Below are 130,026 nucleotides of genomic sequence, written 5' to 3'. Positions count from 1 at the left end.
AGAAAAGAAACGTGAAACCAGAAGGTTTTCTGAGTGTCCTCTGAAAATTTCCAGTTGACACAGCTGGCAGTTGGCCCTGTGAGATTCTGAGATGATTCGGACAGTTGACATGGTTGCCCATAAAGGTCTTCTCCTGCAATGAAGAGCCAATTTGGTACCATGAGTTCCCAGGGAGCTATGATCTGCTTTTTAATTATATATTGTTTTAACTTGGATCATGGTTTAATTTGGCTTTAACTGTACATATTTATTGTTTTATACTGTATGTTTTTATCTGTACGCCGCTCTGAGATCGTAATGATATAGAGCGGGATATAAATGTTTTAAATAAATAAATAAGCCTGGCATACAGTTAGGGACAGTTGTGTTTATTGATATATATTTTTTGGTAAGCTGTTCTAGTAGCCTTTTTGGCTGGATAGTGGGATAAAAATGATAAATAATAATGGATTAATTACTTTGTGGTGTCATGCACAGACTTTTTTTTTCTTTAAAAACACACACACACAACAACTATCTAAATGGCTTTTTTACGATTCAAATGCTTTTATCTTTTGCTCTTTATTGCTATTTTTACTCTATTTGGCATTGTAGAACTTTGAGGCATCCTGTGTTTCCTGGGAGGGTATCCCAGGGACCATAGGATTTTTCAGGTCTTTTCCTCTCGGGTTGGAGAGAGAGCTCTGCCCTTGGAGAAGGAGACCTGGCTTTGCAAGCTTCCTCCATGAGGCGAAAAGGTCTGCAGCCAGTGCTTCTCCGATGTCAGAACTCTGACATTGGAGAGCAAAAACTGGAGACATTCCCTGGGCATGCTAGGGGGACAGGCTGGTGTTTTTATTGTGCTTTATGTAAAAAATAAATAAAAATCACCACTGGAAATCCCAACTTAGTACACCGTTCTGTTCACACAGTGGCTGACCAGCTGCCTGTGGGAAACCCTCATGCGGGACATGAGTGCAATAGCATCCTCCCACCCATGTTCCCCAGCAACTGGTGTACATAGGCATAGTGCCTCTGATACTAGAGGTAGCATAGAGCCATCATGGACTAGTAGCCATTCACAGATAACAAAATGTTATGGGTTGCTTCATGCAGAGCGTTTTATATGTCTATCTAAGATGCTTTAAACGCATAGGTAGAATGTAAAGTAAATGTAAATGTAAAAAGTCTGAATGCAATAAACACATATTTTCAAGCACATGCATTGTGCAGATACATCCATGAAGGAGGCATGATTATCTACAGCTCCCTTCTGAGCGTAGTTCTGGGGATAAACCTAGGTGTGCCTCCACATAATGTGTGCAGTAGCTCCAAGTGAGGTGTGCTTGTGTGGACAGAGACTGGTCACAGCTAGACCTAAGGTTTATCCTGGGATCATCCAGGGTTCGCCCCTGCCTGAGCACTGGATCCCCTGTGTGTCACCTAGATGAACAGGGCCAGATCTACACGTCGTTGCGAAGGCGCTTCCGTGCGCCGTTTTTAAATACGTACCTAAATGAAGCGCCTCTTCCTTTACTGCCTCATGCGCCTTTTCTTTCGTTTCGTTTCGTTGGAGCGGTTCACACTCTCTGTCTCTTCCGTCCCTTCTGTCTCAAGTGGGCGTTTCTTAGAGGCTGGCTTTGGTGGATGCTTGTCACGTTCTCCCTTGCTCCCCCCTTTTTAAAAAAATTCCTCAAATCCCAAATTTCCCTGTTTGGGTCGTTGTGGAGAAGATGGAGTCCATGGATAGTGCTAGGTTATGGACTTTTTTTCTCCCTTTGTCCCGAAGTTGCTGGTACACGTGCGTATGTGAGACGAATGAACGGGGGTTTTGTATAGCAAGGTTTTTTCTCCCTTTGGCCCAAAGTTGCCGGTATACGTGTGCATGTGAGACAATTGAACGCCTGTTATGAATATAAGAAGTCCCCCCCCCCTTTTGCCTGTAGTTGGATGCGCATGTGAGCATGTGTGAAGAACGAACTAGTGCTACGTATAGGAAGGTTTTTTCTCCCCTTTGGCTCCAAGTTGCCGGTACACGTGCGCATGTGAGACGAACTGCTATGTGTTTCAATGTAAACATTCCTGTTGGTTTAAACATTGTCTTTCAGTTGCGGAAATGGCTTATGATGCCCTATGGGGGTAACCTTGCGACCCTAGGACAACCATATGTTAATAATGAAAACGAGCATGTAGCTGAGGGAACCGAAGTTAGGGATGCTATTTGCACATACTTGTGGCGCAATAGAGAGTTGCGTCAGTAAAATTAAAGAGTACTATAATTGCAATGTTGTTGCTGTATATTCCTTCACTCTCTTCGCGACATTATGTTTTGTGTTACGTTGTTTCATATTGAATAAAAACCTTTTGTATTGGTATCTGTACTTCTCTTTTCAACCAGTAGCCTCCAAAAAATGAAGTTTTTTTTTAAAAAAATAACTTTATTTAAATTAATAATGTACATAAATAAAAAATAGCACTTCATTAGAAAGAGAACATGCATTCATCAGCAGACAGAAAAACATCGGCATTTTCTTCTAAAGAAAAAAGTGAATGAGAACACAGCGCCCCTCTCCTCGAGCGCGGGAAAGGTGAAGAGTAAACTGATCATGCACATATGCGCATCCCTATTAACTACTAAAAAAAAAAAAAAAAAATGGGAACGGCAACAGAGGAAAGGACTGAGGAAAATGGAACCCACCCCCCTCCCACCTCCCCTCTCCTCGCTCGCGGGAAAGGTGGCGAGTAAAGATGGAGGCTGCTTTTCGCGCCGGATTGGTGGGTTGGCTATAGGCTTTAAAGCACAATAGCCGCCGCTCTGTAAACAGCAGATTAACCCTAACCGAATAAGCACATATGCGCATCCCTATTAAGAGCAAAAAAAAAAATTAAAAATGGGAAAGGCAACAGAGGAAAGTACTGAGGAAAATGGAACCGACCTCACCTGTCCTCGCACGCGGGAAAGGTTATGATTAAAGATGGATGCTGCTGTTCGCACCGGAAATGGTATCGGAAGTCGAAAGGCAACAAAATAAGTCTGGTCGGAGTGGGGCGGGGAGGAAAGAGCGAATAATTGTTACACACGTTGGAAGAAGGAACGCCTTAAATTGACTTAAGACGGACTAAATAACAGCGCTCAAAAGCCGGGAAAGTGCGATTTTAAAGTACGCCTGTGTGTCTCGATGAGCTTCGGGGCTCACTCCAGACGCACGCAAGCGCCTTCGCAACGACGTGTAGATCTGGCCCAGGTTTGACCTCTGGACGATGCAGGGATAAACCTTAGGTCTAGCTATGGCCCGAGTTTCAGATACAGCAATCATTTATTCCTCTGTTGATGGGTTTGACTACTATAATGTACTGTACATGGGGCTGATCTTGAAGGTGCTCCCTAATTGTAGAACTTCCATCCCAAGAAGGTTCACCAATGTGTATCAGTTTTGCAAAAACATAACCAAAACTTTATTATGTCTATCTTTTGGTGCAGGAGATGGAAGAGTTAGCATGGCATATGGCATTTTTATATGATTGTACCTTATTACCTGGCCTCAGTTCTTGGAACAGTGTCAATTAAAAAAATTAAATATCCTCCATCCTTTAGCCCAGGGATGGATAACATGTGGGTCACATCTGCTGCCCTGACTTTTAAGGCGACCCCTGCTGCTGCTGCTGTGCTGCCGAAATTCAACTGTGCCAGCAAATACATTGGTGGGTTGCTACCAAATTTCAGCAGCAAAATGTGACATAGGCTGAAAAGGGACAATTTTAGCCTGAATTTTTTTTTTTAGCCTCTGTCGTGGTTTGTCACTGACATTCGGCAGTGAGCCACCAGTTGTTTTTCTGGTGGAGTGACAACAGCAGGAGTGTGATCAGGGTGGGGTGGGGGCTTCAGGGGATGGGAAATGGCCCCCGAAGCTCACTTGCGTTGCCCACTCTGCTTTAGTCATCCAAACTAGCAATACTTTAAGTCCTAGGGAGTATTAAGTTTTGATAGAGGAGCATCTGACTCAAGGATATCTGATTCTCTCCATGCCATGACAGCAGCCCTTCCACATACCATTGGTGAATATCTTCCATTCATTTCCGTTGATCAAGGGCCCTTGCCTGACTGTCGAGATGAATGGAGGTTGCACAGCTGCTGTGGTCAGCAAATTTTGCCCCTTGCTGCCCCCTCCTCCCACAACAGTTGTAAAATTGAATTTCCCCCCCCCCCACACACACACCAATAGTTCTTTAAACTAGAATGCTGGTGTTCCACAACAATGAAAATGTATCGCTTTATGATGACGCGAGTAGACAGCCCTCTTATTGAAAGCACTGGGATCATACGAACAGGACAGCTTTTTGAGCAATAAAGAAGTTTGAAAGAATGCTCGATGGCTCCTTACGGAGCAAATAGCATCTTAATGAAATCGTTAATGGGAAATATTTCTACCAGCTTCACTTTGGTTTGGCTGTCATCCCTTAAGGCCTGCCTGAGATTTGCTGGGCCAGCAACATGTGCACAAGAAGGAGGTGTAACACACTAAATTACGCACTGCTGCAATATTTCAACCAACAAAATGTTTTGTGAGTGGTGCAAAAAAGAAGAAGTTTACTATGAATTTTAATTTTAAAAATTAAAAATTAAATTACTAATACTTCATACTGCATATTAATTTATTTATTTTATTACGTTTATATACTGCCCCACAGCCAAAGCTCTCCAGGCAGTTAGATTAAAAACATTGGATTAAAAAGACTGAACATTAAAAATCAATACACAAAACTTAAAAACATAAAAGCATGAAAAACTTAACATTTAAAACATATGCAGTATCATATCAATTAATGTATGTGTATATGTATGTATTTATATACTGCTCTTCCAGGCAGAAAGCCCTCCTAGGCTGGCTTACAAAATTATAAACATAAACATTTACAAAGATAACATACCATATGTATGTATGTGTGTATGTATATAAAATTACCATTCAGTACCAGCAATAAAAAAGCAGCAACAATTGAACTGGCATCAGTCAGTTAATTAAACCAATAAACCAGCATCATTTAAAAGCAAATTCAATTATCCAAATCTTAGGGCCTCATGGAAGGGCATTTAATGAAGGAGCCAGTTCTACAAGGATAGGACCACCATCAATAAAGTAATGTCTCTCATGGGTGCTAAGTTGATGGAACTTACCAATGGGCACATGAACAGCACCCCATGGCTGATTGTAAGGCCCTTCAGGTTCAGGTAGGTGTGGATGGTCCATCCAATTATTTTAGATGTAACAAACAGCACTTCGAATTGCGCTGAGAAATGCACTGGCAATAGGTGTAGCCGATACAGAATATTTATTTATTTATTTATTACATTTCTATACCGCCCAATAGCCGGAGTTCTCTGGGCGGTTCACAAAAATTAAAAACATTCAAAGTATAAAACAACAGTATAAAACCATAATATGAAATACAATATAAAAGCTCAACCAGATATCTGCCAATTGCCTGCCCAAGCAATCAACCAACCAACGGGCATTCTAAATGCATTCTGCCCCAGCAATCTAAATGTAACCAGGACATGAATAACTGTAACCTGGGCATGGATAACTGTGACCCTCTCTAGATAGAGTCACAGCTGGTGAATCAGCCAAAGCTAATAACAGGCTCCCTTGGCCCCTGATGCCACCTGTACCCCCATAGAGAACACTGAGCCAAGGAGAACCCCCAAGCCGTACCTACTCCTTCAGGGTGTGTGCAACCACATCCAGTTGCACTTCTCCATCCAGATCAGGGTTTTTCCCCATCCACAGCATCTCCATCTAACCTGGTGTCTTCTACAGATTTGAACAGCCTCCCTAGAATTTGAAGGTGGAGATGAGAGCTAACGTTACATGTCACACATGCATTGATGATGCTTTAGCCCAATCCACCAGGTGACCTCTCCCAGTGGGCTTCACATAGATCAGGAGGTGAAGAACGTCAGGCCCGAGGTCCAAATCTTAGCCTTCTAGGGTCCCAATCCAGCCCTTGCGGTTCCCCAGAGGACCACACCACCTTTCCCCAGCCACTGATCATTCAGTGGTTTCCCAGCTTTTGTGCAGTTTTTCCCCCATTCTAAAAGGTTGAAATGCCTCTCCTAAGACTGAGGGCATAACTAGACAGGGCGATATCCCAGGGATCACCCCAGGATTGTCCCTGTGCGTTCACATGTTGTTGTTTTTTTAAAAAAACATGGTTTGCGCACGAGCACTTGTGCGCTCCTTCTCCTTTAAAAAAGCAAAACAAAATGGCGGGTGCGACATCCTCTTCCTCCTGGGACGTCGCGTGCCATGTGTAGACTGGGGTGGGGGGATCTCGCGATCATAAAATTGTGAGATCATACCCCTCCACCTCCCTCATCTAGCCATGGCCTCAGTTACTGGCAGAAAGAGCTTTGAGCTGAATTGTGCTGGTATTGTTGGCTCTTCCCCTTTGCCCTGTTCCTTTTGCTTTTGGCCCTGCGCACTACTGGACTTAAATGCCCAGACAGCTTCACTGAAATGGAATTCGGGCTGAAAAAGGTTCAATACCCCTGTTAGAGATGTTAAACACCATGTGAGACCAAATGGAACCCTGAGGCATCCAAAACCCAATGGTTATGGGATGGCATAGGTATCCCTTGGAACCACCTTCTTGTTTTATTCTCTAAAGGGGACTGGTACTGCTGTATCACTATGCCATCCAGTTCTTCCTTAGCTACGTGATCCATAAGGATACTATGGTTGTTAGTATATAGAAGGCTCCTGAAAGGTTTAGGAGAATTTACAGGGTTGCACTCCACACTATCTATTCCTTGGTGTATATCAACAACCAGTGTGACTAAAGCTGTTACTGTCCCAAAACCAGGCCAGAAATCAGATTGGAATGGCTCCAAATAATCAGTATCATAAGAACATAAGAGCCATGCTGGATAAGACCAAGGATTCATTTAGTCCAGCATTCCGTTCACACAGTGGCCAACCAGCTGTTGACCAGGGACCCACAAGCAGGACATGGTGCAATTGCACGCAACCACCCATGTTCCCCAGCAATGTGTGTATACAGGCTTACTGCCTCTGATACTGGAGGTAGCAAATAGCCATCAGGACTAGTAGCCATTGATAACCTTATCTACCAAGAATTTGTCCATTTCATGTGTGGTGGCCATCACTACATCTTGTGAAAGTGAATTCCATAGTTTAACTATGTGCTGTTTGAAGAAGTACTTCCTTTTATTTGTCTTGAATCTCCTTCCAATCCACTTCATGGGCTGACACTTTTTCTAGTTTTATGGGAGAGGCAGAAAAATGTCTCCCTATCCACATTTTCCACCACAGCATGCATAATTTTATATATGTCTATCATTACTTGCCATTTCTCTAAGCTAACAATCCCACATGTAACCTTTCCTCATAGGGGAGTCACTTCAGCCCCTTGATCTTCCATGACTACGTGGCATTGAGAAACCATCACCTTTCCCAGTATGTTACTCAAGAAGAGAACATGAGTTTCTTTATCAGATGATTTAAATATAATTTCTTTAATAAACACTGTGTCTTTATAAGGGCATCTGGAACTACATCTGGTTCCTGGTTCCTCTCTATTTGGCCCTGGTTAGGCCTCATCTAGAGTATTGTGTCCAGTTCTGGGCTTCACAATTCAAGAAGGATGCAGACAAGCTGGAGCGTGTTCAGAAGAGGGCAACCAGGATGATCAGAGGTCTAGAAACAAAGCCCTATGAAGAGAGACTGAAAGAACTGGGCGTGTTTAGCCTGGAGAAGAGAAGATTGAGGGGAGACATGATAGCACTCTTCAAATACTTAAAAGGTTGTCACACAGAGGAGGGCCAGGATCTCTTCTAGATCCTCCCAGAGTGCAGGACACGGAATAATGGGCTCAAGTTAAAGGAAGCCAGATTCCAGCTGGACATCAGGAAAAACTTCCTGACTGTTAGAGCAGTGCGACGGTGGAATCAGTTACCTAGGGAGGTTGTGGGCTCTCCCACACTAGAGGCATTCAAGAGGCAGCTGGACAGCCATCTGTCAGGGATGCTTTAGGGTGGATTCCTGCATTGAGCAGGGGGTTGGACTCGATGGCCTTGTAGGCCCCTTCCAACTCTGCTATTCTATGGTTCTATGATTCTTTGATCTTCCCTAAGGGAAACATCAATTAACTCTGAGGTCCAGATACTGGCAGTCAACCACCACTAAACACATTGTGTTAATGCAGGGTCAGGCAACCCGAATTGGGGGCAGTGTGGCTCAGGTGACCTCCCACCCAGTCCTCCATGGGCCGAATTACAACAGGGGGCATAGCTACACCACAGCCCTTCCCTAAGCCATCTGAGACAGTTACAGTGCTCAGCATTGTAAGTATGCCCGTTATTTTACCAGTCATTCTCTCTCCCCAAGGAACTTTGGGAATTGTAGTTCTTTGAGGTGGGCTAAGAAACCCTTAACCAGTGGAGGCTGGTGGCTCCGATGTCAACGGCACAGAGAATCCACTCTGGGTTTCAGTTAGAACCAATCAGAAGCACCTTGGAGAGCTCCTTTAGAGTTCTGACTGAAACCCAGAGCAGATTCTCTGCGCCATTGACATTGGAGGTGCCAGCCTCCATTGCCCTTAAACGAATCAGTATTCTCCCCGATCTACAGTTCCCATGATTATTTGAGGAAAGCGAACCCTGTTAAATAGGTATATGTTTGTAGTGTAGAAGATATGACCAAAGAAGACTGTATAAGTCTGTAGACCTAACCAGTGTTGAATATATTCTCTCTACTTCACTGCTGTTGGCCACTTTTACCTTTGTTTTTACACTCAGCTTTCCCCTTTACTGTGCTTAGTTGCACAGATATCGTTGCTGATTTGGCCTTTGCAGCCTCCACTCAAATTCCAGAAGAGTAGCTACGTTAGTGTGTGGCGGCAAATTAATGCTTCTGTGACAAGACAAATATTGTTATTGGTTGTTCCAATCTCCACCAGCCTCAATTTCATCATTGATTCTAGCAGGAAGTCATACTGCATCTAAATGGTTGTGGTACCACAAATCCACTCTCCTTGAAGAAAGGTGGTCGATTAATGCCTTGAGGTCACTTCTATTGATATTCTTGTCCATATTGTATCACTCTATTACTAATCCTTATCAATGACTGCCTGTGGTGGCAAAGCTTACAGTCTTAGGTCTTCCTATCTATCTATCTATCTATCTATCTATCTATCTAGATATAGATATATATAGTGAAAGGCTTATACACATTTCTCTACTGCAACCTGGAGATGGTGTCTAAATCAAATATGATTTTGCTTCTTATGTCTATATAACAACAACAACAATAATAATTTATACTGCTTTTATGCCAGAGCCACCAAAGTGCTATACAATGATAGAAAACCATAAAAACAACATCATAAAAATTAAAACCAGTAAGCTACATACTGAGATTTTTTTTAAAAAATCCCTCTTCTGCCAAATCTCAGTTAGGTGCATTTATAAGTTGGTCAAGAAAAAACACTGTCTTGAGAGGCCTAGTAAGGGATGGGCTGAGGAGGTATCCTAGGTCACATATAGTATCCCATATGTTAGTCATATATACCATGGTGGCTCAAATAGAACTTCTAATCTCTTTGCTACTGACTGTAAACTGGGATTAGTCCAAAAATAGCATTCTGTATCACAGGAGTATTGAACCTCAGATCTGTGGCCAAATTAGGGCCTCTAGGGTTCCCTTAACTGCTCTTAAAGGTTGAAATAGGGAGGTTGTGGGCTCTCCCACACTAGAGGCATTCAAGAGGCAGCTGGACAACCCTCTGTCAGGGATGCTTTAGGGTGGATTCCTGCATTGAGCAGGAGGTTGGACTCAATGGCCTTGTAGACCCCTTCCAACTCTGCTATTCTATGATTCTATGAAATGTCTCTCTGAAAGCTCAGTTTCTGGCAGTAAGACATTTATAATAAAATATGCCATTACTGGTATTTTGGGTCCTCCCACTTTGCCATTGGCCACACCTTTTGCCTGTGGCTCTACCCACCACAAGAGTTTCACCAAAAATGAATTTGGCTCTTGGGCTGAAAGAGGTCTGACATGCTTGCTATATATCAGAGTACCTCTGTGTCTGTCTGTGTCCTGTTTGGGCCCCAAGTGAGCAGGATGTGGGGTCTGAGGGGAGCCAGCTGGCGGGCAAATGGAACCAGAGATTAATAATATGGTTCACAGCAAGTTCAGCTTTAGTTCCACGAGTGGCAAGCAAAGGTCAGGGAATGCCATAGACTCCAGGCAATTTCCAAAATCAACTGAAGTTCAGAAAGGTCAGGCGATCATAATAATCTAGGAGGCAACCAGGAGGTCAAAATCAGGAGATTTGCCAGCCAGGTTGGGGCCTCTCTAGTGAAACAAGAAGATCACAGTGGCCTGGTTCAGACAACACGCTAAACCATGCTGCTTAACCACAAAATGGTTCAGGGACTGCATGCATTCCCTTAACCATTTTGTGGTTAAGCAGCATGGTTTAGCGTGTTGTCTGAACCAGGGCACTCTGAGGCTGGGATTTTATAAGGCTTAATGGAGTCAGATGGGTCTGGGTCTGGCTGCAAGGCCTGGGGCAGAAATGTGGTCCTGTTGGTTGCTGGAAATAAGTTACCAGACTCTGGTTGATGTGAGGCCCAGGGTGTGTGCATGTGTGTGTGTGTGTGTGTGTTTATATTTATATCTATATCTATCTAATCTTTTGTGTCTTTGTCTTCATCATCTCTAGGTTCAGAATTATGTGCTGTTAGGATAAAGCTAAAATTGCTTACTATGTACTTTCTGAAATGCCTCATATTGTTATATTTTCCTTAACAAGCATCTCCTTAAGATATGGAACTGTGTGTACTCAATATATCCTGCCTGATACTATATATGGTGCTATATCAAGTGTGAAGGCACCCAGAAGGAAATGGAGTAGGTTACAGGCCTTTAAAAGCAAGTAAATCACAGCGTGAATCCAGCATGCTGAAATGCTTGGCTGTAAAGAGTGCATCTGTTGTCACCAGCCATAAAGCATCATATTCTACACACTGACACCCAGTGTGAACCACAGACATCTTTATACTGGTTTGTCAAGACTTCTGACTGAAAGGGTAAAGCAATGCATACCTGTAAACAAAAATGTGTGGACATTGGGTGAAGGTTATGCTTCAAAATCCATTTTTCTTTAGAGAAAGCAATAACCTTAAATTACTGTGGAGATTTACTTCTACAAAGTTGTTTTTTAAAAAACTTTTGGGGGGCTATATTTATACAGCTGCCCCATAGCACATGTTTTCTGGGCGGCTTACAAAACATATATACCATTGAACTACAATATAAAGCATTAAAAACTATTAAAACTAAAGCACATTTAAAACATAGGTTTTAAGATGAGAAGTCCAGATTAAAAGATGTAGGCTATTTAAGAGTGCCAGGCAAACCTCTCTGGCAGGACAGAATTATCTATTAGGCACAGTGCCTAAGGCCTATGAAACTCACAAGAGCCTACGAAAAAGTTTTGGGCCAACAAAAAGATTCAATTCAATTAAAGCAAATTATTGCTTGATTTAGCGGTTTACTCATACAGATATAAAACATCTTAAGTAAGCATAAATTAAACATTAATTTTGCGACTCCTTTTGTTAGCAAAATCACAGACCACATATTCAGATTTCATTTTTTGCAAAAGTTCATTCTGAACTGCGTGCAGTGCAAGTGAAGATAGTCGTTTCTGTCCCAGAGTTAACCTAATAAAGTTCTTCATACTTTTCAAAGAGCACTCCCTTCACAACTTGTTCCAAAAACGGCAAAGCACCTTCTAAAAGCAATGCTGACATTTGGAAAACATAGAATCATAGAATAGTAGAGTTGGAAGGGGCCTTTAAGGCCGTTGAGTCCAACCCCCTGCTCAATGTAGGAATCCACCTTAAAGCATGCCTAACAGAGGGCTGTCCAGATGCACTTGAATGCCTCTAGCGTGGGAGAGCCCACGACCTTCCTAGGTCATTGGTTCCATTGTTGTCCTGCTCTAACAGTCAGGAAGTTTTCCTGATGTCCAGCTGGAATCTGGCTTCCTGTAACTTGAGCCCATTATTCCGTGTCCTGCACTCTGGGATGATCAAGAAGAGATCCTGGCCCTCCTCTGTGTGACAACCTTTTAAGTATTTGAAGAGTGCTATCATGTCTCCCCTCAATCTTCTCTTCTCCAGGCTAAACATGCCCAGTTCTTTCAGTCTCTCTTCATAGGGCTTTGATTCCAGACCCCTGATCATCCTGGTTGCCCTCCTCTGAACATGCTCCAGCTTGTCTGCATCCTTCTTGAAGTGTGGCACCCAGAACTGGATGCAGTGTTCTCAGCTTGGCTGTTATTTGTGCAATGATAATTTCTATCACAGATTTAATGTCTCCATACATGCGTGAGAACAACAGAAATTCATCTGTGAATGCATGTTAAGGGATAGGATGGGTAGGTGTCTATTTATGCCCTTGCTCTACAGACCATTTTATCACTGGACATAGACCTATAATCACAAGAAAACTAAAGCTTTCATTGAACGTGGTGTATGCTGCTTGCTTTCTGCCCTTCTCATTATAGCATAGAAGGACTGTGTGCAGAAATTGTCACTGGCACTCAAAGCTTGAATCAGTATTACCCATGGCAATATAATAAAATAATAATAATAATAATAATAATAATAATAATAATGGTTCTCATTTTGCATTGTCCAGTCCCCTTTAGTTGGATGGTATGAATTCTTTTGCAGCAGCATTCTCTTTGGTTTTCAGAGCTTAGCTGTGCCAATTTTTGTTAAGGGTGGGTATAGCTGTATGTTTTATCCTACTGACCTATTGGGTCAGTATTCCAAACATTTTGAAATTTTTTAGAGAAAGAAAAGGAAAACTACCTTGAATTCCCATTATGCTTCCTGTAGACAAGGGATATGCCCTCTCTGAGCCACCATAGCAACGTTTCTGACTAGCTCAGCTAGGCAAGAGCAATTTATTTTTATTTATTTTATTGCATTGCATTTATATCCCACCTTTTTTCCTCCAAGGAACCCAAGGCAGCATACATAATCCTCCTCCTCCGCTTCATTTTATCCTCACAACAACCCTGTGAGGTAGGTTGGGCTGAGAGTCTGTGAATGGCCCAAAGTCACCTAGTGAGCTTCCATGGCTGAGTGGGGACTAGAACTCGGCTCTCCCAACTTCCAGTCTGACACTCAGAGGAGGACAGAAATATCCTGGTATGTTTAAATGAAAATATATGAATGTGGGGGAGTAGCTGTGGGCTCTGGACTATAGTTTTTGTTTTCCTGGTGGATATTTGGCAGACAAGAATCTAACCAGAGTTGTGCCTCACAAGTTCAAGGTAACACACACCACATCTGTACATCTATTTTGGGGGCCTATGATTATGAGAATGCCTAGGGCCTGTGTAGATTTTAATCCAGTCCCGCTTTCTGGGAAGGCTGTTCCAGTAAAAGGTTGCCTTCTCTAGCAAAAAGCTCTACGCCCTAGTGGCGGCCTTCAATGGGGAAGGTTTCTGACCAGAACTTAAGATTTGGGTAGGTACATATGGGAGAAAGTAGTCTTTCAGGTAACCAGGTCCCAAGCTTTTTAAGGACTTTAAATGGAGTCTAGAAACAGACTGGGAACCAGTGCAGGTGACAAATCACAAGCGGAAGTCCCAGTTAATAATAATGCGGCCCTATTCTGGAACAATAGGTTTCTGGAACAATGCAGTTTCCAAACTTGTGCAAGACAGTCCAGCATACAATGCATTGCAAAAGTCTAGATAGGAGGTTAGCAGAGCGAGGGTGATTGCAGCCAAGCTATCCCCATCCAGGCAAGGTCACAGCAGGCATTATTAGCTGAAGCTGATGAAAGATGGTTCGAGCCACAGAGGTCACTTGAGCTTCGATGACAATGCTGGATCAATATGCACCCATACTACGAACCTGATCCTGCAGGGGTGGGCAACTTTTCTTTCCTTATCCCCAGGGCCACATGCTGGTGGGCAGAGCCTGCAGCCTCCTTACACCTCTCACACTTACATACACCACCTCCATTATCTCTTGCACAATCGTATGGGATTGCCCCAGCACTTCTGATGCAGCCGAAGTAATAAAGCAAATATTTATTTTTACAAATATGTAGTCTTGTTTAACCCTACAGCCCAATATATCCTAAAGGGCTGGTAAAAAAGGGCCTAAACAGGCCTGGCGCAAGGTCTTTTGCAGCCTGAGATGAGAGAGAAGATGCACTGCCACATTGCGCTGCCACAACCCCCCCGCCTTTCTCTTTGCCACCTCTGCGTCAGTCATATGGAGAGCGACCTGGCTGAGGGGGATTTCTGGCCATGCACGGTGAAGGAAGGAGAGGGTGGGTGGCTTCTCTAGTGAGACTCACCGGCTGCTGTCTTGCAGTGGCAAATGCCATGGTGGTGGGGGCAGCTTGTGGAGCTCTCCAGAGCACCCGATGGAAGCAGTGGCAGTGGGCCCTCCAGGGATGGGGGAAAGGGGGAAGCATAGCTGTGTAGTTCACCACTCGGCTGCCTTATTCAAGCACCTCACCCTGCTTCATGGGTAGGCTGGCCCTGAGCATAATATTCATTCATACTCACATTTCATCAAATTACTCTCCATAATCGTAATCGTCAAAAGCCAGTCCAAACAGGTAGGTCTTACCAAGACTTGAATTTTCATACACATCCAGACTTAAAATTGTTGATTTCTAGTACTGGCAATTATAAATCGAGTTTTATTTTAGAGCAGCCTTCCCCAACCTGACACTTCTAGAAGTTTAGTCTATAACTCCCATCATCCCTACCCGTTGGCCATGCTGACTGCAGCTGATGGGAGTTGTAGTCCAAAACATCTGGAAGGCATCCAATAGGGGAAGGCTGGTATAGATTAACATGGAGCATAGTCCTGTGAATGGTATAATATGTGGTTTAATCATTGACATGATTTCTGAAAACAATGTTGCTAATGCAATACAGAAAGCAGAAGAATAATTTTTAATATGAAATGTAATACTAGCCCATGCCGCTTTTTAATTCAGTTTACATACAAAGGAAAGCATGAAAGCTTTCATGAAAGCATCCGTTGTAAAAATGGAAACTATTTCTGAATGCCTGAACTATGGAAAACAATAAAACCAAACTAGCATGCGTTACAAACAGAGCATTTTTATTAAATCATTTACACCTTTAGTTTGCACAATACATCCAGCTTGTGAGTTAGCATATTGTTATGCTGTAAGGGTACATTTGTTTAAGCTCACACAAGGCTGTATAATGTGTTAAAACAAAGAGTCTTTAACAAAATTATAAGTACAAAAAACGAATGACAAAATATCTTACAAATGTCATGAGATTAAGAGTTTAGGAATCCCCAACCCCACAACATCAACCTTTACAAACCAACAATACAGATACACTTCGCATCATCTTAGGACCAGCCCAAGAACGTTTTAAAAAATCAAGTCTTCGGACTTTCATACGCTTGGAAAATCATGGTTAATATTTTACCAGTTCTGTATCAGGCTACCTTTCATGCAAAGCAAGAATTGGTACAATCCTTTTCAACATTACCCATGCAAGCCTCACTGAAATGAAATCTGGAATTTAGCATACCAAGATTGTTTCAAACAGCCCCTATGTGGAGCTTTGTGTGTGTACAGCGCCCATCATTGTAGACACTTACTCCCTGGTGAGGATCTCTTCTTATATTTTAGCGGAGCTTGTAGGAGACAACCCCAATGACTCATGATTCAGGAGTGTTAGAAACATTCTCTGCAGAAATGACTTTTGCTTTTATTTTAATGGCAAAGGAAGACGACTACAATCAACTTAATTTCTGCAAGGCTGAAACAAAAATAGGAACTATGGGGGCTTGAGGAATAATCTGGCTCAAACCTATGCTACAACGGTGTACCTGAAGCATACCTGACAATGCAACCTTCTCAGGAACACATCCAAAGATTACATTTCTACACGCTCACCCTATAATCAGTTTTATTGCTGAACTAATCTTATAGTTAAGGATATCTTAAAACTATGGGCTTGCAACAGAAGATAAGGGCGGAAGGGTTGAAGGCCTCGCTATGGCATGTCAGACTTGTACTTCTGCCCGCTCTTCCTGCTTCGTGCTGCTGTCTGGTCTCCAGCTCAGGGAACTAGGCAAAAGTCCTCACAAGGCAGGGGGCTTATATACATGCTCTAGTGCGTATAAGAATGGCAGTGTCTATATTTTGCATTTCCAGAAAGTTGAAACACAATTACTCCTTGCCCTACTCTTCCACTGAAAGGATCAACAATTGTTTGTCTCCTTCCCACATCTTTTTTAAGTTTGAGGGTTGTCAACATACCCCTTTTCTTAGATATACCTGGTTCCCTCCATATGTTTTATCTTTTACTTTTATTACCTTTGTTGCTCTCTTCTAAATACCATTCCAACTTGTGAACTTACTTTATGAACTGCAGTTCCCCAAAACGACCATGGATAAGATCAGATCGAATGGTAAATAGATTGGATCAAGCACTTCCTGGTTTTCTGAAGAATTAATTAGTGTAGCCTAAAATGGCATTGTTCTTTCTTACTACAGCATCACATTAACAAGTGGTGTTTTCTTTGATGTTCACTACAAGCCTGAAATCTGTCTGAAGTGCTGTTGATTACATTCCCTAGCCCTCATTTTATACTTGGTTTTTCCGCACACTTATCTTTGTGGAACTTCATTTTGATACTGTCTACCCAAGTCTTCAGTAGGGAGATCTTATTGCAGTTTTGGTTTCAACCTATATGAAGTGGTCAATCCTTCCCCTTTTGGTATGACACGTTAATTTGACAAATAAACCATCTATCCCTTCACATTATTAGATTTTGAAAAGCATCAGATCCTTTGCTTCTGAATATCTCTTTCCAATCCAACGCTGATCGATTTGTTAGTTGGACTTCCCAACTGGATTCCAATCCAGTTTTCATCACCACACTTAGCAAGACTGCTTTGTGCACCTGGTTATAAGCTTATTATGAAGACAACACATTTCTCCAACTTGATGTGGGCAAAATGGGAACTATGAGGGTTTTTTGTTTTTGTTTTTTTGAGGGAAGAAGACATGTTTCTGAGCATTACATTTAAAGACCTGTTTTGGGGTGTATTTAAGATTAATTTGCAGAACAACAACAACAGTGTACTTTAACATGTGATTGCTTTTTATGCCTTACAACTATAGCAATGTTAGCAACACAGATGTTCTTGGCATGCCTATTTAGCACACAAAACCGCTTACAGCACAATCCTATACATGTCTGTTCAGAGGTAAGCCCCACTGAGTTCAATAAGGCTCACTCCCAGTAAAGGGGGAATTGGATGATAGCCTTAATCGTTTTTAATGTCACTCACTGTGTAGAGCAGACAATGGGAGTAGGGAAGAAACATGCAGTTAACCTCCTTGCTCTCCCAACAGAGCATCCGTGGAGTCAAGTTATTAAAAATAAAACAAGGTTCAGATCCATTATTGATCCCTTATACAGTATACCCACCAATATGGTATCCTAGTAAACCGCCTGCCCTAACAAACACAATGAACATTCTGAGGCTTAGTGATGTAATGGCCAAACTAGATGCTACACTTTATGTGCAATTGCATTTAACAGGTAAGTGTTTTTCTTTTCTTTTCTTTTTTTAAAAAAATGTAAATAGCATCAGCTGGGGGAAGGGGTAGTATTTGCTTTCGTGGGATTTCCACCCAAATCAAATGCTACCCTCAGAAGACGGGTTTTCTCTAGGATTGCCGCACAGGACAAACAGGTTAAGTTCTCTCTCCACACCTGTTGCAATCCTGATAATCAGCTCCCTGATGCAATTCGTATTTTTTTAAAAAAACAAAACAAAACCAACCTGCACATTAATTGCAAAGACTTACTTAACATCAAGTTTAGTTTTGCCCCAAGACTTGCAAGTTTGGATCTAGGAACTGAAATGCCCTTAATGCAACTTTGCATTTATTTTACTTGAAATATGCAATGTACAAAGGCGAGGTGTTGAGCTCAGCTGCTGCTACTATGATTAAACCATTACTATAATTATCTTATTTACAAATACATTTCTACCAGTTGAAGTACTTCTGGAGGTGAAAGAGAGGAAGCCTTGCCACTACTTCCATTAATTAAGTGGAAGATCAAATTTCTGAGGTTGCGCTCAGATAGCAGCTTCCCACATGGATGGTTGTGCAACCGGGTGCTAAACTGGAACTGCAAGAAGCAGTACCAGAAAAGTCATACACACAGTTGGACATTTTTTTCTCCTCCTCCCTGCAATCTTCCAGTTGTATGGTGCTAACCATATCAGTTCCCACAAATCCCTTGCATTCCCATTAGGACTAGTGATTCAGCATTCCTGACACTTGCAAACCCTTCCATTTGGAAGCGTCCTTACTTTGTTAATAAAGCTGCTGTCTGGGAGACAGAAAACTATACATTAAATTTTCATTTCTGTCTCCTGCTGCAAAGAAAAACAACTGAACACATTTAATCTATAGCAGTGGTCTTCTGCTCGTCCAGACCCGAGACCTACCTCATACTCCCAACCTGCAACATGGGATCCACTTTTACAATTTTCTCTATGTCCAGCATGGTGGCAACAGCTTTGCCACAACTCATCTGGACTGGTCTCGCAATCCACTTTTGGGGCGCGACCCACCAGTTGAAGACTGATCTACAGCTAGGGTGGGCTAGTTTCATGCAGCCCTCAGCCTAATTTCAAAAGCCCTCTGCAAGCAATCAGTACAGACCTCTGGCATGAGCAATCTGTCCCTCTCTAGGCAGCCTTTTGGCCACAGGGGGAAGAGACAGGGGATCACTTCACCCACTTTTGGCACCCACCCATAGCCAGCATGACCCCTCTGGGAGATTATCCTGAGGGAATGTGGCCCTCGGGGAGGGGGAGTTCTATAGTATCTTAAGGGGTTACAGCTGCTACAACTAGTTTTCAAGAATGAGCAGCAGAAATGTATCTGAAACTGGTCAAGAAACTGAAATGTGGCTATCTGAAACATCAGATGAACTAAAATATACAAACTTGGCACAGGAGTCCTCGTCTCTCCATCCCTTTGCCAAAAGACAGAAAACATGGTGGTGATAATCTTTCAGATCTGGGGGAAGCATCTGCTTCCTACTTTCCTCCACAGAAAATGAATAAAGTCAAGATTTCTTAAGCAGGGTCACTGTTTTGCATGTTAGGGCCAACATCGCTTCACCTCAGCACTTCCATGTAAGGAATTACGATGACATCGGCACACAAATAGCTGTGTCTTAACCTCACGTGTGGCTTTTTGCGGCCAGGTATACACATGCTGGGGAGCAGCATCCAATCATGGCTTCCTAACGTGTAGCCCCCACAGCTCAGGGGGAGAGCACATACTTCGCTTGTTCAGGTTCCCACATTGTGATCTTTGACAAAATCTCAGTAGGCAATGGGAGTCTAGAGTAGACCGAGTAATAGGCCTGACAAGTGTAATACGAACATAAGCACCTGCCTTATACCAGGACAGACTACATGTTCATCTAGCTCCATACTGTCTCCTGCGACCAGCAGCAGGTCTTCAGCAGAGGCCTTTCCCATCCTGTTACCTGTCCCCATTGTCAAGCAAAGCACAGCTTCCATCGCTGAGCTGTGCCCACTCCCTATATGTCTGCATACAAAACACAGACATTAGACTGTCGTTCCTGGCAGTCTCTGGTTGGGCTTCATGTCTTTTTATACATAGGTCTGTGTAGGAAGTTTGTAATTCGAGGAGTGGACCTTAACACAGATTTCACTTTCATCTCCCACCCAACCACATGCAACGGTGTTTTTGCTACATAGTCAGAAAACACATAGCTAGGAATGAGATGTGAATATCAATATTATGTTTTGTTCAGTGTTTTTTTTTTATGCTGAGCTATTAAGTAGCTTGGTTCCGGATGCATGGTTTTCTCATAGCATAAGAAATTGAATGTAGTTATATATGGATCCAGGAAGAGACCGAATGAGAATATCCTATAGGTGATTTCAAATGAGGAGAAAAAATCAATTGCAGGCATTTATTTAGTGCTGCACTCTGTGACTCCCAAGCAAGAAAATGAGTTACGATCAATTTTGGGAAGTTTCTAAGAACAAGCAAGGAGAGCTTGACATTACACAAGAGCGTTTGCTCAGGGACAATGCTGTTTTTAAAGTGACTGCACAAGATCTGGCTGCTTGAGATATTATTTGCAGGGATGTTTCCTAATTTTATTTAGCCGCATTTGCTGCTATTTATAAAGTGAAACTGCAGACAAGGAGTGGCAGGTTATGCAGTTCAAATGGCAGCATGCCGGCTGTAAATCAGTAATTCCCCAAGATCATCTCGAGGAAGACCTGCTGATCCAAGATGCTAAAAATAAGACCTCTCCTCCCCAATAAACACCGCTTAGGAGGGACACCATCCAAAAACCTATCCATTGAAAATGCCGGTTTTCACTGTTGTAAGGCACACTTTGCCCTGGCCCTAAGGGTCCAGATTGCTCACTCCTTGCAAGGGCTTCTTTCCCCTCTCACAGTCACTGCAGGATGCAGTTCCACTAGTAGGAAAGGGGATAGTAGGCCAGCTTCAACATGCTGCTTCCCAATTCCTTAAACAAGCAGGAATTGGTCCAACAACGGAGGCCCGTTGGGCAAGATCAGGAGGAATTCCCAAACAGGTTTCTACTCCCTTGGTGTGTGTGTGTGTGTGAGAGAGAGAGCTCCACTAGGATTGCTGATCCAAAAGTAACAAAAGGGCAGCCAGGTTAGGAAAAGAGTTCTGCCTGAGGCCTTGAGTACCTGCTACATGGAGTAGCTAGTACTGATAGACCAAAAGGTCTGGATCACCATAACACAACTTTTTATTTATTTGTATCAATGCAATAGGTTCAAGAGAAAATCGTATCCATGAGCCAGGACAAGTAAGTATATGCAGCAGTCTTTACCCGCAAAGAGAACTATTTGCCAAATAGCATGTAGCAGCCGTGCCCAAGATTAGATCAGCCTTGCAGGTAAGTACCAAACAAAAACAAAAAGAATCGATGTGGATGCAAAAAAAGAAAAGAAAAAAAGGTGCATCTCAGATTTTTATTCTCAGCTACTTCAAACAGAAAGAATGCAGCTACACCTTCAAGGCTGAGGGCTCATTTGAATTGCAAACAGGAAGATGACTCACACTTAGGATGCTACCTAATGGGAGTGATTGTGAGGTGATTACTGAATATGTATCCCAGCTTTCTCTAACCTGGTTCCAGATATTTTCAACTGTAACTCCCAGCATTCCTGACTATTGGCCATGTTAGCTCAGGCTTATTTATTTATTTACAATATTTATATACCGCTCCCCATTGAAATTTTGGAGCGTTGTACAAGATAAAATAAAAACAGAATAAAACACTTTAAAATAGATTTTAAAAGGGACTAGTGATCCAAAACACCTGGAGGGCACCAGGTTGGGGAAGGCTGGTATATCTGCTACTTTCAAGTCTCACGGGGGACTGTGCCAATTGCTGCTAACTCTAGCAGACTGGAATATGAGAACAAGCAATGTAGTAGAAGCTAACCAGGCCTCATTACACCAAACTCCTGCACCAAGAAATGCCTTGTTTCAAATACTTCTCAAATACTTCCTGTTTAGAACAATGATCAAATTTAAAGATCTGAAGTGGACAAAATGTTCAACATCTGGGGCCTTTCTCCAAGTGCCTCCTCCGAGGGAGGCTCAGAAGGTGGCAACAAGGCCTGTTTGGCACCAACACGGTCAGCTTTTCAGCCCAAAGTTAAGACTGCCCACTACTGCCAAGCATTTAATGGCTTATGACAGGGCACCTACATCAGCTATCTTGAACAGGTCTATTATTGAAATAGTTTACTGAAATTGTTCTAAGCTATTTTTATATTTTGTGTGTTCAACAATTTGTGTTATTATAATGCTGTATAATATTTTAATGTTGTAGTTTGCTTCTTTTTTTCTGTGGGTGAATTGTTGTGAACCTTCCACAGAGCTTCAGTTATTGGACAGTATAGAAATGAAATAAATAATAATTTAAAAACTCAAGGAACCCTTTACATGCAGGCCACACCTCAGTTGTCAAAGTAATTGACCAAAGAGACAATGGGTTGCATCCAATGTTAATCTTACTTAGATTAGACCCAGCACACAGTGTTTCAAATAGTTACTACATTTTTTAACATTAAAAGTAAATGCCCAAGTACTTTTCAGTCATCCCAGTTTTTGCACTCACTGGCCAGATAACTAGGAAGAAACCGAGCAACTGGGTAGAATTGGGTAGTGTCGAACACTGTTATGGCACCAGTGGAAACAAACTCTAATACAACGGGCAGTTGGACTTACTGCACAACCCTGGAAATGAGCCCAAATTAACGCTTCCGGAATGGGATAAGTTAGTGGCGCTCCCAGAAGGGAACTCCGCTGACTTGTCCCGTTCCAGAAGCACTAATTTGAGTTAGTTTCCAGGGCTGTGCTAGCAAGTACTAGCTCCTTGTTGTGCCAGTGTTCATTTCTGCTAGCACATCTTCAGCACAATCGTACCCATGATTGCTTACATGGCTTTCCATAATTAACAGTGCAATCCAGATAAATTAATATTGAATTACAGTCTAAAAGGCCTAGATGGTGTTGCTTTGCTTTTTAATTGAAAACTAAGTATTCAGGGAAAGAACCTGGAGGTCTTTGACAGTGCTCCCATAAGCAATCTAGTGACAATGATCCCAAGTCCCTTGGATTTATTTTTTTAAGTATTCTGCACTTGATTTCAATTACTATGTATCATTTTGTATCCAAGCTTAGAAGAACACTTAAAAGAGGTGCCTTTTCATAGGTCCCAAGGCTAGTCCTTCCAAGTCTCACCAATCATTTATTTCCAGCAAACAAATTGGCCTTAGCACTTGGACTATTATTTGCAGCAAGCTCTATATTTCCTTCTCCCCCCTTCTCCTGTCTTTTATTATGCAAGCCCCTATCAAGGAACTATAGTGTTTTTTAACAACAACAACTCATTTACAGTGGCTAAAATATCTTAGATGCTCTATTAAGTGATAAGTTTCCAAAATGAATTTGCAAGTCCCATTTTTTCTTCACCATCCAAAATGTAATTTTGCATAAAGATGGAACTACTCAGACTAATGCTAGGGGGCTATGTTTTGTTCATTCACAGAAAATCTAGAGTAGGGATGGGCAACTCTCCGCCTTGTGTGTCTTTTTTTTGCAGCCCCCCCACTGCCAAGTGTGCTGCAGAAATTTGGCAATGTGGCAGCCAAAAAGGGCTGGATTTTCTCTCTGTTAAGGGAGAACAATTTGTGATTTACCTTCAAGATTTAGTGGTGCACCACCAAAACGGGGGGAAAAACAGCCCTTTTTTGCTGCCATACCACCAAATTTTGGCAACAAATTGAGCAGTAGGGGCAGGAGGTGGCCCTTGGTGGGTTTGAGAGGAGGGCAAATTTCACCCTGTACCCTCAGAAGTTGCCCACTGGATAAAGAGGTTTGCTGTCTATGCGCATGTACACCAAGGTTACAGTCCTACACATCCTGATCTGGGAAGAAGTCCCATTGACTTCAGTGGGACCTATTTCCAAATAGACATACATAGGATTGCACTGTTAACGTGATCTACACACTGTACAGGTTGCTAGTTTTTTTAAAGGTCATGCCACCAGTCTTGGATGAAATTAAATTCCTGATATAAGGACCGTAAGAGTCATGCTGAATCAATCCAGCATTCTCTTCACACAGTGGATAACCAGCTAAGTGTGGGAAGCCCATTGGTGGAATGGCACCCTCCTGATCATGTTCCTCAGTAACTATTCTTTTCAAGAAGAATATGTATATTTACCGAGGGATATATTTACTGCAAGCTTGTGGCTTCACATTGATTTATATAACCTCATTCCCAGTCTTCCACTTCTAATTTACATCTTATTTTCCCCTTCAGCTGTGCGTATTAAGTTATGTTGGGGTAAGTGGGTTGTCCTACAATACACTGCAACATGCAATGAACAAGAGATCATAAACCACACAAGGAGGGCACAAGATAACTGACACTGCTCTCAAAGGACAGCCGCTATGGCACAGATACAGAACGGGTGAAACATATATATTTTTGGCACATGTTTTGCTCCAGAGCTAATTGGTGGTATAATCTGAACTACCTTCAATCTGATACAGTTTTAAACACAATAATTGGAAGGTTAAAAAGATTCCTAGATGTTTACAGAGCAGATGCTGAATCTCAAACGTCTATTAATTCATGCAATTTGAGATAAGCAGACAGCAGTGATGCATTGCAGACAAGTCCTCTTGTCCAGAAATTTTGCTAAGGTTTAAGATTGAAATAATCTTAATGCAAATATTTGATTAAATACATCCAATGAAGTCTAAGGCAGGTTAACACACTGGCAATGTACCTGGGAACTGGGATAGGGAGAGAAGCCTTTGAAATGCTGCCAAGACCAACAGCTTGTGGGTTGAAGTGTTACGTTGCATAAGCATGTGGCAAGAGAAGACAAGGATATAGTAACAGCTTACAAAGATGCTATTGGATGTATGTAAAGATATTCTCTTTACAGAGAAGGTGAAACAAACAAACAAAAAAACCGCTAATTATACATAATTTAAAGAAGGCAGCTAATTGGCATCACAGTGACACAAGTGAACTGTGAAAGCCATACTGCAGGATGGTGACAAGCTGCTGCTACTGTGTAAAGACAACAGGCTGTTATAAATGTGTAGTGTTCCCCAAAGCAGCTCACTGCTTGACTTCTTCTGTTTCTCTATGTGATCTCATATTGCTAAGACTACGCAATTACGCACAGGCAAGGAATCTTTTGTTTATTTGTTTGTCTATCAAATAGAGAATTGATTAGAAAAAGGCCATATGAACGAGATAAAGTTTTAACAAACCCCAGTTTGGAGATGCGCACACACATATGCATGCAACTAAGCACTGGCACTATAACCCTGTATTTATACAAAACTGCACCAGGATGGAAAGGTGTACCCAGGTGCAGGTACAACCTGTCAGTCAACTGCAATTCCGTTACAGAGGATTATCTAATATTAGTCACACTAACTGGGATCTAAAAAGTCTCTATAAGCACTCTCAAGGGTCTGCATGGGTACACCAAAGATTTTTGCTCTCCCTCCCCAACTGCAACTCCTTGAAGAGGGTCTCTGAAACAGCCCAGAGTTTCATGGATAGCTTGTCATGCAGTGCAGGATGCTGCCAGTAGGAAGAGCAGGCTCTGAAGACCTTTCTGGAGCATAAGGTTGTTCTGCCTTTGCTGGTAGTGTGCTAACTAAACTGCCTTGAAAATGCCCAGTAAGCATGTTTGTCACCACTACATCCTTGCCACACTTCCTTTCAGTCCAATTTCTACTACACAACATGTCTGCATAAGCAATGTTGTACAGGCAACAGAGTCTTTCCCAAAGCACTGATTAATTCAGGCTACTGTGTAAGAAATCCTGCATAAGCTTGTGATGGCAATGTGGCCCTGGTCACTACGTTGGCATTGTTGTTGTGCTCAATCCTACATCACTTTTTTTTTTTTTTTGGACTGGATTACAGGTATGCTCGGTCAATTCTTCAAATCAAAACTCAGAGCAGACTGATGTCACAAACCAAGAGAGGGATAGAATGTACCATAAAATTCATCATTAACACATATAGTTCATTCAGAGTGAATGCCATGCTCTACGATTTGCTGTAAACAAGACCCATGACATTACATGCAAATTAATATTTGCTAGGTCTGTACTTAGAGCTGTTTGCACATGGCAAGATAATGGCAGAACTTTGAACTCTTTAGAGAAGTTTCACCCACGCTTTTTTAAAAAAATTTTTTGAAGGAGAAGCCTACTTATTCTGCCAGAATAATTCCAATCACACCGGTTAGCTATAGAAGGTCAGTTGTGTTAAGAATTGCTCTGAATAATATAGACTAGTACTTAGAAGCACAAGCTGTTTCATTTCCTACATATCCTTTGAAATTTCCTTCTCAGCTGAAAACACTTACTTAAGAAGGTAAAATGCCAAGCGGCAGCTTGGGAACAAGCCATCGCAGACATGTCTCCGCGAACACGAAATATCCAAACCTTACAGCATATTTTACACAATGTGAGTTTATTAAGTGGTTATATTCTTAAAGGTGGGAACACACACACACCCTTTGGACTGGCAAGTTGCAATAAAAAATAAATAATGAGAAATAGTATAATAGGGCAAGATTAATTTATAGTTTAATATAAAATGAACACACAGTACAATGCTGAGAGCTAGTCTGCTTAAAAACAGGATTTTAAAAGAGTTATCATCAGGATAGGCCCCAAAGAAAGGAGGCAACGATCTACGCTGCTCCACAAAACCTGGCTTTGGATCCCCATTTTATCATGCAGAGGTGATTTATTCCACAAGCAAGCCTCAAACTACACTGGCAGCAACCTCTACTGGACAGAGAGGGGAGTGTCTTCCAGCACTATACAAGAGGGTGCCAGCCGATGCAAGGCCTCATGCTCACAGGCTGGGGTCCGCAGCAATTCTGACCATAGGACTCGCCTCCCCCAACCCCCGCCCACCAACGAGTGAGGGACAGAGAGATGAAAAGAAAGATTTTTTTTTTAATCTATGGCACTTACATAATTTATAATACTTTAGGCATTAGTCTCATAAATAAGAATATAAAAGATTGCTCATGCTAAGCAATTAGAACTGTTTCCCATCAAACATGCTTGTTCCAGAACTACTGACAGCAACTGATTCCTGCCAGTTGTGGTCAAGTTCATTTTGGTCGATTTCACCTAGGAGTTTCACTAACATGTTAATGAGAAGAACTACATCTATTTATCTCTAAAATGATGATGCATAAGAAGGTAAGATTGTCTAAGGCTAAGCTCCCTGCCCTGCGCCCCCCCCCCCATTTTAAAAATCTTGGGCAGTATGCTATACTGTTGCTGCGCTCCTGTTCATTCCACCGTGACAGTGGGACCCACTGCCAGCATAATGAAGTGGCACCATTTTGTAAAGGAACCCTGGAAGCGAGCGGAAATGCTCATTTCCGGATTGGGACAGGTCAGCGTGGCACTCTTCTGCAAGCTCCACTGACCTGTCCCATTTGGGAAATAATATTTATTATTATATTTATTTGCACCCTGCCTTTTGCCCAATACTGCATTTCTGCCCATTTCAGGGGTTCTTTATGAAGCACTGGCTCCTCATTGTGCTGGTGGTGGATCCTGCTGGTGCCCAGGCAGCATAGGATACTGCCCTTTGTTTGTATTTCTACAATACCATCAGTAAATCATGAAAGTGCAATTCAGGTTGGGGATTGGGTGGGTTGATTTGGTCATTTCGATCAGTTTCATTATTTTTGCAGGCATCTATTAATCAGCTGCTCATTTTGTACTTTGGAGAAGCAACAATGAAAACTGTAAGGCTTAGAGCAACAATGACGAGGAGGAGTGCAGGGCCATGTTAAGGTCAGAGATAACATTTATATCCGCTCCCACCAAAAACCACAAAAGTGCTACTTCCCTTTCCCCCCACCCTCCTTACAAAACATGGCAAAGTTTTGTTTTACAAAAATTATGAAATATCAACTCTTACAATTGGTATGTTGGGAGTCTTTTTCTCACAAGGCTAAAGCAGAAATTGAAGACGATTCCCTTTGAGTATGAGAGATAGTCCGTATGTTGTATGCAAAGAAACAGTCTGACAGCATAACCACTGCAGTCTCCTCAGCGTGTATGTAAGTGTGCCAGAGCTGGTCCACTTTTGGGTCTATGGACATCAGGCAGATAGGAATCCAGTACCAATAAGATATACTCAAAATAAACCCTTAACTTCCAAGGCCAAATACTTTATAAAAGCTAGTCTGATATACTATGGTATCAGTCAACAGCAGCTGCGTTTTGTCACTGAAGGCTGTCTTCTAAGTTTGAAGCCCTTACCGCTAGATGGGGGGTTGGTATCTGTTGATGGAATTCTACGACCTACAGAGAGAAAAAAAGCAGCTTAAATGTTAACAAAACAACTCAGAAACTCCATTCACTACAGTTTAGCCTTACGAGCATCTGCAGCTCATCATCATCTGAAGGACTATGGCAGGGTGTAACACCCCTGACAGAAATTAGGCACTTTCAGTAATAATGCTTAAAGACAACTGGCACAAAAACATTTGCAAGCCATTTTGAATTTCCCTATAAAAAATGTAGGTTATACTGTTGGAAAGTTTGAATGAAACAAAAAGGACAGTACATATGAATGAAGTAAATAGAAGTATGTAGCTATACTGTTGCACTATTCAACAGTGGTTAGAAGACAAAGACCAACAGTTATTCTCCTAAATATTACAGTTGCGTATCTTTAGTTAAGTATTAAGTAGCAGTGAAGCGATTATTTGAGCTCTTGAAATGCATCTACTACTACTGCTAATAATAATAATAATAATAATAATAATAATTTCTTACCCGCCTTTCCCTTTGGATCGAGGCGGGGAACAACATTAGTACAGAATCAATACATCTTATAAGCTGCACTATCATGTAATGGTCACCAAACATGGCTTTGCTCAGAAAACAATAATCTTCACATAAAGAGGATTTAACTGTGGCTTGGTTTATAGGTGTGCCATCACGAATTTCCAGAGCCTAATTCTGTAAAATTATGAATGGTATTGAGAGGAAACAGAATGTTTTACCTCATTTACATACCGGAACACTAGGTTATCCAATAAAACAATCTGGCAGTATGTTCAACACAAGAGGGTTCACTCTCGTCAGTGTAAAATTGACTTGTAAAAATTCAATACCACAATATGTGATGATGGATGGCACTGATGTTTTAAAAATGTTCAATCAAATTCATGGGTGATAGGACTACCTAAGGGTATTAAACATGATAATTTTCCATTTGCTACAGCCTCTGTTCATGACAAGTTGGAAATATTCTGGTATAGCCATTTCTGTATCTTGCAGGACTAAGAAAACATACTACGCTTAACAAATTGTTAACGAAGTATTTCTCACCTGACTTCCTTTAGTGATCTTTTTATTAAATGAACCTGTTATAACAAATTAATGAGTCTAAGACCATAAAGACTTCTGATATATGTGTACCCTTCTCTCTGTTTATACGGCAAGGACAATATAAAGGTCTAGAGGTTAAAACAAGAGAATGCAAAAGCCTTTACATGATCTGAAAGAAATCATGTTGCAGTTCTGTGTCCCTAACAAACAGTAACAAATATGAAGGCAACATACACCTGTTAGAAACAGAAGATCAAGCCAACATAATTGCCTGTGTTCTTTTTGCAGTCCTTAAATGGAGATGGGAGAAGAGAAATCCCACTGATTTATAAACACTTATTAAATACTTACTAATTTCTATAAAGAGTTCATTTATGTTTATTGCATTTTTTGCACTCGTCTCTACAAATATTGCGTGGATGGAATCTGCATAGTCTTTAGCATCTTTTTCCATGACTTCTCTATTGGGGGAGAGAGAGAGAGAGAGAGAGAGAGAGAGAATATAATATAAACAAACCATACCAATTTATTCTGATTTTAGAAAAGAATACTTACAATTCAATGCAACATTAAAAGCTGTTTCAACAACTAATCTAAATCCTGCTTAAGTCACTGTACCTGGGAAACCTGTAAATATAATCAAAGATTTTCTGACGAGGCCTGCCTTTAATGGTCTTCTATATTTGTGATGCACTGATGATTCACATGGAAAGGGTGGAGTCAATCAGCAAAGGGTATGTGCCTAATACTGGATTTGTCACATGCGATACCAAGTCCAAACCTTTAGGCTGCCTCTCCAGAGTTACATCTGGTCAAAAGACACACTTGCCCATGCACAGCATTTTCTGTATGGCAGGTTAAGGAAAGTTATTGATGGATGGCCAAATAGGGCCTACATCAAGCCAATAGAGCCTACATAATGGGATACTCCTCCATTAGCATACCAGATCAGGCACTTTAGAATCAGAATTCCCACCCACCCCGGGTAGTCTAACAACCCATATCAATTATGAACATTAAGCATTTTACATAATTTATTCTGCTTCTCCTAATCATTTAGAGGGGCAGAGAGGTAGGCAAGGCATTGAAAGGCCACCATGACCACTGGAAATCTTATCCGCACACATCTCTGGCTACTAAAATGTTGACACTTGAAAGTATGGGAAATGTCTATCACGGTAACCACAAGGGCTAGAAACATGTATTATGTATATATGAAAGCTGAGATTTTTCAGGTGGACGAATTCTATGTTGAACAACACATCCCATACCCTTTGGGTGCAATACATGTAGCCATGCTGTTCTTTTATGTGAAAAACTTCAACAGCTTTAATTTGGAGAATAATGCATTTCCAGTTAATTTCCAGACACCTTGAAAAGTATAGTCTTAAAAAGCTGTTTATAATGCCCCAGTGTAAAGCACAATATGCTGGGAAGCCCAACATAGTGTCCGTGGGCACCAATGTGCTCACAGACACCTCTCTTGGCACTGTCCAGATGTCCTGCTCCTCCTGTTACTTTATTTTTTAAACAAGGAGGAAGACATGCAAAGTGCCAAATCCAGGGCCATCTTTATTTCCAGGAATATCTCTGGTCTTCCACTCAATAACACACCGACCTAAAGCACAAAATCAGTTCCTAACATTACAGAATTGCTACATGACTTCATCCAGGGGCTGGACACATTAGTTAAAAGCACTATAACCATTCAGACTGCTTTGGGGCTTACAGCCAAGCCCTCGTATAAGTTTTTCATTGCTATAACAAACAGATATTCAAAGGCAGATCAATTCCATCAGTTCCTGTGTCTGCCTCCAGAAGTCTCTCCCCCGCTCAGCCATTACCTGAGGCAGACTTGCTCTGCAGCCTCCCTTTCTCAGTAGACCTTAATTTGATGAAGAACCTTGGCCACCTTTACTTGTTCATTCTAGATATAGCCCATACTACAACCTCCTCCAGTCTTTCACAGCATCCTAGCCACAGGCAACAATAGTAAAAGTCCTGTTGTCAGCCAGCCTCCATCCCTGCTGAGCCTTAAAATTCTCAAGAATGCACCTGGTTCAACATAGGAAGCTGACTTATACCAAGTAAGACCACTGCTCTATCTAACTTCAAGAAGGACGCAGACAAGCTGGAGTGTGTTCAGAGGAGGGCAACAAGGATGATCAGGGGTCTGGAAACAAAGCCCTATGAGGAGAGACTGAAAGAACTGAGCATGTTTAGCCTGGAGAAGAGAAGATTGAGGGGAGACATGACAGCACTCTTCAAATACTTAAAAGGTTGTCACACAGAGGAGGGCCAGGATCTCTTCTTGATCCTCCCAGAGTGCAGGACACGGAATAATGGGCTGAAGTTACAGGAAGCCAGATTCCAACTGGATATCAGGAAAAACTTCCTGGCTGTTAGAGCAGTACGACAATGGAGGTTGTGGGCTCTCCCACACTAGAGGCATTCAAGAGGCAGCTGGACAACCGTCTGTTAGGTATGCTTTAGGGTGGATTCCTGCATTGAGCAGGGGGTTGGAGTCGATGGCGTTATAGGCCCCTTCCAACTCTACTATTCTATGATTCTAACCCAGTAATGTCAACACAGACTAGCAGCGGCTCTCCAGAATTTTATGCAGGATCCCCTCTGATCCCTACCCGGAGGGGCCAGGGATTGAAGCTTGAACTCTGTATGGAAAGCATGTGCTCTGCCACGCCTCCCCCATAATTCTGCAACTGGTAAAAGCTGAGAGTCTCTAATTCTTTCTAGAAACTACAAAGAATGTGACTGTACTAGCAGATTGTTTTTCTGTTGCGGCACCTTGGTTGTAGAATGCCTTCCCCTTAGAGGCCTGACAGGTGCTGATCTTGGCCCCGCTTTGGCACAAAGTTAAAACATGGCTTTTTATCAAAGCCTTTGAGGGCTAAATTTGCCTAAAAGCTGCACATAGCTTTAATTGTTTTTAAATTTTCTACTGGTTTTAGCTTGTTAATAGTTTAATTTTTTTTAGCTGTGTACATTATTTATTGTTTTATACTGTTTGAATTGATTTTATCTGTACTCTGCTCTGAGATCCCAATGATACAGGAGGGGATACAAATGTTTTAAAAAATATAATTTAAAAAATTATCCAGATAAATAAGTTGTGGTTTAATTTACCTTACATCATTAAGATCACACTTATTTCCAGCAATAGCTACAACAATATTGGGAGGTCCATGTTGGCGAAGTTCTTTCACCCAGTTTTTTAATGTTGAAAATGTTTCCTAAAACAGAAGTGACATAATTAGTAAACACAAAAATATTGCCAATAAATACATTTTTGCAAATTCCATTTGCTTACCTCTTTTGTGATGTCATAAACTATAATAGCTGCTGCGGACCCTCGGTAGTACATTGGCGCCAGAGCACGAAACTGTAAAGAGAAGGACCATGTTAAAAAAAAAAAAGAGGCTAGGCTTATGTGCCATATTAAAGATCACATACAGGGGGAAAAGGGCATGGATGCCATATTATGAATCTTATTTACCTATCATCATATTTTTATCCTACCTTTCCTACAAGAAGCTGATGGTGGTGTATGTGGCTTCCCACTTCCACTGTATCCTCACAACAACCTTGTGAAATAGTTGACAGAGCGAACCCTGTTCGCACTATCACAGCAGCCCACTGAAGTAGGTTGTTCCACATGCAGGATGACTTTGGAATATTCAAGGTTCTGGATGGTTTGTTAACCATGCCAACAGCTCACCTTCGATGAGTTCGCATGACAAGCCACAGTCGCAGCTTGAGTAGTTAAAATAGCTCACGGTGGCTTAGCATGACATGTGAACCAACTCACGACTAGTCCAAGGAGTTTCAATGCTGAGGGGGTATTTGAACCAAGGTCTCCCTGGTCCTAGTCAACACTCAAAACACCACATAACTTTATAACAGACAGAGAGCAGTCATATATGAGAAAGATACATAGAGAGGCAGTGAAATTTAGATTCCTAACTCAAGTGCCATATTCAACTATGCCCCAGTACACAAAGCATGAGCACTTCAAGCTATCTTGTGTGGTTAAATTTCAGCTACATTTGTACACATGCAAGGATAGCAAGCACAGTCATTTACTTGCAGGTTAAATGCTCAGCATCGAAAGTGGGTGATCTGAGGTGCCTTTTAAGAAAGGAGTTCCCCCCTCCTCTGTTTCACATCACATGATGTCTTAAATTATTTTGTGGTATAAAAAGTTATCCCAACAAATGCTTTTCATACTGTTTTTTTGTAATTTGTGCACACCTTTGGACCTTCCTTGTATGACCCCTGAAATTTTGTGTACTCCGTTTTGTGTACTAAAATGGTATCTCAGCTGCAGGTTTTTTCTAGCACATGAAGTATGTAGTTGCTTTTTGTGGAAATCTGTGGGATTGCTTAGTTGAAGAAAAATGGTCATGAAGAAATTGATGCCTTCACTAGTGCTATATGAACAGCTGTTTTTTTCTTTCTTTCTTTCATTCCTTCCTCTTTCTTTCTTCCAGTCTTTTAACAGTATGTGTACGCACCAACATTCTGCATGCTACGTGTAAGTCTATTTTGGCACCTTAAAAATCAATTTATTACAGCATGAGCATTTGTAAGTGAGGCCATCCTGTACTGGACTTATAAAGAGTAGTGTATATATTCTTGATTATGAAAGCCCATACTGCAAGTGTTCATGTTATTGACTTCCTTCAGTTTGAGAATCAAGAAAAATGCAAAGCACATTTAGAGAGCATAAAATAGGAGTACAAGATAACCCAGAGGGGCTCAATGAGGTATCCTAATGAGACACAGGATAACACTCTAGCCAGGCCTAGGTCCCAAGGCCTGCCTCTGACACTCAGTTTAAATTCACAAGCTATCCAAGGGTGCTGAATGTGAGACAGAATTGTGGTCAAAACTTGCTCTCCATTCCAAACACAAGCTCTTCCTCAGCACATATACTGCTAATCATATTGATGGGCATTTTTCTAGTACATTAAAAAAAATCTAGAAAAATATTGTCTGAATGAATAGAAGTGCACATAAAGTAATCCAAATTAGAGAAGTGACATAAGTGGGATATGAAGAAATTAGTCTGCATTTCCCTTTGTGTTCTGATAAATTTAAACTAAAGAAGAACAAGCTCTAGAATGCATTATTTAAATTGATGCTGCATTGACAGGAAGAGGGAGAACAAGATTTCATAGCTAGATGTTAAGTTTCAAACCCTGTGCAGGTTTGGTGAGTAAAAGAAACCACTGATGGATGGATACTGGTTGCTTACAACAAGTGGGGATATAATTTGTTTAATGCCAGTTTGCTGGTTGTGCTACATAATAGATGAAAAACAGTGCAAATAATTAGTCAAGGAATCTAGCTCACCCAAAATGCAGCTGTTCTACAACGGTTCTTAGCAGTTACCCTACCCAAACGACATGTGACATTAATTGTGGGCAAGCAATAAATGTGCATTTTTTTAAATGCAGTATTGTATTACTTTGGGTTTCACACCTTAATAGCTACACAAATTTGAGGGGAAGAGTCCTGGTATACTAGGGCCAAAAGTGTTTCATAGCAGGACAGCTGTGTACATACACAATGTACATACACATATTCATGTACACACACAAATTTGACATGTCTATTTTAATTCGAGAGAGAAGTTTTGTTTGAAGGGGATTAAGGTAGATGGAAAAGATGGCAATTATTTCAAAAAATAATTGACCTACATTCAATAAAGGAAAGAGCTCATCCAAGACAGACTAGTTAGAAAGGCAGAAAGTAGATGGAGGAGAAAACTCAAAAGTCAGAACAAAATAACTCAAGATGTACTTTATAATCAGAGCTTAAACCATTTGTGTTTACATGTGAAGTCACTATCAAGATTGGCTTTAGGCAAACAGATCTGGAGAAATAATGGGGATTAACTGAGAGGCAAAAGTCCCTTTGTTCTCTGCCTTCCCTTGGATCTGGATCCATTCAGTCCAAGGCTTTGATCCCTACCTAGAGATATAAGCAGTACTAGTGCTTTCCACCTCCCTACACCCTAGAATGCCATGTTACCTTACATTCTTGGTTATGCTGTAATTGCTGTACAATGACCCCTTCCTATACTTCCTTTCCTGAGGAAGAAGACCACAGTGCTGAGTCAGAGTGCTGACAAAGTATCATGTTATCTCCATTGCAAAAGCTGTAAGTTTTACTCCAGGAGTAAAAATAGAAAAGAGGATCCTGTTTTTCCTCCTCTCTGAAAGTACTGCACAATCAGCTACACATACATGGATTTAAATAAAATAGGTTCCAACGCTTGTGTTCCGTCTTCTGCCTAAGCAAATTAAAGATGAAACTGAAGCTTGTTCCAGCCTTAAACACAAACCCTCTGCAAACCAGCTACTGGCCTTATGCAGAAAGCAGCCTGCCTTCCAAAAGTTTGATTCCTGAAATAAACCCAACCTCACAAAAATCATCCAATAACTAATAACACCTCCTAATCTCAGGAGCAGACATCTATTTAGTTTCTGAGAGGGGAAATATTTTGAACTGTTTCCTAGTGAGCTTCTCTAGGCAGAAGGGATCCATGAGCAAGAGGCAGATAGTTTAGCTGGAAACACTTATTCCAAATATCTCAAAAGAGGAAAGGAAAAGAGATGGACCATATATGGTAGGACAGGGGAGAAGAAGGGGCATCCATGTGGCAACAGGACTTGACTGCAGGCCTCTATAGAGGAGAGGAAGAAGGGAGATGAGGGTCTTGGCCTTTTACCTCAACTCCAATCAAAAAACACCCCTCCGGGAAAGCTGACTAGAAATATATATATATATATATATATATATATATATATATATATATATATATATATCCTTAAAGGGAAAGCCTCCTAAAAGGCTAACAAAGCAAAGGAAGATACCTCAGGCAATGGGGCACATGGTATTTATTTATTTATTGCATTTATATCGCACCTTTTTTCCTCTTAAGGAACCCAAGGTGGTGTACATAAGCTTCCTCCTCTCCGTTTTCTCCTCACAACAACAACCCTGTGAGGTAGGTTGGGCTGAGAGTTTGTGACTGGCCCAAAGTCACCCAGTGGGTTTCCATGGCCGAGTGGGGACTAGAATCCGGATCTCCTGACTTCCAGTCTAACACCTTAGCCACTACACCAAACTGGCTATGGTATTGCAGATGTGCTATGATCAGATGGCATGGGGTGGAGGCAGACAGAGAGAATATTAACTCTCTTCCCTTGTGGCCCAATCAAAACTATACAGAGGAACATGTGCTTGCCCTGACAATTGTCCTTACCTTTTTAAACTCAACCTTCCAAGTACTGTTGTTCTAAAGGCCAGTGTTAAGTTTAGACTATTCAAATTAGAACAGTTCCATGAAAAAGAGAAGTGAAAGTTCTAGCAACAATTTCTGATAAGGCAATGCTTGAAATGCTTGTGTGCATAAATAGACATGTTGTATTACTACCAAGCTATCTGACCATCAAAGCCACACAAAGCTAACAGATTTATACAGTTTAACTTTGAAGAGGCAAAGGCACAGCTTACAAAGCCAATCTAATGTGGGGCTATTCCAATCTAGGCACACAGATCATATCTTGGTCCCTAGTATGCATTAAAGGGACTTTTTCCCCTGTATATTACATTAGGTATTGCTAGATTGCTTTCAGATGAATCATTTCAGTTTTCTGATCTAGGGAAGCAGTGCTGTGCACCAGTTTAAAAATGGTCACCTGGAAGTGGCAATGGCACACAGGTAGGTAGGTAAGACAGCCATATATATTCTGGCTGCAACATAAAATGTAGGTCACACCTCTTTACAATGAAAAAGCAATGGATTATCTACTTACTCGTTCTTGTCCAGCTGTATCCCATATTAAGAATTTATGCAACTCATTCTGATACTGCACTGTCTTGGTCATAAAAGATGCTCTGAAAAGTATTTAATACACGAATCTATCAGAAAATAAAACTAATAATCATCAAAAAAGAAGTTAGAACTCTACACATCCATAAATATTAAGGTTAGGATTTATTTCTGTACAAAAATCTAGACATGTAGAAACACACACACCCCACACACACTGATACAGATTTATTAATATCACCATAAACATGGAAGGAAGAAGGTTTGTACATTTCCTATTTTCTTTACCCGCTAGTAAGGAGAGCACCTTGCTAGAGAGGAAAATGCCTCGGGCAACTAAAATCAAATTGCATTATAGAGGAGCTAATGTAAGACAATGAGAGCACAATCCTACGGTCCCTGTACAGCATTCCAGGGACCACAGGATTCTCCCTCCTGAAGCCATAGACACTGATGCAACTTTGGGAGGGCGACTCCAGAATCCAATCCCTCCCCGCTGTTGCAGAAAGAACCATGGCTTTCTGAGGTCACAGAAGTGGCCTCAGAGGACTCCACAGAGGTCAAAAAGGGTTGTTCTGGTGAGCGGGGAGGGGAGAGGATTCAAAAAATCCTATGGCCTCTCCAGCCCACCCTACCCACAGCAGCTCACACCTCTTCTAGACAGGCTCAGCACTCTTTGGAACCATTACAATCATAGGTACTGCTGCAATCATGTGTACCTGTTCGCCTCTGGTTCTCACTGTATTTCATCCACAAGATTCAATACCATTGCATGGAAGAAATTTGGCATATCACCTGCATTAAGAACTCTTGAAGTTAAGGCAATTTCTTTATGTATTAAGATCCTTTTGGAAAACCAAAAGGACCAATGAGCTAATTCCCAATGGCTCTCAACAACTACCACCTGATTGCAAATACTCCTTTTGTGGGGGAAGGTTTTTGAGAAAGTTGTGGCTGTACAACAGCAGGTACTTTTGGATGATACTGATTATGAGACCTATTTCACTCTGGGTTCAGACCTAGATTCAGAACTGAATCAGCCTTGGTCACTCTGATGGATGACATTTATTGAGAGGGGGAGTGTGACCCTGCTGCTCCTGCTGCTCTCAGTTGCTTTTGATACCATCAACCATGATATCCTGAACTGGCTCAGTTGGTTGGGAGATCCGTATTGCAGCGCTGTCATTCCTACCAAGTGGGTTAGTGCCAAGAAGTGGCACTGGTAGACTGTTTGCTTGGCCCCATGACAATAGTGTTATGGGACACCAGGGGGTACCATCTTTTCCCTAACACTGTTTAAGACTTATACAAAGGCCACACAGGTCCTAGACCAGTGCCAGTTCTGGCAAGACAAAGGTCTTGTGGGTAAGTGGCTACCAGGTCCAGGAGATATGTAGGCTACCTGTACTGGATTGGAGATGAGAAGGCCTGGAAAAATGCTGAAAAAAATGTTTATTCCCAGTTTTTTTAAAAGCCTTTTTTCTTCTTCTTTCCAAAAAATTGAAAAAATGAAGAAAAATGGATTATGGGATGTTTTATTTTAGCATGATCAATGAAATGCTTAAGACAAGGTGTTCAGATATTTACTTCTCCAAATGTTTTCTAAAAACTATGTAGAGTATCAGATTATTACAATTTCTGTACACGGAGGACAAGCAAGTCCTACGTTGCAAACTGAGACTACAACTCTCAAATGCAAGAGCAAGATGCATTTCTGCCTCTAGGGGGCACTGCCATTGAAGCAGAGAGTGAAACTGATAGTGATAGCTATAGCTCAGAAAATGAGTCTGATTAAATTTCATGCATATTCATTGAATCTTAGTCCCCACTTTTTCTCAGTTCTTTTTATGGGAATGGGTGCTTTATGTCTGCTTGACACTGTGGAGGACTAGCGGAGACATAAATAATTTTCTTTGTTTCTTCTGTTGTTTTTTAAATTGTTTTTTGCCTGCTCCTCATAAACTGGCAAAACCAAAAAGGCTCCTTACAGTTCAGGAGTTTGTAGCTCCACTTGTTACCAATATTGAAAAAGTAAATTCAATTTGTAAAAATTGTTGGTATACACTATACATTTAATATACCAAATCTGATAATTTTATGCCAAACCAACTTATACATAATTACATTTTAGGTTCCTAAAGTAACAAAGTGACTTTTAATCTGTAAGAAGTGCTAATATTGAATCCCCAAAAAACTTTTCCAAGAATTTCCATTTTTTCTGAACACCCCTAGAAAAAAACAACAACAGTTTTCCCCCCATGGCTTCAAAATTTCTGGAAATTTTACATCCCTATACTGGATGGGGTTGCATGCCTCTGAAGGAGCAGCTGTGTAGTCTGAATTCATCTTTGTTGCTAGAGGCCCAGGTGGTTTCAAAGCCTTGAGGTGTTTTTTTTACCAGTTTGGCTGGTATGCCAGCTGCAATGGTTCTTGGACCAGGATATCTCCACCACAGTGGTCTAGGCACTCGTAACTTCAAAGTTGGATTATTGCAATGCACTTTATGTGGGGTTGCTCTTAAGGCTAGTGAGGAAGCTGCAGCTGGTACAGAATGCTTTGGCTAGGATGCTGAGTGGGGCTTCCTATCAGCAGCATACTACATGTGTGCTGAGGGAACTGCATTGGCTGCCTATTTGCTATTAGGGTGGATTTAAGGTTTTGTTTCTAGCGTATAAAGCCTTAAACAACTTGGGACCTGTTTACCTGAAAGTCTGCCTTCTCCCCTATTGACCCATTCAATCCCTAATATCATCTGGGGAGACCCTCCAGATGGTGCCACATGATCCCGAGGCACGCCACATGCTCCATGATTCGGAACAAATCTTCCCCTGAGATTAGAGATGTGCTGGCCATTTTTATTTTTAGGCAGATGTTGAAGGCACATTTTTTAATTCTAGTGTAGTTTAACTTACTACCCATTTCATTCTTATGAATATGTAGACACAATATATTCTATGTATTGGTTTTCATATCTTTATTTTTATGGTTTTTGTACACCAATTTGAAATCTGTATATGTAAGTGGTTTTTATATACTTGTAAAATAAAGTAATAGTAAAATAAATAAATAGCAAAACAAGTTATCAGACTTCAGTTGATGGAAACATAACCCATACAGATTGTATTTTTCAGGCAAACTCCAAAAGAAAATATGTATTTTATATCAATGTAACTCAACTACAGTATGTTATCAAGGAACCAGAAATAGTCTAAGGTATCATTTAAAAAAAAATACGCTATATCTTAAGCAAAATGGAATTAAAAAGCAAAGTTGCTCTTTGAACTTGAAGTTTGAGATTTAAATTTTTCCTAGCAATTATTTTAGTTCTAAAATGTAGACAGGCATTTTCTGTAACAAAGTACTCAAGGTAACAGGTAAAGCCAAAACCTCTTTACTTTGCATAAAGCATTTTACTTTTTCCAAAGGAACATTTCCCAAAGCTCTCTAATTATTGTTTAATAAATCAAATTCAAGACTCCTGATAGCTAATTTCATAATTTGGTATATTAAATAGTTATATATACAAATCAGACAGGTTCACAAACTTTCAGATTAGGTCTGAACATAGGTACTTTATGCCACCTGATCAATTATCATAAACAATTAAGAAAAGTGCTTGTATACTTCCTAGTTCCACCCTTGCTGGTTTGTGATATGAACGAAATCTCACTGAGAGCTCTCCATTTCCTTGGCCAGGTAAACCACACCTTCAGAATAATGACGTCATCTTTTCAGCTTGTGAAAGGTTAAGCCGAGGCATATAAGTAGACAAACCAGGCATAAAACAAAGAAAGAGACCCGTGCAATAGGGCGAGAGTATGTCCTCTTTCCGTTGGCACATCTTACTTTCCATCCCCACAAGATAAGACCCCAAAGAGAAAGGGTATGCTACAGAAGAGCATGATCACAATCTGGATCTATACCTGACTTTCTGAGATTCCTTAAAAGTGTTTCACTTCCCATCTCTACACATCGTTCTTGACAGCTGCGTACTGCCAAAGAAAAGCTGCCACAAAGGAAATGTCTCTGTAGACTGCCAGGGCACAAACACACCAGCTTGTGCACCCTGCCCATACAGCCTGCTACACTGGTTACCTCAGAAATATGAACAGCAAGTGGGTTGGTCTATGGCCCAAATGGGACATAGGATGTTTATTAATTTGCACCAGTGCAAGAACAGATACAGCAGTGCCTCTTTCTAAAACGCGAGTTCTAAGGGCAATAAACTGATTCACTCTTATGCAACGAGAACCCTGTGTTTGTCTACTTCAGGGTTATTATTCCATTTGTTCTTATTCTTTATTTGTTCTCTCATTTATCACTTTAGTCTCTGAATTTTGCAAATGACTGGCTTTTCATAAATCTTGTAATCATGCAGAATGCTGCACTCAGTAGGCAGAGGTACACTATCACTAGCATGGAGATTAAGGGCAAAATCCTAACTGGATAGTTACCAGCCCCCAAAACTGGAGGCTGTTGACTATCCTACACAGGGCAGCTGGAGCACAGGGCATCCTCCCTTCCATGCTGAGGCCAACCTGTTTTGCCTAGAGGTGTGATTCCGCCTATCTAGGCGCAGCTTTGGGGAAAGGGAGGGAAGGGGCCTGGAGGCATGATAGGAAGCTGCATAAAGCGTCTTCTGCAGTTTCCTCCCATCCCCACTGCAGGGACTGCCCCCTTTTCACCCTCTCTGTGCTCCTTTTCCGAGCGCGGACACATGGCCAGCATGGCAAGAACCGTGCCAGCTACGAGAGGGCAGAAAGAGCCATCTCTTGTCTCCAAGGATGGACCGTGGTTCCAGTCTTGGTTTCCAGAAACCAAAGAATCCCATGAGCTTCTAGACAGTGTCTAGTGGCCATGGGATTGCCCCCTATGTTTATTGCCACCCATGGTTACTAGTTAATGGTAAAATCTATCCTTCCTTCATAAATACATTGAATGACTTTAAAGGATTATATCAGATTGGCAAACAGACCTTTGTCAATCCTCCTATATGCAGACAATGCAGCGTGTCACTGTCAAGCATAGACCTGAGACGTCTTTTAAGTGCTTTAGCTTCTTATTGTAAAGATGAACTGCTGACAATAAACTACACCAAAACTAAGGTCCTGATCTTTAACAAAAAGAGAACCAAGCATCGATGGCAGATCAATGGACATCAAATCAAGCAGGCTACCTCCAATAAATACCTAGGAGTAACCTTTCAATCATCAGGCTCGTGGAAATCCCAAACAAAGCATGCCATTGCAAATGCTTAAAGGAGCACTAGAGCACTCCTTTCTTTTTTCTATGCAAAAGGTGGCCAATATATCCCTGCAGCCATGCAACTATTTACTGCTAAAGTAATTTCAGATGCTGTACGGATGTCAGATATGTGTTATTGAAGACTATGCCCCTTTTGATGTTGCACAAACAAAATTTCTAAGAGCAACATTAGGAACCCCTTCTTGTGTGCCTAATACAATCCTACGGCTTGAGGCAGGACAAATTACTACGGAGACATGAATGCTGATACATAAGATGAATTTCTGGTTAACGTTGATGTTTTGTCCTATGGGTCTTGCCCCACTGACTTTGACTGACCCATATCAATCCAAATGGAAAAGGACACTATCAACAAAACTGCAGAATTTGGGCTTCTCAACTGATGCCATACGGGTTTTGGGATATGCTAAACCTAAAGCGGCTATTATACAGAGATATCGAACTCCAAAACCACCTGAGACTGACTGTACGCCATCCCAACTATCAGGACTATGTAGGAGCATTTACAATGCCAAATTATATGTCAAGCCTATCAATTCCCAAATATAGGAAAGCTTTTATGTTACCCAGATTAAATGTTCTACCTTCTGCACTCCTCGAAGGCAGATATAATAAGATCCCTGTTCAAGATCGAATATGCCCTTGTGACATGGGAAGTGTGGAAACTGAAGCCCATGTATTACTCCACTGTCCTTTTTACCATGACCTCCCTAAAGATCTTATTACCCCAATTCTTTTTTAAAAAAACCAGGGAGATCTGAAGTATTTTATTTAAAACACCTATTATCAGATCAGAACCCTCTGATTACACACAATGAAGCACGATTCTGTGCATCTGCTATCACCTGCAGAAAAATTAATGATAAACCAAGGATAGTAAACCTCTGCTATTACTATTTCGTTTATGACATTTTGTGTTTCAGATACATGACTCTTGTTCTTCAGTCTTTAACAGGACTGTCTTTATAATAGTTGTAATTGTAGTTATCCTAACCTGTCGGTTAGAGACTTTTGTCTCTAACCAACAAAAGTTTAGAGACTTTTGTTCTTAATTTGGCTTGCTTTTATAATTATTGTATTTTGCTTTTATAATGATTGTATTTCTAGCTATTTTTATTTTGCTGGTCTATGACCATCATAAATTTTGAATTTGAATGTAAGCCTATGTGGCAGGGTTTTGCTATTTTATTGTTTTACTCTGTACAGCACCATGTACACTGATGGTGCTATATAAATAAATAAATAATATATATATATATATATATATATATATATATATATATATGCTAGCGGCAATGTTAATTCTGAATCATGAGAAGCAGCATTGGCTTCTGTTTGCCTTTATTTTGGAAGAGTGAACATGAGTTTACACCTTCTCTACAGCTTTCAAAATGTTAGCCAAGACTAAACAACCAGTACATTCCATGTCCAATTTAACTGTAATCATAACATTGTTTATATAGTAAACAATTCTGACATAGCATTTTGTGCTTACAGTTTCATTTTAAGAGTACCTTATGTCCCTATATAAGGAAATGTTAATGTGGAATGCAAGCCATGAAAAGTTTCCACAAGTGAACACTAGACAGCAAATAAGGAACCCACACATAAAACTCTCCAATTGATCAAAATATGTTGCTTAGTTTGTATATTGAAGAGTCTAGATATTCACATAGCTAATAATTTGCACACACATCTTTTTAGTACAAAAGAGCAGTTCAAACACTTAAGGGCCAATGTAGTCATAATGCTCACTTCCTCTTAATTGTGATCAGGAAATCAGAAGTCAGATCCCAACCTTAACTGAGGTTAACACTAACATGAGTTTCCTTTACCCCAGGATATTAAACCCACTTTAAAATGCAGCATCAAATCCTGATCCAACACAAACCATGGTTAATATTAACTGTGGTTAAGATGAGTGTATGCATTTCCCTCAACTGCAGTTAAAGGGGAATGGAGTGAGAGGAGGAAGTGTGTATTTCCAAGGCTGGCTCCCATTTCTTAACCATGGCATGAGAGGGAACCAGCATTATATCTGCATCTGATCTTAGAGGAAATTTTAACTTCTACTTTCCTGCCAGATAACAAACAATTTACATAGATTTTACCCTCTACAGCTATGTTTCCAAGTGTACATGGAAATACACAACATTTTTAGGTGCTTAATGCTATATTTCCCTAGCTTGTTGGTTTCTCTCAGTTCCTCACCCGATTGTTGGATTAATGTTGGGATCAAAGCTGTCTTCTACAAAGCGCCATACAATGCTTGATTTGCCCACACCAGTGTCCTGAAAAGAGAATCAAACATATAATTTGAAAATAGTTGAAAAAAATTTTAAAGAAGGATTTTTGTGGCAATTACAATAAAATCCTAAATTTTCATTAAGTTGTGTTTTTCTCCCCTCAACTTTGTGTTTTTCTCCCAATCTATTTATTGGGATAAATAGATTGATCTGAACAAGCAGACATGCTCATTTCAAACAAAACAATGCTGTGTTGCTGTAGATAGGGCTACAACTAGATAGTGCTGCCCTTCCCCCAGGGTGTGCGTATCTGCTCCTTCAAGGGCAGTGAAACTCCCTTGAAGGACTGGCACATCACCACCCAAATCAGACAATTTCCCAATTCCCAACCCCCTACATCCTATCTAGATTATATTTCAGACTTCATCTAATATTCCATCAAGGCACTGTTTAAGAGTTTCACTACTTCACTAGGATTCTCAGGTGGAGAAGAGGTAGAATCTTGCTAATGAATGTTAACTTGCTAATGAATTTAGAGAGCATTAATTACATCCTTCCCCTTGCTTTAAAAAATGGCTAAAGTATGTTTTAAATCTCTAACAAGCCTACAGATCTGTTAATAATTTTGTAAAGATATCTTGAAAAGATTTTTATTGTAAGTGAAGAGTGGGATGGGAAAATGCATATTATCCACTAAATAATTAATACGCCTAGCCTGCCTGAAACTATTTGTGAGATGCAGGAATAACTCTTTACACCTCAGTTAGCAACTCACCTTCATATAATTTTAGCCCTGGATACTGCTAGTGTGTACTTTATTTTAATCCAAATGTCGACCAGAAATTATGAGATAGCAATAGCGCAAGGCTTTAAACCTATATGCAAATACTTCAGAGTAAATCCCATTGATATCTGTGGGACTTACTTCTATTTGTTTATTTATTACATTTCTATACCGCCCAACAGTCAGAGCAATCTGGGCGGTTCTGAATAAGCATGGATGTTATTGGGATGTAAATATATAATCTGATGGTGCTTAATTTATCTACCCAAGCCTAGACAGCACAACGCATAGGCAGTATTCATCACCTATGAGTACACCACATTAAAATGCCAATTTTAGGAAATGCAGTGATGCTTCCATGCTTTCACAAAATGCCACTACAGTGGCAACATGGTTTCTGGTAAGCTGTACCTGCACTAATTTTCAACAGCTATATAGGAACCAAACCTAAAGAAGTGTACAGTAAACAACTTAGTCTGGAAACAAAAAGGTGTTAAACTAGTTAAGAGTATCTGTCATGCGTATTACTCATTCAGCCACACCCTGTTTAATGAAAGGCCATACGCACTTCCAGTAACATACCTGGAAGAATAAATACTAGGCAGCCATGAGCAGAGGAGAGGAGAAAGCCTAAAGTGATGTAACACTTTTGCAGTTCTGGATTTTTTTCTTCTTGTGCATAAATAAGAGTAAAATGTTCAACTGGTCAAAAGAATAATGTCCACCTATTGTTGCCACGGTGAATTAATATTCATGCCGCTGTATATGGCTTCATTTGAGATTAATGATATACCTTTGGCCTTGTGGCAAGGCTGTATGCTATGAAACCCAATTGGGAGTCTAAATATTATTTTTATTTATTTATTTATTACATTTCTATACCGCCCAATAGCCGGAGCTCTCTGGGCGGTTCACAAAACATACTTTGTGACTTTAGAAATAGGCCCAAGGTTTAGATAGCTGGAAATTCTGAGGTTATAATAATGCTAGCTTTATTTTTTATTTTTTTACAAAGGATCTCTTTCAACTATCTTAAATGTGTGTTTATTCTCTCATATTTAAATGAAAGGCATATGAAGCATTACATCTTTATATTCACATCAACTTGAGAAATACCACCAGCCACAGAATAGATTTAAGGGGAAAAGTTAGCATACACGAATGTTGCCTCACCAATCCTCTTTTCTCCGTCATATACAGAACAAACCCTATTCTACAGAAAGCATTGCTTTTCTGGAAGAATGGAAACATACCTGCTGAGTTTGATTCAGTGTTAGGAAAAAAAAAGTTGTACAAAGAAAAGTCTCTGAAACGTGGAATTCAGACTGGATTCCATTCCTCATATTGAGAATTAAGTGATTTACCGTGCAGTGGTATGCATGCCTATGCAGTAGTAAGTCCCAATGAGTTCAATGAGATTTATTCCCAGGTAAGTGTGTAGAGGACTGCAGCCTTAAAGCGTGCTCCCCCTCTTTTAAAGGAAAGTATTGCCTTGAGTACTTCTCAAGTACATCTTTACATCTTCCCCACATATTGGTCAATAGCCTATTTTTCCTTATAGGCTTCTTTCAAAATCTGTTCCACTAGTTTTCAAAAGCCAAACAACATTAAAACAAACAGAACAGCTTGGTTCTTAACACCCATAACTTTTGGGAACTATACATCAACAATGGCTCTGGATGGATAATGTTTAGGATAAACACCAAAAATATTTCTCCCTCCTAGAAATGTGTACAAACTCACGTACTTGAAGGTTTCAATTCTATTCATGTTTATTTGGAAGTAAGTCCTGTTCAGAAACTAGGACTTGTTTCTTAGAAAAGATACATTGGCTTGGACCATAAGAAACCACCCACCCACCCACACCCACACCCACACCCACACTCTTACTCTAGAAGTAAGGCCAATCTAAGGCCATACTCCTAAACACACTGACCTGGACATAAGCCTCCTTGAAAACAGTGTGACTTATTTCTGTGTAAACACGCATAGGATTGTGTTGTAAATATTAAATGTACTAGTCGATGATATCTCAGCTCTGGAATGTTAAACAGCCCCCCCCCCCAGCGCTCCTATCACCCCCACCCCAATTTCTCCGCCAATGTGACAACTCTAGGAAGACGTACAGGCAAAAACAATAGAAGCCGCATATCTGAAATGCCCTTATGGAGGTAAGAAAAAGGAAAGATACCCTTTCTTCCTCGCCAAGGAGGACAGGAAGAAAAGTGCTTTTAAAAACCAAGTTTCAAAGCCGCCCTGCGTCCGTGGGTAGAAAAACAACAACTTCCGCACCTTCCTCTTACCTAAACAGCCGACCCCTTCGCTCCCCCACGGCCCCATTACTTACCCCGAGCAGGCAAACTTTGAGCTCCCTCAGAGCCATGACTTGAGAAGAAGAGGCGGCTGCCTTTAAGAACCGCAGGCACAGTCCAGCAACACCATAGCCCCTCCCTGGAAAAAGGCACACATTGAAGAGCCTCCTCCAATTCCCCTTCAAGCAGAGTCCCCAGAGAAGATATGGGACAGGGTGACGACGACCAAAAAAATTAAATAAATAAATCTCCTCAGGCTTCTCCTCCCCCTCAGTTCCTAGTTACAGGTAAAACCTTCTCTTCCTCCTCCTCAGACCCCGCAAACCGGGCGCCATCTTGGACGGCCCATTGACAATCACCTGACGGAGCCTCTCCGCCCCTTTCAGTGACACAAGCTCGGAGGGAGAAAGCGCTATTGTAGACACGAGACTCTCGTTCACCACCACCACCACCTCACATCTTTCCCCTTTATGGGCCCTTCTCAGAAGGGCTGCAAGGCCCTGGGCGGTTTCTAATAAAGGGAAATAGTGGGGTTTATGAAGATTTATTATTGCGGGGCCGGGCGGGCAGGCGAGCGTTAGGTGGGCGTGTGGTTCAGCAGAGGGTCAGGGAGCGCAGCCGGCTCCTCCTCCTCCTCCTCCTCCTCTCCGGGCCCAAATCTCCTCCTCCCTCTTCCCTCCCCACCAATGTCCATTTCAAAATGGCTGGTAAGTGGATTTCATTTCTCCTGCTCCTTCGTGTAGATTTAATGCGTGTGTCCGTTTTTTTTTGTTTTGTCCTCCTCCCTTCCGTACGCGAGCTTTAAATCTTGTCGCCTGCGTTTTATAGGAGAGAGCGTTTAAACGTGGAGTAAAAATTGCGTGTTGGCTCTCTCGTTTTGTGGTTGCTGCGGATGTGTTTTTTTGTTTTGTTTTGTTTTTAAAAAATGAAAGCTGCCTCCTTTCCAAAAAGAGTCTTGTGGGGAAAAACAACAACACAACACCAACCCCCTGTGTCTTCTTTCTCTCTTTCTCTCTCTTTCTCTTTTTCTTCCTCTCTCTCTCTTTTGTTTTTTGTTTGTAGGGATCCCTTTGTATTTTGTGGATTTGCAGGATGACTTAGATGATTGTGAGTAACTGTTTTCAATTTATTTTAAATAAATAAATAAATAAATAAATAGAAGTGAAATCGTTGATCGTCTCCCTACCGCATCTTCCTATGAAAATCCTTTATTCCGCTTCACGTTCTCTTCAAGACGTGGAAGAGGATTGTAAGGACGATGATTTCCTCCCAGAATTTTTTTTAAAAATAATAATGTTATTTTTAGTTGGGGAGGAATCTGCATTTTAAAGGCTGTGGCTTTGAATTTGATTGTGGCAGGTTGACTTGTGGCTCGAATCGGTCCTAAATCCACTACTGGGAAATCAGCGCTTTCATGTCAATGAAATTTACTTCCAAGGACTAGATAATGTAACATTTCTGACAGGTTTTACAGGCATGGCTCCTTTTCTATTTACTATCCATAGATAGATAGATAGATAGAATTAAACACTTGTTACAGATGCGGATTCCTTGCCCGCCCCTTTCATTTTTAAGGATTAAAAACCCAACTCTTTAAGACACAGTGAAATCCTGTTAGAAAATTGGTGGGGGAGGAGGATAAGGACTTTTTTTCAACAGCTTGTTAAACAAGTTACAGGGTGGGTGTGTTTTTTGTCCCCCAGTTTCATTGAAACAAATGCTGCAGACTGGCTCTAAACACATTCGTAAAAGATACCATAGTATTTGTCTTCTGTGATGGAGGGTGGACAGATAAGGATTTCTCCGTTAGGCCAAGAGTGCAGAAGGGAAAAAATATTCATTCATTCAGGACAGTGTCAGGTTATCAAGATGCCAAATGAGAGACATCATTACTACAAAATAAAAACCCAAAGCCACACATATAGAGTTCTGTTTCGCTTTGCAAAATGCTTGGCAAAGATAATTTATGCAGCAGCAAATACGTTAAAAGCAAGCATGTAGTAGCAACTGTCATTTGCATTTATCTTGTAGAAATTTCATTGATTTTGTTTGCATGCACAATAATTTGGGCAATGTATAGTCTTGATTTTTGTATAGACTCTTGCTACCAAGGTAAATCGGTAAGCCTGATATGAGGATATAGTGCAGTCTTTGTTTCCATTTGCACATGACTTTCTTTCAGAAATTAGCCCTTGGTATTATTGTGTGTTCTTACCAATAACATTGAATGCTGGAAAGCTTTTCCATATGCTGTTCAAGAACAGGGACCGCTTGGAATGAAAGACTTACTTAACAAATCTACTTGGCTCCTATGAGAGAGAGAAACTCACTCGGATTTCCTGGTGCTGAAGCTTCTGCAGGGATAACAAATCAAGATTAGTTAATATGCATTTAGCTTTTAAAGTTAATTTATCTTTTAGCATATTAACTGGTCATCTGCAAACTCTTCAGGGCTAGGAGCATTTCAAGCACTAAGTAAAGCATGCCAAGTAGGCTTGAACCTTGGTGGGAATGTGGCCTTGGGGCTGATTGTTATATGACAAATCCATGTGATAACTAAAATTCAGAGCTGATCACCGCATGTGCACACAGGCTAAAAATGTGATGTGTAGCTTTGATAATGGAAACGTTCCACTTTATGGGGGTAAGCCATGTTATGAGCAGCTTGCCTATGTTGCCAGGGAAACATGGTGTCAAATTTCAGCTCGGTCACAAAGCAGGACAGGCAAGTCATTGGCCCTGTTCAGAAGACACCTTAAACTGTGGTGGTTAAGGATTTTTTTGTTAACAAAAACCTCCTTAACCACAGTGGCTTAAGGTGTCTTCTGAACAGGGCCATTCTGTCTCAGCCTATTTTACAGGGGTGCTGTGAGGATAAAATGTTGAAAACTCTTAGAATTGAAGTTTAGAAGAAGGCTGGGATGCAAATGCAATAAACAACAAATACAAATGTGATCAATAATAAAGACTATGGTTTCCACGTGAGGGTAGTTATGTAAGAATCAACCCCTGGTGAGTAGTTTTGGAGTCAAATTTGTTGGAATCTCTACAACTTTTCATTATCTCATTGAAACATTCATGCTTTTTATGTTTGGCATGCATTATAATGCTTTCAAAAGACAGCATTTCTGCTGCATGCAATTAGGTGGCTTCCATTCAAAGTCTGCACCCGCAGTCTTGCAGAGATCTTTATGTATTATGTTTCCTCTCCTTGCTCTATAGCAACTACAATATTATTATGACTTCATTTGTGGGGTCTGAATGTGCAATCTTCTTGAAATGTAACCACAATTCCACATGATTTTCTTGCACAAAGCAGTTTACATTAAAGAAAGTATTACAATGAATAAGAGTATATGCAGGATGCGGTGTTCAAAGACACACTACTGGTTTGTGAGACTAGTTACTTTGAGCCTTGGAACTATATGTGCTCTCAAGGGCTGTCATTCCATTAAAGAAATCTTATAGCGTAATTCCATACATGTTTACTCAGACATAAGTAACACATTGATACCAGTCAATGGGACTTACTCCCAGGTAAGTTGTAGCCTTTATCAATTAATCGTATGACTCTTAATGTGCAATAGACAGAAAAACATCCTACAACTCCCAGCATTCCACAGCCAACCATGCTAGCTGGGGAATGCTGGGAATTGTGTGACTTTTTTCTGTCCAAACATAAATAGGATTTCATCCCTAGTTGAATAATTGATTTACTCATCAGTAAAATTTGCATAAGGATAAAAACAGTAGCTTTGAATCAAGAACCATGCTTTCTTTGTTTTTAGATGGCAAATGGATTTGTCCTAGTAGGCATCATTTTAGAAGAGGCATTCCCTGTTATGTGTGTGGGAAGGGGAATGTCTCTTTTAAGATGTTGCTCGCCCTCTGCAGTTTTAAAAATAAGTAATACTTCTATTAATATTTTTTTTAAAGTCTGCTGCTGTTTTAATTGGGACACTTCCTTAGTTGATTATGTGCACAATCCTATGCATGTTTACATAGGAAGAAAACTACATACTGGGAATTGTAGGACTTTTTATGTCTAGGCATACATAGGATTACACCGTAAACGTTTTTTTTTAAAAGCCTATTAATCCATTAATAGATGCAAGCTGCCTCCCCCAACCTGGTACCCTCCGACTCTCTATCTTCCCTGATCACTGGCTGTGGTTGCTGGAGTGAATGGTAGTTGTAGTCCAAAACATTTGGAGTGTGCCAGGAGAGTTGTGTACTTGCATGTCTGATTGGGTGGGAGTTGCATGTGTGAGAGACGGGGGAAAGAGAAAGTGTTCAGGGGGAATTTCGGAGGGATCCTAAAAATGAGTGGGTAGTTTTTCCTGTAGTAGTGAAGAGGAGAAGGAAGGGATGTGTGTATGTACACATATACATGGGGTGCGTGTGTGAGAGACAGAAAATGAAAGAGAGGGGGGTTGAGCCAGGGTGTAGGTTTTGAGCCAGGGTGTGAGAGAGAAAGAGATGGGGCAATGAGTTGGTGGGTATAGCAAAGGAGGGGTGCGAAAGAGTTTGCCTTCTATGCAATAGATTTTTGTTGGTGCTGAAAATTGTGGGTTCAATTGAGTTGTTTAGTATAATGGGTCTCAAACCCCACCTCTGCCTTGTACTCAGACTTTGGGGCAGGTTACTTGTCTATTGTGACTAGCCATCCCTCCTGTGGCAGCCATTTTGTGATGATGCCCAGGGCAGTTTCTCAAATTGCCAAATGTGCCTATGTGCCAAAAAGTTTCATTTTAATTAATTTATTTTTACATATTTATACTCTCCAACAGACTAAGCTCACTGGGCAGTTTACAACTAAAACCATAAAATCCAGATTAAAACTTTAAAATCACATAAAACCAGAATAAATCACAGTCCAGGGAAGGCTTGTTTAGAAAGATATGTTTTTAGGAGGCATTTAAAAGTTATTACATTTTCCCCATCCCGAACCGCACGAAGGAGGGTTTTCCAGAGGGTGGGTGCTGCTACAGAGAAGGCCTGCCACCGAGGTTCTTCATGTTGGGATGATGAGCATGATTTGTATGGTCTGTGTTTGTAATCCTAAATTGTCACAGGTCTTTAGCTGTGGTCTCAACGTGGCCCCAGAACATGCTTAGTGGCTGCAGCTGAGCCACCCTGAATGCAGACTATTCCCCTTTCTTCTTACATTTAAAGAGAACAGAGGTAACTCACTGGCTGTGTTCAGACAACACTTTAGTCAATGGTAGGTTAATAGTCAACTCACAGTTGGTTATTTTGTGGGTACTCCCCACACAACATGCTCGTACAGAACTGTGGAGTGATTAGGGCTGGTGTTGAGTGGACTAATAGGCTGAGTTCGGACGACATGCTAATCAATGGTTGTTTCCCATTCTGTTCCTGTTACACCCCCAGTTGATTAGCATGTTGTCCGAACTCAGCCACTGTCAACCCAGCATTTGATTGACACTGCCCCTGCCCCTCCCCCTCCCTCCTTCATTCCTCAATCCTTCTGGTGCTATCCCAGCAGCCTCTGCGAGTGGTGCCGGCTGTAGCAGAGTGGCTGACACGTTTTTGGCCACTCTTGCCCAGGAACTTGTAGCCAGCTGAAATAGTCCATTCAGTCCTGCAGAATAGTCCACTGAGTCTGACAGACAACATGCTAACCCACGGTGGTGCAGATAGTCAACTCTGCAGAGCGTTGGTTATCTCAGTTGGTTATTTTGGGGAAATAGTCAACCGTGGGGTGTTTTTTGCCTGACAACAATAACTGTTGACCACTCAAATGATGGTTGACTATTAAACCACTATTGGTTACCGCCACTATAACCAACTGTTGATCATTCAACTGACCGTTGATTACTTAAGCCACCATTGGTTATCGTGTTGTCTGAACCCAGCCACTCTGTTGATTTCTATGGAGAAAGGGAAGGGCCTATAGGCATGGAAATGAATGTTTCTCACTCAGACATATGTTTCTCACTCAGAACTATGGGATAAGCAGAGTTCAGGTATGTATGAAAGATTTCCCCTTGTTCATTGGTTTCTATGACTGGATTCTTCCCTTTCTTCATAGGACTCAAATGAGAAGTATTTGTTCCATTTACTCCTACAGAGTTAGGGGAAGGGTCTGTAGTACTGTTGATTTTAAGGAGCATCCACATTTATTATCTGAAGGTAGAACTTAGAATATTTTCTTAGTTTGGGTCTTAGAATATTTTCTGAGCTTGCGACTTGGAGATATTTGGATGGGATGTAGAATTATTTCCAAGCCTTGGATTTTCCTGTCACTCTAACTTCTGTCTTGATTCGTCACATACCTAGAAGAACTTTAGCATGGTTTTTATATTCAAGTAATGTGCAGGAATTGGAAAAGGGACAAGTTAACAATTATACTTAAGTTTAGTTTAGCTTTAGTTTAGCTTTAAACTGCAAGTAGTAAGCAGGAGAGGATAAGGAGAAGTCATAACAATGTTAGAAGCTCAAACTGTTATCTTATTAGCTATATGTAATACAGCTTTGGCAATTGCAATTCTTTTAATTTATCTCATATTTTTGTTGCATTCTCTTTCCATGTACCTACAAAGAAAGGTTTTAATGCTCATATAACCACAATGCCACTGCTTACTTTTAAATTTGTAGTTTACTAAAATAAATAGATTTCCATTTATTATTCTATCTGTGGTGATGCTTGTCTGTTTGGATTAGCACTGGTTACCCGCTAGGTGTTTCGGATCCATTTGGTGCAGGTTCTGAAGTTAAACAGGACTGAATTTACAGTGATCCAAATTGAACACAAATGAGGACTTTAAATCTGAACAGTATTATTTCTTAAGTTTTAGAAACAATGCTGTTGACAAAACCTAAAATGGCACTTGGTTTGTAACCAGTCATTGACTTACCTTTTCTATGATGCCTAAATCTGAGTGATGACTGTTATCCTCCGTCTTATACTTGTACCTTTTTATTTCCTCAAAATCATTGATTTACAATATCCACTAAATCCTTAATATTTTGCATATATGCTTAATGTGAACTGTATAGAGTATTCCATTAAATTTAATGAAATGTCTCAGATCATTAGCTCTATGCTAAAATATTTACTTTAGTTTAAAGCCCCTATCCTGCCCAAACTGCTGATCCTCCAAGTACGCTGCAAGCTCAGTACCTAAGTCACAGTTTCTGAAATATGTCCAGCAGCAGCACTTGATGCATCAGTGAAGGCATGGAAGTGCTCATGGATCAGATGGAGTTCTGTACTTCTATGTGTAAGCCGCTTTGAGGCTGCTTTTTGCAGTGGGAAGTGTTGCATAAATTTAACAACTGCGGAGACAGGTCTGAGAAGAGAAACAAGAGAACCAATTAAGGTGGGCCATATATTTCCTTAGCTGAGATCCCTTTGTCGCAAGAGTCCAGGATAGCAGATAAATCCTAACTTCAGAAATAATTCTAAGTTCCAAAGTCTAAAAATCTATAGAGATACATAGTTACTCAAATCCTTGGGTCTGTCGATCCAGAGAAAATCAGAGGCGAAGCAGCAAAAGAGCTAAGTGAGCTGCAGCCCTCACTACCTGTGGTTTATACAGTTTTTCTGGTCAAAGGTGGGGGCCCCAATGAATGATGAGACCACCGTTTTCCATTCAGAGATGGGATGCGTGAGTGATTAGACCACCCATTCACTAATCAGTGTGGTGTCTCTCCCACCCTAACATCTCACATTCTATCCCCATGTGTATTGGGGAACATCTCTGGCATTACCACTAACAGGTTAATTTGAAGTTTACTATAACATGGCTAAAAGTCTGCCATTTAGGCATATTATCTTGATCAATATATTTCTTCCTGATACTGTATTTCTTCGATTCTAAGACGCACTCCCCCCCCCCATATAAACATCTCTAAAAACGGGGTGCGTCTGAGAATCGCGGGTGTGATTATTATTCTTAGAATCAAAGCTTTTTTTTTTTTCTGTTGGTGGTACTGAAATTAGTGTGCGTCTTACATTCGAAGAAATACGGTATATCTTCTTTGAGCTCAATTTCATCGTTTGTCATATTTGGTCATATCCACCTGAACACCTCCTCCTAATTGTTGCTTGTGCTCAGTACTATGACTTTCCCCACCCAGCTAGCGTTGAGTAAGGACATTTTCTTATCTTCAGGTGGAACAGTAATATTCCTCCTCCTAGCAGGCGTCTGAGCATGTTCAATTCTTTTGTTTGTCCCGCTCATACACTCTGCCAGGACACCATCGTGTTGATCAAGCTCTGTGAAGCCGCTTGCTGCATTCCGCCTCCCCTTTCATCAAAGCCAGTCCTGCAAGGCTTAGTTGGGGTCTTAATTAGTTAGATAATATCATTTACCATAGAATCAAAATTTCAACATCTACATACTCATGGGTCAGGGGTCTGAAATGTAAGTACGAAGACTTCTTAATGTGATTCTGGGGTCTTTTAGGGGGTCTTCTTTTATGTCTCCCTCATTGAGGTCATATAATTGTCCCAGATGAAATGAACCATCTTCAGTTTGAAGTAGCCTCTTCAGTGCAACATGATTTAACCCTTTTAGTACCAGATCAACAGTCACCAGGAAAAAATGTTAACAAAATGGAAACTATTTAGGAAGAGCTATTAGGCAAAGGATAGGGAGCTCAGTTCATATAAGGAAAGGGTGAAAAAAGTAAGAATATTGAAACTAGAGAAAGGAAGGGATACATTTGCCTTTATGTTTAAAAGGACAGTAGGAAGACAATTGTTTATTATTTTTACTGAAGTCAGGATGAGCACCGGCGGGATTTAACACTGGAAGAATAAAACACAAGCAAGACCTTATGTACCTTGCATCAAATAAATACATTCTGTACCATGATATTCCATATTCTACACCAAGGAAAGCTGAATATTGCAATGTGTATAAAGTATGCAAATTAAATAAACACAATTTCCATAACCTTCCATCAGAAGTGGCTACTGAGTGAGGTTAAGGAGTAGTTATTTTATAGAGGTTGTTGATTATTTTACATAGTACCTTTCTAACGTGGAACCCTTGAAGTGCTTTTGTGGTATTTATCTTGATTTATCCTCACAACACTCCTATGAGGTAAGTCTTTATTTTTCCTCAATTTACATATTGGTAGTTGAGGCTGGGAGATCAAATCACTTGCAATCCCCAAGTTTGTATTTACTAGACATTAATTGAGGATGTTTTGAGACAGGGATAGCCTGCCAGTTCATGGTAGGCTGAATGAGGTGCTGGATCAAATCCAAGCACCTCATGCTGGTATTTAGGAACTGCTGGAGCTATATGAAGTCCCATCATATTGGTGTAAGTTTATTTTGTTCAGCTTAAGAAATGATTCACATTACATCTTTGTTATGGTGGCAGTGCAGTAAAGCTACATGTTGCTATAGTAGCAATTCAGTGGAAGGATTTACATTGCTTAGGAACAGTTATGGGATCTGAAGAGATCCCTGTACCTGATGGCTCATATATTTCTAATTTTATGCAAATAAACTTCTTCTTTGCTAGGTTCCATATATCTTAGAAAAGATGAATGTGTATGCTTACCCTGAAAATAGCCTCGCCCTATAGATGGGATTTGTTGTTTATTCGTTCAGTCGCTTCCGACTCTTCGTGACTTCATGGACCAGCCCACGCCAGAGCTTTCTGTCGGCTGTCGCCACCCCTAGCTCCCCCAAGGTCAAGTCTGTCACCTCCAGAATATCATCCATCTGTCTTGCCCTTGGTCGGCCCCTCTTCCTTTTGCCTTCCACTTTCCCTAGCATCAGCCTCTTCTCCAAGGTATCCTGTCTTCTCATTATGTGGCCAAAGTACTTCAGTTTTGCCTTTAATACCATTCCCTCAAGTGAGCAGTCTGGCTTTATTTCCTGGAGTATGGACTGGTTTGATCTTCTTGCAGTCCAAGGCACTCTCAGCATTTTCCTCCAACACCACAGTTCAAAAGCATCTATCTTCCTTCGCTCAGCTTTCCTTATGGTCCAGCTCTCGCAGCCATAGGTTACTATGGGGAATACCATTGCTTTAACTATGCGGACCTTTGTTGCCAGTGTGGTGTCTCTGCTCTTAACTATTTTACCAAGATTTGTCATTGCTCTCCTTCCAAGAAGTAAACGTCTTCTGATTTCCTGGCTGCAGTCAGCGTCTGCAGTAATCTTTGCGCCCAGAAATACAAAGTCTGTCACTGCCTCCACGTTTTCTCCCTCTATTTGCCAGTTATCAATCAAGCTGGTTGCCATAATCTTGTTTTTTTTGAGGTTTAACTGCAACCCAGCTTTTGCACTTTCTTCTTTCACCTTTGTCATAAGGCTCCTCAGCTCCTCCTCGCTTTCAGCCATCAAAGTGGTGTCATCTGCATATCTGAGGTTGTTAATGTTTCTTCCTGCAATTTTAACTCCAGCCTTGGATTCGTCAAGCCCAGCACGTCGCATGATGTGTTCTGCATACAAGTTGAATAGGTAAGGTAGCCTGAGATTATCAGGAGATCTGAAAAAGGCACACAATAGCATAGCTTCCTCTCTTTGGCTGAAGTTGTACATACTTACCTGGGAGTAAGCCCCACTGAAATTCTGAGTAGGCATGTATAGGGTTACACTGTTAGCATTGCTTATTGCCTAAGCAAAACAGGTCTTAATTTGTGGCATGGTTTGCCAGGTCTCACCAATTTTATTATTTTTATCGTCTATTTTTGCGTACTAATCATAGTAATTTGTCTGTGAGGGGCTGAAAGGAGGATATGCACCATTAATTGATTAATACTATTTTTTCTTATGTTTCCTCTCCAATTTTGGACTTGGGGCCATGCTAGATGCTTTGTGGTGGCATCTTTAAGAGCCAAGTAGCGCAGGCTTCAAAATAAAAATAGATAGTGCAGTTTTACTTCGTTGCACTCCCCAAAACTCCTTTGCACCCCAGCATTTCTCTTTCAGCTTATTTTACAGGCCCTTCCCTTCCTGAAGAAAAAAAAAATGCTGAGGCTTGCCAGTGTAGTAGCATTGTAGCACATAGCACAATGCACCACTACAATGCTTGCCCTTGAAGGTTCCTCCTTGATGGTGGGCTAAAACTGCCCCTAGTCTAGGTGCTATCTGACTCTTATTTCTGCAAGGACTGAAAGACAGGCTGTAAAGATAACAGCTAGGACATGCTGCTGTGTTTCCCACATCTGTTCTTCTGGGTGTTGCTTCTCTGCCAGGTGATTGAGAGTGAGAGGACAACTCAGAATGCAGGCACAATTGCCACACCGCACTGCTGTGTTCTAGCAGAGTGCTGTAGCTGGCTGCATTTGTTCTCTGTGTCTGTCCGCAGAGGGCTGCATCTTGTTGCAAGGAGGCAATTTTGCCAAACCTGAACTATGAAGAGAAGCAGGGGGTGGGTGAGGGTGGAACAAAGTCTGCAGGATCTGTGCATGTTTGTTCCGTCAATCTCTTACATCTGATGTCTCCACCCCACCTCCCAAACACACTTTCTCTACTTCCTTCTTTAAGGAAAAGTAACATCTAAGGTAGTTTTCAGCCTCTGACAGTAATTTTGCCAACTACCATATTTCTTCGATTCTAAGACGCCATTGATTGTAAGACACACACTAATTTCAGTAGCACCTACAGAAAAAAAGCTTTGATTCTAAGAAATAATAAACACACCCGTGATTCTAAGACACACCCCGTTTTTAGAAATGTTTATATGGGGGAAAAGTGTGTCTTAGAATCGAAGAAATACGGTAATACTTTGTACAAGTGCTTAGCTACTGTGCTCTTCTCCTTTGTCCTGAGACATTTTGAGAAATCCTTTGCTTTCCCTCTGCAATTTTGCCAGTAAATACCCTTTTCACTTCATCCCTGCTACCAGAAGAGTGACTCATGATCTTGTCATTTCTTATCCTATTGCATCGGCCATATTGAATCTCTCCCCAGTGATTCTATTGGCTTCTGTCACATACAACAAATGTTGCTGGCTTCCACATCTCTTAATCTTCTGGCCCGCCCATCCTATTGGCTGTTAGTCAAGTCAAGAAACAGGGGTTGCCAGCTCCTTAAATTCGTGTCAAGGCATTAATTGTTGTAGCCAGTTAAACTTGACATAGGTATGCAAAATATTTAATGTTTCCAAGATTATACGTTCCTTGAGCTAATCCGAGCATTTATTTAAACACGTTGTTCAATCCAGCATTTAGCAACCAGTTGCTGGCTTTGTATATTATTACCTGACAGATCAATTTCCTTTTTTGACCTGCAATCATTTTATTGCATTTAAGTGTTTTGGGTTGTTGTTTTTTACTGCTGTAAGAGCCACTGAGAGTGAGCGTGAACAAATGCAACACATATCGCAGCATACTAGGTTCATCTGGTTAGGGTGATAGACCACAAGGGCTAGGGCATCTGCACTTGCAGCTTGTTTTTCACTCTTTGAAAGTGACTGATGACTTCTTTTATTACATACTTAAGGTATAATTTCTTAGAGCTGTCTGTTGGAGTTTGCAATTTTTTGCAGGATAGTGCGTAATAGTGGTATGGTATTTAACTAGTAATAGTTTCATTATCAGCAGAAACCCGTTTTTCCCTCCGTTTCGTACGGTATTTAACCCTTTCTTGTAAATCAAAGCAACAACAATGGCATTCGTCCACATTGTAAAGTTTATCATGTAATTACAAAAAGCAAACTAAGCTGAACAGGAGATCAGTAGCTAATGTTACAAATAAAATTTAAATATGGATACCACCAAACAGAAACATGATCTATTGTTTAGTTTTAAAATATTATATTCTGAAACTTTTCATCAACCTATCTCCCATAGCCTTCAGAACAGCCTCAGAGGCCCTCTTCTGTTACTATTAGTGTTTTGGGTGATGTAAAAAATAGGGCCTTTCCTTTGGTGGGACTGAAATTGTGGAATACCCTCAACAATTAGACCCACCAGGCCTGCTTTGTTCTGGCATTCAGGTGGGCTTGAAAACCTACTTGTTCACACAGATTTTTTAACATTTAGTGATTTGCCATTTTTTAATTTTTTTATTGCTCTGAAGCTGCTGTTTTGTGGATCTTGACTTGTGTGTTTATGTTTTAATTATTTTAATTATTTATTATTTCTTTAGTATCTTTTTGTAAACTGCTTTGGGCATGAATCATCATCATCATCATCATGAGTTTGTTTGGGGAGGAGAGTTTCTTGAACAGGAATATGTAGGCTACATGCAGGTGTGTGCGTGTGGGAGAGGGAGAGAAAGGGGAGAGAGAGAGAGAGAGAGACTTCTGCATATAGGCTAAGAATGTAAGTTGAGAAGTTCCTGGTTCAAATTTCACCTTAGCCATGAATCTATGTTGTGGCTTTAAGCAAGCCACTATCTCTCAGCCCCCATCTGCAATCTGGGGATTAAAATACTGCCTTACCTTAGAGACTGTTGTAAGGATTACTGAGTTAATGTATGTGAACCCTTCTGAATAGTCAAAAAGTACTAATATTAAATTATTATTATTATTATTATTATTATTATTATATTTGCACTTTTGCTTTCTGAATTAGAGTATATAAATAAATTCGGGATTGGTTTGCACCAAATAAAGTTGCACAATGAATGGAGTAAGGTAGCACAGCATCCCCCCCTGCCAATCAGTATATTAGTTACTGAGAAATCCTAAATTTTTAAATAATTGTAGTATGAAACTCTCACACCATATTTATAGAAACAGAAAGCAGTAAAACAACCTACAATCACTTTGTATTGATTATCTTAATGTGGTATGCTATACCTATTAAAATCTGAGATTTTCACTATATATATAGAAAACAAAGAATATTTTTAGACAATGAAATAGTGATATTAGAAATACTACTACCCATGCTTAAAAATGTGTACATATTTAGACATTCATCTATTAAGTCTGCATGTTATGTTAGTCAAACACTGTTCAGGAGGCTTTGCTTCCAATCTTTCCTCTCCTCATCTTCGAAAATGCTTGTTGACAGTGAAGCTGCATTCTAATCTGAAATGTGGAACGGTGTCCTGAATGTGAACACAAACATTCGAAGACTTAGTGATTTTCTACTTTCCATTTTTCCATACACCTGAATATGGATGGAACAAGCTGTTCATCTATAACCTGTTCTAGGATATTGTTAATTACAGCTAATGAGTTTGTATATTTCTATTATTGCCTGATTTACCGAGCAGTTACCTGACAGCAGGGGTGTGTTGAACCTCTTTCAGCCCAAGGGCCGAATTTCATTTCGGAAAAGCTCTTGTGGTGGGTGTATTCCAGTGGTGGGCATGACTGAAAGCAAAAGAGGTCTGGTCCAAAGGTAAATGGGGCAGGGCCAAGCAGATACCAGCATATTTTAAGTGTAAGCTCTTACTACTAGTAACAAAGCCTCAGGAGAGGCATTTCAACTTGTTAGAATGAGGAAAACATTTCACAAAAGCCAAGACCACTCCAAATGATTGATGGTTCGGGGAAAGCATGTAGTAGGGCAGGGGGCCTGACCTCTGAGGAACCCTGGAGTGCTGGTTTGGAACCCTGTACAGCTGGATTGGGCTACAGGCCTGAGTTTCTGTACCTCTGCTGTGCAGAATCTTCTACAATTCAGTTGTTTTTTTAAGTGTGACATTCACCAGATTGGCCCAGTTCACATGTCATAACCTAAGTTTTTTTAAAAACCCTGGTTTGTTGTCAACGTGGCCCGATTTCTCCCGCTGCGAGCAAAAGCAGCAAGGATGCTTCATCCCAGGGTTGTTAGCTGCGACGTGCAAGCCAGAGAGCAACAAGCCAGAGATGGGGCCCAGGGTTTAAACCCTCCCCATCACAGCAGCAATGATTGGGCAGGGTGCACCGGCACACTTGCTCATTCACAAACAACGGAGCCTTTCTTTCCAAGTTCATTTCAGTTTTGCAAGCTTTTATCTGTACCAATAATTCTCATAGCGCTTTATCAAAATTCTCATTAGCTAAGAAATTGCAAAGCATGTGAAAGTTGGCAACCTTGTTTTTTGCTTTTTTTTAATGTAGATTATTTTTTTAAAGGTTCAAATTCTGCTCACGAGGCATATTTGGTGCTGAGCATTTGCATCCCCCCTTGCTAACGTGCTACTTTTCTTCCCTTCAAGTTGGGTTTGAAGACTATGGACCAGATTGTGATAGCATGAGGATAACTGCGTTCTTGGACATTCCAGGGCAGGATAACTTGGCTCCGCTTGCACGTCTGGAAAAATATGCTTTTAGTGATAATATATTTAACAGGTAACAATGCAAATAATTATGCTAATATTATTACTTTGTAATTTTTTCCCTCCTTTTCGTGGGTATTTGGTATAGGTAATATTTTTATTATAGATTTTAATCACAGAGATTTTAAACATGTAATAATATTATATAGTATTTCTTTTAAAAAATAAAAACCACATGTTTCCATTCCGTAAATTGAACTGCTCAGATCATTAATGGGGAGTAAAAAGCTTCAGCTACCATCAGCTGTCAATTAACTATAAGTCCCATTCTGTCCCCTCCCCACAAAAAATCTAGCCTCCTGCCTCTAACTGCTTCCTTCTTTTATCAGCAAGATGGCATTATTCAGAAATATTATGGCACTGCTAAGTAGCTGCTATATGATCTGAAGTGAAGTTGGGATGAACTTGATTGAGGGAACTGTCTTGTCCTTTGGGATGAAAGATAAGAGTCTCTTAATGAAATCCACAATTCCTGCGCATGACATCCTGTATTTTGCCACTCACAACCTTCTAAAAACAGTAACTAAGGTTGCAAGCACTAACGCTAAGGAAGCCATGCCCCCTTTGTCCCTCCCATAATTCGTACTCTGACCAATTGATCAGGAGCAGCCCCCAGAGCAACTGTTCATGTTGTCAAGGTGGGGTTGCTGGATCTCAATATTCTGTGGCATCATCGTTATTATATATCAGCAATGAACGTATCAAAGGTGATGGGTGGGGCTGGAATCTAGCAGCAGCAAGTGTGGAACACTCTCTTTCTGCCCTGCTGGTGTCAGTAGCTATGAAATCGCTATCCAGATGATTCATAATTTTGACAAATTGGGAACGTACAAGATGTTTACATACTTCCTCCTGCCTTCCCATGCATCACTTCCCTCCTCCATTTCTGAGTTGCTCTAAAATTGGGCAAACTAAGCTCCAAACCATAATGTGCAAAAAAAAAAAAAAAATGGTTTGGAAGTTAGTGTTTGTCATAATTTGCTCAATTTGTCCAATTTGTAGAAAAGCCACAACTTCCCATGGTTAAAAATAGAGGAGGGAATAGTGCATGAGAAGGGATGAGGACCGTGGCATGTTGCCCATCTTGCAAACCACAGCAGTACCAGAGCAAAGATGGGAAGGGAAGGTAGTTTCTTCCTTGCGGCAGCATTGGCACAGGAGGCAGTTCTGAAGAATACTTATAGATTCTATTTGGAACACAGCCACTGAAATGCATTCGTATTTTTCTGAGCAGTGAAAATTGTGGCCAAGGTTTGTATAATAAAGCCTCAGCTAGATCCCCAAGTTATTATCAGTGTTAGATAATTGAACAGTATATAAATATTGTAAATAAACAAGTTTCATGATGTTATATTACATTTTATGTACACGAAAGGTAATCTAATATAAATAGATTACCCACACTTTAAGATAAATCAGACTGTCTGGTCACTTTATCTTGCTCACAATGTATGGGTCCTATGTTCCCTTTTTTAAAAAATAGGAAATTATTTGTTGGCTTTACAGGCAAATCATTGCCAGGGGTCTACTTGATGTCTTCCGAGATTTCAGTCATAATGAAGAAGATTACCTGACAGTAATGGCAATAGTTGTGCGGTTGTCTGAAGATACAGGTGAGAGCTCAAGTTTTTACATCTTTCTTCCTTGAAGTGGCATTTTGTGTTACTGCTCATGGGGATAGAAAAGAGCATACTTGTTTGATCCTGCTAAGCATTGTTTCCAATAACTGGCAGCAGCTCTATGTAGACATATGTCTTTACTAGCCCTACCTGGAGATTGCAGAGATTGAACCTGGAATGAGTTCTGAATGCTAGATACAAAGTGCATAGTAGGGCTGTGATCCGAACCTCGAATCCGAAGCGGATAGGGGTGATTCGAACTCTTCCAAACCGGATCCGAGGCGGTTCAGGCGAAGGCCGAGGTGTTCCAAAGCTGAAGCCAATTGGCTCTGAAGCTTCGAGCCACCTCGGCGCTTCGGAGCCAGCCCCAGCCCCCACCGGTCTCCTTACCTGCTGCCTCCGTTGCCACCTCCATCTTAGTTCTGGTGGCTTCCGGTGCCACCACCGGAAATGAAAGGGAGTAGGCTGCACGATTTTAAGATATCCCATGGCCTCTGCTGTGATTAGTACCTCTACGGCCACCGTAGTTTAGTACCTCTATGGTCACAAACTACAGTAGCTAATCAGCAGAGGCCACGCGATAACTTAAAATGGCGCGGCCTACTTCCGGTCATTTCCAGCGCCGGTGGGACCGGAAGCCACCAGAAGATGGCAGCAGCGAAGGATGGCAGCAGGTAAGGATACTGGTGGGGGGCATGCAGAAAACTCCATCTTGCCTTGGAAGGCCCGCATCTCGCCTCAGCTTAGGCGCCGAAGCGGGTCTGATCAGGGCTGCTTCGGGGGCTCCGGATCGGCCTCCGAGGTGGATCGGGGGGTGGCTGCGCAGCCCTAGTGCAAAGCATGTGCCCTGTCTGAGTTCACTAAAAATTATTTATGTATTTATTTATTTATTGCATTTCTATACTGCCCAATAGCCGTTGCTCTCTGGGCGGTTCACAAAAATTAAAAACACTCAAAATATAAAACAACAGTATAAAACCATAATATAAAATACAATATAAAAGCTCAACCAGATAAAAACAGCAGCAATGCAAAATTACAAATTTAAAACACCAGTTAAAATTTATTTATAGACTGTTAAAATGCTGGGAAAATAAAAAGGTCTTCACCTGGTGTCTAAAGGCGTATAATGTAGGTGCCAAGCGAACCTCCTTAGGAAGCTCATTCCACAGCCAGGGTGCCACAGCAGAGAAGGCCCTCTACCTGCCTCACTTAGTTTGGCATGAAAAATAATTTCATCTGTTTTTCAGTGCTATTAAATGCTGTAATTCTAAAAGATTTTGCTATTTATTTAGTTTCACAGCACAAAATTCAATCTGTTCAGTGGATGTGACTACTGTCTTTGAAGTAATAACTAAAGCTGTTGCTTTATTCTTTAAATCCACAGAGCCTACCGTTCGGACGGAGCTAATGGAGCAGATACCACCCATTGCCATTTTCCTACAGGAGAGTAGGCCAAGCTTCCCTACAGCATTCTCAGAATACCTTATGCCCATTGTGGTGAGATACCTCACAGATCCAAACAACCAGGTAAAGGGTTCTGTACTGAATGTCTCGTTCAGTCTAGTGTCGTGAATTTTTCTTGGGATACAATTCTACACCATTGCTTAGTGTTACAAAAGAAGATACAGCATGCCTTCGGCTCCTCCCCATCCTCTTCTGACATGGCTGTGGGGAGGCGTTTGAAAACTTTTGCTTCCATTTTAAATTAACTGCAACTTGTAGTGATGTCTAAGCCAGGACAAACTGTGGCTATCTTAACTATGATTTGCTGAAACAACCCAACTTCAAACTAAAGTTTATGAAGGTAGCTTGTTTTGACAAACCATAATGACGATTAATCACAGTTCAGGGTTCAGAGGATACACTTAAATGTAATTAATCCAAACTAAAAGTAGAAGCTTCTGATTTTCTCCTCGCAGCTGCTTCAGGAGAGGAGAGGGGAGGAAGGAGAATGTGTAAGCGTAAGCCTCATTCTTATAATACCAAGCATGATATAACATTATGTAGAAACACAGCGAATGGGAAGAGCTATTCATTGTGGTGTGTAGTTTTAATTAGACAATCTAAAATGATGATGATGATGATTTGCATTTGTATACCGCCCCACAGCTGAAGCTCTCTGGGCAGTTCACGTAAGATAAAAACACTTAAAAACAATATACACAAATTAAAACCCACAAAAAGCATGCATTTAAATACATTTAAAAACACTATAACAACTTTAAAAACGATGAGCCCCAAAACAGACCCAGGCTCATTACATATTGCTAAATGTCTGGGAGAATACATTAAAATACATTTTAGTGTATTAAAATGTATTGTTTATAATTAAATGTACCATTTATTATTTAATAGATTTATTTGGGTAAAAACCCTTCCAAGCCAACTTACAAAATCAGAAAACGTTTAAATATACATCTTGGAGGCTTCCAAGTATCCTGTGCCCTGCTGGGCTGTTGCCAACTGGGTGGAATGAACTATGGAGGCAATTTTCACCTCTCCATCCCCCTTTTGTTATATTTTTCTCTAGAGAGGCCTCTGAGCCCATCTAGAGGAGCTGTGTGCCAGGGACGGGTCTGGAGAAGCCACAGGATAGAGCGGATCCCAGCCTCTCCTCTCCCCACCCATTGGAGCATCCCCTTTTCTTCCCCCGATGTTGCATTTATGACCCTGGGAAGCAGCTGGCTGCTGCGATGGTGAAGGGTCCAGAATGTAGACTCCCCCTCCCAAGGTCATAGCAGTGCCTGCAGCCTCCGGACTCTGAAAAATCCTCTGGCCCCTGGAACGCTCTCCCAGGGACCATAGAATTGCTCTCTCCAAAACAATTAAAACCAATCAAAACTAACCACACAAAACAGCAGCAGATAACATACCAGCTCACATTTTAAAAAGCAATACAAAGCTCAGTGAAGCATGAAAAGGTTTCAAGGTCCACTTAGAGGTAAGTACTGAAGAGGCCCTGTGTACTTTTCTAGGGAAAGAATTCTATAGACATCAGGGTGCAACTGAAAAGGCCACGTTTCCTGTACTTGACAACCTGAGAGAGCTAGATGGTGAGCCCCAGAGATCTGGGCCTTTGAGGCCAATTTCAGGTCCTGGGCCAGTTCATTTGGGTACAAGCAGTCCTTCAGATAACCTGGTCCTAAATCGTTCAGGGTTTTAAAGGTCAAAGTCATGAATTGAGAAACAAATAAGACAGCCAATGCAACTGGATGGGATTAAATAGATTAGCAAATTGGAATTCATTCTCGGATAGCAGCTGCTTCTGTTGATGTGATTAAGAGGCATGTTTATATCACTTAATATATGAGATACGTTCAGGGTATATCGATGTTCTTATCTTGAACTAATTACTCGGATGAGTGGACAAGGAAACCTCAGTTTTAGCCTACACTCTTGCTAATATCTTTCAGTCACATTCAGGTGCATGTATTTGATTTTGAATTCTACCTGTCCAAGATAATAAATATGCTACTATCTTAAAATGAAATGGCATGTCAAAAGCTCTTAATCAACGTATGGTGATACTTGTGGCTCTGATTTACTATTTAAATGTGTGTATTTATGTAAGTCAGAAGTGAGTTAGGAGGTTGTCTTGGAATAAATCTTTATATGAGGAAGTCTTGAGGATTGCTATTTTCATGTATCGAAAAGAACATATGTGAAGGGTATATAATGAGCCATCTTTCCAGCTAGCATACTGCCTGCTTTAGTGGTTCCAGGGTATAGAAGACATTCTTGTGCACATAAGGCTTGCTTGTCTGTCAGGGCAATGCTAGCTATGCAGCCTTGTAGTTAGCCCACATATGTTACTGGCACACAAGAAATTTACTTGGGCAATTTCACACACATACTTACTAGTCGTTTGTCAGAATATCATTATCCTGAAAGACCTCCTACTCCTGAAAAAAAATAGTCCTCTTCTAACGTACAGAATTGTTCTGCCTGATCACCTGCAGATTATTCTTACTTGTCACAGGTGATCAGGCAAATGTCTAATTTTTGTGAACCACTCAGAGATCTTCAGCTACGGGTCGATATAGAAATGTAATAATAATTTCAGGCCTGCACCTAGATCAACCCCTTCCGTGGTAAACCAGGAGGGCATTCTTGCATAGGAATCCAAACGTTTGGACTGAAACCTTGGTTGTCCTCCAGTATTACTGTGGTACTGATATGAATTAAGTGTATACTCTCTGAAATCAGCATGATATGATTTTGTGTAACTATATTTGACTACTGAGGCACCATAGACATCTTTCACAGTGCTCAGTTCGGACAACACGTTAGTCAACACGGTGTGAAAACTCCATTAAATGGTTGTGTTTTTAGGGAATACTCTCCATACAACATGTTCTTACTCCGCCATTGTGTGACTGGGCTGCTGTGGAGTTGAGTAAAATCCATCATGATGTTTGATTGACAGTTCCTCTGCCCTCTCTCCTCCCCATGTCTTCCCGATGGTATCCCATCAGCCATTGCTGCAAAAAACCCAATCCCAGCGGCTCTCCTAGAGCGGCACTCACTCCTTTCGCCGCCCTTGCCAGAGAATTCTATAGCCAGTGGGAAAAGTCAACTCAACTCCACAGAAAACTCCACGGAGTCCACCACACAACACATGACACAGTGGTTGTGCAGGAACTCCTTTGCACAGCATGGATATTCTGTGTGGAGTGTTTAAAAAAAAAAGACTGTTGTGTGGAGTTTTCCTGCTAGACAACACGTTTCTCAACTAGTGTAAAAATGCCACTGTGGGGTTCTAAAACCACTGTTGACAAACATGTTTTCCGAACTGAGCCAGTTCCTCTGGAATGTAGAGAGGTAGATGTAGATATCGTTCTCTGTGTGTGTTCAATTAAAATTAAAATACAGAATTGTTAGTTAATGCAATGTGGTACTACTGTCACACCTTTTATATACAGGAGAAAAGTCCTTCCTTAGTGGTTTTCATTTCCTTATTTACAAATTGGTAGGTTAGAAAAGCAAGCCAGGATTCACTACTGATTCTACTGGAACAAAGTCTTGTTGCCCAACATGATATTGAAAAAAAAGTGTGCCCAATCCTGTTGGACCTCTCTGCTCCGGATAGCGATGATGAATACAAGGTGGAGGCAGTAAACGTAAGTAGTAGTTTTCTTTTTATTTGGATGTTTTTCTAAATTGATAGTAGAGAGCTAACTTGTATATTTTATTTATTTATTTACAATATTTATATACCACTCCCCATTGAAAATTTCAGAGTGGTGTACAAGATAAAATAAAATAAAAGCAGAATAAAACACTTTAAGATAGATTTTGAAAGAAGCAAAATGTACAGTGAACCGTGGTATATCTAGTATCATGACATGTTTTAGGGCACACTCTTACAGGATTGTCACCCGCTAGATAGAAACCTTCATTCTTAGAGGCTTCTGAGAATCCATGCCCAAGTGGGAGGAGCAAACCAGTCACAAAATTTGTTTCTGAAAATGTCCTATTCATCTCTCTTACTGACTAGGAAATCACCAGACAACTCATTGTGCCATATTAGTTTCAGCGGACACTGCTTGCTACATTCTATGCCACTCTTATAAAGCCCCTGTCACCTACAAATAATCCATGATCCACCATTGGGAATTACTGCTCTGGAGGCTTATTGATATTGAGCCTTCAGTAGCTTGAAGTCAAATTCCAAATCCTATTTTCCTCTCCTTTATTTTAAAAAAGAAAGATCCTGAAATGGTATTTACAGAATAGAGCTGCTCTTAAAGCTCGTTTTAATGTGTTGTCAAATTATACAGTTCCAGTAAACCCCCAAATTAGAACATAATGAATACTGGCAAACAGAGAATAGATCACTTCTTCACAAAAGACAGAATATCTGTCTAGATTTTAACTCTTCAGTTGTTAAATGTAATAAGAATTGTAAATATAAAGTTCTCTTCCCCTGACTCTAAAGTCACTTGTGTGTAGTTCCATATAACACAGATTTTTTAGCTTGCACTCTAATATATCAACATTGTTATATTCCAGGTCAGTTAAATGCACAGTGGGCCAATAATGTAACTATTTGGAGGTCAAAATACAGAGTGAGGTTTTAAAAAATTTCCAGCTGCTAAAAGAATCAACTCTTGGAAGAAAACAAAAAAATAGCTTTGATCCTTCCAAATAGTCACACATGCTCCCATTTGATTTCATTGGGCTATGAGATCTAGCATTAAAATACTTGGCAACTTTTTTTAATGGCACTGTCTTAAAGCTTTGCTTTGTCTTCACAGTGATGTCTAGGAATCTATAGAAAATATTTCATTGCTTCATGTTAGCTTTTTATAGTGAAATATAAATTATGAAATCTTTTAATTCCCAAATGTCTCGAGTTCTTCAGTTAATTTGCACAAAATCAGTTCTTTCCATAAATGTGAAAGTTTGTAACTCCATTTTAGCACAGGCATCTGACACTTCACCCATAAAATGACTTTACCAGCTAGGTTACAATTTCTTGTTTGGAAATTGGTTAGGCCAGATTCCAAAGTAACATCTGAATGCCAGATGTCATTTTCAGGGACTGACAATTCCATTAAAATCGAAATTGAATAATGTTCTCCAAATTCTTATTTGGCATTCTGTTGCAAAGGCTAAGCTCTTTAAATATTAAGGTGTTCTTTTTATTACTATACACACACACACACACACACACACACACACATCCACATCTTGTGCTGGATCCAGTGTTGTTGTTCCACCAGTGGAACATATATTGCTGGTGGACTGGGACTCAGCCCCCTGCCAAATCCTCTTCTAGAGGGTCCCTCAACCCTCTGGCTATGGAAATCCCATTCCACCAGCAGTCTGTTCAGTTGGTGGAATGATGATGTTGGATCCAACCCATTGAGACTTTTTTTTAAAAAAAAAAAAAAAAGCAAAGGTTTTGAAGCCTTATCTTTGCAATATTTGAGCTCTTATAGTATTGGCAACTTAATAGTTATAAAACTATAACTGAGATATTTGGTAGGGTTGTTTGGTGGTTTTAAAAGTTCGTTTTAGAGCCCTTTCTGCTTTTTAAGGCTTGAGGCAAACTAGTTTACTGTGTGTGACGGTGTTAAAGAGCCAAAGCCTCCGCAGAAATTCAAATATGCTGATCATTGAGGGATTGGAGGGTTTTGTGGGTAGGCAAGCGGGAACTTGAAAGGTTATCTGAAGGAACGCCTCCTCCCATATGTACTTGCCTGGACCCTAAGGTCATCTTCAGGGGTCCTTCTCCGTGAGCCCCTGCCAAAGGAAGTGAGGCAAGTGGCTACCAGGAGGAGGGCCTTCTCTGCTGTGGCACCCCAGCTGTGGAATGAGCTCCCTAAGGAGGTTCGCTTGGCACCTACATTATATGCTTTTAGACGCCAGGTGAAGACCTTTTTATTCTCCCAACATTTTAACAGTCTATAAATTTTAAATAACATGGTTTTAAATTTGTAATTTTGCATTGCTGCTGTTTTTATCTGGTTGAGCTTTTATATTGTATTTTATATTATGGTTTTATACTGTTGTTTTATACTTTGAATGGTTTTAATTTTTGTGAACCGCCCAGAGAGCTCGGCTATTGGGCTGTATAGAAATGTAATAAATAAATAAATAAATAAACAAACTTACTGTTTACAGCTGGGAATGTCATTCTCTCTTTTGTATTTATACCCTACTGAACACCCAGGACACTTTTTAATTAAAATCTTCACAAAGTACAACATGGTTAGGGTTATGGTGGGTTGCGGGGTGGGCTTTCAGTCTCTTGTTCCTTGGCACTTATTAATACAGTCCAGGTTCTTCCTTCCAGAGGGAGCAGAAAGGGTTGCAGACAGATTCAGGGACTCGCTTATGACAGAGATGTCAAGCCCGGAAGCAACCTTTCTGTTAGTTTCATGGTTGTAATATGCAGTTGGTGGAAGTTCTTTGACAGCTGGGATCTCATAATCCTGGTCAGATCATGGGTGAAGCTATCACTCAGAAAAAATAACAACAGATCCCTGTTCCCATGTAACAGATTATTAGCACTACTGCTGATGATCTAACTGGACAGTTTATGTGCAGACATCAACTGGTGTCTCCGGTCAGAAACCACATACACGGCACGGGGTTCCTTGCCTAGCTGTCTGGATTATTGCACAGAAGCTCCTGGCTGGATTGTGGTAGGGATACAGATTCAGGAATCACTGGCTGCTGAGAAATACATAATTATTGCTTGATTTTGTATTTGTCTCTTCTGCTAAATTTTATACATTGTTTTAAAGGCTGCATCCACTGTTTTATTATTCCTATGGTGTTTTATATATTTACTTTGTATTGTGTTTGTTGTTGTTTGTTAAGTGAACGAAGGTACAGAAATCTTCAAAATAAATGAAGGGATTTCTAAAAAGTAAATGATTATTATCTAAAAGCTAATAAAAATCTTACTAAAATTAGAAGATGACGAAATAAAAGCAAAGTTATACATTTATATTTCTTACTCACCTTTTGACTACAGAATTATGGAATTACACCCTAAATTATCTATTTAGATCCCTTTCTCATATAGCTTTCACTTTTAAAATCCCTTTCTCACTGAATGTGTATTAATTTGAAAAAAAATCTTTAATTTTTGTTTGAATCCCCCCCCTCCCATAATTTCACATTCGTACAACTACTAAACGATGTAAAATTTACTTGAGCTCTTTCTCTGGATGATAATATGGCATACGTAGTACACATTTTATAGTGTCTTGCTTCTGTTTGATGAGGCAGGGAAGCAGTCTCGAGTCAGGAAGGTTCAGTGAAGGCTTGGAAGCCAGCATGGGATCTGTCCAGCAGGGTCAGAAAGGTTAAAACAAAGTCGGAGAGCCAAGCAATGCTCAGCAAAGGAGCTGTCCAGAAGGCTGCTTAAAACTAGTTGCTGGTCTATAGAGGTGCTGCATCAGCCATTTCTAAGCAGCAACTGGGTGTCTTTGTAATCAAGATTTCTACCCCACCTTTTCCTGGTGCATTAGTAGGGCCCTATCCTGTCCACAGTTAATATAAGGATTTCCTCCTCTTGAATAAGTCTCTGGAATGGGATGGCTTGTGCTGCACTCTTGAATTCGAGCTTCTTTGCAGGCTCATTGCCATCTCTGTTCTTGAGGTCCCCGTAGAGATTGTAGGGAATCCGAAGTGGGAATCAGCTTAACTGCAGTATGTTAAGTTCTGCCATTCTGCTGATTGCTTGGGTGCCGTATCACCCTAGAGTGAGAGTGCAAGAGTTCTTTTTGGGATGCCCTGACACACACACACACATACACGCTGAGTTTGGGGCCCATTGTGGGATCCTTCTCTGAGGTCTTGCCTGATTTCAGGTCTGGGAAATGGCAGGTCCAGACACCTACACATCTGGCAAAAGGTATTTCTGAGCCATAACGGCTGCGTTTGAACAATCCTGGGGGGTGATTTGCATAATTACTCACAATGCAATGTGGATGGCTATGTCTTCTGAACCTGGTGCAGTGCATGGCAGTGGTGGTTTCTTACCCACACCATAAACCCTGCTACAACCCCTTGGTTATGGCATGAGTAAGAAGCTCCCCCTGCCACACACTGTGTTCATATGACACAGCACACAGATAATTGCAAATTGTGGTTGTGTGTATGGCCATGATGATTCCTTTTGCCCCACTGAAAGAAGCTGCATCTTCTAACATAATTTTTAACAGTTCTGAGGGGAGAACTTGAATTGGAAAGAAAGCACTGAGATCTCTTTTCTCCAATAGATAATCTGTAAAATGGCTTCTATGGTGAACAAATCTACTGTTGAACGCTTGCTTCTTCCCCGATTCTGTGAGCTCTGTGGTGATGGGAAACTCTTTCAAGTCCGGAAGGTTAGCATTTGTTGTTCATCTACATTGGAAAATACGTATTAGAACTTTGGGGTTAAATTATCGTAATGCACAAGTACTGATAAATAATAAACTTTTTTTAGCATGGGCCAAAACAAGTATGTCTTGTCTTACATCTTGTCATCCTGTATTGCTAAGGTGGATGTTCAGGACTGTAAGTGACAAATGGCATGAGCTTAAGCCAAATATAGCCCATGGTTTAGTCAAGCATTTCAATGTATACTTAAAAGTTTGTTGCATATTTGAATGCTTTCCTGAATAAGAGCCACAGAGCTGATGATTCTTTCAGTCCATTCTGTATGAAATGTGTTGAGTAGATGTTACTGTGCATTAAAATAATCAAATAACAGATCCTGTAGATGTTATATAATGTTGCTGGTAGGAAATTTACTATAAACATACATTTTCTAGTTGAGTACATAGACAACAAAGTTCTATTCTGTCTGATAGAAATGTAGAATCAAACATTTACTTTGTAAAGAACTATAATTGTAAAGAACTATATGATCTGAATAAATAGAGATATTCAGAGTAAGAAATCAGCACTGATGTGTAAAACAAGTAATACCTTGTTTCTCTTGCTTTAGGTTTGTGCAGCAAACTTTGGTGATATTTGCAATGCTGTTGGGCAAGAAGCCACAGAAAATAATTTGGTATGTTAAAAACTCACAAATCAGAAGTCTTGAAGTTACATTTTTCCAGAAAATTGTATACTATTGGCATTTTATGTCAAGCAGGAAATAAATTAAGCAGAGAAGCACTGTGGTAAAATATCTCTTGGCTTATGCAAAGTACTTCCCTCCACTGAAATGAAAGGGAAAGCCTGTTGGGGAATGGAAGTGTATTTGAGTCCTCTGCCTCTGCAAAGGATCACTGGATCATGTTATGCATCCACCCTCCCATTAGAACTGGATCACAATATGCAGAATATGCCAGCCTTCCATTAGAACTGGCTTGGTGTACCTGAGCAATCCTACTTTCCTCCACAATTCAATAATAAAATCCACTGTTAATAAAAGAGATGATTATTTTTAAACTTTGTTTTAATGTGTCTCAGCATTAATAGCCCATAATAAAGTTCCCTTGGACAAACAGACAATTACAGAATATTGTAATTATTTTAACGTAATACAAGGCAATATATTCTTAGGTAGCCATGCTTCATATCCATAAGCATAGCTCCCCAATTTTAGTCAAGTAAGGAAGCAGCTTAAGATCCTAGAAACAAATGTAGTGTTTTCTTCCTTCCAGCCCTTAAAATATAGAATGCAATTAAAAATAATTGCTCTGGTGTTTGCCAAAGCTAAAAGCAGATCCACTTTAATTAGTTTGGGTGGTCCAGAAATTCATCCAAGGGTCAGATTTCTCCTTCAAGTTAAAACTGCATTCGTGCTTGGTCTTCAGTTAGCTATGGTGGTGGCTGCTATTGATAACTTCATTTTACAAGGGTAATCCTTCAATGTTAACATTCCTTCTTTAAGCCTTGCTGAAAGGACATGAATATTTTTAAAGTTATCTGACCCTGCTTGCCAGCTTCTCATCATAAATTGAAATAAATCAGATTGACAGTCTCAGGCGTCTTAGCTTTCTAGTGTGACATGAGTATTTACTTAGAAGTGCAAAGTGCACGTAGGTAGTATCTGTAACCAGAATGTCACTGAGATAAATATGCATGTCTTAATTTATTTGTAGTCAAATCACTTCATATCGTTTACTCTTCTTTGCTACAAACAGCTAATATAATGGTGTTTTCAAAAGAAAACCCCAGTCCTCAAATAATTATTCGGAAGCAAATGTTTTCCAAGCAAAATGAAATGAAGTCTTCAGTGCAAATTAATAAAATAAACATCTATTTTAGAACTCTTTGATCTGCTACGTCTTCACTTTATTTTGACAGATCCCAAAGTTTTTCGAGCTGTGCTCTGATAGTGTTTGGGGTATGCGGAAAGCTTGTGCTGAATGCTTTATGGCTGTCTCGTATACCATTTCGCCTGAAGTTCGGAGGAGCAAGCTGTCTCCCCTCTTTATCAGTCTCATCAGTGACCCTTGCAGATGGGTAAGCAGAGAGTGCAGTAGTTCATCTTAAATTGCAGTTGTATCATGAAAGGACTTTTCTGTATTTTGATGAAAGGACATATACTCAAATGACTGTGACCCATCCAAGTGGCAACTGTTAAATTATAAGATTGCTTTATATGAATTCCTTCTCCCCTCCTTCCGCCTACGCCCCCGATAGTTATTTGCATGTAATTCAAACTGCATGACGGAAGTTTTAATCTATCATCATCAAACGATAGTCGTGATCTGTTGTCAAAACAGACCTGAAACCTCTCTTCATGCTATGCATATTGATAACATTTCTCCTTTCACTTCAGCGGAGAGAGAATTTATATCAGCTTTTATTTTGGAATTTGAAATACAATATTTCTGTTGAAATACAATATTTCTGTTTCCATCATGGCTCTGATGGAACACCTTACTTCCTTCATATCATGTCTTGAAACTCACCTCTTCTTTGATGTCTTTGGTACAACTCTTTAGCTCATACTGTAGTGTAACTAAGCCTATCTATGTATAACTGAAATAAACACATTCTTCCTTTTTTTGTTTGTTTTACTTATACCTTCACCCCCTCCCATTTCTCTGTTGTCTTCCCTGCGTCGAATTTTAGATTTTAAGATCTTTCGGGTGTGGACTTATACTGTTATAATTTGTAAAGTGTTACGCATTGGACAAAGCTATATAAATAATAACGGTCTATTCCTTAGATTTACCAATGTCATTGGCAGCTCTTGCATTCCTTTGTTAAGCTCCTCTATTTTCAACAAAATGAATTACAAACTCAGAGATATTTCTTATATGTTTAGGGTGAAAGGAGTTGCGTTTGAGTAAAGCCCAATGTTCATTGCAAGAGGTGGGGCAGAGTTTTGTTCAGAATGTGAACTTCCACTCCCATACTGATCCCCTTCTGTATTGGGTCCTACACATGCAACCCCCCCCACAAAAAACAGAAAACCACTGCATGCAAATAAATAAATAAAATTGCTTCCATTGCATATGGGGCCTCATGTGCAGTTCACCCTGTTAAATTGGCATGCAGTGCCAGATAGACAGTTAAGAACATAAGAAGAGCCTTGCTGGATCAGACCAAGGGTCCATCTAGTCCAACACTCTCTGTTCACATAATGGCCAACCAGCTGTTGATCCAGGACCCACAAGCAGGACATGGTTCAACAGCACCCCCTCCCGCCCATGTGTCCCCAGCAACTGGTGTACATAGGCTTACCACCTCTGATACTGGAGGTAGCCCATAGCCATCAGGACTAGTAGCCATTGATACCCTTCTCCTCCAGGAATTTATCCAACCCCTTTTTAAAACCATCCAGATTGGTGGCCATCACTAACTTTGTCAGCACTAATCATCTGTTTGGAGGATGGAATCGAGGGGATCACCTTTCACATTTCAGAAGTGGAATTTGTTTTTTCAAGAAAATAACTGAGGCTTGTATAATACAAAATCATATGTTTATTTATTTTTACTTTCTGTAGTTCTAAAAAAACCAATAACTGAAGTTCTTTAGGCAGTGTATAATATATTAAAAACATACAGTACAAATATGAAAGCAAATCAAAACTAGCAGCAGAAAAGAGTACTAAAACACTTAAAAGTTCTTAAAATATGTGGGAAATAAAAAGGTTCTCACCTGGCATTGGAAATACTATTATGTAGCTGTCAGGTGAGCCTGGCACCTAGAGGAGGGCCTCAGACAATGATCGTACTGTTCAGGTAGGTAAATATGGGAGGAGATGTTCCCTCAGATAACCTGGCCCAAAGCCATTTTGGGCTTTAAGGTCTAAAACCAACACTTCGAATTCAGTCCAGAAATGGATTGGCAACCAGTGCTGATGGAGAAGTACTGGCATTTTATGATTACATCAGCCAGTCCCAGTAAGTTTCCAGACCATTTTCAAAGATAGCCCCACATAATATATTGCAATAATCCAAATCGGAGGTTACCAGACTCTGAATAACTGACACAAGGCTATTTCTGTCCAGGTAGGGTTGTAGGTTGATTGATGCCTTAAATCTGTTTAATGTTTGATATTCGTCTGGATCTATGAGACAGCTAAAACAATTAAATTAATACAATTAAATTATACATTGAATTGTTTTTGCAGCAATAATCTTAAGCTGAATATCTGCCCTGATGCCTTGCAGTTTCCTGATTAGACTAAATAAAATATACTTTTGAATAGTATTAGAACACCAAACTGTACTGGATCTTCTGAACACTTAACTCTGAGAAGAAGAGTTATTAAACTCATTTTATCTTCTAATGTTCTAGGTTCGTCAAGCTGCTTTCCAGTCTCTCGGACCATTTATTTCTACTTTTGCAAACCCCTCCAGTGCTGGTCTTTACATTCGGGAAGATGGGACACTCAGTATTCGGTCTTCTAGTCCATGTCCAACAAGCAACAGCGCAAATATCTTGCCATCTAGGTACAGTCATCTGGCATTATAGATAACTGGCTAATTTGAACCTATAACTCTATTCTTTCATCCAAGAGAAAAATCAGCAAAGAAACTGATAAGGGGTTCTTCTGAAGCTTTTTAAAATCAAGATGCTTAGCCTCGATGGTTGTAATTTCAATATGTTCATGTTTTTACGCTCTTATAATGAAGGGAAATAGGATTTCGACAATAATGTTCAAAAAATAACCTTTAAAACAGAAACTAATTGCACAGTTACAAGATGGTGGATACTTGGCTCAGCAATACTACAAGTGAGAAGGATCTTGGAATTGTTGTAGATCACAAGCTGAATATGAGCCAATAGTGTGATGTAGCAGCAAAAAAGGCAAATGTTATTTGGGGCTGCATTAATAGAAGTATAACTTCCAAATTGTGTGAGGTTCCAGTTCCCCTCTAGTCGGCACTGGTTAGGCCTTATCTTGAGTATTGTGTCCAGTTCTGGGCACCACACTTCAAGAAGGATGCAGACAAGCTGGAGTGTGTTCAGAGGAGGGCAACAAGGACGATCAGGGGTCTGGAAACAAAGCCCTATGAGGAGAGACTGAAAGAACTGGGCATGTTTAGCCTGGAGAAGAGAAGATTGTGGGGAGACATAATAGCACTCTTCAAATACTTAGAAGGTTGACACACGGAGGAGGGCCAGGTTCTCTTATTGATTATCCCAGAGTGCAGGACATGGAATAATGGGCTCAAGTTACAGGAAGCCAGATTCTGACTGGACATCAGGAAAAACTTCCTGACTATTAGAGCAGTACGACAATGGAACCAATAACCTAGGGAGGTTGTGGGCTCTCCTACACTAGAGGCCTTCAAGAGGCAGCTGGACAACCATCTGTCAGGGATGCTTTAAGGTGGATTCCTGCATTGAGCAGGGGGTTGGACTCGGTCTATAGGCTCCTTCCAACTCTACTATTCTATGATTCTAAATAGTGAGGCAACTAATAGTTTCAGAGGTCACATTTGCACAACATGACCAGATAAGCTTGCGATTAAGAGCAGGGTTGAAACCTTGACTTAATGAGTTTGTCCTGTGATAAATACAGAGTGAATATTTGATGCACCTAGCTGTTGCTTCTGTGAAACAGAATTTTTAAGGCTGAGCTGAGAGGAGGAAAGCTAACTATAGCTGCCAACCTTGAAAATAAGGCACAATCAGGCCTTGAAATAAGGGACCTAATGGTGGAGTTATAGCATAGGGAGAGGAGACGGCTGGATGGTTCATAAAGAAATGAGATCCAAATGTGAAGTTCCTAGTGTTTGTACTGACTGATGCAATCATTATTTGTTTCTGACTGCTGATTGTCTGTCTCGCTATCTTGTTTTTTATATTGAATGTAAGTAGGGAGACACCACTAGAAAGAAAACGCTTATACTATTATTATTATTATTATTATTATTATTATTATTATTATTATTTATATAGCACCATCAATGTACATGGTGCTGTACAGAGTAAAACAGTAAATAGCAAGACCCTGCCGCATAGGCTTACGTACTTTGTTGGTTATCCCAATAGTCTCTAGCATCTCTTAAACATAGCCGCATGCAAACACAGATAAAATGTGTGATATAGGGGGACTTGGTGAGAATTAGAGACTTTCCAAGGACAACTTGTGACAGCAAGAAATTTTCAAAAAGTAGGTTGGTGTCTGGGTGGGGTGGAGGCTGTTTGTTTATCACGTGGCTATCACAATGGAATCCTGAATGTGAGTGGATGTTGGGCTTGTGTGGTCTTTGCCCGGCACTTCTGACTGTGGGAAGAAGTAAGAACAAGGAGGCCAGGCTTTTATTTGAACATGGGGCCTCCTTGATCAAACAAGCTAGAATCCAGGGCCAATTCCCAGTGTCACTGCAGCTAAAATCCTGAGGGTGAAGGAATAGCCCAGAGACACTTAGATGTTGACTGATTCTATGAAGCATCAATGTCTTTGTAAACAGGTTTGATTCTGACTGAAATGTTTACAACTGTTGCAATTGAAAGCTTACTTAAGATAACATGGTTAATTGAAAACAGTTGTTGTAGAATTTGTTCTTTTCCAGTTTTGGCTAACAGTATTTCTGTTATTAGTTCAGAGGAGCCAATGGAGAATAAACTGGAATCAATGACAGAAGGGTCTTCTGCCAGCTGCACAACTTGTTCTGAAACTTCAAATTCAGATGCACAAGAAGGAAGTTCAGTCATATCTGTAAATTTTGGAGTAGATCAGACTCTATTGACTCAAAGTGACAATGCTGGTCTCTTTGTGAATTATCAGGGAATGAACTCAAGAGTCCAATCTGCAGAGGACGTGTTCAATACTTTCTTATACTGGCGTCCTCCTCTTCCTGACATAAGCCAGGATCTGGAGCTGCTTCAGTGCAAAACTGAAATACATGAAGAGAGCTGCTCCGTGTCACAGCTTCTTTGTAATAACTGTGTTGCCAGCAGTGAAATTAAAAAAGTTCTGCAGAGTTTGCAGGAGCACATGGATGACCCAGATGTTCAAGGTAAGATCCTCTAGTAGCCATGTTTGACTTACTCTTGTGCTCTGTTCAAAAGTTTCTGCTGTGGCTACCGTTTTCCCTATGACTGCCCTATTATAATGAAATGATTGCATGCCTTTCCCTTTGACAGCAGTATAGTCTTGTGTTCCTGTATAATTAACAAACAGTCAGTGATGGTTGTCTCTAGCAGCAGTTGATGAAAACATTTTGCTGTTCTAAAAAACACCTTACAACTTGATGATGGCAGTCATGTTATCACTTACGCTGCCAGAATACAGCCTTAATTGAGGCTCTCGACTGCTTCCCCCACCTCCTTACAATTGAGTTTTTGCAAAGTATTTTCATTCTATAGTTCCAGTATTTAGGAAACCATTGGCTGCCAGTTTACTAACTGTTTATAGCTGATCAATACAGTTCGAACAAAGTGTACATTGTACGTTGATGGTGCTATATAAATAAATAATAATAATAAGTACATCCAAAATTGTTTTCAGTGGATTCAATTTTGGTTTTGTCCTAATAAGAATTAGTGAGGGGAAGTCTTTTTGATCCATTTTTCATTTTCATTACAAATATGCTTATAATATCACATCAAAATATAACTCGCATTACACAATGTAAAGACATTTCTGTTGTTAAACAGAGCTTTGTTGAAGATTCTTACATCTTAATAGCTTAACAGAAAATATAATTTCTTAAATATTTGTTGTTCTTAGACTTCTAGTTCTAATAGCTTAAAAAGGAGAGATCTTATTCTAAGTACCAAGCTCACCATTAAATACTGAATAGGTTATTCAGCCGACAGGTACATAAGCCTGGTGAGCTTATAATAAGAATCTCCTGCATTCTAAAATCAGCGCATATTTGTATCTCTTTGTGTAAAATTATCTCATAACCAATATTATCTACAATCCCATAAATTAGGGCTCACAGTCTTAATTATCTCAATGTTATTAAACATTCTTTAAGAAATTGAACATACGTAGAAGGCTTACACATACCCCTTTCAGGCTAGGTAAAATCAGTTTTGAATTATACCTTTGAGAAGATAACGGTTTACTCAAAATTTGCCACTTAAACTTAAGCCTATACATTTTCCTAGGACAGCTGTATGTATATCAAGCTTTTTGATGCATTTATATTGCACAATAATTTTTGCTCATTGATTGATAAGCAAAAATTTCAAGTACACTTTTGATCTGGAATAATACAGTCTCACAGCTGTTCATTACTCATTTGGCCCATGTAATAGGGCTTTAACTAAACATTTTCTTTTTGGATACCATCCAGGGCAAGTTGACCATTATTATTTTTATACCAGTTACTCAGAATTCATTGTGAACTTGCTTGTGTCTTCTCTATTGGTATCAATTACCTTATTACTTAATTCTCTGGATTTTTAATTACTTTTTATGCAACATGCTTAGTTGCATGTGGCTTGCAGCTCCAAGACAAGATAACTTTTGCTTTTTTGTGGAGTGGAAATAGTTACTTTCTTCAGTAATCATTTGAGTACATTGAGGGCTGTGCCGGCAACCTTTTGTGGCAGATCCATGGCAAGCTCCAAATAAAGGTTGGCTTTTCTACTAAGTGCACTTAAGACTGCAGCTTTCGTCGCTGGTTCCCTAGCAGATCACCAAATTGGAACCGAGCTGGTCTTGTGTGAAAGTAGCACTGTGTAAAAACCAGATGTGAGGTTGGAGTATATGATAACATAAGGGGCTATGATAAATTATATGTAAGAACCATAGGAAGTGAAAAGAGAAACAGCAGAGAGGCTTAAGGATTACCTGTGCTAGAAATTGGGCATTTGCTTTTCCTTGCATCTGTGGATGCAGAGAAGCTAGATCTGCATCTCCTTACTCAGAAGTCCTGTTGTATTCAAGTAACTGTGTAGTAGTGCAGCCTAAATCTTTCTACACTTTGCTATCTGTAAGTTATCGTTAAAAAAATAAGTGCCTCTGAAACTCAAGGTTCCATATAGCCATTGATGGTTCTATTCTCATGAATGTGTCTAGCCACCTTTCAAACTTAAAGCAATGAAATACTATGTGAATGCGTAAAGGTTTTGCAGTACATCATATATTTCATTGTTCATTTGTCTTGGCTGTGTTCTGCCCTTTTTAAATAAACTCCCTCTGACACAGTTTTTTAGGAGGTGCATGAAAACAAACTTAACGTGACTTGTTCCATCTAATCAGCTCAGGTTCAAGTCCTCTCTGCTGCACTCAGAGCTGCTCATCTTGATTCTGTCAATGATTATGAGATCAAGCAGAACGAAGAAATTAGTGGTAACCACCAGGAAGATACACCCAGTTTGGATTCGGAACCCAGTACATTGAATGAGAGCACACTATCTTCATTGCCAAGCCCGGGTGAGGTGATTGATCCATCCAGTCCAACTATAATACAAAATGTGGTAAGTACCCATTGTAGTAGGAAAATCTGTTTTTCAGGTCAGGCTGACACCAACTTCTGTTTATCACTCATTCTGTACCACTAAAGGATTCCGTTTATTTATTTTGACTTTTAGCCTGCCAAACTGAAAATGTAGGGCATTGAGCCTATAGTTAAAATAGGAGCCAAATGTAACTAGCAAGGCTCACTAAATTATACCTACATGTTTGTCTAAATACAACCCAGTACTGGCTGAACCCCATCCCCTGAAAACCAGGCAAATACCATGGCTTTGCAGTGCTTCCAATAAATACTTGGACTGGCAAATCCCCATGAGGAGGGAGTTTGAGAATTATAGATTGGCCACTGAGAATGGCACCTTTAGTGGAGCGTAGGAAAATTTCTAAAAGTAGTATCATGGTGGCGGATTGGGTAGAAGAATAATGAAGCTTGGAATTTTCTGCTATATGTGCCAAACCAAATAAAGCATACATTGGTCAATTGGTATTCCCAGTGCAAATATTGGGCTACTTTGTCAATGTTTTGTTTAAACTGGAATGTAGAATCCTTATACTGTGCATACTGAATAGCACATCTGAAGGTAGTCAGACCGATCGTGATTAAAATTGAATTAGTTTGAACATTTCCGCTTAAGAACACTATATTAAGTGAAAAACATTTTAAAATTAAACACGCAACCTAAATATGGGAGAATTTACAGTTTGACTAGGAGGCTGAATAAAGTTAAAATTGTCAACATTAGGTTCAACCAGAAAGGTTTTTCTAAGGTTTCCGTAGAGCAGGGGCATTAAACCAATGGCTTGTGAGTCTAATATGGCCTGCCTGGGGTCCCACTCTGGCCCATTGGGGCTCCCCAGATAGCCATGCCGCTTTTGTCATGTCACCACGTAGATCCAATTTCCCTCCCATGTTTATAGCCAGTTTGGTGGTTTTCCAGCTTTTGCATGGTTTCCCCCTTTCTAAATTGTTGTGTTGCCTCGTCAGATGCATTTCAGGTTGTTTCTGGGTTGTTGTTGTTTAGAGCAACCATATGGAAAGGAGGACAGGGCTCCTCTGTCTTTATTGAAAGGGGAATTTCAACAGGTGTCATTTGTATGCATGCAACACCTGGAGAAACACCCTCTTCTTGACAACAGTTAAAGCTGCAGGAGCTATACTAGAGTTGACCAGATACAAAAGACAGGGCTCCTGCATCTTTTAACTGTTGTAGTGAAGAGGGAATTTTGCCAGGTGCTGCATTCATACAAATGACACCTGCTGAAATTCCGTTTTCTATACAACTGTTAAAGATACAGGAGCCGTGTCCTCCTTTCCATATGGTCACCCTATCGTTGTAGGTTTTTTTTAAAAAAAAGTGTGGTGAGAAACAGACCTCATTCCTGTGACCATTGGTGACCTCTGAAACACTTCTTCTTATTTCTTGTCCCCAAGGACCTTCTCCAGTGCATGTAATCTTTTCAGTTTGCTTGCTATAAATTGCTCAGTTTTTCTAATAAAAGTTGAGTAAAATGAAGGAAAGTGGTCCTGGGTGTGTTTCTAGTAATGGTTTTTGATTCCTGAGGATTGCTTTTAAAGTTGCCTTCAGTTAAAATGCTTTTTACTTGTATAGCAATGAACTACAATATGCCGGATTGCTTACTCTCTGCTTCATTTCCCAACTGTGTTTTGAATGTTGGTTTCTTCTGAGTAAACATGCATATGTATGTGTTGGATTTTTTAAATTCTTCCAAACCACTTATTTCTTCTGAGTAAGGATGCATAGACTTGTGCCTGGCTTACTTCTGAGTAAACATGCAAGGTGTATGTGTGCTGGATTATTAAAGCACAGTGGGATTTGGAGGATTTTAGGCACCATCCACCACTGGAATTCGGGCCCTGAGAACTTCTCCCAAGGCCGAATTCAGTCCTTGAGTTGAAAAAGCTTCAGTGCCCTGTTACGGATTTCGGTTTTCGCTGAGTGTTTTCAATCTATAATTCCTGTACTTCGTAAACCTTTGCCCCTGCCAGTTAACTAGCTAAAGCTGATCAATACATTTCAAACAAAGTATACTGAAAATTGTTTCAGGTTGATTCAGTTTTGGTCTAGTACTACCAAGAATTAGTAAAGGAAAATTGTTTTGATACCTTTTTATTAGAAATATGCTTGTAATATCACATCAAAATATATCGTGTGCATATAAAACTTGTTTTGTTGTTAAACAGAACATTGCTAAAGATCTTTAGATCTTAAAAGTTTATAAAATAGAGATCTCGTTTTAAGTACCAAGTTCCTGATTCAATATTGAATAGGCTATTCAGCTGACAGGTACACAGGCCTTCTAATAAGAAGCTCCTGTATTCTAAAATCAATGCATATTTACATTTATATGTACATTGATGGTGTTATATAAATAAATAATAATAATAATAATAATAATATATCTTTATTGAGTAAGACGTTACCTCGTAACTAATATTACCTACTGTCCCATAAAGTAGTGCTCACATACTTGATTATCTCATTGTTATTAAACGTTCTTTAAAAATTAGAATATAAACTAGGCTTTTGCTGTTTTGTGCTTGGGGATTGGGGAGAAATTGTCACTTTCGTCAGTAATCATTTTTAACACATTGAGGACTGTGCCATCAGCCTTTTGTGGCAGATCCAAGACAACTCCTGTCTTAGAGGATTACAGGGATTAAATATTAAATAAGAGTAATAGAAAGCTGCCCAGGTATGGTTTAGTCTGGTGAAATCTAGATTTGCAGTAATCATCAACATAGTCTTTAAACTGCCAACAATGGATTCATATGTCAGATGTGGATGTAATACCTTTTCCTGTGTATTATAGTATTGTTTCTTATAACTTTGATTACGTTCCTTTGTGCAGTAACGTGAATCCAGTTCTTACAAATATGTTCCCTGTTTGAGTCATGCTGCATTTTAACGCATTATTCCAGATTTTGTTTTGTTTTGCTCATAAATATGTACTATACACTTTTGCAGACCTCAGAAGAGCAACACAATGGGGCTACCAAAGTGTTAGAAGCAGAAAAGAATGATCCACCTCTTGAAGAAGACAAATCAAAATTACAGGTTGTTTCAAAAGTTTCTTAATAAAGTAAAGGAAAGTTCACCTTTCATCACTGAAATATTTTATTTAAACTACTAGCTGTACCCAGCGTAACATACGCCGTTGTAGCATATCTTAAAGTTTATTAATTAAATATCATTGTGGGGGCACGGGCTGCTTGGAGGCTGCCGATACAGCGCCGTCTGGCAGACCTGGGGGCAGGGAGGTTGGGGGGAGGGGAAGCAGGTTTCCTCCTCTCCCCGGGGTTCCTGTCAGCCTTGGGCCGCCCTCCTAGCTCGCATGAGATTAGGCCGGGGCCGGGGCTCACAGCAGGCGAGCGGCCTCCCACCCGTCCACCAAGGGCCCTGGCCGTGCCTCACTCATGATCCGGACCCTCTCCCCGGGGTTCTTTTCAGCCTTGGGCCGCCCACCCAGCTCGCATGAGATTAGGCCGGGGCCTTGGCTCGCAGCAGGCAAGCGGCCTCCCACCTGGCCACCAAGGGCCCCGGCCGTACCTCGCTCATGCTCCGGAACGTGGTGCTGCCCCCTTCAGTGGGGGGAGTGAAGAGGCAGAAAGGGGGGTAGGATTACCTTGGAAAGCCCGGAGGAGTCGGGTGAGTGGCTTAGCAACCTGTATCAGCTGACGTTACACGTTGTTACTGTTGCTTAGCAACCTATATCAGCTGAAGCCTTTACGAAAACATACCTAAGCGTTTTATATATATATATTTTCCTGAAGCCAGCCTTCGTATCTAAAGGATTTTTTTTCATGAACTGCAATGTATAGAGACTAAAGCCTGATCAAACATTACTTTCCAAACCTGGCCCTGGGTGTGTGGTTCTTGGATATGCCCCCATGCCCCCTTTCTTCCTGCCCCTTCTCATTGTGACTAGACCTGACCTAGCTGAATACTGTATTCATTTTACCATGGAACTCCCTCAATTTGGGATTTTATTTTGGGATATGTAATGAGAGAAGATTAACATGATTTTGCTTGGACAAAAATTACTTTCTACCAGGGAAAAGAGGAATATGGCTCACTCCCATACTTCCTTCAGAAAGTTATATCTGACCAGGCCCTAAACCAGGTTGCATTCCAGGTGCAGTTTGTGTAATTAAAATACACAACCAAATTTTGAGATGCCCAAGTCTTGCCCTCTGTCATCACTGATACATACATAATTTAATAATACACTCAAACTGTTATTCACGTCTCCTCTTTGTAACTCATCATCAGCCCAAACTTTATTTTCTCTAGTTCATCAGGCTTGGTAGAGTAGTATGACAATTGACCTGTAAGGCCTTGAATTACTATATGCCAATGGCACAGCTGATGGAGTTTGATCTCTTGCATATTCTATAACTGTTGCTCTTCTGTTCTGGATTCTTTCCACTGTGCAGTTACCATCTGGAGTGGGAGACAGAGTGCTATACTAGAGCAGATGTCTTCCAGTAATTGAGATATTCTTTCTCTTGTTTTATTTATTATTATCAATAATTTACTATTTTTTGTCTCCAGGATATCATACCTCAGCCTTTATTGGACCAGTACTTATCTATGACGGACCCTGCTCGAGCTCAGACCGTTGATACTGAAATTGCAAAGCATTGTGCATACAGTCTACCTGGTGTGGCCTTAACACTTGGCAGGCAGAACTGGCATTGTTTGAAAGACACATATGAGACTTTGGCATCTGATGTGCAGGTAAAATTCATCGTACTCAAGCACTGCTTCACACCATTTTGTTTTGCAGATGTACATGTCAGATATGTGAGGTGCATGTGGTGTTTAGTGTACATCCATCTGTATAGTTTTGCTAACAGAGCTCCCAAAAGTCCCATTAGTTAGGCTTGTCACGAGAAAGAGATGCTTCAGAAGACCTAAACCAGTGGTTTCCAAACTTTTTCAGGTAACCGCCCCCTTGGTTCCACAAATTCATGCCTAGTGCCCCCTACCCTACCCTATAAAAATCATTATTCAGAATAGCAGTTTTCAACGACCCACTAAGGAAGATAATAACAATAAAATTCAAAACAGTAACAATTAATTGACTATTTATTCAAAATCCAATTACATTTCTTTAGTTTATTCAGTTAAACACAATTGATGAACTTGATCCAGTGATATCATCTTTTCAAGTCTGATAGTCATTTAGCAAGAATATTAGATACCACATTTAGTAACTAGGGTAGAATACCTCACTATTCTGTAAATTCTTAATGTGATGGATGGGCTTGTTGAAGTGATACCAGTTTCCCAATGTCTGGTTTAAAGTCACTTAACATGAGTCTTAAATCACTACGTTTAGTAATCTGGAGTCGATTTCTTTGCTTGGAGAGAAGTAGGCCGACCAAACCACATTCCACCAAATATGATGTTGGAAATGCAACCAGGAGCTTCTGAACCGCTCTCCATAGTGCAGGATAGCAATTCACTGTTAAAAGGGCTCTTCTTAAATGATCTTAATACATGTGTGGATTCTTCCCCTATATGGCTTGGAACCAAACTACCTTCTCCCATAAAAATGTCCCTGGGTTTTAAGACCTTCTGGAGAGGCGCTTCTCAGAAAAGACCACTTCGAGCGCCCCCCTGCTGTCCCTTTGCCTCTTAGCGCCCCCCTATGCAATCCCACTGCCCCCAAGGGGGCAGTACTGCCCACTTTGGGAACCACTGACCTAAACCTTGCAACTTCCCCAAGTTCTTGCTTTCCCCACAAGCCCATGATCTGAGCATGAGTCACTTTAACCATTTAATCTTCAGGCAGTTAGGACAGCATAATGAAGAAACTATCTTGTGTAGCCAATATCAAGAGATGTGCATGTACACAGCTCAATGAGTGAACCAAGAGCCACAAACATTGTCACACTTTGATATAGGGGAGTTCTGCACCTTTGTCAGCTCCACAGTATCCTTTTTGAGGTGTAGAGACCAGAACTGTGTGGTTGCACCATAAATTTATATAAAGGCATAACGATACTGGCATAATGATATTTTTGATTTCTTTGTTTGAAAACACTTTTAATCTTGCTGTATTTGCTTAGTAATGTTCAATCTTGCTTTCCGTTTACGTCAACTGTTTACAGTGGAAGGTGCGTCGGACACTCGCTTTCTCCATTCACGAGCTGGCCGTTATTTTGGGAGATCAGTTAACAGCAGCAGATCTAGTGCCTATTTTCAATGGCTTCTTAAAAGACCTGGATGAAGTGCGCATTGGCATCCTTAAACATCTTTATGACTTCCTTAAGGTAGGAGAAGCTACAGTTGTTTGCATTTGTTGTTGTGCTAGTTACTTTTTCTTAGAGAAATGACCCTGATTAACATAAGATTGTGGAAGTCCACTTATGCAAAAGGATTAAACAATTTTTTAACCTGTTTTATTTAACTTTTTTGCTTCATTTTATAAAAGTAGCAAGACTGAATTCTAACCCCTCACTCTGGATTTTCAAAAGCAGCTTTTGATGCAGCTGAAACTAAGCATGTCTTCCCCACTTCTTTTTTATGTGCTTAGGTTATTCTGTAAATATGTAATGGATGTTGGATTGGAACCTGTACCTACATTCTGTATTGCTTTACAAGCTTAATAAGAAATTACTACATATAACACTTGAATGGCGTTCTCTTGGATTTTTTTTTAATAGAAACAATTTGGGGCTGGTTTATAAACATCGTGCCATTTTCCACCTGAAAATAACATCTACACCACCAGCACTTTCATGGTGGGCATAACATATAAAAGCCTCTTAGTCTGTGTGCCATCCCATTTTTACACAACATCTGCCTACCAGTTATATCTTTGGCAGTAGCTACATTGGTGTGTAAACTCTGTGTGTGTGTGTGTGTAAGTCTTGCTTTTAAATATTATGTCGTGCTGACACAGGTGAATGGGTTTGCCAGCCTCTACATGGGGACTCTAATGTTTAACTTGGCCCTAAGTCTTTAACATATTGCACAAGAAAGTGGAAGTTATATGTAATAACAATTACTGATGAAGGTGGTCAGTAGTCTGTAAATGTTTGACTATTGGAACCTTGAGGGTCATGACAAATGGAATGCTTGAGACAAGATAGTACTAAAACAGGGTGTAGTCCTATGCATAGTTAAACAGAAAAAAAGTCCTACAACTTCTAGCATTCCCCAGCCAGCAATAGGAATTTTCTCTGTATAAATATGCATAGGACTGAGTCCTTATTTAAAATATTTATTACATTTTTATCCTGCCTTTCCTCCATGGAGCTCCAGGCAATATACATGGTTCTCTCTCTATGTGCCCACCCCTGTCCCAATTTATCCTAATAAGAACCCTGTAAAGTAGGTTTGAATGATAGCTGGTTCAGACATAATGGGAAACCATGGCTTCCTGCCACATGACCAACCACCGTGGTCTTCAGTTTCATGAGTTACTTCCTCCCCTTTTGAGAGAAGATTGGAAGCTTTGACTTCCTATTTTAAAGAAATCACAGTTCTCTGTGACATCAGCACTTAGGAAACTATGGCTTGTTTCAACTCTAGCATAGTGAGAACAAACCAGTACCAAATTGTGGGAGCACATAAGCCTGAAGCTCACTGTGGCCCATCCATAAAGTGGGTATCTTACATCTGAGTGTAGCTTGGGAATAGTGACTGTCCCAAGGTCAGTAAATTAGCTTTATGGCAGAAAAGGATTTGAATCCAGATAGACCCAGTTCTAATCCAGTACTCTTACTTGAGCAACACCAGTGGCTATTAGTTTGAACAGGGTAAAACTGTCTTTAGGGGGGAAAAGTGTGTTCAGTGTTTCACAAGTGTGAGCAGGATTAACATGGAAGATCATCTTTTAGTCTTCAAACTCAATTAGTAATAAACAGTTCCAATCTTCAGGCATCATTTTGATTCTGTTTTGTAGTTGCTTCATGCCGACAAAAGACGCGAGTACCTTTACCAGCTCCAAGAATTTGTGGTTACAGATAACAGCAGGAATTGGCGGTTTCGTTATGAACTTGCAGAGTAAGTAAAATATGTGTGATTCTTCTTTTTGTTTAATTATTATTATTATTATTATTATTATTATTATTATTATTATTTATTTAGCACCATCAATGTACATGGTGCTGTACAGATAACACAGTAAATAGCAGGACCCTGCCGCGTAGGCTTACAATCTAATAAGTTGTAGTAAACAATAAAGAGGGAAGGAGAATGCGAACAGGCACAGGGAAGTGTAAACAGGCACCGGGTAGGGTGAAGCTAACAGTATAGAGTCAGAACAAACTCAATATTTGAAGGCTATAGGGAAAAGAAAAGTTTTTAGCTGAGTTTTAAAAGCAGTGATTGAGTTTGTAGTTCTCAAGTGTTCTGGAAGAGCGTTCCAGGCGTAAGGGGCAGCAGAAGAAAAAGGACGATGTAATTGTCTTGAGCTATAGCAAGCACTGTTTGTTCTCCACAAATGTCAATAAACCTTTATTTGTAATGCAAGCATCATCAACAAAAAAGTATAATTCATTGATGTGAAACCAGGCAAAATTTGGACCTGTATATAGAAACAAAATCCCCATTAATTTAAGTGAGTTCATTGTGCTCAATTCTAACCACCAGTATTGTTTTTGTATAAATACACCCGTTTCATTAAGGATGTCTGTTCCATGGAAATCTGGCCGTTTTGGGCCCAACAGATTTCCGGGGCATCCTTGATTCGTCTTGCACTTATGAGCCGAGCCATGGGTTTGTTCCCGAAACCTGGAAACTTTTCCGGAGGGGTTTTTGTGTGTGTGTGTGTGTGTGTGTGTGGCATAAAAAGCAATTTGCGCAAATTATGCATTTGTGCAAGTTACAACTGAAATTTGTGTAATTTGCACAAAACGCACCTGAAGTTTATGTAAGTTGCACAAGTTGCTTTACACATTTTTTTTTAAAAAAAATAGTAATCTGTGAACTGGCCCAACTCAATGCAAATTGAATTGGGCAACTAGAAAGTGAGCCAAAGTTCATGGGGGGCTGAGCTGATTAAAGCTCATCAAGCTTCACCCCATGGATGGATTGCTCTGACATCCCTACCATGCAGTGAATTGTTCTGGTGTAATAACTCTGACATCTAGTGGGAGAAACTTGTAATATCAGTATAATTTCTCTTCTCCGACTGCTAGTTTCATCTTCTTTCATCTGTTGGGTTCATCTTCTTTCATCTACATCTGCTGGTTTCTCTTCTTGTGGTTGTCACATCTTTTGTGCAGTTTCCAAAGTATCATGTGACTAGTAAAATGTCTGTGGGACTAGTTTGTACTTTGCTTTCTAAACACACTGATTTATCAAAACATCTTACATTTTTGAAATATCTCCTTTATTTGAAGATTCTTCCATTAAGAAACAGCAGGATACTACACAACATTTCATACTCTCATTCTTATCTACACCGAATAATCCAGCATTCCTAAAGCAGGGCAGAATATGTATCTCTCCTCTGCCATGAACTCAGTATAGAGCTGTAAACAAGCCACTATTCTCTCTTCCTCAGCCCCCTTTCTGAATATGGGAATGATGAGGTGGATTCCTGCACTGAGCAGGGGGTTGGACTCGATGGCCTTGGAGGCCCCTTCCAACTCCGCTATTCCATGATTCTATGATATCTACTAATCTGTGCAATGGTATATGAGAGAAGTTACACCAACTGCACAATTTACCTAATTTAAATACTTACTTTGGGTGGCAAAATGTATGTTGCTGCTGCTGTGCTTGCTTCAGAGTTGTTTCCTCTGATTTTGCCTGTCGCTGACAAAAGATTTTTAAGGGTATTCAGCATTTCACAGGTGCATGGAGGTAGAGTGGTGCTGTATCCGGTGATATCATCACCCTGCCCGGTATCCATTTTAGCCTTTCTCTATGCTGCTAGGGACACATTCTGAGCATGAAGAATGGGATTTGGCTGTGCTGGAAAGGGCAGCAGCTCTTCCTGGTGTCAGCTGGATCCCCCTTCCCCCCCCCCCCCCGGTGCTACACCATTCGCATTGCTGTGCTTCAGAGATAACAGTAGGGATTTCTCCAGAGGGGATTTCTCTAGGCAGCAGCAGGGCTTTGAGGCCAAGCACCACCCCCTGTTAGAACTGGAGGAAGCTCAGTAAGCTGGATTTGGGATTGCAGGGGGCCTTTTGCACCCCTGCACTATAGCAGAGCATTGAGGGTGGTTTACAGCAATTTAAAACAATGAAATCCAAGCAATTAGCAATGCAATTAAATAATTAGAAAACTGGAAAGGACTTCTGTCTCAGGCTCTGGAGAGCCACTGTCAGTCAGAATAGACAGTACTGGGCTAGATGTACTAGGGTTATTGCTCCATATGTCCATATACGGACTTCCCAGTACAAAGCCATACAAAGATGACCAAGAGTGTGGTAAGAGTGGCTTTGTGGTGTTGCCAGTCACTGCAGCCGCTAGGGTGGTAGGATTCTAAGCCCTTGCTATGCAGTGCGGGTTATCTGAAACTGAGAGGATGGAGTAGGGAGGGAGGATTGGGATCTGCTCTTACTCTTAAAGTGGCTTAATTTCTTGAAGGTTTACTGGACTCTCTTTAGTTTTCAAATACTTTGCTGTCATTTTGAAGCATTGAGCAGTGTTCCTAATACTGATGAGACAGAAGAAGTAACTTCCAAAGCCTTGCATTCATAATAGACTCCCTGAGCCATGTGACTTGCCAAACCAAAGCAAATTTTCAGCAGGAAGGTAGAAGAGCCAGCAAAACAGTGTTGTAAATAATTATTTCTCTTCTATTTTAGGCAACTCATTTTGATACTTGAGCTCTATAATCCCAATGATGTGTACGACTACTTAAGGCATATTGCACTAACACTCTGTTCAGATAAAGTTTCTGAAGTCAGGTGGATCTCCTTCAAGCTGGTAGGCTGTTGTACTTTCTCTCTGCCTGCATTTTCATATGTGGCCTATTTGGTTTAGCAAGTGTACATCAATATATTTGGAGCAAATTTCCTTACCCTTTTATTCTACTTTCCTAATGTTGACTGCAATTTTCCTGTTGTATTTGAGCTGCCTTCTTGTTTTCTACAACAAAACAATGGTTACTAAGGGACACATGTACAAAGTGTTTAGGTATGTGTTGTGCTGGCAATGTACCGTTGTCATTCACTGTGTGATTCTTCCTCTGATATTTTTGAAGGTTGTGGCAATTTTGCAGAAATTTTACGCAAACAATGCAAACTCTCTGGGATTAAATTTCATTAATGAACTGATTGTGAGGTTCCGCCATTGTTCCAAGTGGGTTGGAAGACAAGCATTTGCCTTTATCTGTCAGGTAAGTCTGTCTTTTTCTCCCTTTCCTTTCCTGCATGGCAGAGTTGTTAATGAAAGACAGAATTGTCTGACGTAGTCATATTGCAGAAGATAAGCAGGGCTGTAACATGCCTGGATGGGAGACTACCTGGGAACCATATATAAGCTCTCTCAGCTGTGCAGAGGAAGAATGGGATATAAGTCTAATATGTTTGTGACATTTAAAGGAGGGACATTCACAACTTTGAATCAATGTAATGAAATAGGGAACCTTCTTACTTCTAAATCCTTGCTTATTTGGATCAATGCAAAGACACTATTGGGTTTATATAATTTTTCAGGGATTTAGTTTAAATGTCTCCTGTCCAGAGCACACAATCAAATTCAGACAGCAGGGCAGGGAGTGGGCATTCATGGCTGAGAACATGGTGGGAACATGGTTATAATTAACAAAAGGCTTGTCACATCCATACACTATGAGTGTTGTGAAGACTCCCACCAGAATTCCTGCTGTGTCATCCAGCCTCTTCTCATCTTTTATACTTCTACAAATTTTATACTTAAGTTGTATTTTTTTAAAATAATAATAATTGTGAACTGCCCAAAGAGCTTCGGCAATTGGGCAGTATAGAAATGCAGGTAAATAAATAAATAAATAAATAAATTAAATCTTATGCTCCCCCCTCTCTTCTCTGTTTGCCTTACCTTTTTTAAAAAAACAAAACCCATTTACTTAGCCACTCTGATGTCATAGTGGGCCTGCATTACTGTTTAAAATGCAGTATGTTCCCTTAGAGAGGGCATGCCATGATTGATGATGATAAGCATCCATGAAGCACTTAAGAGTGTCCCCATTGCTTCCCACTGCTTCATGTACATTATGTCTATGTATGTTAAGTCAGTAGACTATTTCTGCCATATTGCATTTAGGGGCAGAGAGAGAGGATGGCTTGCTTCAGGCCACCAAGCATGTTCATGGGAGACGTGGGATTTGAACCAGAGGTGTCCTGATTAAGAGCTCAGTCTCTTAGCCCTCATGCGACACCAGCTCTCCCATGTCATAGCTGTAATTCCATTATATAAAAGATCCTGTTCTGATTGTTACCAGATTTTACTTCCATAAGGACAGTACCCAAAGCAAGTTCCCATCTGTTGATCTTTTTTCCTTGCTGTCGTGCTGTCATGGATCCCCACCTTTGCCTCTTAGGGAACTAATGTAATGTTGAGAGTGACTTGCCCGTAGTCATGATTATGCTATGCTGAGCAGGGATTACAATCCAGTGCTTCCAGATTCTCCAGTGTCCTTTCTACTGAACCGTGCCAACTCTCGATTCTTATTTCTACTGAGAATGACAGTTGGTGTTCTGCTAGTTAAGTGTGTCTAATTTCTCTCCTTTTTTTGTCATTACAGGCAGTGGTGGAAGAGGAGTGCATGCCTGTTGACCATTTTGTGGAACACCTGTTACCCAGCCTTCTAAGTTTGGCTTCTGATCCCGTGCCAAATGTAAGGGTTTTGCTTGCCAAAGCTCTGAGACAAACATTATTGGAGAAAGGTATGTTAATTCCTTCCATATGCAAACTGTTTTCTTGAGTTCTATAGTTGCATACTACATCTAGTGTTGGATGCAGGGCAGGGGGAGGGGGGCACACTTGTGCACACGTGCAGACACAACACTCCTGCCCACACACACAAATTGAAAAGATTATAAATGTGCATTCCCTTTGAACAAAATCCTTTGGAGAGGTTGGTTGTAATTTCACAAACATCTAGCATTGCTGCCAAGCATCCTCTTTCTGGTAACGATTCGGATACCTGAGTGAGTCCCTGAAACCCCAGTACAAAAGGAGTTAAGAGCATAATACATTGTATTAAGTAATTATTATGTCTGTGCTCTATCTATTATTGCCAGTTGATTTCACTGGGTGACCCCACATTCCAGTATTACACGAGATGAAGAAAAAGCAATTTCTGTCCACTTCATCCATTCAATGCATACTTTTAAAAACTCTATTATTCCTAAGCAGGCTAGGGTTGTTGAGCAGGGAACTCTTCGGACTTTTTTCATAGGGAAGGTGCTCTAAACCTGTAAATGTTGAGATTGCCCTTTTCTGTGCCTTTCTCAGCTCTGTGATACCCCTTTTGAGATGAAACAACCAGAAGTGTATATGGCATTCTAAATGTGGCAAGACCTTAGACTTATACATAGGCACCATATTACTAGCCACTTGATTTTTAAGCCTTTTCCTAATAATCTCTAGCATTGAAATCACCTTTTCCATTGCTGCCACCTACTGACTTGATGTTTTTATTTTGCTATCCAACACAACCCCATAATCTCTTTCTGGGTTAATCTGTGCCAGTTCAGTTCCCCTTAAGTGTATATGTGATATTCGATTTATTATATATTGCCAAAGTTTGCATCTCTTTCTACTTACTTGCACCAAACTGCATTTGTCTTTATGGCCTATTCATCCATTTCTGCAGAGATTATTTTAGAGCTCTTTACAGTCGGCTTTAGTTTTCAGTATCCCAAATAATCTTGATATCATAGAATAGCAGAGTTGGAAGGGGCCTACAAGGCCATCGAGTCCAACCCCCTGCACAATGCAGGAATCCACCCTAAAGCATCCCTGACAGATGCTTGTCGTCCACATATGTGGCTACTTCACTACTCATCCCTAACTCCTGATTATTTATGAACACTTTATATAGCACCAGCTTTAATATACATCCTTGAGGGATCACACCACTCGCTTCCTGCCATTCTGTTTCCTTCTACACTTCCTGGTCTTTCACCGGTTTGCCATTTACCAGTTACCGATCCATTAAGAGGACATGTCTTGTTACCCTCCAGATGTTTTGGACTACAACTGTTAGCATGCCGGCTGGGGCTGATGGCAATTAAAGTTCAAAACGTCTGGCGGGCACCAGGTGGCCTATGGCTTCTAACTTTACCCACCAGCCTTTGGTGAGGGACTTTGTCCAAAGTTTGTGCTGTCTATCACTGGAAGGGGCATTGTCTTTGGTGATTGCCACTGTGGATCTGTTTGATTAATTTTTCAATTAGATATGAATGTGGGTTCCAAAAACATTTTTGGTTTGGCAGGCTTTAGTCTCAAAATTCCTGCTATTTCCCTGCTGCAAAGGGTGCAGTCCTGTCGAGATGCCTGTCAGCCTCTGAACTCAGAGGTTGCTGAGCATCCTATGCGGAGTAGGAGGACTGTGAAGTCAACCTTCGCATTTTTGCTAGATGGGCTAGCTGTGAAGCAGGAGGAAAGGAGGCCAGGGAGGCCGGAGGATTCTTCGTGAGCCAGCCTCCCCGGACCCCCTCCCCTTCTCGCCCACATAAGTGCCCCCTTTCCCTTCTTTCCAGGGACATCTTTGAGACCTCGCAGAGCCAACTGGCACAGTTCTGCCTGTCTCAACTACGAGGGTGGGGGGAGGACCTCAGACTCCTGGGTCTGGGGTCGGAACATTTCTCTGACCTCAGATCCAAGAATCTGAACTATCCTGTGCTGCTCACCCACCCCAGTCACTGTGTAGGGGCCATAGGATTGCTCTCTCCATGGTTTTAATTAATTTTAGTTTTCTGTTTCTTCATTTTGTTGATTATGGTATTTTTGCATTTTATTGTTGTTTATTTATTTATTGCATTTTTATACCACCCAATAGGTGGAGCTCTCTGGGTGGTTCACAAAAATTAAAAATTAATGAACGTAAAAATGGATAAATAAATTAAATAAAAATAGATGAATAGATGGGTATTGGATGATATGGCTCAGACTAAAACATTTTCCTTCACTCCCACATTCTAGCATATTTTAGAAGTGTGGGCAACCCTCATCTCGAAGCTGTTGAAGAGACTGTTCTAGTTCTGCAGGCGGACAGGGACCAAGATGTTTCCTTTTTTGCCACAATCAAACCAAAATACAATGACATGCATATTACGTCACTTGAAAAACAAAATTAACTTTGTCTCTGTGGACCACAAAATGATTACTCCGCTAACAGGTTCCTGCGTTGGCTACTAACCTGGTGGAAGACTGTATCAAGGAACTAAGACAACCCATGAGGAAAGGGCTTGTTCTTATTTCTAGCATTTAAATGAGGGAGACGTTGACCTTTTATCTACAGACTTGCAATACTGATACGGAATACTCAACGGTCATTTTTTTTTAATGTTTTGTTCTTACTTTCATGAACGTGAGTAATGATCATCTCTACAGAAAGTCCAGTATTGTATGTATATCCCATGTGAAGTCTCACACATTTGCAGCTTCAGCATTGTTCCAGACAACAGGAATATGCCTTTCTAAATATGCTGACTCAAAGACAAGGAAAGGCAATTACTTGCTTGGCTATAATTCAGAGTGGCACACTTGAGCTAATAGAATTGGTGGACATAAAAAATGTGGACACTCTTGCCCATTTTGCTGTAAATTGTTCCATGGTTGATGTCATCACATATTATATTACTAAAAAAAAAAACACACCTCAAAGTGTACATAACGTGCTCCTGAAAGTTGGCAAAGAATTCAGAAAACTTGAATCCATACCTGTAGGAAATAAATTGTGTTCTTTTGTTTGTTTGTTTTTAAAAAATGCAGCACAGTTATCTTTTTGGAGCAAAGCTAAATTTTCAGATTTCCCCCCCTCTAAGATAGATGATGACATTTTAAAATGACAGAGGGCTTCATTTTGTGAATTGTAGGTGTGTGTGTGTGTGTGTGTGTGTGTGTGTGTGTGTGTTCAAGAAACTGCACAGTGGTTGTTTTTCTTCTTTTCTACTATTAAGTCTCAGTCTCCTGCTAGAGCTGTGGTATATATTCGTGTAAGCTGCAGTCCTCAAACAACTAACTCTGAAGTAGTTCTTGTGTATTTGTTGGGCCTACTCCATAGTAAGTGGTTTGAGGCTTGTGGATATGGACTGTTAGGCTTCAACGCTGGAATATGGTTGAAATTTGTTCTAAAGTTTGTTACGATCCTAGACATGCACATTCTGCTTGGCAGATGTAAAGTGAAGTTAGGGGTGTGAATTCTCTGAAAATACATAAAACCTTTAATTTGTATATGAGTGAAACTTCAGAACTCTGGGAATCTGGGTTTCTGTACTTCGAGGAGTGAGTTCTTCTTTATGTGAAGAAGATCAGTGGAAATTTCAAGACGAAATGTGGTGTCCGGCCTCTTTTCTCATGGGCTTCTGTGCACACATGGGGGGTTTATAGCCACCTCCTCCCAACTGCATCCTTCTCAAAAAGCTGACTCCAAAGATTGGGGGACCCTCTAGAACAGTTTTCCGTTGGGTGTGAGGAGCTACTGTTAGAAAGCAAGTCCATCACATGTCCCTGTCTTGTTTGTGGAATCACCTTGCATGTGTCCACAGACCTTTCTGGATCCCCTCTATTGTTGTTTATTGTTGCAAGCTATGATTAAGAGTAACATAATATATAGCTTTCTTGTTGCCTTGGATAGAATATAAATTAATGGGAATATAAATGGAAGAGGACCGCTATAAGCTTAATATTATACTTTTACAATCTTAATATTGTACTTTTACATTACTACATTATATGCAAGAGCTTTGGAAAAATAAAACTCACTCCACTCAGGGCAGATAAACGTTATGTTCCAGTATCTCTGCACAGCCATAAAAAACTTAACCTGTGTAGAAACAAGATGCACACAACTTCTTTAGGGACCCCAGAGTCCAGAAAACCCAGATTACGCAGATGTACAGAAGAAAATAATGTATATGACATACGTTCACCAGGAATCAATTTACAGGAGCGATAACCGTTGGAGTTAAATATTGTGATTTCGCATAAATGGAACAGTTCTACAGAGGTTCTTAACAGTTATGAAACAATATCCTCTTCATGTTTTCTTTCATTGATCAACCATTAGGTGTTTTAATGCAGAAAACCTCACAGAGAACACGTTAACTTTTAGCTGAGCATAACTGGATCTTTTTAAAAATATGTATTGAAAAACATGTTGTAGAGAAACAAATCTCATTGGATGGCAAGCAGGTATATTCCATTTAGCATAAATAAGCCACAACTATGTTACCTTAAACATCTTTGTTCCATTTAGTAGTTGTACTGTCTGGATTGTCAGCTTACTTCCTGGTATGTTTTATTGATTTTAAAAAATGGTTTAATTTGCCACAATTGCCTATCACGTTCTGGACATAATGCTATGAAAGATTATGTTCCAGATTGCAATACAGTGTTTAGCGTTTTGTAATATTTGTTTTGCAAGATCCTAAAATGCTTTTAGCAACAATCTAGAAATGTGTCCTTGCTATTTCAGTATGAAACGTCTAAACTCTGAATTCTGCAAGGTGGTTCTACACTTAAATGTTTTAATAAGTTTAAAACAAAATGCCTCTTCAATGCAAATGACTTTTTATGACTGCAGTTTCTCAGCAAAAAAATGTCAGTTTTTTTGTAGTTTTAATATCCTTTTCTAATGCTAGCATTAAGTATTTTTTAACAGTTCAAATTTTTCTAAAATTGTTCTAACCAGTTTTTATTTGTGTTGACCATAACAGGTCGTTAAATTTTTCAGCACTGATCATTGTTTTTCTTTTTCTTCTTTTTAAAGTGTACATAGAAATGTTTGAGAAGAACTGTAAATAGTCTGCTGTTTGGACATAAGAAATAACCCAGTTTTGGCTGCCATGTTAGTTTTAGATTGATAGGTACCCTTTGCTACACTAGTCTACTAAATATCATAAACTTCCACGTGTCTTTAGAATGTTGGGATACTCTTCCTGAAGGTATTGTTTGGTTAGTATCACTTATGCATGAGTAAGTTGCTGAACTTAATTTTACTGAAGTGACAAATCAAAATGTAGCACCTTCTTCAAAATCCAGGAATATTTTTTTTTCATTTTAAAATTGTGGTTTTTTGTTGTAAAAAGTTATTTTTAATGTTTAAAAATCTATAGTTGCATGCACTAGAGAAGAGAGAATTCTGGACAGTTCTATTCAACTCACTCACTTTCCCTCTCCCACCTTGTCACCCCCTGCTCTCATCCATCCCAAATCATTTATTATTATTACTATTTGCATTCAATTAATGATTGGCAATGGCTCTCAGTTGCAAAGAACTCTGCACTGACACAACCTCTATTCATTTCATAGTAACTTGTTTGCCGCTTCTGCATAAAGTCCACTGAAATGTGTGCAGCGGCTGTTCCCCAATATAATTTATGCATGACTAGATGCAGCACTTTATAGATCACTCTTTGGAGGGGGGGGCAGAGGGAGTAAGCAACCGAGTGTAAAGTAGCATATTCAAATATTCTGTTTAAGCAATGTCATGTTTTAAAACCTCGCAATGAGCAAAAGTTGATAAGTAGTCACCCGTCTCTCAAAAGCTGCAAGGATTTTACTTTAAAACACTTTTGGCTAAGGGACATTTTTTTTAAAAAAATAATAACGTTAGTGGTGCAATATTGCAATATTGGGCACTTGTAATCCAAAGCGTGTGTGTCATTTTTGCCTAGAAATTAAACCTGCTGTTATCTGCTGCATGTGGTTATAAATTCGGCGCCTCCTGGAATCCCTGCCCAAGTGGCAGTTGTATGTCTGTAAAGGATGGTGTTTAGGACCCAAATAGTTGGAGACACTCTGGAAGTGCCACTGATTTTGTCAGAACATAGAATCTATGTAACTTTCTATTCATATTTATCTCAATAAACCCGTGGCTGTTTTATCAGACATCTGTTTCTTTGTTTACTTACTTGCACCATAGCAAATTCATAGCAAGTTCTTTTTAACCATTTAATAGCATGTGAAAAGCACGGCATTAAATGATTTGTATGTTTGTTTAGAAGACTTTTAACTTGCCTTTCAGGGTGCATTGCTCTCACAAGGCAGCTTACAACAATATTACAAAAACATTGATGTACAATCAAAATTGAACATGCAGACACGTGCACACTGGAGCAGCGGCAAGAGATAATGATCTTTAAGTATCCAATGCAGACTGGAATACATTTATTTATTATTTATTCATTTATTACAATGCTATACCGTCCAATAGTTGAAGTTCTCTTCAAGGTTTCTTATATCTTCAGTATATCTTCAAGGTTTCTTATAAAGCCAGCAGTGGTAAGACCATATCTAATATTGTCTGGAAACAAAGTCCTGGTTAGGCCTCATCTTGAGTACTACATCCAGTTCTGGGGGAGGGCAACGAGGATGATCAGGGGTCTGGAAACAAAGCCCTACGAAGAGAGACTGAAAGAACTGGGCATGTTTAGCCTGGAGAAGAGAAGATTGAGGGGAGACATGATAGCACTCTTGAAATACTTGAAAGGTTGTCACACAGAGGAGGGCCACGATCTCTCCTCGATCATCCCAGAGTGTTGGACAAGGAATAATGGGCTCAAGTTACAGGAAGCCAGATTCCAGTTGGACATCAGGAAAAACTCCCTGACTGTTAGAGCAGTACGACAATGGAATCAGTGACCTAGGGAGGTTGTGGGCTCTCCCACACTAGAGGCATTCAAGAGGCAGCTGGACAAGCATCTGTCAGGGATGCTTTAGGGAGGATTCCTGCATTGAGCAGGGGGTTGGACTCGATGGCCTTGTAGACCCCTTCCAACTCTGCTATTCTATGATTCTATGTATATGAAGCAGTCGTTCAGGAATTTGGAGTGAGGTGTTATCAGAATGCAGATGACACCCAGCTCTATTTCCCCCCCATAATATCTGAATCAGGTGTGGCTGTGCAGACTCTGGACCAGTGCTTAGATGCTGTGGTGAGTTGGATGAGAGCCAATAAACTGAGCTTGAATCTTGCAAAATGGAAGCATGCTGGGTGGGTGGGTCACAGGCCTGAAAAATAGGTCAATTTCCTATGTGTAGTTTTGAGGGTACTCCTGGATTCATCTTTGAGGTTCAGGTAGCTTCAGTGGCTATGAGTTTCTTTTACCAGCTTCAATTGCTATGCTAACTACAGCCATTCCTGGGCAAAGATCACAGTAGGACAGGCATTGGTAACCTCAAGACTGGATTATTATAATGTGCTCTATGTAGAGCTACCTTTGGACTTGGTCCAGAAGCTGTGGCTGACACAGAATGCAGTGGCAAGTCTGCTAACTGGGCTCACCTTCCAACAGCAAGCTAAACCCTTGCTAAAAGAACTGCCAACAGCTGCCAATAAGCACCAAGGCCAAGTTCAAGGTGTTGTTGTTAACATATAAAGCCCTAAACAACTCGGGAACAAGTTACTTTCGAGACTGCCTCGCCCATTGGCAAGTGCCAAGCTCTCTGGGTGTGTTTGTAGTCAATCAAAGAAGTCGCTCTCCAAGGAAATAGACTTTATTATGCAAAACAATCAGTCCAACAGCGGTTCATGTTACAAACTTGATCATTTCATGGCAACCTAATGCTAACTTCCCTGATTAAGTCAGCACATTACTAAACAGACGACCCAAAGATCCGTTTGAGGGATGCACTACTGTTAGGAGAGCAATTGCTGCAAATCTGGTGCCAGCCTGCATTACAGAACCTGAAAGGCTTTCCCAGTCCTGCCCTCAAGAAGGATCTTCCCCTACAGAGCACTTGTGATGGGCCAACCTTACTTTCCAAAGCTGCCCCTCCCTCTCAACCCGACAGCTGATCCTTGCATCTGTCACGCACCCATTCTCCCCTCCGGTAAGTTACTGTGTTCCCACAGATGAAGAGGTTATGCATTATGGCTTTGATACAACTGATTAGCCTGTACCTGGACAGATTCTTCTCTGTCTCCCTGAAGCTCTGCTCCCTCCCTAACCCTTTGCACCCTTCCTCTGAGTCCATTCCCACAGCCTTTCCACAGACACTGGGCCCAATCCCGTCACCCTTTATGTCCCTGCCCGATCTCTGTGATCCTCTGAGGGAGCATTTTTGAGGGTGCCACATGTTCCTGAGCGCCTCAGGAGTATTTTCCAATTGAGCATTCAAGGTTGCAGCACCTACCCTCTGGAATGCTGTACCAATGGACATTCTGATGTCCAGACGTCTTCTTAAAACTCATCTCTTTGCAGAGGTTTTCCCTGAAATGTGACCCAGCCAGCTATGGTTTGTAGCACACAGTAGAAGGCATCGTTTTATTCCTGATTAATTTGTCTTGTGCTGTTTTAATTGTTATAATTACTGTTTTTATGTTGTATTTATGTTGTTCATAGAATCATAGAATAGCAGAGTTGGAAGGGACCCCTCAATCTTCTCTTCTCCAGGCTAAACATGCCCAGTTCTTTCAGTCTCTCTTCTTAGGGCTTTGTTTCCAGACCCCTGATCATCCTGGTTGCCCTCCTCTGAACTTATGAATTTATGTTCTCCACTATGATACTCTTTGTGGAAAGTGGTACATAAATTTGAAAAATACATAAATACCACTGAGAGCTCCATAAAAACCAATAGGGTCTCACGGCTGCCTTCTTCAGCGCCCCCAGAGTTATCTCATCCCTTAATGAGTCATTGGCCATTTTTGACACCCATACTGCAAGCCCAGTCCTGGGAGACTTCACTAGCCTGGGTGAGGACAAAGATCTAAATAGAGCAAATGGGGTTAAGACTGTCCTATACCACCAGGCATTTAATGGAATATGATGGGGGCATTTATGCCAACCATCTAACCAGGTCTACTATTCTATTGAAACTGGTTTTAGCTGTCTAAATTGTTTCACATTTTGTATATTTATATTTTTATTCTGTGTTTTATTCGGTATTAATTCATTTCTGATGAATGACTGTAAACCACCCAGAGAGCTTCAGCTATTCGGTGGCATAGAAATCATCATCATCATCATCATCTACACCATACTATACATACTCACCCAAAACAATCTCAAAAAATACAGATCATAAAATATACTGGAACAGAACAATTTATACGGACAAGACAATACCTTGCAACTTACCAGACATAACAGTTATAGACAAAATAGGCAAACACGTGTACCTCATTGACATAGCAATACCTAATGACAAAAATGTTGTAGCAAAGGAAGAGGAAAAGAGAGAGACATATACACCACTGGCCATAGAAGTTAAAGAACTATGGCAACAGGAAAAGCTCACAATTATTCCATTAGTCTCATCAGTCACTAGCATCACATCAAAAAACTACCCAGAAAACCTTCAGAAATTGGGCCTACCAGAATACATCCACATCAACATCCAGAAAGCAGTCATACTTAAAACATGCTCAGTTGTCAGGAAATTCTTGAATCAGTAAAAGACAGCATGACCTGGCAAAGCCTGTCATGTCTGCCTAGAAAAACTGCTATGAGTGAGAAAAGAGAGATGGTAACAACAATAATATTGTGGTAGGCCTCAGTGAACATATCCAGCCTGTTTCTGTACCCCAGCAACATACAGGATGAACATACCAGAGATCTTGGTTGAGCTTTCTTTATTCTTTGGTATCCAGCAGCTCACTGGACTTTTTGTTGGCAGGCAAGAGTCCTTAGGGCAGCGGTTCTCAACCTGTGGGTCGGGACCCCTTTGGGGGTCGAATGACCCTTTCACAGGGGTCGCCTAAGACCATCGGAAAACACATATTTCCGATGGTCTTAGGAAACTGTATTGACTGAACTATGTCATGTATCATCTTTTGTATTATTAAAGCTATTGTTATGTATTATTTTCATTAGCAAACCATCCCATGACAATGGATCGTGTAGAGAAGAACAAAAATAATTTTATGGTTGGGGGTCACCACAACATGAGGAACTGTATTAAAGGGTCGCGGCATTAGGAAGGTTGAGAACCACTGCCTTAGGGGGATCTACACTACTGCTTTAAAGCGCTTTGAAGCGCTTTATAACAGTTTTGACAACTGTTAGGGCCCAGGACACACTGCATATACAGTTTTCAAAATGTTTTCAAAGTGCTTTAAAGCGCTTTAAAAGCAGTTGTGTAGATCCCTCCCCCCTTTATTCACTTTGCTGCAGGGAGTTCTGCTCCTTCAACCATCAGTTCTGAGTTTTCAAAGGTGGGTGTCCTAGCGGCAGCGTGACATCACACTGGTTGTGGCCTGATGATTTGTTGGTCTTGCATTGTTCCTGTGTCATGACATCATTGCTTTGAGTGTCCTTAAAGGTTCAGGCGGCAACCCTCCGAGGAAAGGACTTGCACAGAGGATGCAGAAGAGGAAGAAGAAAAATCACCCACCAAACATCGCTTCCCAGTTCAGGGGGACAAGTTCTCGCATCTCTCCCCTCTCAAAACAGCGATCAATACGTTCAGGGGAGTTTGGGTCTCCCCAGTCCCGAGTGTTCAATGTCAAGTTGTACGTGGTCGAGGCTCAGGAGCTCTACACGGTGAACGAATGTTACCGCGAATTAACCATAAAGAATCTGAAGAGCCGTCTGGAGCTTTTGGTTGGGATCCCTGTGAACTTCCAACGGCTCCAGTATCTGGATGAAGGTGAGCTCCCTTTGTATGCAACAGCTACACCTAGGGTGACCAAATGGAAAGGAGGACAGGGCTCCTATATCTTTAACAGTTGTTTAGAAAAGGAATTTCTGCAGGTGTCATTTGTACACATGCAGCATGTGGTGAAATGCCCTCTTCATCACCACAGTTAAAGCTGCAGGAGCCCTGCCCTTTTTTGTTTCTGGTTAGGAGGGCAGGGCTCCTGCAGCTTCAACTGTTGTACAGAAAGGGGAATTTCATCAGGTGCGGCATGCATACAAATGACACCTGCTGAAATTCCCTTTTCTAAACAACTATTAAAGACACAGAAGCCCTGTCCTCCTTTTCATACGGTCACCCAACCCACAGCAATGGGGCACAGGAGAGGAGTACAACTTGCAGAGCCTGCTTTTCTGAAAGTGATACGTTTCCAAGCACTGTCCATCAAAAAACCCTGATCCTGCCTTGATTGTTAGCCTTCATGGAGAAATTCTAGCATTATAATATTTATTACTCAAACAAAGGGGGGTGGGGCAACCCTTTTCTAGCAATGGCTTGTGGGTAATTTGTTGGGGGCCACAAGCCTTACATGGCTTGGGACCACAATACCTGACGGAACGCCTCTCCCGACGTGAATATACCCGGTCGCTACGTTCAACATCTAAGGTCCTCCTCTGGGTGCCTACTCCGAGAGAGGCTCGGAGTGTGGCAACGAGGGACAGGGCCTTTTCAGTGGTGGCCCCCAGACTGTGGAATGATCTCCCTGATGAGGCTCGCCTGGCACCAACGCTGCTATCTTTCTGGCGCCAGGTTAAGACTTTCCTCTTTGCCCAGGCATATGGCAGCACATCTTAATCACCCACATGTTTAGTTTTTTAACGGTTTTTAATGCTTTATGTGTGTATGTTCTGTGTTTTAGAATTTTAAATTTTGTATACTTGTTTTTATCTCAATTTTAGAATTTCTGTAAACCGCCCAGAGAGCCCTGGCTATGGGAGCGGTATATAAATGAAATAAATAAATAAATAAATAAATAAATAAATAACAGCAATGAGCGGGGCAAAGGCAGCAATGGGCAGGGCCAGGGTTAAAAGTGTGAGGGTTACTCTCTCTCTCTCTCTCTCACACACACACACACTCTTTTGATTCCTGCCCACGGACTGTCCGGTAAGGGACAAATTCCTCTTTCTAGAGAGCTGAACTGACTGCATGCAGAGCACTTTTGAAATGAGACCAAGGTTCGCATGAAATTGGACTGAGGGGTGCATGGATGGCTATATTCTCCTGACTACATGTCAGGAAGGGCCAGGGCTGTGCATGCTCTGTGCTAGCTGAAACGATTCTCCACCAACAATCCAAATTCTATGCCTCACTTCCTCTTCCTCTCAGCCCACTGGATTTTGTTTGTTTGCTTCTTGGTTTGGTTTGCCTCTACAGTGGATCTCGCTGATGACTCTACGTTTAGGAAGAACGACATTATTCCTGGAGGAACTCTCTCCATGCGGATCTGGCCAGAAGATGCTTGGGGGCTTTTGGTGACTGCAGCTGCAAAAGGAAAAATCAAATCGGTTGGTTTGGATTGCTTGTGTAAATAATTGGATATTCCTTCTCCAGAAACTGCAATGGGTGATTTGATTTGGAAGTGTGACTTATGCTGAGGAAATTAACATTTCACTAGTAGGATGGAGGAGGATGTTAAATGTCCCAAGGTCAGTGGCCTCCTAGGTCACATTCTGTTCTCTTGCAGGCATGCGCTTTCTCGCTGCCTCTTTCTTTCTTTTGCTCACATTTCTATTAGGGCTGTGCTCCGCCTCGGTCCCAGAGCCTGAATCTGAGGTGAAGCGGGCCAATTCAGCCTTGGCCTGAATCTGGTTCTGGACTAGATTCAACCCCATGGCCAGCCATTGTCCCCTCTCCTGTGGAACTGAGCTGGGACTCCGTGCACGCTGTCGAGCTGCATGGCCTACTCTCTGGCCTGCCGTAGTTTACAACACTAAACCTCTGGCAGTCCAGAGAACTGAAACTACTGTCTTTGACCTTCAGGTAACTTAGTCCTAAACTGCCAGGATTGCCTGTCTCCACATGTTCCTGCCCATACTTTGAAATTAGCATTAGAAGCTCTTCTTTGGATTCCCCCTTCCCCGAAGTATGATGGATGGCCACCCTTTCAACGGTGGGGCCCTGGGTGTGAAAGAGTGTCGCGGGAGAGTCTTGGCTGGTGTCACTTTGACATCTTCCCACTGCCATTATTTTCTTTTTTAAAAAAAATATCCAGGGATCTGTTGTCAGTTGGACCCTTTCTGGGAAATGGGCCCTCGGCGGGTGTCCAGTCATGTCCCCGCTTGACGCTGCCCCCTGAATGCTGTCTGTCCTTTACTGCTTTGCCACCAGCTTGGGACACACTCCCAGCATGCAATAGGTTTCCTCTGTTTCGATAATGACAGAGCGCCTTCTCTCTTAGCAACCTGCCCGATCACTGAAGCCATCAGAGGGCAGGCTCCTGGTGGTTCCACAGGGACAATGGGCCAGTTGGAGTCTACCTGAAGTAGAGCCTTCAGTGTGGTGGCCCCTTTCTATGGAACTCACTGCCTCTGGACAACATTGTGTTGTTTTTGGCACCTGCTGAACACATCTTATTTCAACAAGCATTCCTTTGTTGACCAGCTATTGTTTATACTGGTATTCCGGAGTTGTTGGAGGTTTTTTTTGGGGGGGGGGGGTTTAAAAAAAATTGATGTTTTATTCCTTTTGTCTGTTGTTGTTCACTGCTCCAGAATCTGTTTAGCTATAGAGTGGTATATCAGTGTTATAAATATAAATGAACACTTACATTCTGTTTTGTATCTTCCAATGCCAGCTGAAAAGAATAGGAGCTACAAAGACCTCCTATTTCAGAACTGCAAATGCAAACCTAATGGGACCAGAACAGAGGAATGACTGGTTAGCACATCGCATGTTTGTGGCCTTATTTATTGCCACGCGCAGGGGCCACTTGGAAGCTGTGGAATTTCTGCTTCAAAATGGTAGTATTCTATGCTCAGCAGGGATCTTTATAACTATCTTCCTTTGACATTTTCCATACTGCAGGCAGTGCTGGGTTTAGGAACAAGCCAAGTAAGCCATGGCTTAGGGCCTCATATAATGAGGGGTTTCTAAATATGTTGGAGATAACTAGGATGTAAGATAACAAAGATGAGATTACTTTGGCTTAAATATGTAGTAAAGTCTGGTGTGACTTACGGCAGAGTTGCCTTATATAGAGAAACCGTGGCAAAGCAGCATTTGGTATCAGAGGCAATAAGTGCAATCTAGGGCGGGTTTAAAAGTAGTTGAAATCAACTTACTTCATCAGTCGTTTTATACACATCTTCAGAGAAGGCAATCTAACACTGTTTAACTACAGGCACCCCCTAATGCTGGGTGGTAACCTTTGATTACTCTTCCTAGTATAATGGATTATTGAGTTGTCTGAAGGCAGTGAATTTTCTGCATAGCGAGTTATCATGTTGTCTAAACACAGAGGATTTTCTGCAGGGTGGCTTGTTAATCATGCAGTGTGGTTTATTTTTCTTGAATAAGACGTCTTGGCTTGTTGTTGGATTGTTCAGGGTGGTTAGCAAGTCACCATGCATGGTTAACGAGCAACCTCATGGAAAAAGTGCTGCGTTCAGACAATCCACAGTTGTCTATTGTAGAACCCACAGTTCTACAATAACCCATATTGGGTAGGTTACTGTGTTGTGTGAACTCAGCCCATTTCTTAATCCACCCCTGACTGGAAGTCTCCGGGAAACCTATTCTGCACCAGTTGGCTTTATACCAAAGTTATTCCCTTCCTGAATTGTGCAACAGGTTGGAATTTATTTATTTTATTTATTAAAACATCTGTATCCCACCCTATTATCACTGGGATCTTAAGGCAGCATACAAATAAAATGTAATGAAGTGCATGTCTATGATCCCCCCTCACCCCCCCCAAATACATTGAAGATACTTTATGAAAACCAATCACATTTGTGTGCCCCTCTCTCACTGGCCGCTCTCTTCTCCTCAGACCAGTGAACCAAAGAACTGCACAACTAATTCCAGTGGTGCAGCTAAGTAATTTTAGACCCTGGACTGAATGCTCTTATGGGGCTCCCTTTAGATGGCCATGTATATTACCTCAGTTGTGAAGCACAGAACTAACATTTCTCATCCCGTCCCATGCTTTACAGCTGCTTCTACACTCATGATACATTAGAGGAAAAAACAAGCCCTGATTTTTTTTTTTAAAAAAAGGAATACTCTGAGCATGTACAATTCTCTCTCCCCCCCCCCCCCCCGCCATTTTAAATTCACTTAGGGCACAATCCTATGGATATTTAGATAGAAAAATGTCCTTCAACTCCCAACAAATGCAGGACTTCTCCACCCCATGCATAATTTTGTACTCTTATATCATGTCTCCCTTCTCTTGATTTTTATCCAAGCTAAACAGTCCCCAAAATTGTAACCTTTCCTCATAGGGGAGTTGCTCCAGCCCCCTGATCATTATAGTCTCTCTTTTCTGCACTTTTCCCAATTCAACAATGTCCTTTTTGAGGTGCAGTCACCAGAACTGTATACAGTATTCTAACGTAATTATCTGTCGATGTGGCTGGCTTAAAAAGATGGTGGATACGGTAAAGCAGGCATGGGGAACTCCTGGGCAGGATCTACACTACTGCTTTAAAATGGTTTATAACAGTAGTGACAACGGTTGGGGCCCAGGACATGCTCCATATACAGTTTTCAAACCATTTTCAAAGTGTTGGTGTACATCTGGCCCTGGTCTGGGGCCCAGGTATGTCCCATAGAGTTTTCCATCCCACCCGCCAGCTTCTTTCCCAGGCTCCACCCCCTCTTCTGGCAGGGGAAAGGTGATTGGATCAGCAGATTGGAGAGAACAGCCTATCCCTGCTGAGCACTGAAAAAGCATTTGTTGTTCAGAAGTTGATTGTCTTAGCTAAGTTTCTTTTTTTAAATTTTATTTTTGGGTTAAACTCAGGCCTATGAAATTCTTAGGATGCCCCGTTTTCTCTGCAGGGGCTGATTTAAAAAGGAAAACGCCGCTAGGTAGAACAGCCCTCCATGTTGCCGTCACGTCAGGCAAGGGTGAATGTATAGATATGCTTCTTACCTACGGGGCCAAGATCAATGATGGGGACTATGAGGGGCATAACGCTGTGGTCTTAGCCCGCCTGTGGGGGCAGAAGGAAAGTGAGCGGCATCTCTCCCGGCACCAGTGGATGATGCGATCGGGTAAAAGAAACGCCTGCCGCACGGTCAAGAACGTGGAAACTTGATTCCAGGCCTAAGACGTGTAAGGCCTAAATGGCTGGCTGAATACCACCTTGCTTGGGGGCATCACGGAGCGTTTCCTTCAGAAGTGCAGACTCTAATTCTTTTTAATACAGGATTTAATTTTAATTTTAAAAGCAGGGCTACTTGGTTGTGTAAGTGATGGTTGTGTTAATGAGCTGCTGTTGTCTTTCTCAAACACACAGGTTTGCCTTAGAATCCCTGCATTGGGGGTGGGAGGTTGGGATCAAGGCCTTATCCCTAGGGACCCCATTGGTAGCACTCTTGGGAAATGGCTGGTCTAATTCTAAGGTAGTCTAAACCCTAATCTTGGAAGGCAAGTTTGGTGTGCAATATTTTGGGCAGTAAATTTTGTCCACAACCTGCTGGCTCAGGTCCTAGCCTCTCTAGGAAACCTGCAAAGGATGGGATACTGCCATGATGGGTGTGGGTCAGGCAAGTTTCTAAATTCTACCCTAGTCCAAGACACTGTTACTTTAGAAAAGGGGTGGGCAACCATTTTGCTCCCCCCCAAGGATCACCTGCAGCACTGGGTGGCAGGTTGGGAACTGCATCTGCACATGTAGGCACATGCACACTCACACTCACTCTGTGTGTGTGTGTGTGTATATCCCCCCCCCCCAGTCCTGCATTGCACATGTACAGATGTATAGTCTCAGGTTCACACTCTTCCCTCGCTTCTCAGATCTCAGGGATGAGGAAGTTTAAACCTTCCTGCCTGCTAAGATCAATTTGTGCCTCCCCTGCCATATTATTATGAGATGGAGAGGAATTCTCAAATTCTTTGGTAGAAAACTGAAAGGGGTGCTGTTCCGTGATGGTGTTTATTCAGTTTATATCCCACCTCAAATGTGTTGACCTCAGCTGGTCTCCATAGACGCTGCCAAAGATGAGGTCATTACACCACCACATGCCTTCCAGGTCATGCCCTGAACCAATTAACAAATAGTTCAAATTTGTTCTTCACTGCTCCCTACATCAGAATGCCTCCTAAGTTTAAAGTATTTCACTATGGAAGACATGTTTTCCAGTTTCTTTTTAAGCGCCATCACACCGGGGGTTAACACGCTCCCTACCGTCGCTTCTCCGCCTGTGTTTTCCTACCTCAAGTTACTTCCTCTTTCAAAAGAGGAAGTACAGAACGAGCACGAGGCCCATTGAGTCCGCTGTTCTAATGGCTATGCTTCTCCTGCACACAGCAGCAGAGAGCGGCGATTCCGAGTTTAAAAAAAATCGGACTTAGGGGTTTTTTTGTCGTGCAAGGAAGACCAGGAGGGGCGTGGAGCAAACCTGAGCAAACTCCGTGAGTGCCCAGTAACAAGCGTGCAATAAAACGCTCATCGGATGGAGCTTTTTGAACGCCTCTTGCAGCTTGAGCAACGGTTCTGTCATTCTAGCATCAACCAGCAGGGGGCAGGCAAGGATCAGACACCAACCAGTAAACTACAGGCGGTTGAGCGGGTGTTTTTTTTATTAATATTATTATTCCTCATCTTGGGGCCAGGAATTCTTAAGAGACCAATGGGTAAAAACAAGAGTTGGCTGAAGAAATGATCCCACATAGCCAGACAAATGCAGGGTCGCTTTCTGTATTTGGCTGGCCACACAGCATTGCCACAGCCAAAGAGGAAAGACACGGCACAAGGAAAGGAAGTTGCTCATGGTTGAAGCTGCCTGAGCAAACTTCCCTCTTTGGATACAATAAACAGTCCCATCTATTTACACATCAAAATATCCAGGTGCATCTCTTTGTGTGTAGCACACTGAATGTTCCAAATATAGTGCATGGAAGAGCTTCTTTGCGCCTTTTCTGATTTGCACACCCCTTTTGTGTTCTCCCTTAAAAAAACAAAAAAAGTAAAGCTGTTGTCTAATTGTGGTAGTTTTCGTCGTATTCCTGACAGATGCCCGGATTGTTATTGAAAGATGCTACTGGTTAAGGAACGCTTTGCATATTCATGGAGAAATGTATAAGAGGCAGTTTTGGGAGCAACTTCTTCTCCAGTTGCATCAGGGCAGAGGAAACGTATTGCATGCTGTGAGCATGTCCCAAGCTGGTGGCAAAGCAGTAAAGGATGGACAGCATTCAAGGGCAGCGTCGTCACCTAACTTGACAACCTCCAGAAATGTTGGACTGCAACTGTGCTGGCTGGGGATGATAGAAGCTGCAGTCCAACATCCATCATCTCCAGGCAGAAGGGTGGGTGAGGCTGGTCTTCTAGACTGCTGATTCAATCTGTCCCAGAGGGGGACCTAGATGCGGGTAGGTGATGGATTCGTGGCTCCTGCCAGAGACACTGTGTGCCTAGCTATCCTCTAGTAGGTACATTTACCTGTCATGTCTGGGAAGAATAAACTAGGCCACTGAAAATGAGAGCAAAACATTGCCTGAAGGACTGTTGCTTTCCATAATGAACAGTGTATTTATTTATTAGGATGATTATGCCAGGAATGATATACGCGACACTACGGAGCAACACAGCAACCATTTTTAAAAGCCATGTCCTCGCCCCAAAGAGCTTACAACTGGAAATTTAACAGTAGGGGAGACTAGGAAAGGAAGGGAAGGAAGAGGCAGGGTATGATGAATGCAACGACTTACACACACTTACTCCATGTAAGTCCAACAGGGCCGGCTCCAGGCATTTTATTGACTGAGGTGAAGGACGATATGGTGCCCTCCTCCTATTCCAACTACAGAAGCCAATGACAGTGGCTGCTGGATTTTATTTAGGCCCTGGCGATAGGACAACATTCACCACTGCACATAAGCGTAGTGTAATGCCTGTCTGTGAGGGCCTTGGAATGTTGGGTGAGTAAAGTCAGAGGAGCACGGAATAGAGTGAGGGGAGAGCAAACCTACTGAAGAAGGGCGGTTGAGTTGGAGGAAGAGGAGGAGGAGGAGGAGGACGACGACGACGAAGAAGAAGAAACAGAAAGGGAGTGAAGGAGGAGAAAAGGGAAGCAAGGATGGAGAAACCAGCCGCGTGGTAGAGAAGGAGACAGTCCGCAGTTTATTGAAGAGTACACTCCACACACAGAGAGAGACAAGCAACCAGGGCACTTAAGGACAGGGATAAGCAACTGTTGTTGGTCCAGCAAAACCAACACTGCTCTTCACAGAGAACTGTGGTTTGAAAGGGGAGTGGAATATATTTGATTCCTGTTTGGGTTAACTGTTTCTGTCATGTTATTATTCACTAAACCTTTTTAAGTAAAGCGAATTCTGTTAAATATTTATTTGGTTTTGTCTCTGGAGTAATTGTAATCTGCCCCTCCTCCTCCTAGGAGGGTTGGACTCGATGGCCTTGTAGGTCCCTTCCAACTCTGCTATTCTATGATTCTAGTTATGGAAACCTGAATCATTACAGGACCAGGGTAGCTTAGGGGGTGCAGGGCAGGGTGCTTTGGAAACACAGTGCTGTCTTCCTGCCACCCCTCCATCTCACCCAGCATCTGCCACCTGCGGTGACCGCCTCAGTCCGCCTAATGGTAGGGCCAGCCCTATGTCTAGGATTCATTTATTGCCTTTCTACCTGAAGGTGCTCAACATGAGGTGCGGTTGTTTTTGATCTGCTAAAGCATCTTAAAATACAAAATAGCGTTTGTAGCTAGCATTTGAATGCCTTCACACAAGCCGGTATGTGCAAATGCTCAGGATATTTTCACAAACTGCTTGATGTCTAATTTTAGTAATGTCTGTTTTCATTGTTAGTTGGTGCTGCTTGACTCAGAACTCCCCCCCCCTCTGTAAAGAGACTACTTTGCTTTGGCCATACATTTTATTCTACCATTTTCAGTCTTGGAGTTCAGAGATGTTCAAGAACATTCATATAGCAGCTACGTTGTAGTCTGGCTTCATATTTAGGTAGGGATGAACATCAGGGGCATCCATGAGCGATATAGAGCAGGGTTAGGCAAAAAGTAGGTGTGGATCTACTGGTGGAGCCCTGGATGATTTGCAGTCGATTGGCAAAGATTTCTGACTTGGATTTGCAGTAGATCAGGAAGGATTGCTGCCCCTCAATGGTATAACAATAGCAGCAAGAAAATGACGCCCACCTGTTAGGCTGCTGAAATGATTGGAGCGGATTTTTGTGTGGGAGGGCTAGGAGCTCTCTTTGGTTCTGGTACTCAAAACGAAACCCTGGGCTCAGGATTCTTTAGTGCTAGGTGTATGTGTTTTGCACCAGGTTCTGGTTGGCGGCTCTTGGGAGCCTAGTAAAAATACAAAAGTAGATCTTGCAAACCTGAGGTCTGCCAAACCCTGATAACAGAGGGTTATAGGTTCCAAAACAGAGGGTTCCAAATCACATGAGGTACTGGTTCCTCTCTATTCGGCCCTGGTTAGGCCTCATCTAGAGTACTGCGTCCAGTTCTGGGCTCCACAATTCAAGAAGGATGCAGACAAGCTGGAGCGTGTTCAGAGGAGGGCAACCAGGATGATCAGGGGTCTGGAAACAAAGCCCTATGAAGAGAGACTGAAAGAACTGGGCATGTTTAGCCTGGAGAAGAGAAGATTGAGGGGAGACATGATAGCACTCTTCAGATACTTAAAAGGTTGTCACACAGAGGAGGGCCAGGATCTCTTCTTGATCGTCCCAGAGTGCAGGACATGGAATAATGGGCTCAAATTAAAGGAAGCCAGATTCCGGCTGGACATCAGGAAAAACTTCCTGACTGTTAGAGCAGTATGACAATGGAATCAGTTGCTTGGTGAGGTTGTGGCCTCTCCCACACCAGAGGCCTTCAAGAGGCAGCTGGACAACCACCTGTCAGGGATGCTTTAGGGTGGATTCCTGCATTGAGCAGGGGGTTAGACTCGATGGCCTTGTAGGCCCCTTCCAACTCTGCTATTCTATTATTCTATGTGTATCTCTCTCCTTGTCCATGTTTCATGAGCTCTTGCAGATGTCATTATTTCACTCTTGGCAGGCTAGAATGAACAGACAAATCATGGAGGCTGGGGGCTCCGATGTTAGTGGGGTGGTGAATCTCCTTCAGGTTGCATCCTGGATAGCTCCTTTAGAGTACTGACTGGTTTTCACTGAAACCTGGAGCAGATCCCCACTGATGTTAGAGCCACCAGCTTCCACCACTGACAAGAGCAGCCTGGACATCTGCCAATCATCACCACCCCACCATGACCAGTCTGAGCCCCCACAACATGTTTATTGTGGTGAAGGACAAGATGGCGCCTCCCTCCCATTCCTCCTACAGAAGCCTTCAAGGATCTGGAAAGTACCAAACAACCCAGCCAGCTTGGCAAGCAGGGCACTGCATATTATTATTATTTATAGATAGAATAATATACACCACTGGCTAAGAAAGTTAAAGAACTATGGTAACAGGAAAAGGTCACAATTATTCAGTTAGTCACATCAGTCACTGGCATTGCATAAAAAAACTACAGAAAACCTTCAAAAACTGGGCCTACCTAGGCTGACCGTATGGAAAGGAGGACAGGGCTCCTGTATCTTCAACAGTTGTATAGGAAAGGTAATTCCAGCAGGTGTCATGGTGCTATATAAATAAATAAATAATAATAATAATAATAATAATAATAATAATAATAATAATAATAATAATAATAATACAGCACCTGGTGAAATTCCCTCTTCATCACAACAGTTCAAGCTGCAGGAGCCCTGCCCTCTTTTGTATCTGGTCAAGAGGGCAAAGCTCCTGCTGCTCGAACTGTTGTGATGAAGTTGGGATTTCACCAGGTGCTGCATGCATACAAATGACACCTGCTGGAATTACCTTTCCTATACAACTGTTGAAGATACAGGAGACCTGTCCTTTCTGTATGGTCACCCTAGGCCTACCAAAGTACATCCACAGCATCATCCAGAAAGCAGTCATACTTAAAACATGCTCAATTGTCAGGAAATCCCTGAATCAGTAAAAGACGGTATGACCCAGTAAAGCCCATCAAGTCTGTCTAGAAAAACCTCTACGAACAAGAAAAGAGAGAAAATAACGCTATTAACAATAATACATAGCAGGCTAAACTGAAGTAGCTCCTTGCATCACAAAGGTAGGAACAATTTGCGCACTTTGGACACAGACAGGAAATTCATTAGCAGGTTGCTTTAAGCATTGTTTTCTTAAGAGAACTCCAGGTGTCTGTTGCTCTTTGAATGCGCTTTGCAGTGCCATCTCTATCTATGCCATGGGTGGGTTTCATACCAGGTACAACCTGAGTACAATTGCTTTTAACACTGGAACAGGTGGTATATTGACAGCACTTGGGAATGGATACTTGTGTGGATATTTGATTCTCAGAAAGCTGGGAAATTATCTATCTATCTATCTATAATGTATGCATTGTAATTGATTTATTCAAATCTATATAACTATTATATCTATATAATATAATATATTTTTGTGAACCGCCCAGAGAGCTTTGGCTATTGGGCGGTATAAAAATGTAATAATAAATAAATAAATAACGACACTCCCCCCCTCTTTTTGGTTTTCTTTTGTTGAAATTTTGCAATAAAAATTAATTAAATATATGAAAAATACACCCTGAGTACGATTGCTTCTTCAAGTCCTGACTCGTGTCAAGATGGGGCAGTGTTATTTTTGTTGCAGGGTTGTCCTGTGCCACCTCAATGCTGTCTAAGCAGGTATACTCTGTTGCAGGATGGCTGAATAGCATCGACCCAGCTGCAGATAAAAGTCTTGGGAAACAACTAGGTATGGATGAGAACTTTGTTTCAGTTTGGTTTTGAATACAATTTAACAAATTTCCTGCAGTTCTCCAGATTCGGGGCAAAAAGAACACGAGATTTCAAAAATCTGAATGTGGGAGAAACTGAAATGGTCCGATTTGTCCCTCCTGATCCAGGGGTTTGAGTGCTTTGTTCTTAGAAGTCTGGGTTTGTATGCCTCTGTATTCAACCATATTTGGGGTGCTTGATTGGGGTTGCCACCTATTTATTCTGACAGGTTCCTTGTTGTTAACACTTATATGATTTGCAGGTACATCATGGTCCTCTCCATGCTGGGAATAAATGTACCTATTCAATTTGGCTGGTGCAGATGGGTGAGAATTTCATTTCAGTTCATTTTTTTTATAAGGATTTATCCAAATTTTCAAAGTTTTTCATATCTGAGTCAGAAAAGGCTTGAGATTTATGTAATTCGAATGCAGGAGAATGTGAAATGGAAAGATTCGCCCATCCCTAGAAACTAACATGGAAGTCAGGAGGCTTGTTTATATGCTCTATATACCCCATCGTGGCTGAGCAGTTGTGCCCCGTTGTTTATATGACACAGCCGCCAACTCGCAGCTACATAGTACTATTCCCTGCGAAATTGTGCTTTTCGATGTGCACATTTACCAATTTTTTTTACATTGCTCTAATGTCACTACAGTTGTTTGTTGACCGTCAATTGTGGTTTCGGTTAGGACAGTGGTTCTCAAACTTTTTCAGGTAACCGCCCCCTTGGTTCCGCAAACTCATGCCCAGAGCCCCCTACCCTACCCTATAAAAATCATTATTCAGAATAGCGGTTTTCAACGACCCACTAAGGAAGATAATAACAAAAAAATTCAAAACAGTAACAGTTAATTGAATATTTATTCAAAATCCAAAGCACCCACCACAGGCTTGCCGAGAGAGGGAGGGAAAAGAGAGCGAACGCCTCTGTTTTGCAGCCGGTGTGGCGGGGCACACCAAGCAGGGTATGTCTCTTCATTAGCATTTTGGTGCTTCTGAAACATTTCAATTCACCGTTAAAAGGACTCTTCTTAAACAGTATCAATACATGTGTGGATTCTTCCCCTATATGGCTTGGGACCAAACTACCTTCTCTCATAAAAATGTCCCTGGGGTTAAGACCTTCTGGAGAGGTGCTTCTCAGAAAAGACCACCTCGAGCACCCCCCTGCCTCTTAACGCCCCCCTATGCAATCCCACTGCCCACAAGGGGGCAGTACTGTCCACTTTGGGAACCACTGGGTTAGGATTATGAGAGTGGGTGTGGTTAGGGGCAGATCCCAGTGCAGGAAAGGAACAAAATGCAGGGGAGGAGGCGGGATTGACAAGCCTAGTAACGGCCGCCATTGCGATATTAACCTCTGGGGAATGAAAGTAACTGTAGTTCTGATGAATATTGCATAAATTCAGTGAACTGTAGCAGCACTGCTACGGGCTTTCAAAGTTGCGCAGAGTTGCTAGAAAACAACAACAAATGTTTTTTGCGTTTTTCGGTCCCTCGATATTCGCTGCCCATTCTCGCCATCTTACAACAGTGCTGTGATTCCTCTTGGCTGGATAGTCCGTGCTTACTCCTACCACATAACCCTGTTGATGCTTCTTCGCAGCAGTGATGCAGCGGGGTTTGGGGGCAATGAATAGGCAAAGTGGCGTCACATAGATGGCCCGTGGGTGTCAGCAAAACCCTTCTTGTTTCATGATGATAGGATTTGGGCGGGGGGGGGGAAGCACTTCTGATTAGCATTTTATGCCTGGTTTGGGAAGGGATGGGAGGGGGTGAAGAGAGCGAGAGCGAGAGAGCTGTATGTTTGAATTCCCAGTTTCTATTGACTTAATATTCGTCAATGATAATAAGCAGGATAAATAAATCAGATGTGAGTTAATGCAGGTGCAGGGATGGTGGGCTGTTCTGGAGAGCATTTTAATTCAGCACAGTGACCTTGAGCAAGATGTAATTTCACAAGTGACTCAAATGTGCTGAGGCTACAGAATGCGGGTTTGGAGGGGGGACTCTTGAACAGAGCAAATAGATTGAAAATGATTTGGCCACACTGGGATTAGAGTCGGATAAGTGACTTATGTGGCTCATAGCAGAGAAGAAGGACGAGGGAATGAGGCTGGGGACCAAAAGCAATAAGAGGCCGGGGTTTGAGCAAGGAGAACGCGGCATATAGATCAGACCACCAGAGGAAGGGGGGAAAGTAACTCGCTCTACAAAACGAACTAAATCACACCCAATCAAGCGAACTGTCTCAGGACCTTCACTGGCCTTCTCCAACTTGGTGCCCTTCAGATGCATTGGACTGCAACGCCTATCATTCCAAGCCAGCCTGGCCAATGGCCAAAGTCCCCAGCCAGACCCCCCTCCCCACAACTTCTACAACTGTGTTGTGTCGTTGCGTTGTGCGATCGCATGACTCACTCGCTTGACAGGAAGCCAGCTCGAGCAAGTTCAACAAATCTCTGTGGCTGCCTTGCACGCGCACTCCTCTCTTGGTGGCCAGGTGGCGTACTTCACAGAGGGCAGTCCTCAATTTTGAAGAGCTGGCAATCGGCAGGCCTATTTTTGAAAGTTTCCTGTCTTTAAAAAGGTGTCTAGTGCAAGTCACGTTTAACATTAAAAAAACTGTAAAAGGGGGGGGGGGTTGAAGTTGCCCATCAACGCTTAGCACCAGACGGAGCAGGCACACAGGTCACGCTGTTGGTCTTCCCCACTACGGTGAAATACCTTGTATTTCTATTTAAATCATGATTATTTCTAAACATACACATAAATTTGCATATGCAAATGTTATGCAGATTGGTGTCCTCTTTTTTGGAGATTCATTTCATTTTTTTGGGGGGGGTGATGCATAAGTGGCCACCCTACTTTCTCCTCCTCCTCTCCCTCCCTCCCTCCTGTGGGCCAGGACTCTGCTGTTTATCCTTGTGTACACTGCACACATTCTTGCTGTGTGTGCACGAGTGTTACATTTTTGTTGTGAGTCTGTGTGTGAGGATAGCCTTGACTGTGAAGCATGGAACCAGGCAGCAGCACATCAAGTCTGACCTCTGAGGGAAGCACCAGCCACATAGCTTTGCTATTTCAATTGCTTAGATTCTTAACATTTTTTTAAAAAAGTATTCTTAATTGTTTTTTACTTGTGGGGGGATCTACACTACTGCTTTAAAGCGCTTTATAACAGTTTTGACAACTGTTGGGGCCCAGGACACACTGCATATACAGGTTTCAAAACGTTTTCAAAGTGCTTTAAAGCGCTTTAAAAGCAGTAGTGTAGATCCCCCCCCAAGTGGTCTGGGAACAATTGTGGGAAAGGAGCAAACACTGCCTACCCTTTATTAATTTTTCAACTTTTAAAAATCCTCCCCCTATTTTCTATTTCGTTCATTTTTTTAACCTGACATCCTGGGATGCAGGAACGATCATGGTACGTCTCTCTGTGTTGGAGGGCCCAGGACCCTCCTATTCCTTGCTATTTTATTTCCCCCCCAGTTCCTTAATCGTAGCATCAGTCTGCTTTTCTGTGAAATGGGTTTAATAATAATAATAATAATAATAATAATAATAATTTGTTACCCACCTCTCCCTCCAGATCATGGAGGGGTACAACACAAATGCAAACGCCATAAAATACATATAATTAAAACATTCAAAACTAATACATTATCAAAAGCAGCACATTGTTAAAAGGCATCTTAAAATTCAACTGGGTAGGCCTGCTGGAAGAGATAAATCTTTTTAGCTTTCTTAAAATCCGGAAGACTGTTAAGTTGACGAATATCTCCCAGCAGGTCATTCCATAATCTGGGAGCGGCAGAGGAAAAGGTCCTCTGGGTACTGGTTGTTTTTGTTGACTGGTTTCTGTTGGAGTAGGGAAAAAATGTGTGTTCAAAAGAGTGGGTGTTTTTTCACATGTGTTTTGTTGTTCAGGCAGCCTCCCCCACCTTGCACTCATGATCTTGGTCAATTTACTAACTTTCCAAAAGCAAAAACAAAACAAAGTTTGATCCTAAGAAAAAAAAATCCAAAATCCATATTAATGCAATACATTTATTAGGCCAGGCAAAAGGTCACCCCCCCCCCCCGAAAAAGAAAGCCTCAATTTACCTTTCTGAGAATTGGGTTTCTGTTGGAGCAGAAACCTGTGAGTTCAAAGGCTTATGCTGTGGTGCTTAAGCCCCACCTCCACCTGTTAACCCTCGCTCCGCTTACCATTTGCTGCCCTGCCTTTCACCCAACCAACCACAATGGGAATTAGCTGCCACTGCTCTGGTTTCCTCACTGAGAAACAGTTGCTTCTTCATCTTGCAAGGATCCATAACATCAAATGTTCGGAGAAACAGCCAAGCCTGGCCTCCTTCAGCAACAACTGTTCTTCTCTAGTAAGACAAAACCAGCCCCCGTAAAAGCTAAAAACAAAAAAAAGCATCCCTGTTCTTAGAAAAATAGTGTGCTGGGAGAAGGGTAGGCTGAACTCAAGACAGTGGGCCTGTTCAGACAACACACTAAGCCATGGTTAGGCCACTAAACCTTTTGCAGCGAATGGTTAGTTAATATATTTAAACCGTGATTATGTAGCCACCACGGTTGGGAATGTTTCACACGGCATGCTAAGTCATGGTTCACATGATACGCTAAGCCATAATGTTTAGCTCAAAATGTTGAACCACCATGGCTTAGTGAGACGTTTGAACAGGGCCTTAAGCCATTGTGGTTCTGTCCCTAGCTTCTAGTGCTTATTTTAAGGTGACCATATGAAAAGGAGGACGGGGCTCCTGTATCTTTAACAGTTGCATAGAAAAGGGAATTTCAGCAGGTGTCAGTTGTATATATGGAGAACCTGGTGAAATTCCCTCTTCATCACAACAGTTAAAGGTGTAGGACCTATACTAGAGTGACCAGATTTAACAGAGGGCAGGGCCCCTGCAGCTTTAACGGTTGTGATGAAGAGGAAATTTCACCAGGTTCCCCATATATACAAATGACACCTGCTGAAATTCCCTTTTCAATACCACTGTTAAAGATACAGGAGCCCTGTCCTCCTTTTCATATGGTCGCCCTAGGCCCAAAAATGGTTAACCAGCATGGGTTAGTGTGTTGTCTGAACAGGGTCACTGGGTGTAATGTGTAGCCTGGCTCTTGAAGTTAGGTGGACCAGATTTATCTGTTCCTTATGTAAGAATGCCCACTCTAATCATGGTTCCTCCATGGGGGATGGTCCCAACTCACTGGGATTCACATACCTCTGCTTCTGTTGTCATCTCTGCTGTAGCACACTTAAGCCAGTACCCTCTAGTAATTTTATTCCTTAATCACATGCACACTTAATGTCCTTAGTCATTAAGCTGAAAAATGTTAACCTTGTCATAGTTAGTGACTAGAAGCAGAAAAGTCCATTTAATTCCCAGGGGAATGAATTCTAATTTTCTGCCTGTCAGACGCTGACATTTTACATATTTTCCTCCGTCTCCCCACCCCCCTCCCGACCCTCCACTTTGCTTTAGTGCTAAATTTAAATATGTGTCATAAGGAAGGACCTTTTTATTTGCTCCAGAAACCCCAGAGGTTTGGCGATGAGCCAGCGGGAGCCGGGAGAACTTCTTGACCAATAGCTGTGGTTGGAACTGATTTTTATTTGCAGAGGAGTCAAGAGAGAGGTGAGAATGCAACATTGCAGATGGAAGGTCACGGCAAAGGACACATTAGTGTTTCATGTCAAAAGAGATTTGGCCGCCCCCTTTCCGATCCTTCTCCCCCCCCCCACTCTTAAATGAGAGGGAAAATAACTGAACTGGAAGTTAAACAAAAAACAAAAAAACAACCGTAAAAACGAATTATGTTAATCAAATAGACTGGCATCTAATATTTGTCATTAAGATGTAGCACTTTCTGTTTGACTTGTCTTTGGAATTATCGGCTAAAATGGAACCATGTCTGCAGAGATCTGTAGATGTCGCACGTTTCATTGGCGGCGTGGAAGTGGTCAGGTTGTGACTTGACAAGTCTGGACGGCCTTTACAGGGCAGGGGGAAATGTATCCTGAAAAGTTCTTGTTACGTTGTTTGTTGCTAATATATTAGGTGCTTATGGTAAAAGAGCCAGTTCAACCAATCCAGGAAGAACCATTACCTGAATGATTTGTTGAATTTGCTTATAACTTTACTTAGAAAAGTCTCCTCTCCCTTTCCATGGCCATCTGGGTAGGTGGGGAAGAAAGATTGGAGCAGCAAGTATTTTGCCTCTCTTTACGTTAAACAAAATGGCTCTCCATAATGGCTACAGCAGTGGTCCAACTGATGGGCTGCGACCCAGAAGTGGGTCATGAGATCAGTCCAGATGCGCTGTGGCAAAGCTATTGCTGCCATGTTGGGCAATTGTGAAACTAAGGCCATTTCTACACCAGCCCGAAAATCTGGGCTGGTCACAGCTGAGTCTGTGTGCGTCCAAATGATGCACAAGGACTCCCGGGGGCAGGGGGCATGAGCATGCATTTTTCCAGGGATAAATAATCCCTGGGAAAACCCAATTCCTCCCATGGTCTCGGAATCATTCCGAGACCGTGGGAGATGTGTGGCTGCCCATCCTGGCTTCTTCCCTCCTCCCCGTGAGTAGCGGGGATCAGTAGAGGGAAGGAGCCAGGCCAGGAGGAATCAGGGGTGGGTGGGGGAGCAGGGTTTTTTTTTTTTTTTTTTTGCACGTACCTTTTGCTGGCGCATGAGCACACGGGACGATCCTGGAAGGAGGTAGCTATGCACTGCCTTGGTCCTGAACCCTGAATCTGAGTCAGAACCAGATTGGGCTGCCTTGACCTGAAGCAGCCAAAGTGCTTTGAGCCAATTCGGGCCAATAACCACCACTACCTCCTGTCTGCCCACCTGTGAGACTTACCTGAAGCCTCCACTTGTGTAGACGAGCCACCCATCCTCCAGGAGAGCCGCCATCTTTAAGGAAGATGGTGGCTCTGGCCTGTTGTAGATCTACTGTTGCAAACTACAGTGTCTGGAAAAGGGCAGCAGGTCACCGGGTTTGGGGGCGAGCAGGAGGGGAGGGGACTGCTATGGACTCCCGGTCAGCCTCGTGTCCAGGAAATCACAACAGTTGACCTGTTGCACATTTGGAACAAAATCTGAATTGGGTAGGGTGGTTTCAATTCATCCCGAGGCAGATCAAGGCTGATCTGGAAGCTCCGAATTGGCCTCTGAGGTGAATGGGGGGCTGTACACTGTGTAGATGTTTTGCCACTGACAAATTAGAGGAACAGCTGGTAAAGTTTGGAAGAGGAGCTTTTGGATTGAGGTTACAGATTAAATGAAGTTGCAAACAAAGGCTGAAGTGGCATACATTTTTTTGTAAATTGACCACCAACCTGTACTATCCCAGAGATGTTGGACTTGATGGCCTTATAGGTCCGTTCCAACTCTACTATTCTATGATTCTATGTTCAAGTACAGCACAAGGTGGTCTGCCATTGATGCACCTCAGCAATGCTGGCTCCAGGTTTTGGAGAGCCCCTATTTTCATACTTCTTGTTTTTTTATCCAAATCTAACACAAATTAGTCAGGAGAAATGCACAGGAATGGTACAAAGGAGAGATTTTCTTCTTTAAGTTAAATTGCACTGACCCCCATGATGAAGGAGCTAATCTTGGATAATCTTCTTCCCTGCTGTAGTTTCTCTTCTGTTAATTCAAGATGCCTTTTCTAAAAAAAAACCCCCACCTCCTTTCCCTGCTCTTGCAATCACGTCTAGCCTCTGTTTATGTTCCTGTGCTGGATTGCGGATGCTTGCAGCATAAGCTTTATGCTCCTTAATTCTTACACATCAAGCTTCTGCTACTCTAACCCTGACTACATAGTGAATCGCCCTGAGATCCTATGATATAGGGCAGGATACAAATGTTTTTATAAAATAAAATAAATCGCCTCCTATTCCCCCCATTTTTGCTCCCTCGGCTACAGAAGGTCATCTGCCACTAGCCATCTCTGTTCACTTCTCCCTCTTCCCTCGATTCCTTTCCCCATATTGTTCCCTGTGCCAAGAACAGGCTGCTTCATAGCTAAACACAAGGTTTTGCCATGTCAGTGATTCATGCTTCTATTACTCCCAGGTGTGATTACTGTGCAGAGCTGGTCCAAGACAGGTTGCTGTCTGAGGAAAAGGACAAGATGGTATCCCCTTCCATTCCATGTTCAGAAGCCAACTGGACCATCTTTCATTCTCCATAGCAGTTGCAGAGTAATTATTGTCTGGGCAAGGTACTCCGTAGGCTTACTTTATAATATCCATGGCTCTATAATATCCATGGCTCTTACTTTAGCATTGGCAACAGGTTCAAGGTCTTCTGTTACAACTGAAGGTATCTTACGGGGTTTAGGACAGGCTGCAGAGAGGTTTGTCCTCCAAGAGAATGGAATGGCTGGGGAACTATTAGCACTGCTGCTCTCCTATATCTGCCACCTGAGGCAGTTGCCTCACTTAGGGTGGCCATATGGAAAGGAGGACAGGGCTCCTATATCTTTAACAGTTGTATTGAAAGAGGAATTTTTTAGCAGGTGTCGTTTGTATGCATGCAGCACCTGGTGAAATTCCCTCTTCATCACAACAGTGAAAGCTGCAGGAGTTCTGCCCTCTTTTGTAACTGGTCACTCTATTATAGCTCCTGCAGCTTTCACTGTTGTGATGAAGAGGGAATTTCACCAGGTGCTGCATGCATACAAATGACACCTGCTGAATTTCCCTTTTCTAGACAACTGTTAAAGATACAGGAGCCCTGTCCTTCTTTTCATATGGTCACCCTACCTCACCTTGCTTAATGTCAGGGCTGGCCCTGCTACTGTGATAGGTTCTACATGGGGTTGGCCTTCAAGATGACTTGGAAGCTTCAGCTAGTTCAGAATGCAGCCACTTGTGTTATTATGGGAAAGGACAGAGCCATGGATATTATAAAGCAAGTCCACAGGGTTCCATGTCCAGACAATAATCATTATGTAACAGGGGTGTGCACGGACCCCCCGATCCGCTTCTCTTCCAGATCTGCAACTTCCGGATCGGGTCCGCTCCGCTCCGCCTATAGTCTGCTTCGGTTCGCTGCGAAGCTCCGGATCTGGATCGGAGCTCCGCTTTCCCTCCCATGGGCTTGCATTGAAATCCAAAAAAGCCTACAACTTTTTTTCTGTTAAGGTTAGAAACCTCAAATTCGGCACCACGACACCTCATGCACGTATACACATGCATGCCAAGGCTCAAGCCAATCCAAGCCTCCCCTGATTTTGGGGGAATTTTTGAAAATCAGACACCCCATTTTCAGACATGGGCTGTTCTCCGACATTTTGAGAGATAAAAACTTGGAAGCAGGCACATCTGCATTCATGGCAAGTTTCAAGCAAATTCCATCATCCCCTGATTTTGGGGGGGTGTTTACCCTCCAACGCAGCACCCCTAAGCCCAATTCACACACCCCTTTCTATATCTCCGTCAATTTTAACATTAGAAACCTCAAGTTAAGCACCATGACACCTCATGCACGTATACACATACATGCCAAGCCTCAAGCCAATCCAAGCCTCCCCTGATTTTTTGGGAATTTTTGAAAATCGGACACCCCAGTATCTCAGAGATTTAAAGCTGCAGACAGCTCAATGGGGCCATTTTAAAGGAAATCCTAACATGTCATGCATTGGGGAGTAGATAACCCTACATATGAATCTTCTTCCACACTTGAAACATTGATTTGGAACTTCAAAAAGTCTAAGTGAGTGCAGGAAGGACTTGTCCCCTGAGACAAAGCAACACACACACAAACCATCCCTGCGAGGCGGTCACAGAGGAGGAGGACAGGCAGGCAGAGAGCCAGGCAGAGATATGCCATAGATCTAGTATGGAGGAATCAGTCCTGGCAGATGCCCCACCACAGCAGCACCCCGGGGGGGAAGGCAGGCAGGCAGGCAGACAGCAGACATTTCTGGGGGCACAAGGAAGTGAGGCAAGGATGGTTTGTTTCAAAGCCAGCAGTAAGTCATGCATTACAAACCATCCCTGTGAGGCGGTCACAGAGGAGGAGGACAGGCGGGCAGAGAGCCAGGCAGAGATATGCCATAGATCTAGTATGGGGGGGGTGTCAGTCCTGGCAGATGCCCCACCACAGCAGCACCCCGGGGGGAAGGCAGGCAGCAGACATTTCTGGGGGCATAAGGAAGTGAGCAAAGGATTGTTTCAAAGTCAGTAATGCAAACCGTCCCTGTGAGGTGGGAGCAGCACAAAGATGCCTTTTCTTTTGCATCCCATAACTAGGAGGCTAGGAGGATAAGAGTAAAGCTTTGTGATCCTTGCTTCAGAGTTGATTGACTGCACTGTGATCACAGCCATTACTAAACAACAAAATAATAATGTTAATAATAGCAGTACTAATTAATATTAATAGCAATAATAATAACAACAACAACAATAAGGAGTTGAACCACAATGAAAGCCTGCCTGACTTCACTGAAGAGGAAAAGCCTGGAGAGCATGGGCTATGGGGTGTAAATATAAAATGGAAT

At 41.4% G+C, this 130,026-nt stretch overlaps 3 protein-coding genes across 5 annotated transcripts; 2 read left to right on the top strand and 1 right to left on the bottom strand.

The window, feature by feature from the left end:
- Positions 1-26,273: 26,273 nt before the first annotated feature.
- On the bottom strand, positions 26,274-47,896 carry RAB22A (RAB22A, member RAS oncogene family). Its single transcript, XM_063146772.1, has 7 exons — positions 47,586-47,896; positions 44,420-44,499; positions 36,927-37,008; positions 32,411-32,482; positions 32,227-32,333; positions 29,434-29,543; positions 26,274-28,047 (listed from the first exon to the last, which is right to left on the bottom strand). The coding sequence occupies exons 1-7, from the start codon at positions 47,619-47,621 to the stop codon at positions 27,950-27,952; spliced, it is 585 nt and encodes a 194-aa protein (XP_063002842.1). The 5' UTR covers positions 47,622-47,896; the 3' UTR covers positions 26,274-27,949.
- A 110-nt stretch (positions 47,897-48,006) lies between these two features.
- Positions 48,007-102,424, top strand: LOC134412621 (serine/threonine-protein phosphatase 4 regulatory subunit 1-like). 3 transcript variants are annotated; one of them, XM_063146573.1, is made up of 20 exons: positions 48,007-48,257; positions 48,613-48,657; positions 62,645-62,777; positions 64,271-64,377; positions 65,771-65,913; positions 69,360-69,506; positions 74,127-74,234; positions 74,840-74,905; positions 76,150-76,308; positions 78,599-78,753; positions 80,855-81,273; positions 83,472-83,686; positions 86,675-86,764; positions 88,262-88,447; positions 89,827-89,988; positions 91,626-91,726; positions 94,486-94,606; positions 94,884-95,018; positions 96,408-96,549; positions 98,813-102,424. In XM_063146573.1, the coding sequence occupies exons 1-20, from the start codon at positions 48,251-48,253 to the stop codon at positions 98,965-98,967; spliced, it is 2,796 nt and encodes a 931-aa protein (XP_063002643.1). In that variant the 5' UTR covers positions 48,007-48,250; the 3' UTR covers positions 98,968-102,424. The 3 variants fall into 3 exon arrangements, with proteins under 3 accessions (XP_063002643.1, XP_063002635.1, XP_063002651.1); XM_063146565.1 differs by having other exon boundaries at positions 83,472-83,689; XM_063146581.1 differs by lacking the exon at positions 48,613-48,657 and having other exon boundaries at positions 83,472-83,689.
- Positions 102,425-107,139: 4,715 nt separating this feature from the next.
- On the top strand, positions 107,140-112,740 carry ANKRD60 (ankyrin repeat domain 60). The gene is made up of 4 exons (XM_063142034.1): positions 107,140-107,425; positions 108,851-108,981; positions 110,271-110,436; positions 112,481-112,740. The coding sequence occupies exons 1-4, from the start codon at positions 107,140-107,142 to the stop codon at positions 112,738-112,740; spliced, it is 843 nt and encodes a 280-aa protein (XP_062998104.1).
- The last annotated feature ends 17,286 nt before the right edge of the window (positions 112,741-130,026 follow it).

The sequence above is a fragment of the Elgaria multicarinata genome, chromosome 1 (genome assembly GCF_023053635.1).
Source record: "Elgaria multicarinata webbii isolate HBS135686 ecotype San Diego chromosome 1, rElgMul1.1.pri, whole genome shotgun sequence".
NCBI classification, from domain to species: domain Eukaryota; kingdom Metazoa; phylum Chordata; class Lepidosauria; order Squamata; family Anguidae; genus Elgaria; species Elgaria multicarinata.
The sequence above is the reverse complement of the archived record's forward strand: the minus strand, read 5'-3'. Positions and strand labels throughout refer to the sequence as shown.

Bases quoted from the DNA above. Each gene is read 5' to 3' on its own strand.
- ANKRD60 (XM_063142034.1), top strand. From the start codon at position 107,140: ATGCAGAAGAGGAAGAAGAAAAATCACCCACCAAACATCGCTTCCCAG. The intron at 108,982-110,270 runs GTTGGTTTGGAT...TTCCAATGCCAG, and splicing joins CAAAAGGAAAAATCAAATCG to CTGAAAAGAATAGGAGCTAC. The intron at 110,437-112,480 runs GTAGTATTCTAT...TTTTCTCTGCAG, and splicing joins GGAATTTCTGCTTCAAAATG to GGGCTGATTTAAAAAGGAAA.
- LOC134412621 (XM_063146565.1), top strand. The intron at 64,378-65,770 runs GTGAGAGCTCAA...TTAAATCCACAG, and splicing joins GCGGTTGTCTGAAGATACAG to AGCCTACCGTTCGGACGGAG. The intron at 69,507-74,126 runs GTAAGTAGTAGT...TTTCTCCAATAG, and splicing joins ACAAGGTGGAGGCAGTAAAC to ATAATCTGTAAAATGGCTTC.
- RAB22A (XM_063146772.1), bottom strand. From the start codon at position 47,621: ATGGCTCTGAGGGAGCTCAAAGTTTGCCTGCTCGGG. The intron at 44,500-47,585 runs GTAAGTAATGGG...TTCTCTTTTCAG, and splicing joins TCAAAGTTTGCCTGCTCGGG to GACACTGGTGTGGGCAAATC. The intron at 32,483-36,926 runs GTAAGTAGATAA...TTCTCTTTACAG, and splicing joins ATACAGCTGGACAAGAACGA to TTTCGTGCTCTGGCGCCAAT.